Source organism: Phacochoerus africanus, chromosome 15, assembly GCF_016906955.1.
Source record: "Phacochoerus africanus isolate WHEZ1 chromosome 15, ROS_Pafr_v1, whole genome shotgun sequence".
Classification (NCBI taxonomy): Eukaryota; Metazoa; Chordata; class Mammalia; order Artiodactyla; family Suidae; genus Phacochoerus; species Phacochoerus africanus.
This window is the reverse complement of record NC_062558.1, coordinates 12,363,917-12,483,605: the sequence shown is the minus strand read 5'-3', so window position 1 is coordinate 12,483,605 and position 119,689 is coordinate 12,363,917. Positions and strand designations below refer to the sequence as shown.

Sequence of the window (119,689 nt, the reverse complement as noted above, 5' to 3'; positions counted from 1 at the left end):
AAGCTGCCTAGTCATATTTCATGGTATCGTGTTATACACCTAATTCCTTCTTTAATTCCTTAAACATGTTAAATTGTTATTTTGTCTTTTGTATTGACTCTAATATCTTAAGTCTTTGGAGAATTGGCTCTCACTTGTGATGTCTTTGTGTTTTGCAGGCTGTGTTTATGAACTGCTCCTTTCTCTTGAAAAATTCTCTGTGGAAATTCCTTGGCACCTGAATTTGAATTATTTTCCTCCAAAGAAGATGTGCATTTATTTCTGACAATTGCTTGAAGTCACAAGCAATCCAGGATCCTTTGAGTTATATTCTCGGCTTAATGGTCAGATCACACACAGATGTATATTTGGATCAAAAACGTGCATGAGGGCCATTACACATCCTTAGGGAGAACTCCACATACTCTTGCCAACCAATGCTAAATTTAGATTCAGATTTGTTTGATGACGTGTTCTATGTGACTTTCTTTTCTTCCTCCTCCTTTACATTGCAGGTATAACCTATTGAAGTCTCAGATTTATGCAGAGATTTATTACATCCTCCAACCGATGTTGACATTAGGCTTAATCTCCTGCCTCCCAGATAGAGCGCTGTGTCCAGAGTTCTGCAAAAAATTCCTAGAGGAGACGCTGGTGTTGATGCTGCTTTATTGGCAATGTTTCTTGCTTTCACTTTGTTTTTGACCCTTGTTTGTAAGATCTTGCCAATTTGGCAATACCATTACAAAGATGATTTTTATATATAATCCAGGATTTTGACTGCTTCCATTGGAAGGGTCATTGAAAGTATCTAATCTTCCAACTGCTGGAAGTGCAAGTTCTGCATAGAACTCTCCAATCCACTCCAGGCTGGTTCTCTTCTTACTCCATTTAAGTTGTTCTTTTCAATAACCTCCACGTTGTCAAAGCAAAGGGTTTCCTCTGTCTTCCACTTATTGGATTTTTAAGCATAATTTAACCAGTTTAACAACTCCCTCCTTTATAAAACACTTCTCTACTGGCTTCTCTAACACATTTGTTGGATATTCTTGTGTCTGTCTTTTTTTTTTTTTTTTTTTTTTTTTTTGAGGGCCATACCTGTGGTATATGGAGGGTCCCAGGCTGGGGGTAGAATCAGAGCTGTAGCCACCAGCCTATGCCACAGCCACAGCAATGCCAGGTCCAAGCTGCATCTGTGACCTACACCACCGCTCACGGCAACGCTGGATCCTTAACCCACTATGAGAGGTAAGGGATCGAACCTGTGTCCTCATGGATGCTAGTCAGATTCGCTTCTGCTGAGCCACGTCGGGACTCCTTGCTGGATATTCTTATCTCACTGGTCTCTCCTTTTCAGTCTTCTTTCCTGACCTTTTGTCTTCTACACAACTTCTCCTCTCTGTTCAGTCTCCTCCAAGATGATCTAAGATAATCTTATGGCTTTAAATCCTACCTACTATCTTGATGATTCTCAAATTTCTATCTTAGACCTAAATCTCAACCTGAGCTCTAGCTTAGTTGGCTTCTTCACTTGGATAATAGTCACTTTAAACCCAACCTGTCCACAACACGATTTTCCCATCCAACATCTGTTCTTCCTCCAGTTTTCTCCACTTCAAACAGTGGCTCTTAATTTACCCCCTTCCTCCAGCCAAGAACTAGGAGTCATCTTTCACTTGCCCCCTTTCCCTCATCTATCATATCCAGTGTATCAGTCTTACTGACACCACCTTCAAAAGACATCCTGAGAGTTCCCACTGTGGCTCAGTGGTAACGAACCCGACTAGTATCCAGGAGGATGCAGGTTCAATCCCTGACCTTACTCCTCAGTGGGTTAAGTATCTGCCATTGCTGTGGCTGTGGTATAGGTCAGCAGCTATAGCTCCAATTCAACTCCTAGCCTGGGAACATGCATATCCCACAGGTGTGACCCTAAAAAGCAAAAACAAAAAAACAAACCCCCAAACAAACAAAAATCCTGAGTCTTCCCTTTTTTGTTTATCTCTACAACTACCATCTGAGTCCTAGTCATTACTATCTCTAACCTGTATTAATGCAATTGCTTTTGATTCCCTGTGTTTTTTTTTTTTTTTTTTTTTACGGCTGCACCCGAGGCACATGGAAGTTCCTGGGCTAGAAAATGGAATCCGAGCTGCAGCTGCAACCTATGCCACAGCTGTGGCAACACCGGATCCTTAATTCACTGCACTCGGCCAGGGATCAAACCCATGGCCCTACAGAGACAATACTAGATCCTTAACTTGCTGTGCCACAGCAAGAACTTCTATAATCCATTTTCATAGCGCTACCAGAATAATTTTTTAAAAATGAAAACTGGAGTTCCCGTCGTGGCGCAGTGGTTAGCGAATCCGACTAGGAACCATGAGGTTGCGGGTTCGGTCCCTGCCCTTGCTCAGTGGGTTAAGGATCCGGCGTTGCCGTGAGCTGTGGTGTAGATTGCAGACGCGGCTCGGATCCCGAGTTGCTGTGGCTCTGGCGTAGGCCGGTGGCTACAGCTCAGCTTCAACCCCTAGCCTGGGAACCTCCACATGCTGCGGGAACGGCCCAAGAAATAGCTAAAAAGACAAAAAAAAAAAAAGAAAAAGAAAACTAGGTCATGTTAATCCCTTAATTTAAATGCTTCAATAGCACCATTTTGCACTTTGAATATGAACAAAATTCATCTCCTTTATCAAAAGGATAGTTTTAGTCTTATCTCATTAACACTTAACTACTATCTGAAATTAATGTTAATGTCTTTACTTATTTATTGTTTGCCTCCCCCCTATAGACTCAAAATTCTGATTATAGAACTGCAACAAGACAATGCCTGTTTTGTTCCCTACCATAACCTCAGCAATTAATAGGTGAGTAATAAATACTTATCAATTGAGTCTTTCATAGTCTATAAAGTTCTCTGAATAACCAGGGTTTTTTTTTTTTTTTTCATTTTTTAAAGCTTTAATTTCTTTTAAAATTTTTTTTTGTTTTTTTTGTATTTTCTTGTGTCACACCCATGGCATATGGAGGTTCCCAGGCTAGGGGTCTAATCAGAGTTGTAGCCACTGGCCTACGCCACAGCCACAGCAATGCATGATCCGAGCTACTTCTGCGACCTACACACCACAGCTCACTGCAATGCCGGATCCTTAACTCACTGAGCAAGGCCAGGGATCGAACCTGCAACCTCATGGTTCTTAGTCAGATTCGTTAACCACTGAGCCACGACAGGAATTCCCATTTTTTAAAGCTTTACTGAAGTATAGTTTATTTACAATATTGTAGTAATTTCTGCTGTACAAGTTGATTCAGTTATACACACATTCTCCTTTTTCAGATTCTTTTCCACTATAGGTTATTACAGAATATTGGGTAGAGTTCCCTGTGCTATTCAGCAAGTCACCATTTGGCCAGTCATTGCATATACCTCAGTGTGCATATGTCACTCCCAAACCCCCGAGTCCATTCCTCCCCTACCCACCTGTCCCCTTTGGTAACCATAAGTTTGTTTTCAAAGTCTGTGAGTCTGTCTGTTCTACATATAAATCCATTCGTATCCTTTTTTTTTTAGATTCAACATATAAGTGATATATGATATTTGTCTATCACTGTCTGGCTAACTTCACTTAGCATGATAATCTCTAGGTTCATCCATATTGCTGCAAAGGACATTATTTCATTCTTTTTTTTAAAGCTAATATTCCATTGCATATATGTACTGTATTTTATTTTTTCTCTCCTCTGATGATAGACATTTAGGTTGCTTCCTTTGTAAACAGGAACATGAACATTGGGGTACATGTATTTTTTTCAAATTATGATTTTCTTTGGATCTAAGCCCAGGAGTGGGATTGCTGGATCATGGGGTAGTTCTCTTTTTAATTTTTGAGAAACCTCCATACTGTTCTCCAGAGTGGTTGTACCAATTTACATTCCCACCAACAGTGTAAGAGGGTTCCCTTTTCTTCACACCCTCTCCAGCACTTATTGTTTATAGACTTTTTGATGGTGGCCATTCTGGATAGTGTAAGGTAGTATCTATTTGTCATTTTGATTTGCATTTCTCTAGTAATTAGTGCTATTGAGCATATTTTCATGTGTTTTTTGGCCATCTGTATATCTTCTTTGGAGAAGTGTCTATATTTTTGCCCCATTTTTTGATCAGATTTTTCTTTTTGATATTAAACTGCATGAATTGTTTGTATATTTTGAAGATTAATCCCTTGTCAGTTACTTTATTTACAAATATTTTCCTTCCCAGTCTGTGGGTTGTCTTTCCATTTTGTTTGTGGTTAATTTTGCTGTGCAAGAAATTTGTTTCACTAGGTCTCATTTGTTTATTGATTTTTTTTATGGCTGTACTCGTGATATATGGAAGTTCTTGGGCCAGGGATTGAATCTGAGCCACAGTTGTGACCTAGGCTGCAGATGCAGCAATGCCAGCTACATTTAACCTACTGTGATGGGCTGGGGATTGAACCCAGGCCTCTGCAGTGACCCAAGCCACTGTGGTTGGATTCCTAATCCACTGCACCACAGCAGGAACTCCATATTTGTTTATTTTTGTTTCTATTTTCATTGCTCTAGGAGGTGTATCTAAAAATATTTTGCTGTGGTTTATGTCATAGTGTTCTGCCTGTGTTTTCCTCTAAGAGTTTTGTAGTACCTAGTCTTATATTTAGCTCTTCAAACCATTTTGAGTTTATTTTTATGTATGGTGTTAGAGAGTGTTCTAATTTCATTCTTTTTACAGTAGCTGTCCAGTTTTCCCAGCACCACCTATTGAAGACAATTTTTCTCCATCATATATTCTTGCTTTCCTTGTCATAGATTAGTTGACCATAGGTTCATGGGCTTATTTCTGGGCTTTCTGTTTCCACTGATCTATGTTTGTTTTTGTGCTGGTACCATACTGTACTGATTACTGTAGCTTTGTAGTATAGTCTGATATCAGAGAGTCTGATTCCTCTGGCTCCATTTTTCTTTCTCAGGACTGCTTTGGCTATTCTGGATTTTTTTATTTCCATACAAATTAAATTTTTTTTTGTTCTAGTTCTGTGAAAAATGCCATTTGTAATTTGACAGGGATTGTGTTGAATCTGTAGGTTGCCTTGGATAGTATAGTCATTTTGATAGTATTGATTCTTCCAGTCCAAGAGCATGGTATATCTTTACTTCTGTTTGTGTCATCTTTGATTGTTTTCATCAGTGTCTTATAGTTTCAGAGTACAGGTTTTTGTCTCTTTAGGTAGGTTTATTCCTAGGTATTTTATTCTTTTTGATGCAATGGCAAATGGACTGTTTCCCAAATTTCGCTTTCTGATCTTTCAAGTTAGTATATAGAAATGAAATAGAGTTCTATGTATTAACTTTGTATCCTGCAAGTGAATGCCCAATTTTCATGGCAGAAGTAACCTCTTCCATATTTGTGCTCGAATAACACTTTGAACCCACCAGTATTACAGTACTCATGTGTTTAAAAGCTCATCTCCTCACTAGACGGTACAAGAGTATAAATCATGACATTTTCTTTGAATTCTTAGGGTCTGAGTCACTACCTGGCAAGGAGTACATAAACAAATTAATCTTTACTGAATATATGAATGAATGAATTCATGCTAAAGAACTGTTACAGAGACTTGGAAAATAATTTTCTGAAATTGCTTTTATCAACAGACAAAAAAAATATATAAATATAACCCTCAGCTCTGGAAAAATGCCTAAGACTGCGACAACTAAAACAAGCTTGTGGGAGGGAGTGGGGTGGTTGGGGAGCTTGGGGTTAATAGATACAAACTATTGCCTTTGGAATGGATTAGCAATGAGATCCTGCTGTGTAGCACTGGGAACTATGTCTAGTCACTTATGACGGAGCATGATAATGTGCAAAAATAGAATGTGTACATGTATGTGTAACTGGGTCACCATGCTGTAGAGTAGAAAAAAAAATTGTATTGGGGAAATAGCCACTAAAAAAAATAATTAAAAAAAGAACAAGCTTGTAGTTAAATATGCCATTTCTATGCAAAAGAACTTCTAATAACGCATAGGACAAAAGAGAACAAAAGAAGGAGTTTCAGGTTAAAGGATTTAGTTTGCTCTTCTCTGGATCTAATCAATTCTTATCAATTCTAGTGTTGTAGCAATGTCCCTAGAAATAAGTCAGCTGCTGGCAGCCACATGACCCATATAATCTTTGGAATTTTCAGAAATGCATATCACCACTCTGGGAATGCAAGGGACTTCTCTCCTTGTCTTTATGGGTTCATTTGGAATCTACTCAACTGATGGCTGAGGCGCAGGTTATTACCCTGGGAATCATTAGCAACAATTCCTTAAACTGGCTTAACCAAAGCCCAATTTGTTGCCAAAGAACAACGTCCCTTCTTCTGCCTTTGCAGGCCCAGGACATTTGGGAAACCAGAAGCTTACATACAGATTCTAGTGCATGGGTTTATTTCTCATATTCAGCCAACACTTTTCTGGCAAACCCGGTGCCAAAACATGCTTAAAATAAAAAGGTACACACTTTGTTGTTTGGCTTCATATGAAGTGTGTGAATCCTTCTATTGTATTTACTACACAGTATTTATTTTACAGTAATAAGTTAATATTATTTGAAGTTGATGGAGACTTTCCATTAGCCCTTTAAGGCCTAATCCTGGTTTTGACTTAAGAGACAGTGAAAAGGGCCCAACATAATTTTTCAGTAGCAGAATAACGATAGTGACTAAGCAGTACCATAGCAAAAAGCTATTATTTTCAAAACATTTTTGAATACATGCTTAGTTTCATTTTGACTTTAAAAAATAAATAAATAAATCCTCGATTGTGAATGTGTGTGTTGCTCTGGAGTACCAAGAGACCAGGTGGTAAAGCTAGGTTCCTTACCTTTGGAATTCTTGGCACAATTGAAAATCTCAACATTCTCCCAAGGCTCCTTTCATATTCTACTTCTTATCTTCTTCTGACTAATGGATGGGTATGCTGGTGGGAGTGTGGGGTTGATAAAAACATACACGTGATTAGCAGAGAGAAATGAAGAGCAGTGTCTAAAAGAGGAAAGTAGAATGGAAGAGAGGATGAAAGGAGAAATGGGAATAAAAAGAAAACTGGAAAATAATGGTGAATAAAATGAATAATAAAATTGGAAGAAGGGTACCAGGGACCAATGGCTCTCGCTAACATCAGTACCTCTAATCTGTCCCCTCACCTCAACCATCTGTTTTGAGGCAAATGCCAGCTCTCTTAAATGTTTCTGATTCTTATTGGACTCCTTGGGCTATTTTCCATTACTCACCTGTTCACTGCCTACACTTCACAGATGGGGAAGTGTGAGGCTGAGTATATTCGTTTTCTACTGCTAACAAATTACCCTAAATTTAGGGGCATAAGCAACACAAATTTATTATCTTTTGTAGGCCATAAGGCTGATGTGGGTCTCCTGGGGCTGAAAGGAAGATGTCAGCAATTCCTTTCTGGAGACTTGAGGGGAGTGTTAACTTCCTTGCTTATTCCGGTTGTTGGCCAACTTCAGTCCTCCGCAGTTGTAGGCTGGAGATTTATGTTTTCTTGTTGATTGTCAGTTATTCCTAGTTTTGAGAGGCCACCCACCTTCCTTAGCTTCTGGCCTCCTTTCTTTAAAGCCTGTAACAGCAGGTTACATCCTTCTCACATTGCATCTTTTATTCTTCATTCATTGTCACATCCTCTCTCTAACCTCAGCTGGAAAAAATTCTCTGCTTTTAAGGACTCATGTGATTAGACTGGGCCCTCATAAACAACCCAGGATAACCTCCCCTTCTCAAGGTCTACAGTCCATCTGCAAAGTCCATTTGCCTTGTAGGATAACATACCCACAGGTTCTGAGAATTAGGGAATGGACATCTTTTGTGGCCGTAACTCAAGAGCATGGGATGCTGAGCAAATTAATTTCTGATTGTTGCTCCTGGGACATTTAGAAGGATGAGGGCTTTGGGAACAGGCAAAACGTATGAAGCACATTAGCAGGGTCTTGTTTCCATGTGAGAATATTAAATTAAGACAACCAAATAAGAATGGAAGGATTCTGGGACCAAGAGTCTCTTCAAAAAGAATGTTAATAGATTCTTTAAAAATCACAGAAGGAAAAAGACAGCTAGAAAACAAATGGAGGCATTAAAATAGAACTTTAGAAGGGATCTAGAAACTATCTAGTTTTAAATTTTCTTTAAAATTTTTGAGATAATAGATTTACAGTTTTAATGTTTAATCCCATACCCGGTTCCTTCCAATGATATTTTTGTAACTGTAGTACAATATCAAAACCAAGAAATTGGCATAGATGATCCATATATTTTACTCAAATGTCACCAGTTTTACATGCACTCATTTGTATATACAATTCTGTGCAATTTTACCACGTATAGATTTGTGGGACCACCATAATCAAGTTATAGAACGATTAGCGGTTTTTAGTAGGTTCTTTGGGTGAGGCCAAGTTAAATGGAATTTCGGGTACTTTCTCTTTACTCAAAACAGTCTGCTTTTATCTGTTTTATGTACTCAGACTACATACACATTTTCTTTGATGAAAGGATCCTATAGCTAAAAACTTTCATTTTACAGATGAAGAAGCTGTGCATGTATGTTATATCTATGGGCTCTAGCATACACACTGTGATCAGTGCTCCATCCACTAAGGACCAACATTTGTCTACAAAGTTACCTAATGATAAACCTGAAACACTTAAAAAAAAGAAGAAGAAGAAGAAGAAAAAGAAAAAAAAAAAAAAATCCGGGAGTTCCTGTTGCAGCTCAGGGGAAACCAATCTGACCACGAGGATGCAGGTCTGATCCCTGGCCTCGCTCAGTGGGTTAAGGATCCGGCATTGCTGAAAGCGGTCGTGTAGATTGCAGACCCAGCTCAGATCCCAAGTTGCTGTGACTGTGGCATAGGCTGGTAGCTGCAGCTCCGATTTGACCCCTAGTCTGGGAACCGCTATATATCACAGGTCTGGCCCTAAAAAGACAAAAAAACAAAAAACAAAAAACAAAACAAAAACCCTTCTCTTTGAATGTCAACACCTAATTTTAGCAACCATGAGACAATCATTTAGGATTTTTTTCATCTTAAATATTTGGTTCACATTAGAATTGTCAGGATAGTATGGACTTTATTTGGTTCATTGCCTGGTACAGAGTAATCAATTGGTGCTTCAGGGCAGTAATTGGCAAATATTAGTTTGAACAACTGATGAACATGTATACATATAACTTCATCTCCTTTCAATGACTAGAGGGAGATAGTTGTAAAAAAAAAAAAAAGTGCCCCATTCTGTGACAAACTCAACAGAAGTATGGTGTGCACAGTACAGCATACACTGGATTCCCCCCTCATTTTATAGGACCTGAAGATGTGTGCTCAGTTCTGTGAAACATTTAAGAGGGATATTCACCACTGGAATCTTTTGGAGGGGAATGACTCAGATCTGATAGAAGTCATAGAACAGATCATGAATTGGAGAACTGGAGAGTAGGACATGTTTGCTTACAGAAAAGATTTGAAGGAAAGACCATACCTTTTTTCAAATGACTAGAAAGTAGTCCTGTGAACAAATTATTGTTTATCTATATGTGTGAAGGTAACAAAGACATGTATTTTCCATTCAATATATGGAAAGCCTTTTATGATAATTAGAGCTGCCTCAAAATGGAATGGAAGGCTGTGCAGAGTAGTAAGCTTCCTGTTACTGAAATCATTCAGGCAGATGCTTATAAAAGATGATTTTGAAGGATTTTTGCACTGGATTGGAAGTTGGACCTTATGATTTCTAAGGTTCCCTCTGACTACAGACTGAATGATCCAGGCAAAAAGCTCTAATAGTAGTTTACATCCTGATCTGCCTTCTTGTGCATGAAAAAAAAAAAAAATCAACTGATTTGCTTAAGTGGGTAGGATTTCCTATTGAGAAATTGATATACTTTAATGTATTCATTTTTTTCCAACAGATATTTATTGAGCCTCTATTATGTCCCTACAAGTGCTTATGTATTGAGGATATAATAATGAACAGATACGGAATTTATCTATATTGAAAAAATAAGTGTGAAAGAGATATGATACAAAATGGTGTTTATATAGTGCTATATTCTAGATTAGTATGAATTGTACATTGTCAGAAATGAAAAAATTAATAATTAGAAGAATATGAAACCTAACTTAAACACAGCAGTGAAATATATTAAAGAGTCTAGAATATGATGTAGAAAAGTATAAACTAAATCAGGTACTAATGACAAAATAGAGAACAAATTATTTAATTTTATTACAAATTTCCAATTTATAACCAAAATATACAACCACTACATTTAAAATCAGTTTGTACACTCACAGTTAAAGTGCTAAGTAAAAACATTTACAAAAACTGACATCAGTCTACTGTAAACAAAATAAATCTACAAGAGCAGAGTGCAAAGCACATCCAGCTAAGGTGAAAGTACAGTTCATGCTCTAATCAAGTGCACTTGCCCTATACATATCTCAACAACAGTCACTTTTCCACTCGTTTGGAAATGAATGAACAATTTTAAATACATAAAAAAGGAACATGAAGAACGAATGCCACAAACAAGTCTTTATTAGCATAAACAGTTTCTAACTAGATGTTTATATGATAAAGCAAGATTAAAACTTTAGAATCAATTTTAGAATCACCTCATCAATTTAATTCAGAAAAGGGTCTGAAAACAAAATTTCTAAGTGCCAGTTGTTTAAAAATTATAGTTTTTTTTTTTAAATGAAAAAGGAATACCATCTCTACCTTTGTATCTCTTGAAAAAAAGGAGAAAGTTATGGTCATTGTTGATAACAGTAAAACGAGAAAAACTTTTTTTTTTTTTTAACAAGAATGAATAGTGCTCACCTGTAAATTTAGTACCAAGGAGCAAAGCTGGAGGAGAGGCCTGCCTAAGGGAGAGAGACTGAGCCTGCAACACAGATGGTCTTAGAAGAACAGTATGGGTGATGGATATCTAGGATGTTCCAGACATAGCTCTTGAACTGAAATGCATGGCATCAGCAAAGCCCTGACGGCATATGACCCATAAAAAGAAATGACCGGCTCCTTTCCTCAAGGTCACCGAAAATATACAGCACCTTCAGACATCATATGGTTTTAGCAAGAGAAGCAGATTCCCAAGTTAGGTAACTTAAGTGATAGCTCTTGTCTCAAAATAGTTTTGCTAAGACTAATTAAATTATTTTCACTTTTAAACTTAATGTTCTACTAATTGATAGTAACCTGTGCTAACAGCAATGTGTTTGTTTTTAAGAGAGGTAAAAGGGCTATAGTCACAAACACTTTATTCCAAACCAGGAGAGCACTAGCTAAACTGTTACCTCTATTATTCACAAAAATATTATTTATATGAGGAGATGTAGTCTGATTTTGGAACAATCCAATTTGCAATCTTAGAACATAGCTATTTAAAATTGGGGATTTCCTGTGTAGGCACTGCATATTTTTATATGCTTTTTATACTCACATACTTTAATTCTTATAACCTGACACAGTCATAAAAAAATCTTTAAATGGTATTCTATTATTATTATTTTACGGCAGCACCTGTGGCATGTGGAAGCTCCCAGGCTAGGGGCTGAATCAGAGCTGCAGCTGGGGCCTATACCACAGCAACATTGGATCCCCAAGTTGCAACTGAGAACTACTCTGCAGCTTACAGCAACGCCAGATCCTTAACCTACAGATAGAGGTCAGGGATTGGACTGCCGTCCTCATGGATGCTAGTCAGATTCTTAACCTGTGGAGCCACAATGGGAACTCCTCTAAATGGTATTTTAAGGCAAATTTGTTTACTACATAAGAAACGAGTATTCATTATTTTAGAACGCCTACCAAGAAGATAAAATTCTATAGCTGGCAAAATTTGAGTCCATATTAGATACGGGGGTGGGTAGTTATTCTGCCTCTAAATGATATCTACAGACTAATCCTTTGATGTATGACAATATCTCAGGTAATGAAGGCTTAAAAACTATATACACAGACGTAATGAAAGGCTTATGTAACTTATGTATTCCCCAAAGATATTTGCTTCAATTACTGAAGTTATTTTGGTTAAACATCTTTGAAAACTGGGCAATTTAACAGCAAAACAAAACAGAATTTTCTTGATAGTCCTGTGGTTATCTGCAGTTTGAGTCTCTTTCATAAAGCCTCTGGCAAGTTGATTAAAAGAGCTGAAATGGGAAGTCAACACATCTGTTCTAAAAGATCTTTTGTTTGGTTGTTTCTTGAATATATATAATGAAATTGTTAACATTAGATCAACAAAACCAGCAACCTCACATAGCCTAGAATATTATTACCCAACTATGACCATATAATATGAATCTCCTTGGCTTGATTCTCAGAAAGAACAGTTCATCTATGGAAGGGTTTTCTGCTGGGATGATCATGATAACCTAACATATACTACACTGTACAGCATTAAGAAAATAAGACCAAAAAAAAAAGCTTGTATCAAAGAAATGTGAGCTTCAGGTATTGCATATTACAGAGTGAAATAACTATTAGCTATAATAAATTGTAGACATACACAGTTATATAAATAATTCCGCCAATTCACTATCATATTAAAATACAGCAAAGTTGGTATTTTCTTAATTTAAAAAGTTTAAATTAGAAGAAACAGCTTCCATAGCTCTTTCAACTAAAAAATAAGACAATTTAATAGTTTTTGAGTGTCAAATGAACTTTTCTTTTTGGGACTGGGAGAAAGGGACTGTGGTTTTCCTATATTTGTCATGCTAAAGTAAATGTCTATACTGCAGTCACTCCTTCTCACATATGCAATACTCCATTGGAAAAAAAACTCTCAAATTTAAATTCTGCATTTGAAAATAAAAGCAGAAAAGTTGTTTGAAGTTGGTGTTAAAAACCTGTGAAATCAGATAATCCTAGAGAAGCTAAATTTTTTAAAAAGATAAATGATAAAGAATTCAGGTTTCTGATCATAATTCACAGATAAGGTAGAAATAGCACCTGATGACAAGGGAATTTCCAGACTTTTATTTTCAAATCAGAGAGTCCTTCTCATGATTTAAAAAAATAAGTTCACACATTAAAAAAATACAATATTTTCAAGTACATATTCACCTCACTCAGTTCAACGTAAAGAACTATTGTGTTGATCTTGTCTTAGAAATATAGAATTATTTCATATTAAATTTTTCTGCTGACAAGAGTAGTTCAAAGAAAAATTATCTGAGGCAGGGCTAAGTAAGGGAGAGAGGGAAGACTTCCTTTTCAAAACTGGGGAGAAGATAAGTGTTAGAGAAACAGAAAAATGGCAGATGGATAAAATATAAATTAAATCACACTAGGATTATCTGTTTTATCTTACAGAATATCCCATTATCACCCAAACCCATAAAATACTCAATGAAATGTTTGGACCTCAGACTCAAATTTAAGAACTGTAAAAACAAACAGTTTTTTTCTTTTCTTTTAAGGTCCTCACCTGCATCATATGGAAGTTCCTGGGCTAGGGGTCAAACTGGAGCTGTAGCTGAGGCCTATACTACAGCCATGGCAATGTCAGATCCGAGCCACATCTGCGACTTACGCAGAGGCTGGTAGCAATGCTGGATCCTTAACCCACTGAGCGAGGCCAGGGATCAAACTATGTTGGGTTCATAACCTGTTGAGCCACAATGGGAACTCCCAGTTGTTGTTTTTTAAGTCAAGATAACACTGTAATATAGGCATGTCTGAATGAGAGAAGCTGGGCATCTAACTTAATTTCTGGAAGTCCAGGAGTTTCCTGATCCAGTGAACTGACCAAAGACAAGGAATCAAGTATAACCAAAGAAATCACACAGAAACCAGTACACCTTCCAATATCAACTTTCCATTATTGTTCTCTGCTAAAGACACCAAACCCGATACCTAGGCTGTAAATCTGTACAGAACAAAAGTGTTTAAGAGATTGATAGGAGCTAGTGCAGACAAACTAGAACAAAGACAATGATTTCCAAAAGTACAGGAACCTCCTTGGCTTGGTTTTCAGAGAACGTAATAAAATCTGCAAAATAACTCTGCTGAGAGATGTAACTAATGGAATCTCTACATTTTATTATAGAAGGAAGCTTTAGAGAAACATCTTCTGCAGAGCCAGAAAAAAATTAAAAATAATGAACCACATTTACCTCTAACAATATTTTAAAGCAGGACATTCACTTGCCCATGGCTATATGGCAACTGTATTTATTCGATTAACCTAAGAATACAGCTTAATGTTGAACAGAAAAATTTCAATCAACCCTTCTTAAATTCTTTTTATGTTTTATAATTATTTTAATGTCAGTGTATTGAGTTTAAATAGTTTTTTAATTAGTTATATGGGCTACTGCTATCACTGCCTTTTTTTTTTTTTTTTACTAATTTTACTTTGAAAACATTTTAAGTTCAGCCTAAAAAGCTACATTCATATTTAAGAGAACAAAGATCACAAATGGTACATGTCATTTTTTCTATCAATATTAAGGTGCTTATATTGGTTCTTTAGGACATTTTTCTTTTGTGAGGGAGAAAGGTCATGTCAATTACCTGTACGCTTTTATTATCTGTAAACATAATTTTCCTCCTTTAAAATTATTTAAAATCATGAATGGAAAACAAAACTAGCAATATATCTGAATCCTATCAATTTTAGTCTAAGTTGCATTAACAGTACAGGCTAACCTAGTAAATATAGTTCATGGGAAGAATAACAAGAATAAAAGCCTGGAATAATAATTATAAAATAGTCAAGGGATAACCAAATCAGAGACAGGTAGAATTTGAGACATGACCTAATCTAATCCCCTTATTTCTTCTATTTACAGATGAGAAGACTGAAGTCCATGAGGTAAAATTCCAAGCTACATAGCTCATTGAAAACTGAGGCAAGACTAGAAATCAGGTCTTCTGACACAAAGTTCTGTGGTATTTAAAAATGAACATAATGCAGGACGTGGTGCAGCAGAAATGAATCTGACTAGTATCCATGAGGATTCGAGTTTGATTCCTGGTCTTGCTCAATGGGTTAAGGATCCGGCGTTACTGTTGCCATGAGCTGTGGTGTAGGTCACAGACACAGCTTGGATCTGGTATTGCTGTGGCTGTGGCAGAGGCCTTCTGCTGTAGCTCCAATTTGACCCTTAGCCTGGGAACTTCCATATGCTGAGGGTGTGGCCCTAAAAAAAGAAAAAAAAAAAAATTAACATAATGCAGTTTCACTAAGCATTAAAAAAACTGCCACTTTGGAAAAAAAGAAATTATGAAGCTCTAAAGTTTTTTCTTCTATGTCAATAAGCTTGTCAACGACAAGCCAACTTATATAACAAAACCCCCAGAGCTATAATAATAATAATAGGAGTTCCTGTTGTGGCTCAGTGGTTAATGAACCTGATTAGGATCCACGAGGACGCCAGTTCGATCCCTGGATCCCTGGCCTCGCTCAGTAGGTTAAGGATCCAGTGTTGCCGTAAGCTGTGGTGTAGGTGGCAGATGTGGGTTGGATCTGGCGTGGCTGTGGCTGTGGCACAGGCTGGCAACTATAGCTCCAATTCGACCCCTAGACTGGGAACCTCCATTTGCCATGGGTATGGCCCCAAAAAGACAAAAGACAAAAAAAATAAAATGATAATAATAACAATGTAGTTTACCCTACTTCAGGAAATATGATAAAATAACAAGCTTGAAAGATATCACTGCCTTATAAACACTAATGTTACTAGTGAATAGTAATTACCAAAATAATGGAACACTGGATCTTCAAAATCTGAATTACTGCAAGATAAAAAACTGGGAAAAATGGTGACAGTGGTCAATAACATGAGAAAAAAATTATGAACAATGCTTTCATATCAATGAAAATATTTAAGGAAGGACATAATATACTTCCTGAGAAAAGTGATTTAAAAAAAAAAACCACTCTGAAGGAAACTATCTTTCAATGCATTTAAATAGATTGAATTCCTCTCTTATAGAAAGTAATGTACTGGTATAGGATTTGACTAAAACACAAGTGGAATTTTACTTTCTTTTACCTTTATGACAATAAAATTTTTACTTCCTAGAGATCACAGAGTAAGAAATATGCAGATTAACTTTTTTTTTTTTTTTTTTTTTAGCTCTTTAGGGCCTCACCCTAGGCATATGGAGGTTCCCAGGACAGGGGTCGAATTGGAGCTGCAGCTGCTGGCCTACGTGACAGCCACAGCAACAGGGGATCCAAGTCTCGTCTGCGACCTGCACCCTCATGGATACTAGCTGGATTCGTTTCTGCTGAGCCCTACGGGAACTCCCTTATCGACTTACTAAATTAAATCTTTATAAAACAAATAGGAATCTACAAAGATGGCTGGTTCTGTGTAGACCTTAACATTTTCTTTCCCAGAAGGCTTTGGATCCTGAGAGAAAAACTGTAATCCTGTATCAATTTGACTATTAAAGAAGTATAGAATTTAAATTAGAAAAAAATCCAGGAGACTAACTGCAGTCAGATGGAATGTAAAGATTGCTTAGTCTTCCTATTCCTTTCTCAAAACTCATATAATTAGAACAAAAAAGGGAAGAGAATTAAAATTTGAAGAGATGTCAAAATAATTTTATCATACAAAATAGAAGTGATACAAGAATGTATTATATAGCTACTAAGAAACGTTTATGAATTAAGTAAACACTTTTTCTTCATCAGTTGTAAAAGGGCAGAAAAGAAGTTTGAAAGAATCATGAATTCCTCTGTCCTCTGTAAATCTAGGTTCTATAAAAATGCTCCTTTCTGTGTTGATGTGTGGAAAAGAATGGAGAAATCCTTATTTTATTCAGGTTTAAAAACTATATATACAAATATACAAACAAGATAATTTTATGATTTAAAGTTTAAAGTTTTGCCATGATAAAAAACCAACACAAGTTACAGCAATGACTTTTAAAAAACTCGTTCTTAATTGTTAGGAATTAGGTACATGAAAGTCCTCAAAGGAAAAAAAAAACAAAGCCTACACTCCTCTGCATATATTTCTTACACATTTCAGTGAAGCCAAGCTAATATATTTATATCATTCCATATCAAAGGAAAAATATAATGGAGGGCCCCAAATTTCTTTTGAAAGTGACCTACCAATTCAACCATATAAAATTTGAGAGCATACTCTAGTATAATGTATACTAAAGAGCCAATACAATCAAAGAGCATAGCAAATCTTGAAGAAGAACCTCATTTTTAAAGGGATAATTGGATTATTGATTTAAAGACTGTGCCAAATGAATACTGGTTTAATTGCCTATTCTGCTGTTATTGTTAAATACCACCAAAGACCATTATTTTTGTTTTCTGTAACCCCAAAGTTCTTTTTTTTTTTTGTCTTTTTGCTATTTCTTTGGGCCAATCCCACGGCATATGGAGGTTCCCAGGCTAGGGGTCGAATCGGAGCTGTAGCTGCCAGCCTACACCACAGCCACAGCAACACAGCAACGCAGGATCGGAGCTGAGTCTGCAACCTACACCACAGCTCATGGCAACACCGGATCGTTAACCCACTGAGCAAGGGCAGGGACCGAACCCGAAACCTCATGGTTCCTAGTCGGATTCGTTAACCACTGTGCCACGACGGGAACTCCTTTTCTGTAACCCCAAAGTTCTAACAGAAACAAATACTATCAGTAGGGCAATTTATAGGTTAAAGAGCACTATAATTCTTGTTATCTCATTTGAGACTCACAATATCCAGTGAGGTAGGTTTCCAAACCCAAAATTACCTTATCCCCATTTTACATCAAAGAAATTGAGACTAAGAGAAATTAAATGAGCTGTTAAGTTCACATCAAATTATGGGTCTTTTGAATTCCAAGCCTAGTGGAATTTCATTACACTAGACTGTTAGTCATCCAAGTATGGTAATATGTAAATATACCTTTGGCATGTCAAAAGCAATATAAATATCATCATAGTGAAATTTTGGTATATTAATGTTTTCTAAGCTCCAGCCAATGATCCACTACTATATATTTTAAAAAAAATTTAAGTAGTTCCTTTCATTTAATGGGGATACAGCCTAAACCAAGATAGTTACAATTTCAGTTATTTCCAGCTACTATCACAAAGAAGCTAACGAGGTAGGTTAAGATACAGTAAAATTTTCTAATTTGAAGAGATTCTTAGGATTTTTTTATAAGTCTGCTCTAAGAAACAGCTTTAGAAAATCAATAAATGTTTGCTTGAATATTCATTCATCCAACAAGTCACAAAGATCTAACTTCACATAAAACCAACAAGAACCTGCTTACTTACTTCCAAAAACTGCTGTTTACCTTTCAAAATCAATAACGTGTTGGTACAAGTTTGTATATATATTTCTTTAATTAAAATAGTAATATGGACTGTTACTCTAAGAGAAATAAGCTTTATTTGGTGCAATTCATGTATTATCACTTGCCACATGTTATTCTGATAGAGACTTCATTGCATTTAGTTTAAATTTAGACTCTTCAAATTTCTTTGAAGACTCTCATTACTAGAGTAAAAGTGAGTTACATGAATTACTCATTAATTTAGATATTTACTGAAAACCTACTATGTACTATCCCATCTGCTAGCCGAGTTATTAATCAATTGCTCTTTGAAATTGTTTCAAGCTTAATACTGTTTTGAATCTTTTGCTTTAATCAATGAAAAAATTCAATACAATATTGCTGAAATCAGAATACTTCTCAAACACCTTTTGGTTATATATTAACCAGGGTTTTAGAGAGAACTATTATTTTCTCAGTTGTCAACTGAACAAACAAAATACTAAACATTAACATATGCCAATCACAACACAAATTAAACATATGGTAAGAAAGCTGTCTAGACTTGCTCAAATTGATTAAAACTAGTTGAGATTTGAAATTGTTGTTCTGCTATAGTTCTTCAACTGTCTCTCTAAAGAAAAAAAAATTAAATTTGGAGTACTAGTTTGGTAAATCACACGGTCCAAACTAAATATTGTTACTTAAAACAATGTTTTGTAAATTTTGTGGAGCAAAATTAAGATACTGAAAGTAACTGAAAGGCCAATATAGGATTTACAAATAACCAACAGTTAGTTTAATAGAGAAGATACAAAAGTATATATAAAAATCAGGAATTGCAGAGTTAAAATTTTCGTAACAATGTTCACTTAACTGTTTATACTTGGCCAACTTGTGTAAGGAAACCAATTAACATTTTGGCAATTGATAATATGATGCAGATGGTGCTGAATGACAACATCTTTGAGCTCAAATTGGTACCTTCTACATTAACTTCTTATTTCTGTGTCTGAATGTTTGTTTTGGTCTCTCCATGCTGTTCTAAGGAGAAATTTTCAGACAAAGGCCTCATGAATTACTTACTGATTTATAAATGAGTTTGGCCTTCATAGAAAAGGTTTACTAACTGTCAGATATGAGGGAATTCAGACATGGTTGTCTTGGGTACTAACTCCAGTTCCAATGGTTAAGAATGAAGATGGAGGAAAAAGTAAAACATTTGAGCCAAATGCTCAAATAAATCTTATGAAAAATAATAAATATTAAGAAACACATACTTTGAAAGAAAAAAACATGATATACAAACAAATTATTATTATCAGAAAACTGACTTCTGTGCCTGATGAAAGCTTCTTTTTCAACACCTAATTTCTTGGCAATTTTTGTTTTAAAGAAGGAGAGAAAAGAGTACACACAAATTAAACACAAGTTGGGGAATTTACAATGGTAGCCCTCAAACAAATCTCTTAAATCCTCAGTAATCTTAATCCCTTGTATTTCGTATCACTTTACAGTTTTCAAAGAGCTTTCATACGATTTTTCATATCACTATTTAACAACGCTGTGAGGTAGGTATTTATTTTCTATCTTCATTTACAAACAAAGGAACTGAGGCTCAGAGAAGTTGACTTGTTAAAGGTAAAAAACTAGCATATGGCAAAGCCAGGCCTCTCTCGAGTTTAGAATATTTTTTAAAGTGTGATTCTTGATACTTGATTAAGAATCACCTGTGGTATAACTACAGATTTTAAAGTCCTACCATCACTTTTGACTTACTGAGTAAGAATCTTTTGGAATGGGATCCCGAATTCCAACTATATATCAGGTAATGATACAGAAGCATAACATTAAGTCCAGCTAGATTTTCATGTTATATAAAATAATGTCATCAAATCATCATCGGGGCAAGTTAGTTTAAAACAACCTACAGCCTGGCTGCAGATCAGAATCACCTGGAAAGATTTAAAAACAAAACTACCAATTCTCATCTGAATGAGAGGAAAGTGTCAGGCATCAGATATTCCCCAAGTGATTCTTATCTAAGGTCAGGGTTGAGGACTGCTTATTTTAATATGCTTTTCTATATAACACATCCAGCATTTTCCAGAATTTTTTGTTCCCTCTGATTAATTTCATGCCTAATAAAGTTCACAGTTTTTACTGCAAATTATTTCAACATCAAAAGACAAAATGTCAAACATTTTTGAGTTGATATTTTTAAGATTAAAAGATACTTCACAGCAAGACTAATCATGCTTGATTTTGCTACAATGATTTGTCAAATACCCCAAATTAATCACCACTTTGGACTCAGATTATATATATTTCAGCTGTAAACAAGAATGATCCAGAATCTGAAAAGAAGGGTGTGGGGCAAAAGCTGCAGCCTATTGGCTATTGGGCAATGCTAGTGCGGACAATCAACTCACTGATAGGAGAGGCCTGGATACCAAGGTCCGGTGGCTTTGGCAAGATCAAATCTCACTGTAGAAAAATACAACAACGAATACAGAGGAGACATTTTGCTATTTTGTAATTATGGTTACCACAAAAAAACTTAGAATGTGTGATGATTATCTTACATGCGTCCACAAAACGGATTTGAACATGAAGTACTCCTGAATCAATACTACATGGAAAATGTGGCTACAAATTAAACATTTTCCATCATGCATATGCATAAGTTATAAAAACATGGCCAGTAAAAGTAATATTTACAAAAGTAATAAAAACAGCACAATTACTGGGGAAAAAATGCCCATCTCTGCTTTTACTCCATTGCTAATCCTATTCCTGTATTTCTCTGCAGAAAGATTATTTTGATAGAATTTCAAAAGAGCCATCTAGACTAATCAGATCCTTCTATGATTTTATACTCTATTAGCTAAAATACCCTTGCTGATTTATCAGATTCTCCTATAGTTTATAAACAGTTCTTTTTCACTTAGTGGAAAGAAAACTACAAAGTCCTACTATTCATCTGAGAAATAAACCTTGCATAGAAAATGTCTTTAATTCTGAAATTTTGTTTTATTAACAGAACTATCAGAATGCTATCTCACAACCATCTGATATTATACGGAAGTTCACTACAAAGCAGTCACCACACATTTAGGATTTTTCTAAATATAAAATAAGTGGGTTTATAAAATTGCTTACCAGACAACTATTTCTTCATAACCTAGAAATAAGATTTACGTGATGATATAATTCTCAGCATTTTGGATACCTTGATGTTCCAAGTTTGATGCAATACAAAAAGCAAAATTTACTTTTCCAATGGACACAAACTGCACCTGACTGAAAGCATCATAACAGAGAGTTACAGCAATCAGTCATGCAAAGGCAAAGGATAAAAATCTGCTTTTTAGATGGCACAGGTTTTCCACCTAGGACAGTTTAAGCACTGGTTCCATCTTCTTCGATAACCCGATTCATGCTGGTGCCGTGTGTGATGTGAGTCATAGGATTATTACTGAGATCTCTGATGCTGCTGTGTCGTGACTGCTCATTGAGCCGATGAGAACTACTGTGCCTGGAGTGATCTGTCAGTCGTGACATGCTGCCATGAGGTGGTCTCTCCTCCATCCCTCTGTAACTGCAGGGAGTATACCTAATACAAGAGAGTTTATTTTGAAGGAGGTAACGGAACATACTAGAAAATAACACTAAAAATTTTCATGGACATACGTCATTAAGTGAAAGGATTAGGAAACTAATGAAACTGGGTACAAGCTGCTGTGTCCTCGGGTTTTGAAGTAAAAGCTTTTTCCTTTAGCCTCCCAGGCCTCCCCTCAGTCTCAGAAGAGTTAATGATTAGCAAGTACTGATAGAGTTAAAAACCAGTTAAAACAGTCTCCATGATGTTATGCCTGCCTTGGCCCACTAACTTACCTTAACCAGCTTTTCATAAATGATTTCTTCCTTGTTTAATTTCTTTATTTTACTAATGATTATTTTCTAATTAGAGTTATATTGCATGCCTAGTGTTTTCCTTAACACCATCTTCCTTTTGTGAGCGATAATCACTGCAGAGGTCAGGGTGCAGAAACCGTCACTGCACCAACTGACTCTGGCCTTGATGACTTTGAAATGATTTATGGAGGGAGTAGAATGCAGAAACCCTAATCCTTATCAACAGCCACTTTTTTGTTTTGTTTTGTCCCCTCCACCCCCACCCTGAGCTAAACCTATAAAACCCCTTACTGTCCTCTCTCAAGGGAGGACACAGTTTTGAGGGCATTAGTCTGCTCTGGCCTCCTTTATCTGGCAAAGCAACAAAGCTGTTCTTCCTGCTTCACTAAAACTCTGAGACTTAATTGGTGCCAGGGTACAGAGGCCAGTTTTGGTTACACTAATAAGCGAAAAAGTAACTTTTGATTGATTTACACTGTAGAATTATTCAAATGGCTAATCAATAGGGGGAGAAAATCTACTAATTAGGCTCAGAATTAAGGTATGCCTTGTTCAAGGACAGAAGCTGAAGCTAAGTAGATCTGAGTTATCTGGAACTATGCTAAGGATACTTTTCTCATTCAAATAAGTTCTGGGTTCTGAAGGGGAAGGGTAATGGAAGAAATATGGCATTGTTCCAGGGAGTCTACAAGATTGGTTATAATCAGTACTACAGCAAACTCCAATTTTACTGAAAGACTAGGATTGGAAAAGGAGCATATGAAATTAAAGGAGAAATTAGTGTAAGCTTTAAAAAAAAAAAGTGAGTGAATTGGCAGGCAATGATGATGCTAAGTGCAGACAGCTTTTTTCCAAATAGCCTAGTTAACAGCTGAATTAACTACCTGTAAAAGGTCTTAATTACTTTTCATTAGGGCTTGAGGCCGTAAGAATGTTATTTCATAGAAGCTACATCAACTTAAATATACAAGCAACAAGCTTCTAACACTTTGTAACCCATATTCCCCCACAAAGCAAATTCTCTGTATCCCTAGCATAAGACTAAGCTTTTGAGTGTGTCAACTAGATGAAGTTGCTTACTGCAGGCTCTCTTCCCCTCTACTGTGGTACTTATTTTGGAAAGCAGCAGTGGGAGCTGTTAAATTTTCTTTTGTTGTGATCCCTACTCACTGAGCCCCCATCAGAGGTGAGAAAACTCACACTCATACATACTATACATCTTTTTGTAGAAAGTATATTTAGGGTAACAAGGATAAAAGAAAACTGAATATAATTTATAATTTTAATTATTACATTTTAAGTAATAATTCTAAAAATAAGGAGGTAGCAGACCATTCCTTTTTAAAATAGTCATCAAAAGAACTAATCACAAGCCACCTGAATAGCTACTGGCTGTCAAAAAGCATTTATCATTTCCTTCATAATAATTACAAAGCTCATGACTCAATATGAATCATTTGTGAAATTTAAAGATTTTAAAGACTGATTCATATGTTCCTGAAGTGACCCAGTTTTACAGCGGTGCCTGTCAAATGTTTTCATTAGCTCACAGAGTTTAAAACTTAAATCCTGCTAAAATTATTTTAAAAAGCATGTCTTTTTTTTGCAGTTTGAATAAAGCAAAGAAGGAAATTTAAGAATGAAAAGCTATATTAAAATGTTTTAGGAGTTCCCGTCGTGGTGCAGTGGTTAAAGAATCTGACTAGGAACCATGAGGTTGCAGGTTCGATCCCTGGCCTTACTCAGTGGTTAAGGATCCGGTGTTGCTGTGAGCTGTGGTGTAGGTTGCAGACGTGGCTCGGATCCTGCGTTGCTGTGTTGCTGTGGCTCTGGCGTAGGCCAGCGGCTACAGCTCCAATTAGATCCCTAGCCTGGGAACCTCCATATGCTGTGGGTGCAGCCCTAGAAAAGACCAAAAAAAAAAAAAGTTTTTAGAATTTCTTATGTTAATGGATAAAAGAGCGTTTAATTCTTATTTATCAAAAGACATTTGTGGAGTTCCCTGGTGTACAGCAGGTTAAGGATCCAGCATTGTCACTGCTGTGGCTTGGATTGCAGCTGTGGTGTAGGTTCAGTCCCTGGCCTGGGAACTTCTACATGCTGTGGGTGAGGCAAAAAAAAAAAAAAAAAGACATCTCATGTTCAGAACATAAATAGTTTTAATTTTTATTTGCATGTTTTGGTAAAATAATTACATTTTTTGCAAATGAAAATATTTCAGAATGAGCTTGTTAATCTAGTTAATAATTACTTTGCATAGCGATTATTGCCCTAAACCAAGTGAAAGATTTTTCTAAATATGATCTGCCAGCTAATTTGGAGATCTTTTACCTTTCATTGACTTCATAAGTTACTTACTTCAAATATGGCAAATGGAAAAAAAAAAGCAAAATCTGATGCAGTGTTCTAGGAATATCAAACTATTTAAAAATGTGAATTGAGAATTTTCTAAAATGAAACTTAAATCTTTGAGTTTAACAAAGACTCAAATACATTTTACATAGAAAAAATTACTATATTGAGTTCTTACGTCTAATTATTTAAGTGAAATATATGGCTAGCCACAAGATTCTATACCATGAACAACTGCTCATGGATAATTGGGAATCAATTACATAGAAAAATACAGTGTCTAATTTCACTTGTAAATATGGGAATAACCAAATTTATTTCTCTTTTGACAGTAATTTAAACCACTGTGACCATCTACTATAAAATACCATATAAAATGTGCATTAATTTTAATATAAGCTTAGACAAAACAGGATGGTTAATTTGTTAAAAAGATAATGTGATGCATTCCAAAGTCAAAATGAAAGAAACTTAAAGATGATTTACTCTATGATTCTTTATATTATTTGCTACCATTAATATAAATAACTGAATTCACTGTGATTTCACTAGTATCTCATTCATTCCTTAGCTTTTTCCCTTGTCATGTCACCTATGTATCAACCTAACCGCTTGTTCTCAAATCACCACCTACCTTCTCATCCACTTCCTCTTCTACATCCTCTCATCTAACTACTAATTACTTACTTTCTGAAGTTGACATATATGTGTAGGTATATTTACCTAAGTCTATTTTACTTTATGTAACTCTGGGATCACTAATTATCCATGAAGGAGTCTGGACTACAGTGAGTACTGAGAAGCAGGTGTGTGTGCATACATGTGATCTCATAGCCAAGATACCATGATAAAAAAAAACCATGACCAGGAGTTCCCATTGTGGCTCAGTGGTTAACGAATCCGACTAGGAACCATGAGGTTGCGGGTTCGATCCTTGGCCTTGCTCAGTGGGTTAAGGATCCGGTGTTGCTGTGAGCTGTGGTGTAGGTTGCAGACGCGGCTCGGATCCCGAGTTGCTGTGGCTGTGGTGTAGGCCGGTAGCTACAGCTCCGATTCGACCTCTAGCCTGGGAACCTCCATATGCCACGGGAGCGGCCCTAGAAAAGGCAAAAAGACAAAAAAAAAAAAAAGAAAGAAAACCATGACCAAAATAGAGCATCAACATGTAAACTTAAAAACTGACTGGACTGCCCTGGTGGCTCAGTGGGTTAAGGATCCAGCACTGTCACTGCTATGGCTTGGGTCACTGCTGTGGTGCAGATTTGATCCCTGGCCCAGAACTTTTGAGTCCATCACATGTGGCCAAAATAAAAGTAAAAAAGCCAAACAAAAAGCCTCTGAATGATGCAGAAAGAAATCTCCAGGAGACGGCATGCCCGCATTATTTCTAAAGTTATCTGACAGATATATTTGACTCCAGTATATACCTATGCCTAGCACCAGGCGAGATTCTGTGGGGGAAGACAGAGACATCTGTCATCAAGTTCATGTTCTCCAGAAACTTCAGACTTAGCTGAGGAAAGACAACTGTATTGAAAATAGGTCACACCAAAAGAATGATTAAAAAGCAATTAATCGGAGTTCTGTGGTGACTCAGCAGGTTAAGAATCTGGTGTTGTCACTGCTGTGACATGGGTTCAATCCCTGGCCCAGGAACTTCTACATGGCTAAAGGGGTGTGGCCGGAGTGGGGGTGGGGTGGGGGGGAGGCAATTAATCAACTGTCCTGGGTATGGGAATTAAGCAGATTTTAAAGGATGAGTATGATTTTAATTAAGCAGAGAGACAGGAAAGGCCTTTACAGGAGGTCATAATCTATCCCCTAGACTATGACACTATACTTTTTAGACTCCTTCATAAGTCTATTAGAGCTTTTCTCTGAATCACATGAGAGGCTATTCTTATTGTATTATTATCATTACTGTATTTACTGAGGTCTTGTTCTTCGTCTGTTTTTATTAAGAGCCAAGGGATTCTATCTCACAATTTTAATTACCAACTACCTTATATTAACAATTATAAATTTTCTTATCTAAACTCCAGTGCCATTCAGATTACAGAGGCTGAAATCCCCCGATATTTAATTGCCTTCAGAAATTCTCTACTCAATATGAACTTATCTTTTATTACCATTCATTCACCCTATTTATCTTCTCTCAGATATTTTCATGGGCCAATCTGACCTTTCCCTTTTCTGAAGTTCTATAATATTGCTCATCTCTAATACTCACTGTTTTAATTATATGCTTGCTTGCACCATTTTTTAATTGGTTCCTATGTATATGTCCTATCTTTCCCATAAGGTTTTATTCTCCTAGAACAGAGAAATTATACTTTAGCTTTCTTCTATATATCTTTTTATATACTGAATGCTACATGCATAGGAGTTATACTGTAATTGTTCGTTCTTTATTGAAAAGAAAGAGGATAATAAGTCAAATAACAAATAATGCTGAGAGTCAGTTCATGGAAGGTGCTGTTGACAAACATATTCTCAAAGATTCTCTGACTTCTTTCCTCTTTATGAGTGTCCTAAGTTAATACCTCTAAATTACTGTAAAAACTCCTAACTGGGCTTACTTACAATCTCTTCTCCTGCACTGCTGCCAAAAGTATCTTTCTAAAATAAAAATCTGATTTTATCACCCCAATGCTCAAAGTCTTTTAATAGTTTCTCATTGCTGTAAGGGAAACAAAATCCAAACCTCAGTACATTTCATCTCCCACAGTTGCCTGGTACCTAACTGTTTGTCCTCCTTCCCTCTGCATATATGCTGTTTTCTTGTCTTTAATTTCCAACTGCCTCCTCTGAATCCTAGTCAAAGTAGAAGTGCTAACTTGTCAGTGAAGCTTTCTTAAGACTTTGGATGATGATTTAAATGGTTTTATTCTCTGGGATCCTAAAGCACCTTGTATATGATTTTATCATACCCATTAAAGTATATTATAACTGACTGTTTTCTCTCTTCCATCCTGTATCTCTAGCACTTGGAAGAATGTTTTTCTTTTTTCCTTTTTTTTTTCTTGTCTTTTTAGGGCTGCACCCACAGCATATGGAGGTTCCCAGTATAGGGGTCGAATCAGAGATGTAGCTGCTGGCCTACACCACAGCCTCAGCAATGCCAGAACTGAGCTGTGTCTGCGACCTACACCACAGCTCATGGCAACGCCGGATCCTTAACCCACTGAGCGAGAGGCCAGGGATCGAAACTGGGTCTTCATGGATCCTAGTCAGATTCATTTCTGCTGAGCCACGATGGGAACTCCAAGAATGTTTTCCATATAGGAGTGCTAAATGTGAGGAAAAGGCAGGAAAGAGAAAGGATCTTTGAATGTGGTTAAAAATAGATCATTGGTGATGTTAGAAGGTACAGTTTAGGTGTGTACGAAGGTGAAAAAGACTACAAATATAAAAAATGAAGGATGGAATTGGTAAAAAGAGAATGTTCAAAATATTCATTTCAAAAATCTGGCAAGGAAAAGAAATAGAAATGGATAAAAGATAGAAAATACATCACAGTTAAGAAAGGCTGCTCCTTTTTAAAACACAAAATAGCTGACCAAATTAGAAGGCAAAAGAAAGTAGCCTGAGAGAACAAACCAAAAGGTCTAAAAAGAGAGTAAGTGTAGGGAAGACACAGAAGGTTGAGAGAAAGGCTGGAATGAGACTGGAAGGATACAGTCCAGCTGTAGAAACAGACATGTTTTAAAGTGAACATAGAATATGCTCCATTTTAGGCATTGGAATTTTTATTCTTTCAGTTTCCCAAACTAGAATTCTTTTTTTTAGAAAAATCTTTGGCACACTCTTACTCCCCAATTGCTTTTAATCCATCACCAATTCCTATAATTTCATTTCATTCATTTATTTATTTTTCTTTTTAGGGCCACATCCCCAGCAAATGGAAGTTTCTAGGCTAGGGGTCAAATTGGAGCTGTAGCTACCAGCCATTATCATGGCCACAGCAATACTGGATCTGAGCCGTGTCTGCAACCTACACTACAGCTCACAGCAACGCCAGATCCTTAACCTACTGAGCAGGGCCAGGGATAGAACCCTGTCCTCATGGATACTAGTTGGGTTCATTACCACTGAGCCACAGATGGGAAATCCTCTATTTATTTTTTAATTATTTATTTATTTAATTTTATGGCTGCACCCATGACATATGGAAGTTCCTGCGCCAGGAATTAAATCAGAGTCACAGCTGAGACCCAACATGCAGCCGTGGCAACACCAGATCCTTTAATCCACTGCACCAGGCCAGGAAACAAACCTATACCTCTGAGGTGACCAGAGCTGCTACAGCTGGATTCCTAACCCACTGCACCACAGTGGGAACTCCTCATTTCTTCATTTTAAATATCTTTCATATCATCTCTTCCTCTGTTGCCACTGCCACTTCTCCCATAAGCCTTCATCATCTCTCAACTGAATTATTCCAAACTCCTAAGAAGTTTCTAATTCTAGTGTCTCCACAATCAAATTTAACAAGACAACACATCTAGCCTTCTCTCAAATATTCTCTGTGAAACTCTCCCAACCCCTCCCCACCAAAAATAACCATGCACTCCTCCATGCTACTAAGCAGAAGGGTTGGCCAACTATGGCCTGCTGGTCAAATCTGCCCCCTTCCTATTTTTGTGAATAGTTTTACTGGAACACAGCCATTCCCATTCTGACTACATATTGTCTATGGCTATTTAATGCTATAACAGCAGAAACAAATAGTTGCTACAAGGACCATATGACCCACAAAGCTTAAAGTAATTTATTATGTGGCTCTCCATAGAAAAAACTTGTCTACCTCTGGGCTATACCATTATATGTACATTTTACTTAATTATTAACTTAACAACAATAATAAAAGTTGATATCAGGCACTTACTGAGATGGGCACTGTGCCAAGCAACTAGATATATCATCTCATTTATTCTTCCTTCCTTCCTTTGATTTTTAGGGCCACATCTGCAGCATACAGAGGTTCCCAGACTAGGGGCTGAACTGGAACTACAGTTGTCACAACCACAGCAACAGCAACATTGGATTCCTCAACCCACTGAGGAAGGCCAGGGATCGAATCTGCATCCTCAAGGGTGCTAGGTGGGTTCGTAACCTACTAAGCCGCAATGGGAACTCCCTATACTATCTTTCTTAAGCTTATTAAGAACAAAGATCATGCCTAAATCATCTTTGTATTCGCAGAGCCTAGCACAATGCCTTAGTATTCTATAATTGTTTGCTAAATTAATCTTAACTAAAATAACCACTTTTACCCTGCCTTCTCCCTAATCAATAATATCCTTCAATGACTCAATACTGCCTACTGTAGCAAGTCTAAACTCTGAACTCCTCGGAATGACATTAAATTTGACCATAATCTGTGACAACTGCACCTAGTAAAGTTCAAAAAGATTAATGATGATCAACTTCTTTTTCAGAACTGGCTGCTCTTCCTTCTGATGCTGTATGACTCGAATTCAGCATATGAAATAAACTAAAATACCAATAAAATTTACCTGCCATCACGGGATCTGTGGAGGCTGCCATGGTAGCTGCTCACTTTGCTGTGGACACTCCCTGCTTTGCTTCTCTGATCATCCACCATGGCCAGCTGTGTTGAAGAAGCATGTGTGGATGTTCCTTGAGTGGAAGTTCCTCTTGATTTTCTTATAATAGGAGTATTTGGATCCCTCAGGAGGGACTGAGCAAAATCAGGTTCTTGTAGTACCTGTCGGCTCTCATTCACTATCCTAGACAACAAAATACCAAGTTTAAGATACAGACTACATCCTTACAGACCAAAACCGATACTTTTTTGACAAACTGATGTTATTCTTGAAATTAACTGCTCATCAAATAATGTTTTTAGGACAGATATAAGGTAACATTGTTGACAGAAGAAAGAACATAAGAAAAAAAATGTCCCCTAAAGTGGTATGATGGAAGGAGGTTTGTATTAGAATAAGGAAATCAGGATTTTAGTTCCAACTCCATCAATAAATATGTGATCTTAGACAAGTCAGTATTCCTTTTCCTTAATTTTCTTCATCTACAAAATTAAAATATGCAATTTCATCATTTTTAAAAGTCCCTTCAGCTAAAGAAATTTATGATTTTCTAGGACATTGAAATATTACAAAGATATTACTATAAAGCAGAAAAACTATTTTCTTGTATAGTTTATGGGTTTTTTTTTTGGGGGGGGGGTTGGTCTTTTTAGAGCCACACCCATAGCATGTGGAAGTTCCCAGGCTACGGGTCAAATCAGAGCTGTAGCAGCTGGCCTCCACCAGAGCCACAGCAACACCAGATCCAAGCCACATCTGCAACCTACACCACAGCTCACAATGCTGGATCCTTAACCCAAGGAGTAAGGCCAGGGTTCGAACCCACATCCTCATGGATACTAGTCAGGTTCTCTACTGCTGAGTCACAACAGGAACTCCCATAGACACCTTTTTTAACTTGTAAGAGCAACTGTTTTAAGATTACAAGTTGAGGAGTTCCGGTTGTGGCACAGTGATTAAGGAATCTGACTAGGAACCATGAGGTTGCCGGTTCGAACCCTGGCCTTGCTCAGTGGGTTAAGGATCCGGTGTTGCCATGAGCTGTGGTGTAGGTTGCAGACGCAGCTCGGATCCCAAGTTGCTGTGGCTCTGGCCTAGGCTGGCGGCTAGAGCTCCGATTCGACCCGTAGCCTGGGAACCTCCATATGCCGCGGGAGCGGCCCTAGAAGAGGCAAAAAGACAAAAAAAAAAAAGATTACAAGTTGATTTTATGATAGAATCAGCTGTCTAGTATGGGAATAAACATGAATGATCATAAGCAGAATAAAACATATGAAAAATTAATTTAAGCAAATATATGACTAAGTCTCAGACATACTAAAGGCTTAAGAAAAAAATTAAGAGGATGAATTATCTCAAAAACAGAAGTTTTTTAACTGCTACAAAAGAGTTAAAAGCTGATAGAGGTTTATGATATTCAACAAAGCAGTAATTAAGAGCCAAATAGTTGTAAAGATCAGTGTCTCAGTTTATGTAAACAATCATGAGAATCATACATAAACTTAAAATTAGATAATTTCATTAAAAAAAAAACCCCAACATGTAAAGATTGACTCATAAACTGAGAAAGTGCATATATTCTAAGCTTTCAAATTAGAAAAGGATCATAGTGATTACTGCTGCTGTTGTTTCTAGTGCTGGGGTAGAAGGGCTGAAAGAAAAGTAGTACTTGATGAGTACTTGCATTGTGCCAGGTATTTTACATATCTTTTTTTTTTTTTGGTCTTTTTATAACCGTAGCCATGGCATACGAAAGTTCCCAGGCTAGGGGTCGAATCGGAGCTGCTGCTGCCAGCCTGCTCCACAGCCACAGCAAGTGGGATCCAAGCTGTATCTGTGACCTATATTGCAGCTAAAGGCAACATCGGATCCTTAACCCACCGAGCGAGGCCGGGGATCAAACCTGTATCCTCATGGATGCTAGTCGGGTTCCTTAACTGCTGAGCCACAATAGGAACTCCCATATATTTTTTAATCCTTAATGTTTTTATTATGGAGATTAATGTCCTAAAAAGATATATATATATACATACACACACACACACACACACACACACACAATTTTATTTTTTTGTCTTTTCAGGGCCACACCTGCAGCACATGGAGGTTCCCAGGCTAGGGGTCCAATTGGAGCTACAGCTGCTGGCCTATGCCACAGCCACAGCAACACCAGATCTGAGCAGCGTCCACAACCTACACTACAGCTCACGGCAACGCCGGATCCTTAACCCACTGAGCAAGGCCAGATATCGAACCTGCAACTTCACAGTTCCTAGTTGGATTTGTTTCTGCTGTGCCATGATGGGGAACTCCCTAAAAAGATATTTCTAAGATGGGTTAGATATTCATTAAGAATACTGTGATCCCCATTTTATAGACAAAGAAACTAAGGTTCTAAGTGATCAAAGAAATTTCCAAAAGTCAACAAGGAAAACAACAGTTGAGGATCAAACTTTATTTATTTATTGCTTTTTAGGGCCGCACCCACGGCATATGGAGGTTCCCAGGCTAGGGACTGAATTGCAGCTATAACTGACGACCTACGCCACAGCCACAGCAAGGCAGGATCTGAGCCACATCTTCGACCTACACCACAGCTCAGGCAATGCCGAATCCTTAACCCACTGAGAAAGGCCAGGGATTGAACCCACAACATCATGGTTACTAGTTGGATTCGTTTCTGCTGCGCCACAATGGGAACTCCAAACTTAAGTTTAAATGGTTTAGAAGCCAATCATAAAGTAACAATGAAACAATGTTTATGTATATTCTAAAACCAAAATGTCAAAAACTAAATAGAAGAAAGAACAAATCAAAAGTAGTTAAAACAACATTTGTTCTGTCATCAATGGCCCTATTTATACATACATACGTACATCCCAAGTCACTCTTTTTTTTTTTTTTTTTGCCTTTGTGCCTTTTCTAGGGCCACTCCCACGGAGGTTCCCAGGCTAGGGGTCTAATCAGAGCTGTAGCTGCTGGCCTAGGCCGGAGCCACAGCAACAGGGGATACCCGAGCCACGTCTGCAACCTCCACCACAGCTCACGGCAATGCTGGATCCTTAACCCACTGAGTAAGGCCAGGGATTGAACCTGCAACCTTATGGTTCCTAGTCAGATTCATTAACCACTGAGCCACCACGGGAACTCCCCAAGTCACTCTGGACTGCTAAATTTATTTTCTAAACGTAGGTTGTGATCTGATCCCTGGGCTGGGAACTCCACATGCTATGGAGTGGCAGAAAAAAATAAACAAAATCCAGAAACAAAATTTGATTTCCAGTCATTCTAATTTAATCCACCTTCAAATGGTGAAGGTTTGTCCTCTCATTTTACAAATAAGAAAACAGGTCCAGGAAAATTAAATAATATGACCCAAATAGTTCCAAAATAAGATTTCAAAAAAATTTCCAACAGTGTCAGATTTATAAGCATAAGCAAAGTCTTAAATGTGGCTTCACTCAGCGGAAGAACACTAACTGAATTAGCACAACTTTAGAAGCCAGTCTCCTTTAGGCCAGCATAACGGAGGGGCTAAGGGCAAAGACTAGAGGCCAAGAGTCAGACTGCTTGGGCCTGAATCTCAATTCTACCATTCACTAGCTATTAAACCTTGGTTCTATGCCTGTTTCTTATCTGTAAAATGATGATTTCCCTCACAAGTCTGTTTACAGAATTAAAAGTTTAACAATACATAAAATGTTTAGAACACTGCTTCGACTAACCATTCTTAAGGTTAGTGCTCAACTAACCATTCTTAAGGTTACTCTATAGTCATTTCTCAAAGGCTAAACCAGACAAATGCTAGAAATAGCTGTAGGGTCCTCATACTCTTGCATTCTAGAATAAGGAGTTGCACTCTAGTCCAGAGCCCTGTTCCTGCTTGGAGGCTTGCAACGACTTTGTTGGAGGGGGTGGGTAGGTTGGGGGGGGATCCATGGTTACAGAAAAACAAATAGAGGGGTCCTTGGGAATTCTAACCAGTTTCAAAAAGTATTCTGGCCCAACCAGGATCCTCTAAATAACTAGGGTGATTCCTCATAAGGGTAGCTTGGATTTAGTGCTATCTAGAATTACTAATACAACACTATTACAGAGTTGTTTGTGTATGGTCCACAGGTGACCAGGAATATTTAATTCAAACCCTCTCCTTAGAACTATATTGTAGCGGTGATTCAAATATATTTAAGGAGTTCCTGTCATGGCTCAGCAGTTAACGAACTCAACTAACATCCATGAGGACGCGGGTTTGATCCCTGGTCTTGCTCAGTGGGTTAAGGATCTGGTGTTGAGGTGAGCTGTGGTATAGGTCGCAAACTCGGCTCAGATTCCCAGTTGCTGTGGCTCTGGCGTAGGCCGGTGGCTATAGCTCCCATTGGACCCCTAGCCTGGGAACCTCCATATGCCACGGGTGTGGCCTTAAAGAGAGAGAGAGAGAGAGAGAGAAAATATATATATATACACATACACACATTTAAAACTTTCAGGAGTTCCCATCATGGCTTAGCGGTAACGAACCCAACCAGTATCCATGAGGATACAGGTGTGATCCTGGCCTTGCTCAGTGGGTTAAGGATCCAGCATTGCTGTGGCTGTGGTGTAGGCTGGCAGCTGCAGCTCCAATTCAACCCCTAACCTGGGAACTTCTATATGCCACAGGTGCAGCCCTAAAAAGACAAAAAACAAAATAAAATATATTTAAAATTTTCAAAGAATACACATTAAATCCCCCAAGGAAAGGTATTTCACAAACACAAAGACTTAGTCTATTTTACTTGCTACTGAATCCTTGGTATTCCAAAATAGTTCATGGCACATAGTATGCATTCACTAGACTTTCTCAAAGGATGAATTCCTAGGAAATACATTTTTGTTATTGCTGAATTAATCTTCGCCTCTTTCTTTTTCTACCCTATGAAACAGTATTTACAAGTGAAATGCATTATCTGATATCACCAGTAGTAGTCTTTGATACAGTAGTAAGAAACGTATATTTTAAAATTGTGATTTAAAAAAAAAAATCTCAGGAGTTCCCGTCGTGGCGCAGTGGTTAACGAATCCGACTAAGAACCATGAGGTTGCGGGTTCGGTCCCTGCCCTTGCTCAGTGGGTTAACGATCCGGCGTTGCCGTGAGCTGTGGTGTAGGTTGCAGACACGGCTTGGATCCCTGGTTGCTGTGGCTCTGGCGTAGGCCGGTGGCTACAGCTCCGATTCAACCCCTAGCCTGGGAACCTCCATATGCCGCGGGAGCGGCCCAAGAAATAGCAACAACAACAACAACAACAACAAAAGACAAAAAGACAAAAAAAAACAAAAACAAAAAACTCAATCTAATTTGTATAACAGAAACTACTAATTAGTGGTATTTTAGAAAATACAGATTCTGTTAGTGTGGTACCTTAAGTTGTATGAAAAAAAAGTACATTATCCCATACAAGACATATTAACATTGTAAATAGAAGCTTGAAAGAGTTTTACAGACTATCTCCCAAAATCCATCTTCCATGGAACTTAGGTTAAGTAAAATTGTAAGAATATATACTATACTGACTTAAAATTTGTGATATCAAATACAATATACATATAAAATATATACTTAGTAAAAAGTTTGAAATCATTTGTTCCTGTGCGAATACTTCAGAGTCTTGTTTTGTTTTATTAACTATGGGGTCAAAAAATTAAAGATTCCTGGGAGTTCCCTGATGGTCTAGCAGTTAAGGATCCAGCGTTGTCACTGCTGGGGCATGGGTTTGATCCCTGGCCTGGGATTTTTGCATGCCACGGGCATGGCCAAAAAAAAAAAAAAATTAAACATTCCCTAACTGTGCCCTCAGAAGACTGCTTTGGCAAATCTTATTTTTTACCATGATACTATACAGTATGGCTGAACATGAATTGAAATAATTTAATATATTTCATTTTATCTACTAATACCATTTCATTATTTTGGCTTTAACAGTACTACATGAGAATGGAACAACATGCTATCTCTTTAAATAATTTATGGTGTAAATTGGAAGAATGATGGGCAATTGGAAATGGAAGTCCATTCTAATACCTGTGTGATTTCAGCCAAGGCACTTAATCTCTGTGCCTCAGTTTTATCATCTGTAACAAAGAGATGATGATAATACAAAACCAGACCTCACAAAAATATAAAGATCAAATAAGAATATATATAAAAGTATTAATTTGTTTTTAACTTTAAGAAGAGTATAATTTGGATTTTTCTTTGTTGGCTGCACCTACAGCATATGGAAGTTCCTGGGCCAGGGAATGAATCTGAGCCTTAGCTGTGACCTATGCCACATCTGTGTGGCAATGGTAGATCCTTAACCTGCTGTGCCACAGTGGGAACTTATAATTTGGATTTTTTTAGCATAAAGATTGGCCTTCCTTCAAATATTCTGAATTAGTAAGGAACAGACCCTAAGCCTGGTTCTACTTGGTTATCTTTTCTGAATAAGTTTTTAGCTTTAAGATTTAATTATAACTGGTGGCAGCTGCAATCCTGTTGGAATTCTTCCTCCAAACTCAAATTATTTTAACACAGGCAACACAAAAAATCATGTAAATGGGAAGTTTTTGAACATCATGATAACTTACTCTTTTTTCCTACGACCATGAAAGAAACTGGCCCATTCAAAGCATGTCTTTTTGCTTCCAACCCAAAAAATGGACGGAATACCAACTATAAGAGCCATCAGGTATTTCATCAGAAAAAGAATCAGGTCTGGACGACTCATCTGAGTAACCTACAAGAAGGGAAAGAAAAATATCTTAAATATATAAATAGAAATTTCTATTAAAGGCCATTATAAAATCTTCTAAGTAAAATAAATAGTAAATTAATTTTATGACTGACGATTTCACTTAATACAGTTCTATAATTTTCTTGCTATATGGAAAAGATATACTCCTGAAAATTTGGCAATAAATTTATTTTCTATATTGTGAGTCCTATAGTTTTTTTTATTAGTTTATATTGTATATCTCCTAAAGAAAAAGATTACTAATATAGAAAAGAAACCGTGAATAGGAATAGGGGCTCAAATAATACATGTATCCTTCTTGGCCAATTCTGCTCATCCTATCATTGGTCATCACCATACAAAAATCACAAAATGTTCAACTCTTCCCCCTACTTTATTAATTTCTGTTCTTATGTGCTCTTCCTTCTACCTGACTTTCATGTTTACTCTTCTGGCTGTTTTCAAGTTTCCTCTTTAAACTATGAGTTATTTATAAGTGTATTTTTTTAGTTTCAGATGATTTTCTAAAAATTTGAAACATAACAATGTTGAAATCAGGCCAAGTAACCTTACAGTAGGCCTAAAGTGTTCAAGTGAAAAGAGTTGCACATCTTTCACTTTAAATTAGAAGCTAGAAATGATTAAACCTTAGTGAGGAAGGCATGTAGGAAGCCAAGACAGGCCAAAAGTTAGGCTTTTTTTTTTTTTTTTGTCTTTTTGTCTTTTTAGGGCCACACCCATGGCATATGGGGAGATTCCCAGCAACACAGGATCTGAGCTGCATCTTCAATGGCTGCACTGATGGTATATGAAATTTCTTTTTATGGCTGCACCTGTGGCATATGGAAGTTCCCAAGCATAACTGATTCGCTTTGCTGTACACCTGAAACTAACACACTAGTTAAGTCAACCATACTCCAATAAAATTAAAAAAAATTTATGATTTGTGGGATTTACTACTGTGGCTCTGGTTACTGTGGCATGGGCTCAATCCTTGGCCTGGGAACTTCTGCATGCTTGCAGGTCCAGCCCCCAACCTCCAAAAAGAAAAGGAAGAAATTCTTATAGGTAGGGTATGCCAGAGATAAATTATTTTAGTCTTTGCCTGGAAATGTCTTTTATCTTATCCTCAATCCTGAATGGTGGTTTAGATAAATAAAGTTAGCATCTTCTGCTATTTTAATTTTTTAAAAATTAAAAAAAATTTTTTTTTGCTTTTTAGGGCTGCACCTGTAGCATATGGAGATTCACAGGTCAAATAGGAGCTGTAACCACCAGCCTATGCTACAGCCACAGCAACGTGGGATCAGAGCTGCTGCGTCTGCGACCTACACCACAGCTCATGGCAGCACTGGATCCTTAGCCTGCTGAGCGAGGCCACAGATCAAACCTACATCCTCAGGGATACTATTCAGATTCATTTTCACTGAACCCCTACAGGAACTCCCTCTCGGTATTTTAAAGACATTAGTTCATTGTCTTCTAGCTTCCATTATTGCTGTTGAGAAGTCTAATTGATAATCTTTTGGAGATTTATTTCTTCTCTCTGGTAGCTTTTAAGTTTCCCTCTATCCTTTTGTTTTACAGTTGCACTGCATGTTTCTCACTATGATTGATTTTCATTTATCCCGCTTACTATAGATTTAATCTGAGGACACAAGTTTTCAATTCTGAAAAAATTCACAGATATTAGCTCTTTGGTTATTGACTCTTAGTCATTTTTATGACCCTTGTACTAGAACTCCCATTAGATACACATTTAAGTCCCTCAACCTACTTTTTTAAACATCTCTTAACAGCATAATTACATGCTTTTAAGTGTCTTAAGTCTCTCTATATTTTGCATTCCGGGTGATCTCTTCAGAAAAATTTTCCACTTCACTAATTCCCCCAACATATCTACTTTAGAGTTCATTCAGTCTAACTTAATTCCCATAACTTCATTTCTAAGATGGTTTTTATACCTGTATATTTTTATTTCATTTATGCTAATTTATCATAGTTTATCTATTTTATTGTTTATAAGAGTACAAAACATACATATTTTTAAAATAAGTCTTAAAAATTTACTTATTACTTTTATTTCATCTGGGAGTGAATTCATCTTCTGATTACTGATTTTGTTGGATGCCTTTCTAGGTTTACATTTTAAAAATTGTGCTTTGGAATTTTAGTTTACAGATCTTAAGTCAGAAAGTTCTCTTCTCTTCTCTTTCCCTCTTTTCCTCCATTTATCTCACCCTGTTTCATGCCTCTTAGTTTGTTTTCACCAGTGACCATAGGGCCCTAGTTGAAAACCAGATCTAGTATTGGTGACTGCATGCTCCAGACATTATCAGTTACTGTATATTCAGGTACCGAGTCATTTTAGTTTGACTCTCCCACATCTCTAGATAAGTAGAGTTTTTTGTTTTTTGTTTTTTTTCTTAAGGGCCCCTCCTGTGGCATATGGAAGTTCCAGAACCTAGGGGTCGAATTGGAACTGCAGCTGCCAGCCTACACCACAGCAACAGCAACATTAGATTCGAGCCACATCTGCAACCTATGCCACAGCTTGTGGCAACGCCAGATCCTTAATCTGCTGAGTGAAGCCAGAGATTGAAACTGCATCCTCATGGATACTAGTCAGGTTCTTAACCTGCTGAGCCACAATGGGAACTCCAAGTATTTTTATTTTTTTAATTTTTTTAAATAGTTATTTCCCCGATACAATTTTTTTTCTCACTGTACAGCATGATGACCCAGTTACACATATATGTACACATACTATTTTCGCACATTATCATGCTCCATCATAAGTGACTAGACATAGTTCCCAGTACTACACAGCAGGATCTCATTCCAAGTATTTTTATATTAACTACAGCTTCAGGGAATAGTTGCTTGCAGTTTTATACAAACTTCCTTGCAGGAGTAGGGGAGCCCCATTTCCAATTCCAACTTTTAACCAGTGGGGCTAGTTCTGGTGCCCTGACTTCCATGTGACAGTTTTACTTCCCAATAGCCCATAGAAACTGAATGCCCCCATCACCTTCCAGCCTCTTCAGACCTGGAGTCTAGTTGCCCATGTTTTTTGTTTTATTTAAAAAAAATTTTGTTATAATTGATTTACAGTGTTCTGTCAATTTCTGCTGTACAGCAAAGTGACCTAATTATACAAATATATACATTCTTTTTCTCATATTATCTTCCATCATGTTCCATCACAAGTGATTGGATATAGTTCTCTGTGCTATAGAGTAGGACCTCATTGCTTATCTACTCCAAATGCAATAGTTTGCATCTCCTAACCCCAAACTCCCAGTCCATCCCACTCCCTCTCTCCCCCCCCTCGGCAACCACAAGTCTGTTATCTATGTCTAAGTTTCTGTTCTGTAGATAGATTGATTTGTGCCATACTTTATTTTTTTGTCTTTAGGGCCGCACTGGCTGCATATGGAGTTCCCAGGCTATGGGTCCAATCAGAGCTATAGCTGCCAGAATATACCCCAGCCACAGCAATGCCAGATCCAAGCTGCATCTGTGGCCTACACCACAGCTCTTGGCAATGCCGGATCCCTAACCCACTGGGCAAGGCCAGGGATCAAACCCACATCTTCATGGATGCTAGTTGGGTTCATTAACAGCTGAGCCATGATGGGAACTCTGATTTGTGCCATACTTTAGAGATATAGGTGATATCATATGCTATTTGTTTTTCTTTCTGACTTACTTCACTTAGTATGAAAATCTCTAGTTGCATCCATGTTGCTGCAGATGGCATTATTTCATTCTTTTTTATGGCTAAATAGTATTCCATTGTGTATATGTAAAAAGAAAATGATAAATTCTATCAAAGGACACTGAAAAAAAATGAAGTGGAGAAATACTCCATATTTCTACATAGAGAGATTCAGTGTCTTAAAGATATCAATTCAAGTATCCCCAAATTAATCCAAATTAAGTTGATGTAATCCAAAAACCTCAGCAGGATTTTCCACAGAACAATGAAAGTATATGATAAAAGCACTTCAAATATATAGGGAGAAGAAAGATTGTTTAATAAATGATGTTGGAATGGTTTTGGCAGTCCACCTAGAAAAATAACAATTTATATGCCACCTAACACAATATTAAAGAAAAACAAAATCTAGACAGGTAAAAATAAATGAGAAAAGTATAAAGAGAATGAAGAACATTTTTAAAATGGGGGGGTGCATAAGGCTTTTTTTAAAAGAGAAATATGAAACAAAGCCAAAAAAGGAAAATGCCATGGGGAGAAAGAGCCCCGGAACATCTGGCATTGAAGGCCAGTGGGGCTTGTGCGCAGGAGCTCCACAGGACTGGGGCAAACGGAGACCCCATTCTTAAGAGGCAAAAACAGACTTTCACATGCACTGGGTCCCAGGGCAAAGCAAAGTCTCCATGGGAATCTGGGTCAAACCTGACCACAGTTCTTGGAGGACATCCTGGGAAAACAGGGGTGAACGTGCCTTGTGAGGGAAGGACATTGAAAGCAAAGCTCTTGGGAATATCAGCAGCCATCCCTTTCTCTGGAGGTGGCCATTTTAGGAAAATCTGGCCCCACCCGTCAGTCAGCTGCTGAGAAGCCCCAAGGCAAACAACAATCCAGGTGGGATCACAGCCCCGCTACTAAGTAGACAGGCTGCCTGAAGACCCCTCAGGCACACAGCTGCCTCTAATCCCATCCAGAGACTAAGCCCCACCCACTAGAGGGATTAGAATCGGCTCCACCTACCAGTGGGCAGGCATCAGCCTCTCCCATCAGGAAGCCTACAGCAAGCCCCCATACCGACTTCAGCCACAGGGGGGCAGACATCAGAAGTAAGAGAGGCTACAACTCTATTATCTGTAAAGAGGTCACCAAACCAAAAACCTACAAAAATAAAAAGACAGAGAACTATAACTCAGATGAGGGAGAAAGGAAAAAACCCCAGAAAACTGACTAAGTGATGATATTCTCAGCCTCTAGGAAAAAGACTTTAGACTGTTGATGCTGAAGATGACACAAGACATTGGAAATAAACTGGAGGCAAAGATGGATACCTTACAGGAAACACTGAGCAAAGAGATACAAGATATCAAACTTAAACAAGAAGAGATGCAAAACACAATAACTGAAATAAAAAATTCACTTGAAGCAGCTAACAGTAGAATACAGGAGGCAGAAGAACAAATAAAGAAGGTGGAGGACAGATTAGTGGAAATTACGGATGCAGAACAGAAAAGAGAAAAAAGACTGAAAACAAATGAAGAGAGTCTCAGAGAACTCTGGGACAACGTTAAATGCACCAACATCCGTATTATAGGGGTGCCAGAAGGAGAAGAGAGAGAGAAGGGGACAGAAAAAAATATTCCAAGAGATAATAGCCGAAAACTTCCCTCACATGGGGAAGGGATCACTCACTCAAATCCAGGAAGCACAAGAGTACCATATAAAATAAACCCAAGGAGGAATACACCAAGACACATATTAATCAAACTGACCAAAATTAAAGACAAAGAGAAAATCTTGAAAGCAGCTAGGGAAAAGAAGCAAATAACATACAAGGGAACCCCAAAAAGGTTATCGGCAGATTTTTCAGCACAAACTCTGCAGGCCAGAAGGGAGTGGCATGATATACTTAACGTGATGAAAGGAAAAAACCTCCAACCAAGATGACTTTACCCGGCAAGGCTCTCCTTCAGATTTGAAGGAGAAATCAAAAGCTTCACAGATAAGCAAAAGCTGAGAGAATTCAGCAACACTAAACCAGCCTTATAACAAATACTAAAGGAACTTCTATAGGCAGAAAAGAACAAGAGAAGGAAAGAAAAAAGAGCAACAAAAACAAATCCAAAGTAATTAATAAAATGGTAATAAGACATACATATAAATAAAAAAGGAAATGACTGACAGCTGATTATTAAAAACTTAAGCTTCTGCAGAACAAGAAACCATAAGTCAAATTAATAGACTAATGTTTAACTATGAGTATTAAGTGTATTAACTATGAAGAAAAAAATTAAAGAATTTGAAGGAATTAATGAAGATAAAAGAAATTAATTTTAAGACAAAACAGAGTAAATAAACCTGAAAGTCCATCATTTGAAAAAAATAATAACCATTCTCTAGCCTGATCAAAAGAACAAAGGGACAAAAATAGCAAATATACACACACACATGCATACACACATAGATACAGAGAAATGATAAAGTTACAAAGAAAACAAAACTAAAATAATCTTGAGATTACTGTGCTCAATTCCATTTAAATAAACTTGAATTTAATGAAAACAATGATAGAAAGATATAAACAGAAATGATTCCAGAGGCAAGCAGAACACTATACCTAACTGACTCCATTTATAAATTTTTATGGAAACAGAATCCAACAGTAAATTCAAAGAATATGTCATGACCAAATAGAGAAATGCAATGATGGTTCAATAATAGGAAAGTGATTTATAAATTCAACACATTATTGGTATATGATTTTCATGTATGCCAAAATGCACTTAATAAAATTAAACATCCATTTCTTGGTTTTTAATAATACAAATAGATGCTAATTAACCCTTAAAGTGACAAGACAATTCTCTCATGTTTGATGGGAGCACCAGAGGCCACTAAATATTTGCATTAAAGTCAGGGGTACAAGAAGGATATTTATTACCATCACTCTTTAACCTTGTTTGAACAGTTCTAACAGACTGCAATTACACAAAAGAAATAAATTAAGGGTATAAAATCTATGAAGAAGATAAAATTATCTAGAAGTAATCAATTTTTTTTTTTTTGGTCTTTTTAGGGCTGTACCCGTGGCATGTGGAAGTTCCCAGGCTAGGGGTCTAATCAGAGCTGTAGCCACCAGCCTACACCACAGCCACAGCAACATGGGATCCAAGCCGAGTCTGCGACCTATACCACGGTTTACAGCAACACCAGATCCTGAACCTACTGAGTGAGGTCAGGGATCGAATCTGAACCTCATGGTTCTAAGTTGGATTCATTAACCACTGAGTCACGACGGGAACTCCAAAGTAATCATAATTTTATACCTAGAAAAACTAAGAGAATAAAGTAAAAACTATCATAAATCATAAGCAAGGTCACTAGGTACAAGGTAAAATACAGAATCACTTTCATTTATACATATACACAAATAACAGTCAGTAGGTAAAAGAAAAATCTTCATTTGGCATTGCTATGGATCCTCCTAACATTCATATGTTGAATCCCTAACTCTCAGTATCTCAGAATGTGATTTATTTGGAGATAGTCTTTAAAAAAGTAATTAAGGTTAAATGAGGTAATATGGGAGTAGCCCTAAACCAATCTGACTGGTGTCCTTACAAGAGGAAATGTGAACACACAGATACCAGAGATGTACCACATAAGAAAAGTTCATGTGAGAGAAAAGATCACCAGAAATGACCACGTGAAGAAACACTAAGAGAGCAGCCATCCACAAGCCAAGAAGAAAGAAAGGCGTCAGAGGAAATGGACCCTGAGGGCACCTCATCTTAGATTTCTAGGCTCCAAAACTGTGAGAAAAATTTTTGTTGTTTAAGCCACCCTGTCTGTGGTGCCGTGTTATGGCAGCCACAGCGAATGAATACAACCATAGTAACAAAACAGATAAAACAACTAGGAATAAATTTATTAAGAAAAATGAGTGATGTATGTGAAGAACCTTTAAAACATGTTCTCGGCTACAAAGAATCACTACCATAAAAATGCAAATTCTCCTCGATTTAGTCATTAATTTTAACACAACTCCAATAAAAATAGTTATCTCAATTAAACAGGATGATTCTCAAGTTCATAAAGAAAAGCAAGACTTAACAGGAAAATGCTGAAAGAGAGGTAGATCATTAAACTATAATAAAATTGTGTAATACTGGGGCACAAACAGTTCTAGTATTTATGTGTGATATTTCAAACCATTCAGAAAAAAATGAATCATTCAATAAATGGATTCTAGATAAGCATCTAGAAAAAAATAGCACTGAAGCCATAACTCATACCACGATGAATTCATAATAGATCAAAAATTCAAATGTTAAAAAAAATTAACACCAAGAAACTATAAAGTTCAAGATGAAAGCTTTATACACTTGAGATAAAGTATGATTTTCTAGCTATGACACAAAATCTAGAAGCCACAAAAGTAAACATAGATAAATCTGACTACATAAAGCCCCAACATTTCTGCATGGCCATAACAACAGTCAAAAGACAATAAAAAAGCTGGCATAAAATTCTTGCAAAAGACATATTGATAAATTATAGCAGAAAAAAGGGACTAATTTTGTTAATAAATAAGTTAACTCCTACAAATACAGTTCTCCCTCAGTACCTTTGGGGGACTGGTTTCAGGACCTCCCATGAATACCAAAATCTGTGGATGCTGAAATTCCTTGTAAAAAATGGCACAGTATTTGCATATAACCTACATACATTCTCCTGCGTACTTTAAATCACTTCTAGAATACTTGTAATACCTAATACAATGTAAATGCTATGTAAATAATTGTAAATATGATGTAAATAGTTGCTAGTGCATGTCAAATTCAAGTTTTGCTTTTTTGGAACTTCCCTGAATTATTTTTCCCAAATTTTTTTTTCTTTTTAATGGTCACACATGCGGCATATGGAAGTTCCTGGGACTAGGGGTTCAATCAGAGCTGCAGCTGTCGCCCAACACCACAGCAACACTGGATCCAAGCTGCACCTGTGACCTAAGCTGCAGCTTGTGGCAATGCTGGATTCTTAACCACTGAGTGAGGCCAGGGATCGAACTCACATCCTCATGGACACTCTGTTGGGTTCCTAACCTGCTGAGCAACAACAGGAACACCCCAAATATTTCTGATGCACAGTTGGTTGAATCCATGGATGCAGAACCCATGGATATGGAAGGCAGACTACAAATAAGAGTCCGCCACCTATAGAAAAATAGAGAAAAGATATGGATAATTTATAGAAAACGAAATACAAATATACTAGCTCAGCCTCAGTAACAGTCTAAAAAATTTTTTTAATTACATGATGATTCTATTTTTTAGCCTATCAGATAGGTAAAGTCCAGAAATCTCATAGTACATTAGCAAACATGTGGTGAAATACAGCTGACTCGTGAACAACATGGGTCTGAACTGCATAGGCCCACTTACATACAGATTATTTTCCAATAAATATACACTACAGTACTAAAACGTTATATGGGGATTTTCAACTACATAGGTGGGGTGGATGGTGGTCAGCGTCCCTAACTCCTATGTTGTTCGGGGGTCAAGTGTACTCCCATATGTTGATGAAGGTAATACAAATTCATACAACCTTTATAGAAGACAATTCAGCAATATTTACCAAAATTATACCTTTTATGAAACTAATATATATCAATTATATATAAATAAAGTAACAATATAATGAAGAGGAAGGTCAAGAATCTAAAAATTAAAGATGATAAAATTATAACCAAAGAAGAATGTACAGAGGGAGATTTAATTGGAGTTGAGCTGTGAATTAGAGGTATTGTATGATGTGAAAAGAGCACTGGCTAAAGCAATGTGATCTGAGTAAAGCCCCTTATCCGACTAGGAACCATGAGGTTTCGGGTTCGGTCCCTGTCCTTGCTCAGTGGGTTAACGATCCGGCGTTGCCGTGAGCTGTGGTGTAGGCTGCAGACGCGGCTCAGATCCCGCGTTGCTGTGGCTCTGGCATAGGCCGGCGGCTACAGCTCCGATTCGACCCCTAGCCTGGGAACCTCCATATGCTGCGGGAGCAGCCCAAGAAATAGCAAAAAGACAAAAAAAATAAAAATAAAAAAAATAAGGGGCTTGAACTTGAAGACTTTGAGGTTGCCCTCAATTCCAGATGACTGATCACCAGAATTTAAAATATCTTTTTTAAAAGATGTTATAGATTCAGTCAAATCTCTTTGTTTCATATATGTGGAATCAAAATCTAGGGATTTAAACTGATGCTGAAGATCATATATCTAATTAATTTAGCCACTGAGAGCCTACAAGATCCTGATATAAGAAATACAAATTTATGAATCACAAAATGTCCTGCCCTATAGAGCTTACATTGTAGGGAGGGGTGGGACAGGATGTCAATAAACAAGCAAATAAAGAAAACTTTTGGGAGTTCCTGTTGTGGCGCAGTGGAAACAAATCCTACTAGGAACCATGAGGTTGCGGGTTCGGTCCCTGCCCTTGCTCAGTGGGTTGACGATCCGGCGTTGCCGTGAGCTGTGGTGTAGGTTGCAGACGCGGCTTGGATCCCGCGTTGCTGTGGCTCTGGTGTAGGCCGGTGGCTACAGCTCCGATTCAACCCCGCCTGGGAATCTCCGTATGCCCCGGGAGCGGCCCAAGAAATAGCAACAACAACAACAGACAAAAGACAAAAAGACAAAAAAAAAAAGAATTATGAGTTTTGGAGTTCCCGTAGTGGCTCAGTGGTTAGCGAACCCAACTAGCATCCATGAGGATTCGGGTTGGATCCCTGGCCTCACTCAATGGGTTAAGGATCCGGCGTTGCTGTGAGCGGTAGTGTAGGTTGCAGACTCGGCTTGGGATTCTATGTTGTGGTGGCTGTGGTGTAGGCTGGGGGTTACAGCTCCAATTAGACCCCTAGCCTGGGAACCTCCATGTGCTCCAAAAAGACAAAAAGACCAAAAAAAAAAAAAAAGAATTATGAGTTTTAAGGAGCTTTCTTGTGGTGTAGTGGGCTAAAGATCTGGTGGTGTCACTGCAGCAGCTTGGGACGCTGCTGTGGCGCACACTTGATCCCTGGCCCAGAAAGTTCTACATGCCATGAGCACAGCAAAAAAAGAAAAAGAAAAAAAAAAGAAATATGAGTTTTACTCTAAGAGTAACACAAAGCCACTGGAGGGTTTTTTTTGAAGGTGCAACAAGATCTCATTTATGTTTTTAAAAAGATCACCCTGGCTCCCTGGCTACTGTGTTAGAAATAAATCACAAAGGAACTAAGAATAGAAGAAGATGAATTGGAAGGCCGTTGTGGAAGTATCAGATAGCTTGGACTAAGGTGGAAGTGGAGGTGATAACAAATTGATGGATTGAGTGTGATGAGGTATGTGAGAAAGAGGGCAAAGATGGCTCCAAATTTCAGTCTGAGCAACTTGTGAATGATAATACCATTTACTGAATGTATAATACCATTTACCAGGGATGGGATATAGGAAGTAGGTTTAAGGAGAAAAATTAAGAATTCTGTTTTAGACGTGTTAAGTTGGAAATGCCTTACAGACTTCCAAATGGGAATGTCATGTAAATAGATACATGTCTGGAGCTCGGAAATGAAGTTGAACTATATAACCTAAAATATGGGAATAGATAGATAAGTACCCAGAAAAGGAAGAAGGGAGAAAAAGAGAACCTAGGAAGATACCACACCTTGTAACTTTTCCAGTGTTTTTAAACTGCATTGCACCATCTTACATAAATTAGAAATACTGGCCACACAACAGAAATGCTTGAATTAAAGGGAAGGAGTGCTAACAATAAAAACTTCAGTTAGGCAACATAGTACAGAGGAAAACTGAAGGACAGAGGGTTATAACACAGAATATTTTGTATTTTAAGGTTCTGGTTAAAGCCAAAATTCTAGGGAAAAGCACCCAATACCTGCCATAGTAAGGATACAGTGAGAAAGCAACTCAAGCAATGTTTTGTAAACGTGCTACTGGCAGGGTATTGGAGCCAGAAGGCCAAGATACTGGGGAAGAATGGCCAAGTTACTGCTATAAAGAAAAGAGTTTTGTCTTATAAATGAGGGAAAAGAGGGAAGAGAACACATTATTATCTGGTTATATATCACACAGGGAGCATACAAAAATACAAATAGTATGTAAAACAGGATATGTACCACCTAGAAAGGCAAAACTCACTGAAGAAAAAAATTTAAAGGAAAATACAATGTTCAGTTTTTATTTTAAATATTCTCTGTAATGAACTGAAGGCCTAGAGGTTATTTTTGAGGAAGAAAAACTCACTAAATATATTAGTCCCTTGTATAATTAAAATGGACTATTAAGAAACTTCAAAGTATTCTTTTATAATAGTCCTTTGAAAAACTATATTTCTATTGATGTTAAAATATATCACCTTAACAACTGAAAAAACTCATCTGATACATTACTTTGGCATATTTTCTGGGAGCTGAATGAGAATCCCAAGCAAAGAAGGAAGACAATCAGCATTCACTGTAAGCACTACATCTAGATTACTGTCCCTTTCCTACAACAGCTGACTGTGAACCACCTACATTCACTGTCTTCTCAACAACTGATCTCCACTACCACCACTCTAATTTCAATCAACAGAATCTTGCAGGAGTTCCCATTGCAGCTTTGCAGTAACAAATCTGACTAGTATCCATGAGGATGCAGGTTTGAGCCCTGGCCTCGTTCTGTGGGTTAAGGATCCCAAGTTGCAGTGGCTGTGGTGCAGGCCAGCAGCTACAGCTCTGATTTGACTCCTATGCCTGGGAACTGCCATATGCTGCAGGTGTGGCCCTAAAAAAAAGAAACATTAAAAAAAGACTTTTGCAAATATGACTTTATTCAATCACAATATGAAAGTATTTTTCTATATTTTGCTTTTCCAACTTAGGTCCATAATCCACCAAGACCCTGGAGCTTAAATTCTTTTTAATTAAATGGAAAAAATTATTCATGTTAAAGGGGAAAAAAACCTTGCAGAAGAAAACCACTAAGGGCATATTTATGGTTATTGTAGTGGCCTAAATTCAGTTCCTGTTTATGAGACTTTGGCTTTAAATCAGGGTGGCAGAGTCCTTGGCTACTTTCCCTATCAAGTGGAATCTATCCTTTACTAATAGAAACACATATTGCATTAGATTTGCTTCCATTAAAAAAAAAAATCATTACAAAATGTTGACTTATATGGAGACTGGTTATCTAAAGCCCACACAAAAATGAACTCATGGGCTCATACAGAGTTTGTCATGTTGATAAGCAACAACAGTGCTAGAATGGAGGCCTTCTAATTCCAAATTTTGTGCATTTACTACACTATGTAACCTTATCTGCCTTCACGTTTATTCTGCTTTGAAAACTTAACTACTTACTCTATCAGACATAAGATCTACCATAATGCTACAGTAATTAAGACAATGATAGAAGCTAAGATAAGGATAAAAAACAGGCCATGGAATGAAATAGGAAAATAAGTTTCATAGATGGAAACGTGATACTGTATGACAGGGGCAGCATTACAGATCAGTGGAGAAAGGACAGACTAGAATAGTGCTAAACAGATATCAACATATTTAAAAAATGATATCTCTTCCTCACTCCAGATCTAATAAATAAATTCTATTGGACTAAAAATCCAAATTTGAAAAGTAAAAGTTTAAAACTGAAAACACATGAGAATATTATTTACAAGCTTTGGGTAGATTTCTCAAATAAGACACAATTTAAAAAAAAGAAAGAAAGAAAAAGAGAGGCGTTCCTGCTGTGGCACAGTGGGTTAAGAATCTGACTGCAGTGGCTCTGATCACTGTGAAGGTGCAGCTTTGATCCCTGGCCTGGCACAGTGGGTTAAAGGATCCAGTGTTGCTGTAGCTGCAGCTTGGATTCAGTCTCTAGCCAAGGGACTTCCATATGCTTTTGTTCTACATCCTCACCATCACATGATATCATCAGACTTTAAAATTTTTGCCAATCTTACAGACAGTCCTCTTTGCCATTTTAATTTGTATTTCCCTTATTACTAGTGAGATTGAATTTCTTTCCTTATGTAATTTACAATAAGTAAAATACTTAGTAACTATTTAGATTTCCTCTTCTGTGAATGGCTTATATATACACACATATATTCTGGATTATAATTCTTAGTTTTGTGCATTACAGATATAATCTAACTTGGCTTTTCACTTTTTTTTTTTTGTCTTTTTAGGGTTGTACCGAGGCATATGGAGATTCTGAGGCTAGGAGTCACATCGGAGCTGTAGCTGGTCTATACCACAGCCACAGAAATGCCAGATCTGAGCTGTGTCTGTGACGTGCACCACAACTCATGGCAATGCCAGATCCTTAACCCACTGAGTGAGGTGAGGGATCGAACCTGCATCTTCATGGATGCTAGTCAGATTCTTTTCCACTGAGCCATGGCAGTAACTCTGGCTTTCACTTAAAAAAAAAAAAAAAGACTTATGGCCACAGTGGCAGCATATGGGAATTTCCATGTGCTGCAGGTGTAGTTGTTTAAAAAAAAAAAAAAAAGATATGCACAAAACATGGTTTTATGGTTCTGATTTATGTTTACAGATATAAAGCAAAAACTATGACATTAAACAGCAAAATAGGAATTCCTGTCATGGCTCAGTGGTTAATGAATCTGACTAGGAACCATGAGATTGTGGGTTTGATCCCTGGCCTTGCTCAGTGGGTTAAGGATCTGGCGTTGCCATGAGCTATGCTGTATAGGTCGCAGATTTGACTTGAATCTGGCGTTTCTGTGGCTGTGGTGTAGGCTGGTGGCTATAGCTCTGAGTAGACCCCTACCCTGGGAACCTCCATATGTCACAGGTATGGCCCTAAAAAGACAAAAGGACCAAAAAAAAAATTTTTAACAGCAAAATACATGGATAATCATCCTTTCTGGGTCTTAAGGTTACAAAATGGTTAGGAGAGAAGGGAATTAAAAATTTAATGACCTAGTGTGTGCTGGGCTATTTTATTAAGTGTATTGTGATTTACTTCTCAAAACAATCTTACAGAAAAACAAACTCTGGAAATATAAGAAACTATATATGGTGGTTACTAGTAGAGATGGAGAGGGGGTGAAAATTGAAAATATGAGGAACAAGAGTAGGAATAATGTTTTACACAATATATTTTTAATATTTTTAACATTATAAACATTACAAATCAATTATTCCTCACCTACTCCAAAAATTAAAAAACAATTTTTAAAAACCCTAAAGAACAAGCAAGAGGTCAGTGAGGAGAGCAAAAAGGGGGGGTGGGTTGAGAGGTACATCACCATTAATTGCTATCTGATGCAGCTGATTCTAGCATTAACCCAATTCTGGTCTATATATCAATTTTCCCCCAATTTTTTTTTTTAATTTCTACAGGATTTGGGGTGTATTTCTTAAATCTCCAAATTATACATTGTCACTGGTAATTTACAGAAATATTTATCTTTGGAGTTCCCGTTGTGGCTCAGTGGTTAACGAATCTGACTAGTAACCCATGAGGTTGCGGGTTCGATCCCTGGCCTTGCTCAGTGGGTTAAGGATCTGGTGTTGCCGTGAGCTGTGGTGTAGGTTGCAGATCCGGCTCGGATCCCGTGTTGCTGTGGCTCTGGAGTAAGCAGGTGGCTACAGCTCTGATTCAACCCCTAGCCTGGAAACCCCCAAATGCCAAAGGAGCAGCCCAAGAAATGGCAAAAAAAAAAAAAAAAAAAATCTTTAGATAAATGTTTACAGCTTTATTTCCTCATCATTCCTCCATGCACCTCCTACTATCTTTCTAAAATTATACACTCTAGAAGTTCTCTTAGTACAAGTCTTTTGGTGGTACAGTTTTTGTTTATATGGAAATGGCTTTATTTCATCTTTGTTCTTGAGAACAAATCTGAGTTCTTCAAAAGATGCAGAGATGAAGTTTGGGTGCAAGATGTTTATTAGGGAACAATATCTGTGAAGCAAAGAGTGTGGAAGCAGGATTGGCAGAGGAAGATTACCTGCCATGCATTCTCAGAAAAGCCTCTACCAAACTGGGAGCGAGTTCTGAAGCAAACAAGGACCTTCAGAGGGTCCCACACTGGGACAACGGCCAGGTTTTCTTAGCCCACCTAACTACCGCTGGTTGCAGGCCACCCCAGATACAGCATGACCTCAGACAACACTCTGGTTGAAAAGGGTTTTTTCTCAACATTTAAAAGATAATATATTGTCTTCTGGCCTTATTATTGTTAAGGACTCTGCTGTCATTCTATTGGTCTTATTTTAGATGATCTGTCCTTTGAGACTGTTTTCAAGATTGTCTTTGGTGTTCTGCACTTTCACCAAAGTGTGGATTTCTTTTTATTTATTCTGCTAATGGTATACAGTACCTCCTTGATCTGCAAATTCATATCTTTAGCAGTAGGGGAAAATCTGCAGCCATTATCTCTTTAAATATTATTTCTCTTACATTCTCTCAATTCCTTCCTCCTGGAACTCCTAGGACTCTTAATTATATTCCCATTAGGCCTTCTCTCTCTGTCCTCCATTTATCCTAGTATCGCTTTCATATTTTGTCTCTTTTGCTACATTCTGGATAACCTTATTTTCACCTTTTACTAATTCATTAAATTTCTCTTCAAACAGCAGTCTAAACTGCTGTTTTATAGTTCATAAGTTCATTGAGCTTCTATTTCAAAAATTCTATTTCTAGATGTTTAATTTTTTAAAAATTATTTATTCCAAGTAATTTCTTATAGATTGGTAATTTTTGTGACTGTATGTTATTTCTATAAACATTACATACCTATTCTATTATTCAGTATTTGACAATTTCAATATTTTGTAGCTCTAAGTTTGATGTTACAGTCATTGACTCTCAGCCATAATGACTTGTTTTTTCATCAGTTTGGTGGCTTTATATTTTGAGCTATTTGGTCAATCAATCATGTGGAAATCCTGCAGAAAGAAGTTGTTCCTGCTGACTGTAAGGAATTAACAACTAACCAAACTGCCACAACTAACCTGCAAACACTTCAGCCTCTGACCCTGATTATCTAGGCTACCAAAGGAGTTCCTGGCTCCCTTTCTCACTTCCCAGCTGGCCCAACTCCCAACTTTCACCAAGAGCAACCACATTTAGCTGACTCTTCCCAGCTCATCCACCCAACAGCCCCTGCTTGACAATCCTGAGTTCCTTATTGTACTGGTTCCAAGGCATAACAATTTTTGAAGTGCGGGACTATTTGGAGATCTCCCCTAAATCATGTAAGATCTACGATGTCTCAGTGTGTTCTTTCCAGATTTTACTGGGTCAGACTTCAATTGTTGATGCTCCTATTCAGATATATGGTCAGAAGTCATATTATCTGAAGAAACTTGCATTCTATCATTTTCCTAATGTTCTTCTTTGAGACACACGTCTTAGCTCTTTCTTCAAAGTCAGTGACAAAATAGTTATGATTCGGTAAAGGAAATAAAATGGAAGATTTCCTATTTAACATGATCAGGCAAGTGGTTAGTACTGGGGGGAGGGAAGGAGATAAAAAGCTCAGATAAAGCAGAAAATCCTCCCGTGCAAATCCCAATACATTTAACTTAAAACTGCTAATCAATGTAAGGTCAAAGCCTTTTCTTTGACTGCTGGTGTGTTAATTAGTATTCCAGTTTTTTTCTTACATGCTACAAGTTTATTCATCATCCTGACTTCCATTTCTATTTCAAGTGAACAGAGAACTCAAATACCTAAATGGGGATCTAAGTGCAAAACCCTGGATTTTTACAATCACCTCAACCCAATTTGACAGTTCATCTTGCCCATCCTAACTTCAACAATAGTTTTTCTTAAAAAAAAAAAAAAAAACCCAAAAACTTGTCTTTTAAAAGTCTTTCCAAAGCAATCAACTTAGTTTTTGTGAAAACAGTGTTTTCTTTTCCAACCCATACGTCATTGTTTTTCCTAATATTTAACTCAATTCTCTAATGAAGTAACACACTATTGATATAAGCTAGTTTTAGAATAAACATAGTCAGTTTAGAAAAGACCTAATAAACACCATTAATGTATACCTCTACTGGTTGAAGAGAAGTATGCAGATATTCCTAGAATAAACATAGTCAGTTTAGAAAAGACCTAATAAACACCATTAATGTATACCTCTACTGGTTGAAGAGAAGTATGCAGATATTCCAGAAAACAGCCTTCTAGCCCAAGCATCCAACATGCATTGGTCATCAGTTTATTTTATAGAGGATCTGGGAAGTAACCTCTAATCTAGCAAGCCAGCTAATCTGAAAAGTCATTTATTTTGAGCATACTTGGTACCTGTTTGTGGCAGTCTAACCTCTGAGGGAGTTCAGGCCTGACCTCTTGGTTCTGCTTCTGACAGAAAGGTGTTCTGATATGGGTCAAGAACAAAATAGATTCCTCAGAGGGAACAGATAAGCCACTGTTAACAGATGGGACATTTGGAGAAGAATGGTAAAGGACTGGGTGAAAACTCTAACGATGCTCTTTTTTTTCCCCACCAGTTGTTGTGTCCCTTCCATTGGAATAGTTCCTAGAATTAGAGAGGGGCTTGGAAGGAAGGGGACAATGGAGAAAGGTGACTTAAGAAGGTGCAGCTTTAGGGATTTTCAGAACTTTACTTTCTCTAATTTGGGTGAGAGTATTAAGCCTCAGATGATACAACACTAGAAGCAGGTCTCAGACAAAAATTTATTTATTTTTGCTTTTTAGGGCCACACCCATGGCATATGGGAGTTCCCAGACTAGAGGCTGAATCAAAGCTATAGTTGCTGGCCTACACCACAGTCACAGCCATGCCATATCTAAGCCAAGTCTGTCACCTACACCACAGCTCACGGCAATGCCGGTTCCTTAACCCACTGAGTGAGGCCAGGGATGGAACCCAAATTCTCATGGATCCTAGTTGGTTCATTAACTGCTGAGCCACGAGGGGAACTCCCTGAATAAAAATTTATAAAGTGGACCACTGGGGCTTCTTGTTAAAAGGGCCAGAGGAACTTCTCTAGGCAGGTGGATGGACACACACATCTTCGAATAGCACTCTAAGCAGCTACTCAAGGATTCATGCTTTGGAATTGTAGTAACCACTCTTTCCATCAGATATGCAAAATATACTAAGTATTCATATGGGAACTTGTCTTTGCATGCACAATGCTGCATCTCATGAAAATTTTTTTTTTTTTTTTTTTTTTTGCTTTTTTAGGGCCACACCTATAGCATATGAAAGTTCCCAGGCTACGGGTCAAGTAGGAGCTACAGCTGCCAGCCTACAACACAGCCACAGCCACTCGGGATCTGAGCCATGTCTGCGACCTACACCACAGCTCATGGCAACACTGGATCCTTAACCCCCTGAGGGAGGCCAGGGATTGAGCCCGCATCCTCATGGATCCTAGTCAGGTTCATTAACTGCTGAGCCACGAAGGGAACCCCCCTCATGATAATTTTTAAATACTACTTATTTTTATTTTTTCCACAGTTACCCTTTGGGATTAAAATGCTGGATTTTGATAGTAAAGGTGACATCAAGAATTTTTTAAAGTGTTTATCTGTTCACTTTTAAACTTTAAGACCTCAGGGGAAGTTTTGCCTATTCAACTTATAAAGAGACACATTTTAACCTGGCTAAGAAGCATTTTCATTGGAAGCGGTAGAAAAGAAATGCACTCTTCTCAATTAATCTTAGTATCCTTGCTGAAGGTCTTTGTATTTTAGTCATAGTTTAATCATATTACATTCTTTAAGGTGTTTTTACTAAGTTGCTCCATATTTTTTAAAGGAACAAATAAGAGTAAGAACTCTAAAATAACTGTACTTTAGTCACAGAATTATCTGATTTCCAAATTTATTTTCTCCTACTAGTCTATGAACTCCTTCGGGGTATGAACTGTATTTTACTCGTTTTCTTAGCAACTACCAATAAACCAGAATGGGAGATATAAAACAAATGGTTGTTGAATTAATGAATTATAAGTAACAGATAACATCTCTTTCATTTATTTTTTTAAATGGCTGCATGCACACCATATGGAAGTTCCCCGGCCAGGGATTGAATCTAAGTCGTAGCTGTGACCTACACTGCAGCTGTGGCAACACCTGAACCTTTAACCCACTATGCCGGGCCAGGAATTTAACACACGTCTCCACAGCAACTGGAACCACTGAAGTCAGATCCTGTACCCACTGTGCCACAGCATGAACTCCAATGAATAAGTCTTATTAAAGAGGAGGAAAAATCAGGTATGGAAGAAAAGTTCCTAGATTCATTTGATACTAGACCTGATAAGAACCTTAAAATTTATTCAATCCAGTCCTCTAATTTTAGAGATGAAGAAATTAAAATTTTTTTTCTTTTTCGGCCACAACCATAGCATATGGAAGTTCCCAGGCCAGGAATTGAATCCAAGCTGTAGCTGTAACCTATGCCACAGCTGCAGCAAAGCAAGATCTTTAACCCACTGCACCAAGCTGGGCATCCAACCCATGCAGCCTCAGAGACAACACCAGAAACTCAACCTGCTGCACCACAGCGGGAACTCCCAGGGGATTATAAAGTGAGTAACTAGTCTGAAGACAAAACTAGTCAGAGATATAGCCAGGACTAGAATGTATCTACCAAATACTCAGACCAATATTTTTTTTGCATAAGAAGTGTAAAGTAATGATGAGACTGTAGGCTTTGGAATCGAAATTACAATTTACACCCCAGTTCTATCACTTACCTCATGTAAGAATTTGGGTAAGTCATACATAATTTTGAGACTCAGATCTTCATTTGTAAAACTGAATACAATCTAACTTACTGGGATACTCTGAGGATTAAAGGAGATAATGACTGGGCTACTATGAGGATTAAAGGAGATAATGTGGAAAATTTTGCTGAATATAGGACCTGATATTAGGTACATACAGCTAGAAGCTTCTATGCTTGTTACCTATGTTCTTCTATTTTACAATTTCCATAAACTACTTAAATTATTTCCTTAAATTGGTGTGATGACTTCAAAGACAACTGGAAATAACATTTATCGGCATGTCTTTATAAATAGTGATGTACTGGAATTTATTATCATGATATAATACTAGATTATACTAAATATTTTCAATACAATTATACAATAGATAAAAATGGTGATCCTCAAAAGTAGTAATGAGAATGAAACAGTAACAACTTCCATGGGACATGAAAGTGCCATAGACATAGATCACCAACCACTGTTACAAAAGAATTATCAAAGCTGATGGAGAATAATGCCTGCTATAGTTCAGGGGTTGGCAAGCTAAAACCTACAGACCAAATCTGCCCCAATTATATTACTCTAAACAAATCTTTATTGGAATGTTTCCATGTGTTTACATTTGTCTATGGCTGCTTTTGCATTACACCAGTAGAGCTGAGTAGTTGCAACAAAAAACCATATGGCTTTGGCACAACATTGAAAATCAACTATACTTTAATAAAAACAAAAACAAAAAAAATATGGTTGGTAAAGCCTAAAATATTTACTATTTGACCTTGCAGTGCTCTGCTATAGACTATGGCAAGTACACTGATCTTCTTCCTAAAGGTGTGTAACCCATTTGTACACCAGATTTATCTATAGGCAAGACTAAAATCAAATTCAAGACTTAGGTGATTTATTCTGCTTAAGAGAAGCCAAAATAATAGCAACCTGCATGTTTTAAAATATTTATCCAAAAATGTCATTTGACAGCATTTTACAACTTATATATGAAGTTATATATGAAGTTTTTTAAAATAAATTTACTATTCTACATTTCTATAATATTTTAAAATCTTGTAAGACACTTAGAATATTTTCTCAAGGAATTCTCATTCTTTCCCTTTATTATAGATACTAAATAATTTTGAGGAAAAAATAATTTGGTGCTAGAAGTCACAGGCAGGATATTTATAACTTCAAAGGTTAGTAGCAGAAAAAAGATTATTAGTACATACTATATTCATACAGAATTATTCACTGTCACTAATGTTCAAAGTACAAAATATACTCATTCCCTTATGATCCTTTCATAAACAATGGTGATTCCTTTTGGAATTATCTGGTAAAGGCAAACACTCTAATCAGAAAATGAAGTTAAAATCATAAGGTAGATTTGACATTATTTTTCTGTTTCTGAATCAAGACTAGATAAACAACAGATGGGTTGCCTTGTGTGGCTGAAAGAACACAAAAAAAGTTCTCTTGTTTTCTACGAAAATAATTTAAAAGAATTCTACGAATTGGGAGTTCTCCTCGTGGCTCAGCAGTAATGAACCCCACTTAGTATCCATGAGGATGTAAGTTCGACCCCTGGCCTCACTCAATGGGTTAAGGATCCAGTGATGCAATGAGCTATAGTGCAGGTCACAGATAAGGCTCAGATCCCACATTGCTGTGGCTATGTCATAGGCCAGCAGCTGTAGCTGCGATTCGACCCCTAGCCCGGAAACTTCCATGTAATGCAAATGTGGCTCTAAAAACAAAAGCGGAAAAAAAAAATCTACAATGGCTCTAATATGAATTTGGTAATTTAGGTAAGCTGCTTCTATTATGGTAACATATTTCTATTATCGAAAAAAGATTCTAGTATCAAAATTCCTCAGGACACACAGCACTGGATTAAATGGAAGAGATTAAAAAAAATGAAGGGACACTTTTAGGAAAGGAAAAATGTTCTTTTGAAAATTGATGTTAAGAAGAAAAAAATGATGATTCTAGTACATAATGTAAGAACAATCCTTTTTTAAACCTCAGGAATTATATATTTGTAACAACAGTATACTGAGATTTTTCTTTATGCAAGGCACTCTAGTCAGAGGTTTAAGTTTCTCAGTCTTCACAGCCACCTATGAGGTAGATATTACAGTATTTAACATGTTATCTCCTACATTTTATAAAAGGGAGGAAACTGAGGCTCAGGATGTTGGAGACAGGACATAAACTCAGCCTGACTTTAAAGCCTTTTTTTTTCCTTTTTTTTTTTTTTAAGGCCGCACCTGCAGCACATGGAAGATTCCAGGCTAGGGTCTGAATAGAAGCTATAGCTGCCTACGCCACAGTCTCAACAACATGGGATCCGAGCCGTGTCTGAGACCTATACCACAGCTCACAGCAACAATGGATCCCTCACCCACTGACAGAGGCCAGGGATCAAACCTGCGTCATCATGGATACTAGTGGGATTCATTTCCCTGTGCCACAATGGGAACTCCCTATGTTTTTAACCAATATGTTACATGAGAATGGTTTTCTAGAAATATCAACAAACTTCAGAACTTGTGACTCATAAAATGCTGTGAGCCTCTTAGCAGACCCTAAACAGAAGGAATCACTTTTGGGGGAGGGGGGAAGCAAACCTAAGTACTGGAAAATTACAAATATGTTATTTAAATAATACATAAGATGGAAATATTCTAGGAATAAACTTTACTAATTTTAAACTGTAAAATATACATTACTCTGAAAACAGGCTATATTTCACAATTATTTCTTGATTCAGGCATTAAATATTACTCTCTCAAGTATTATTTAAATACACACTTTAAAAAAAAGTATTCTTATGAAAAACAGTTGGTATAAAGTATTTTAAAATCCAAGCAGTGAATTTCTATTTTCAACAAGGATACTCTTTTTTTTTTTTTTTTTAATCTTTTTAGGACTGCACCTTTGGCATATGGAGGTTTCCAGGCTAGAGGTTGAATCGGAGCTGTAGCCCCCTACCTATACCACAGTCACAGCAACGCGGAATCCGAACCATGTCTGCCACCTACACCACAGCTCACGGCAACGCCGGATCCTTAACCCACTGAGCAAGGCCAGGGATCGAACCCACAACTTCATGGTTCCTAGTCGAATTTGTTTCTGCTGAGCCACAATGGGAACTCCCTTAAATATTTTTAAACACTTTACACAAGCCCATTTTTTCCTTCAAATCATGGTCTTAAATACATGCAATTTACATTAAACCCAACTGGTATTTTGGAACAATGAGATCAACTATCTCACAAACTGACTTTTAAAATATTTGAAAGCTTCGGTAATATGAGAACTGACTAAAGCAACCTCACTGATTTTCAAGTGAATATTCAAATATTATGTTCTGTAAGTCACCTGAGGAGGCTACTACAAGGATAACACCATTGCTTAATACATTTTAAAAACTTCTCATTAGGAATTATCATCAGAGCCTGCCAAGTATTCTTTTAAGCTTGCTCAATTATAGCAAATCTTGTTCAATTATGTATGGATATTACTTCAAATAAGAATTTAATATCTCTAATGCCCACAAGTCTGTATAAGATTCCTCTAAAGTAAAATTCTGAATGAAAAGTGATATTAAAATTCTAGCATTTGAATTCCACTTATGTGAGTTACCCAGAGTAGTCAAATTCAGAGAGACACAAAGTAAAATAATGGTTGCCAAAGGCTGGAAGGCAGGGCAGAATGGGAGTCACTGATTAGTGGGTGCAGAATTTCAGTTTGGAAAGATTAAACTTCTCTCTCCTTACTTCAAAGCTATCATAACAGAGGGTTTTTACATCAGCCCTTTCAAAGAGCAGATGGCCCCCTACTTATTGTAAAACTGTTTCAAAGAATAGAAGGAAAAATTTCACTTTATGAAGCTATTATAACCTTGACAGTGAACTGGACAGGGCAAAAAAAGAAAAATATCACAACCTATCTCACTCATGCATAGAGATGCAAAAATTTTTTTCTTCTTTTTATGGCTGCACCTGTGGCATATGGAAGTTCCCAGGCTAGGGGTCAAATTAGAGTTGCAGCTGTAGGCCAACACCACAAGCAACACTGGATCCAAGCTGCAGCTGCAACCAACACCACAGCTTGCAGCAACACCATATCCTTAACCCACTGATTGAGGCCAAGAGTCAAACTCACATCCTCGAGGACACAATGTTGGGTTCTTAACCTGCTGGGCCATAACAGAAACTCCCTAGGTATAAAAATCTTAAATAAAACAAACACTGGAAAGCAAGCAAGGTACACATTTATCCCTACCTGCAGACAACAGGATTTCTACAAAGAGTACCTAACAGAATCTATACACAATTGGAATAAAAGATATTCAATATAAGGTCAATATACAAAAATCAGTGGCATTCCTAAACACCAGCAGTAACCAACTGTAAAATGAAATAAAGAATAAAGAAAAGACCTCATTCACAATTGCAACCAAAACTGTAAGGTACCTAAGAGTGAACAGATGCATAAAGAAACAAAAAGATACTAAAACTCAGTATTACAAACATGGCAATTTCCCCCAGATTCATTTAAAACCTAAAACAATATCAATAAAAAGCCCAACAGTGTTATTCACAGATAAATTATTATAAAATTCATATATAAAAGTGCCAAGACTAGTTAAAAGTATTTGGCTGCACCCAATGGCATGTGGCAATTTCCAGGCTAGGGACTGAACTTGCCCCACAACTGTGATCTGCACCACAACTGCAGCAATATTAGATCATTAACCCGCTGAGCCACACAGAAACTTCCACAACAATTCTGAAGAAGAATAAGAGCAAACATGGAACTGATAAAAGATTATACAGACCGACCAATGGAACAAGAGAACAAGCCTAGGAGTTTCCTGGTGGCACAGTAGGTTAAGGATCTAGCATTTGAATCTTGGCCCCAGAACTTCTGCATGCCATAGGCATGGCCTAAGGAAAAAAAAAAAAAAAAACAGTAAGAGAAAGCCTAAAAACAGAACTTGTATGTTATAAAAGTTACAATTCAGATGGGCTATTTGACATATATACAAAAAGCATACTGCTAATTCATTTGAAAAAATAAAATTATGTTCCTCATAACACAGACTAAAAATAAATTTCAAGGGATTAATGATATTAATCAAAAAATAAAATTTTAAAAACTGCTAGAAAAAATATGCCAGGGGTTGAATTGGAGCTATAGCTGCCAGCCTATACCACAGCCACAGCAATGCAGGATCTGAGCCTTGACTGCTACTTACACCAGAGCTCACAGCAACAGCAGAGTCTTAACCCAATGCTAGAGGCCAGGGATCGAACCTGTGTCCTCATGGATACTAATCAGGTTCATTACCACTGAGCCACAAAAGGAATTCCTGGCAGACCATTTCTTTACTCAGAAGCAAGGAAGGATTTCTTTTCTGGTTTTTTTGTTTTGTTTTGTTTTGTTTTTTAAATTTGATCACGCCAGCAGCATGTGGAAGCTCCTGGGCCAGGGATCAAACCCACTGCCACAGCAATAACAGAGCCAGATCCTAAACCTGCTGAGCCACCAGGGAACTCCCCAGAGAAGGATTTCTTAAAATAAACATAAAGTGAAAAGACAAGCTACAGAGCAGGGTAAGTTAAATGCAGTGCAAACAACTGATAAAGATTTAAAACAATAACAAAAGACAAATAACAGAGTAATGGACAGAAGAGAAACCCCAAATAGCCAATAAACATAAAAGCATAAAAACCTTATGAGGAATGAGTGAAATAAAAATTATGATAGATTTGGAGTTCCTGTTGTGGCTCAGTGGGTTAAGAACCTGACTAGTATCCATGAGGATGTGAGCTCTATCCCTGGCCTTGATCAGTGGGTTAAGCTGAGCAAACTGCAGCATAGGTCACAGATGCAGCTCGGATCTGATGTTGCTGTGGCTGTGGCATAGGCTGAGAGTTGCAGCTCTGATTCAACCTGTAGCCTAGGAACTGCCATATGCCACGATGTGGCCCTTAAAAAAAAAATTATGATAGACTTAAGATGTTGTTTCAAAGGACAGCAAAAACCTAAACACCTGAGAACATGAAGATAGGGTGATAAGGGGGATTCACACTTTATACAGTATAAATTAAAATAACCACTTCAGTTGAAGATGCCTCTATGTTACAATGCAACAATTACACCTTTGAGTATATATCCCTGTACAAGGAAGATAGGTATTACAAGAATGGTCATTGTGGGAGTTCCCGTCATGGCTCAGTGGTCACGAACCTGACTAGGATCCATGAGGATGTGGGTTTGATCCCTGGCCTCATTCAGTGGATTAAGGATTTGATGCTGTAAGCTGTGGTGTAGGTTGCAGATATGGTGTGGATGACATGTTGCTGTGGCGTAGGCCAGCAACTACAGCTCTGATTCAATCCCTAGCCTGGGAACTTCTATATGGCACACATGTAGCCTTAAAAAGCAAAAAAAAAAAAAAACCACAAAACAAAACAAACAAAAAAAATAACAAACAAGAATGGTCATTGCAAAATGGTTTATAATAGCAAATAAATTTAAAACTATATGTTCATCAACAAAATGAGTGAATAAATTGCAGCATACTTAAATACTATTGTAGTAAAATGAACAAGTTAGTGGTATTCATATAAAAACTTAAAACAAATACGGCATTTGCTAAAGCTTGGTACTAGATGGTTTAAAAAATTATATATGTACGTATGTAAATAAAATAACAGCAGCACAATAAATGAAGAAAATGAGTAACAGAGATAACATCTGATTACTAAGTATGTAGTGGGTGCTCTTTTAAGTATTTGCATGTAGAATCCTAAAAACAACACTAGGAGGCAGATTCTATTACTACTTCTATCTAATACTATCTAATAAGATTACTCTTTTATTACTATGGAAATGTATTGCTCATTTTACAGATGAGGTACCAAAGTAGAAAGAGGTGGAGTTAGTCTAAGGTTATAAAACTAGTAAATAATGAAAGCTAGATATGAAGGCAGGATTCCCGACCCAGACTTTACAGCTTAATATCTATGTTACTGTTACTATACCGTTCTCTATTCTTTTTAAGATGTTGGAAATCCAACTTATCTCTGAATGTTGGAAATAAATACTTTTAATCTATGACTATAATGGATGCATATACACAGATCCTTTTTTTGTGTAGCTCATACTCATTCTAAAGATGCTAAAAGAATCTAGGAAATGTCTTCTAAATAGCAGCACCCCAACTACTTTAACTTATTAACTTACATGTTTCAGTTTCAGCATTTTTCAGATTTCACAGTCAAACAGTTATTTCTTCAGTAGCCCTAGGATAATACATATCTGGAATCTTAAATACCTTATATGGGGAAGGATACAACATAATCCAACCATCTCTTTCTCTCTTGTTAGAGGCAAAATTTGATTACTTAGCTTCAGGTCTGAAGACTCATATTAGCAGTTTTTAATAGGTAATTTTGTCAAGAAATATACGATTTCTATTATTCATTTTTCTGGTCTCTCAATTATTAGTTGGTTTATTTTTTAAAAGCCAGTTGCTAATATTTATACAATAAAAATACAATTTTATATACGAATATTTACACTACAAAATAAAAAAGGGGGAATTGGCATTCTTGGTCATCAGGTATTTATGAGCATTCACTATGTGCCAGTCGCAAACTCCTTTACTCCAATACCACTGTTACCATTTCTTAAAAATGTCTTTTCTTCTCAATCTATATACCCATATTCTCAATATCAGCATCTACTAACCTACAGAATATGATTTCAAACAAATATGAAAAAGAAGTTGTTGCTTTCAAAAGAGTTCACTGTCTAGTAAAAGAAAGACAAATAAACAAAAGTTATATATAATGAATAAGTACTTTAATAATGGTATTTTAAAGGTATTAGAGAAACATAAGGGTTGTGGGAGATCAAAGGGTGGCTGGTACAGTTCAAGAGCAGGAAAGTTGGAGCATGATGAAAAAGAAATACCAAGGGGAGACAATTCTTCCAAGAAAATCTATCTAAAAAGAGGGGGAATAGCTACGGCCATAAGTTCTAGAGAAGGTTTTAAGACGAGCAATAAATACTTGGCATCAATTCCTCTAAACTTTCTTTGTTCACCCCTCTCCTAGGTCTAAATCCTAGCTGAGCATGAGCAAATCACTTAATACTTCTAACCCTCAAATAAGACATGTTTAAGAACTCAAACAATTTCTATTCTGAATATCAGTAAAATTTCCACAGAAAGACTCTGCCTTTTAATCAACATCTTCCCTCAAATCCACAGACTTCTTAAGAATCAACAAGCAACTATTTGTGGTGACAGAAGTAAAGTGCTTAAAAGCTTATAGCTTCTACTTGTAAAAGTCATCTTTTATAAGGAAGATGTTTATAGAAACATATGTATGACATTCTTAGTACAATAAATTTGTTCATTATCTTCACTTTAAAATTTTAATGTAAAAGGTTGCAAGTTCATGAAGAGTTTAAATTAGAAAAAAAAAAAAAACACACACACACACACAGCTAAAATCAGCTATTTTCACTGTTACACATTCTGAAATTTAGAACAAAGTTTCCCTTACCTGATATGGACATGGAATGTGATATTCTCGGCAACGTTCTTGTATCCATGTTGTTTCCCAGATGCCACGGTAAGCTTGCTCATAAAAGTAGCATCCAATAACAACCAAGAGTGGTACGAGATAAAGAATGCTGAAAACACCAATCCGGATCATAAACTTCACCAATTTATCTTGGTTCTCCTTTTCTAATGGAATCTCAATTCGAACTCTGTTAAGGGATATGATGCCAGCTAAGAGGAGTGAAACCCCAACTACCACATATAGGCAGAGGGGTGCAAGAACGAAATACCTCAATGCATCAACATCGTAGAGGCCAACAAAACACACGCCACTGATATTGTCACCTTCAATTTTATTCATCGCTAAAAGGATGATAGTTAGAGTTCCGGGGATGCCCCAAGCGCTGGCGTGAAACAGCAATGCTTTCTTCTCAATAGCTTCACTACCCCACTTTGGCACAGCTGCCAAGAACCATGTGATGGTAAGAATTACCCACCAAACGCTTCCAGCCATAGTAAAAAAATAGAGTACCATAAAAAGCATGGTACAGGCTTTATTATGAGATCCTTGTGTCACTGTGGAAGCCTTATACTGTGCAGGGCTTGATGCATTGCAGGCTACTCGGTCCTCAAGCAAAAACCCAATGAAGAAAATTAACGACACCATCATGTAGCAGACTGCATAAAATATAATAGGTCTTTCAGGATAACGGAATCTTGTGACATCAATCAAAAAAGTTAAAAAAGTAAACAATGTGGCAGAGAGGCAAATGATTGAAATCAATCCTATGAAATATCGAGCAAATGAAAGTTCTTCTCTCCTAAAGTACATATTTGGACAAGGAGGTGAACAATCACGGACGTGCAAAAAAGAATAGCCAAGATCAGGATCAATTTTTAACTCTCGGGGACACCAAAAACCATAGTCCCTCTGCACAGCCACTGGGGCTCCTTCAGTAGGATCTCCAGCTAAATTCAGATCCACAAGTCGAGGATACGGTTCATCACAATCTGGGAACCTAAAACACAAGATGAGAACCATTTTTACATTTTTACTGATTGAGAACCTAATGATTTGGCTTTGTAAATTTAGCACCTATGATCTTATTCTTATGTCCTTGAAGCATAATACGATAAGTAGAAGAAATAATTAAAACAGCTATGTTCTGTTCATAGGTAAATAACTAGCTTTTCCAGAGTTGACAAAAATTGAAAAACTTATACACAATTTTGTTTTGCCTTCAAAAAGATTACTTTTGGGGAGTTCCTGCTGTGGCACAGTGGGTTAAGGGTCTGGCACTGTCTCTGTGGTGGCATGGATTCAATCCATAGACTGGTGCAGTGGGTTAAGGATCTGGCATTGTTTCAGGTGTAGCATAAGTTGCAGATGTGGCTTGGATTCAATCCCCGACCCTGGAACTTCCATATGCTGTGGGTGTGGCCAAAAAAGAAAAAGATTATTCTTTGTTAAAATAGTCAAGCATAGCCATTTATATACAATTTATTTAGGACACACAGTTAAGAGTAAGATTTCAAAATATAAATATATACAAAATAAATATACCTAAATAAAAAGCTCCAATTGCAGCTAAAAGTTACTTTTTTCTAATCTTTTACTACAATATAGTTCCTTAATTTACCCCAGGTTCAAAAAGAACTTACTTAAAAAAATAAGAGTTAAAAATCTTACCTAACTGCATGACCCAAAGTGTTGGCAGTTAGATTAGCACTAAACACCCTTACAAGTGGCTTAGTTTTAGATCTTCTCTTTCAATACTAAAATCACTCTCCATTTATCATTTTGGTTAATAAAAGTCCTAAGGTCTCTAATGTCAACTAGTTTTTTCCCACTGTTACTAATTTCTCTCCAATCCACTTCATTCTCTATTCTAGTTATTATCAAACTTTGAAGTGCATGAGGTTATTTAAAATGCAAACTCCTGGTCCCTTCATCCTCAAATACTAATTCAGCATGCTTATGTTGGGGCTCAAAAAATCTGCATTTTAACAATTTTCCAGACTTGAGAAAGTGTCATAGCCTTAGGATGGAGAAAACAGGATTGTGTTGAGGAATACAAGTGAGAATACTAGTCTCACGAACTTCCTGCATCTTCAATTTTCTTGCCAGCATCAGTTTCTTAGCCTTCAGACTCCCACAAACTAGATATTTAGTAGTTATGTTCATCAAAGTTTCCAAGAAACTATCACTAATATGAAGTTTGCCAAATATATGCATAACCCTACACTGAAGCTGATTAATCTTTTATTTTCTAATGCAAAAACATTTTACTCATAGGACTTGGATTATAAAGCCAAATGGCAGAAACTTATTGCATGTTGGCATTTACTGGAATTCTGCAGTATGTCAGGGCTTTAACAGAAGAAGAAGAACAACAACAAAAACCAAGGATCTCTATTCTTATGTCTATAGGGAGGCACAAACTTGTAAACAGCACAAAATACAAAATACAGTGTAATATGAAGCAATCAAAACCTACATTAAGTACAAAAAAGATATAGAGAAGGATTAATCATTTCAGGGAAAGAGGTTAGGAAAGACTTCATAGAATAAATCCTTCAATAGAGGATTTGGAATCAGTATTTGCCAGTACTGGCAGTATGCCAATCAGTATTCTAGCAAGAAATGTAAGCCAAGACACTAAGGTTTGAACAGGGTGTGTTAGGTATTGCTGGGGCATGAAGAATGACTTGTGACAGAAGGTAGTGTTTGAGAAGTAAGCACATTCCAGAAATATATATGTATGCATGTGTATATATGCATGCATAAACACTGATCTAAAACTTAAAACCATACAAAGTAACACCATATATTTTTATGGTTTTTTTTCGGCTGCCCCATGGCATATGGAGCTCCCAGGCCAGAGATCAGATCCAAGCCACAGTTGTGACCTAGGTTGCAGCTGTGGTAACACCAGATCCTTAACCCACTGTGCTGGGCCAGGGATTGAACCTGCGTCCCAGTGCTCCCAAGACACTGCTGATCTCACTGCACCATAGTGGGAACTCCATAGATATACTTACTCATCTAAATGCCAATTCAACATAAACACACCCCTCACTCTTTATCCCTTTTAAGACCAAACTGTTGATTTCCACTCCTTAGTTTCTCCAACTCCTCAAGCGGTAATTCCATTCTTCTAGGTGCTCAGGCCAAAAAATCTTGGGATCCTCCTAGAAATCCCTTTTCTCTCATATTCACCTCACAACATACCAGCAATTCCCGCCATTCTATTTTGTGATATATCCAGAATCTGACCACTTTTCATTTCCTCCACTGTGGCCACCCAGTTTGAGCCATTAATACCTCATCCCTGGACTTCTCCATTTCCATACAAGAGCCAGAGTGATCCTTTAAAGAAATTCCACTCCTGTGCTCAGGATCATGTCTCTAGTGCTCAAAATCCTCTAATGGCTTCCTTTCTCACTCACAGTCAAATCAAAATTCCCTAACAGAGCTATAAAGACTCCACCCCAGTAATCTTCTGATCTTATTTCCTTCTCTTCTACCCTACTGAGCTCCAGTCTCACTGGTCTCCTTATTGTTCTGTGAGTATACCAGCATGCTTCCACTTCAGGGCCTTGCATTTGTTGCTCTGCTTCTTCTACCTGGACTATTCTTCCCAAGTTATCTGTATAACTTGTTTTCTCATTTCATTCAGGTCCCTGATCCATGGCCTCTTTGTCTTTCCCCAGTAACTCCATAGAAAATAAGAGTCCTTCTGTTCCTCCATATTGTATTACTATCACCCACTTCTATCCTTTCTCTTTAGCATTCATTACCATTTGACATTATTTATTTATCTCCTATCACTACCACTAGAATTTTAACTCCATAAGAACAGAGGCTACATCTTGAGCTGGGCAAAAAATGAGAGCAGAGCTATCAGTTAAGCCATAAATAAAATCAGATAAAATAGTGCGAATGAAACAGACATGAAATTAGATAACAGCAACAGAATTTATAACTGATTGGATGTGGGAGCTTAGGTCAATGAAGGATGAACATGCCTTCCAAGGAATAAAAAAATGAGCAAGGAGGGAGTTCCCAACATAGCTCAGCAGAAACGAATCTGACTAGCATCCATGAGGACACAGGGTTGATCCCTGGCCTTGCTCGGTGGGTTAAGGATCCAGCATTGCCATAAGCTGTGGGGTAGGTCACAGACGAGGCTCCGATCTGGTGTTGCTGCGGCTGTGGTGCAGGCCGGCAGCTACGGCTCCAATTAGACCCTTAGCCTGGGAACCTCCAAATGTCACTGGTGTGGCCCTAAAAAGACAAAAATAAATAAATAAATAAATAAATAAAAGAAAAAAAGAAAAAGAAAAATGAGCAGGGAATAAAATCAATTTTAGACAAGTTGATACTGAGGTATTTGAGGCAAATGCAGACTAGAATGTCCAATGGCTGCTAGATATGTAGATTTGGAACTCAGCAGAAAGATGCTGAGGCTAAAGATTTAGATTTAGGAGTCATCATCATATGAATAAGAGTTAAAATCAGTGTGATGATTATCCAGGGAAAGCATGGAGAATCAAAGAGAACAGTAACAGAACTCTAGGAAACATCAAAAAGAGGAAGGGGATGCATTAAAGGAAACTGAGAAGGACTAGTCTGAGATGTGGCAGACCATAATAGTTTACACAAATGGCCTAATGGATTTTCAGGAAGGGAGGAAAGTCTGAGGTTGAGGGGATAAGGGTCAAATACAGAATAAAGGTGAAATATGGGGTTTGATATAGATGCTAAGCAGAATGAATAGAAATTTTCCTGTTGATCAAATCAGAAATTGACCAAAGACAAAGAGCAAATAGAACTGCTATTGTTTAAATCATTAAATATGCAGCATAATTAATTTGTAGCAAAGTAGCTGAATTAATCCACCTGGACATCTGTGCCAGTACAGTGGAAGGTATGAGTTGAAATTGCTAGCAAAAGTATTATTTTATGTGACAGACAACAAAGCTTAACTCAAGTAAGAAAATAAATAAGATCAGGAAGGGGGCTCATGGGGAGAGGGAATCCAAATGTCTGGGGGTATGTCTATGAGGTTGAAAAATAAATGTAGTAGGAACAAGGATATGGGAGATGTGGAAGAATGAAAGGTTTATTATGAAACGTCAGTTTGCCAGAATTTAAGATTTCAGACTTAGGCAATCCCAGATAATAGTGAGACATAAAACAGTTTTAATCCTATCAAAACACAGATCATAATCAGATTTCTACACATGTATAAAATCTATTACAATAAAAAAATAAACAAAAGAGTTAGATACAAAAAAGATAAAATAGGGTTCCAGCCCAGGCAATTCATAACTGCTGTTAAAATACCAAGACATTTACAGACTTTTAAAAAAGGGATTATAGGAGTTCCCATCGTGGCGCAGTGGTTAACGAATCCGACTAGGAACCATGAGGTTGCGGGTTCGGTCCCTGCCCTTGCTCAGTGGGTTAAGGATCCGGTGTTGCCATGAGCTGTGGTGCTGTGGTGTAGGTCGCAGACGTGGCTCGGATCCCAAGTTGCTGTGGCTCTGGCATAGGCCAGTGGCGACAGCTCCAATTAGATCCCTAGCCTGGGAACCTCCATATGCCGAGGGAGTGGCCCTAGAAAAGATAAAAAGAGATAAATAAATAAAAATAAAAAAGGGATTATAAATGTTATCAGGTTTGGGGGGCAGAGTGGATGAATGAATGGTTTGATGGAGCTAGATAAAAGAACATGTTAAATAGTGGGAAATAGGAGTTCCTGTCGCCACGCAGTGGTTAATGAATCTGACTAGGAACCATGGGGTTGTAGGTTTGATCCCTGGCCTTGGTCAGTGGGTTAAGGATCTGGTGTTGCCGTGAGCTGTAGTGTAGGTCGCAGAGGCAGCTTGGATCCCGCGTTGCTGTGGCTCTGGCGTAGGCTGGCATCTGTAGCTCCAGTTGGACCCCTAGCCTGGGAGCCCCTCCATGTGCTGCGGGAAGCAGCCCTAGAAAAGGCAAAAAATATATATATATGAAAAAGCAAAATGCCAGGGAACTAACTACAAGTAACTAATATATGTTTCATTCCTTAAGTTTTTCCATCTGTCAAGAGTAACAACATCTGCTTTTTACCTATCTCCAAGGGCTACTGTCAGACGATAAACAAATTTTAAACATGAAGTGAAAAGAATGTTCTGTGTAGCACTGCCTAGTAAAAACCTGGAAATAACTTAAATGACCATCATCATCATTAGGATATGGCTAAATAATGAAAGGGCAGTAATACAATTGGCCATTATACAGCAATAAAGAGGAATGACTTAGACTTAACAAACATAAATATAGATGCATGTAAGAAAATTTAATGTTATTTATACCTGAGAATATATGCAGTAAGAGTATAAAAAACAAAGACAGAAATGATTAATAGCAAATTTAACATGATGATTATCTCATTTCTGGGGAGGAAAGAAGGAAATGAAATCAAAATGTATACTAAGGAAGGAAGCTTCAGCTCTATCTGTATTGTATTTGTTAAAAAAAATCTGAAGCAAATATCACAAAATATTAAAACTCGACAGTTAGATAATAAAGTTACATAAGTATGCATCACATTCTTTATCCTGGAAATACTTAAGAATACAAAAAGGTACAACATTATTATACAAGAAATACAGTGTTACTACTGTATACATTACTGTTAATAATAACATTCTCTCATACAAATCCGTAAAATTCTCTAGTCAATATCCTCAAAGCTTTAGGAAACGCTTACAAATCTACATACTGGAAGCGATTTGAAAAGTATCTGAGGAGTTCCTGCTGTGGCTCAGCGAACCTCACCAGTATCCATTAGGACACAGGTTTGATCCCTGGCATTGCTCAGTGGGTTAATGATCAGGCGCTGCCATGAGCTGTGGTGGAGGTTGCAGATGCAGCTCAAATCTGGTGTTACTGTGGTATAGGCCAGCAGCTGCAACTTCGATTCGACCCCCTGTTCTGGGAACTTTCATATGCCAAAGGTGCGGCCCTTAAAAAAAAAAAGGAAAGAAAAGTATCTGACATTTTCTGGCTCTGGGTATGTCAATACATGACAGAAAAACAGAACTGACAGAACTACCATAGTGATTAATATATTTAAATCATAAAGATATTCGAGTCCCATTAAATCATCATTAAAGATATTTAATAATGAGGTAACAAATGATTATATTCTCTGTATTTTCTAATATTTCATAAGTGGAATTACTTTTATAACCAGAAAAAAATTTTTAAGGATGAGAAATCAACCTAATATCTTAATTACATTTTTCTTATTTAAAAATTTCCTCATAGAAACATTTTTCTTTTTTCCACCTTCTTCATTTAGTGCTTCCAAATTCCTAAGGAAATAAACAGTTCTGAGCCATGAAACTGTTGTTCAAAATTACAATATATACACTTCAAAAAACCTAAAAACTTATGAACTAGAAGACAAATAATTTTAAATATACTGCAACACAAGTAATGATCAATAAAAATCTATGATTTTCTCACCTACTACATTCCATATCTTCAGGCCAAGGAACACCAAACATCTCCATGAGCTTCGAACACTCACTATAAGCCCGCTGACACAGCCTACGGCAGGGAAGTGTGACACGTCCATATTCCATACAAATAGGAGCATAGAGTGCACAAAGAAATGGCCGGAAATCCCGAGAACAATCCAGATTCACCATAGGGTGGAATGGCTAGGAAAAAGTTAAAACTGAAATCATTAAAGAGTTGCATAAAAGTTAAAGTTATATAATATGGCAATATTCATTTCACTTTCTATTTAAAAAGATTTCTGAAAGCCATTAATGTCTAAAGGGGAGTTTTTCTTTTTTTCCAACAAAACCCTCTTAGCCCTACCCCCTGGAGATTCTGATTTGGTTATGTCTGAGGTGTATCCCAGAATCCATACGTGTATTTTAATTGTTCCAGGTGACAGTAAATGAAAATGCAGGGCTAAGAACCACTGATAACAATATGATCTATTTTTACACAGAAAAATCCACAAAAGATATGTCAAACATTCAGAAGCATGATTACTGCTTGGTGATGGGATCACAAGATATTTTAATATTCTTCTTTTTATGTATTTGATTTCTACATTTTCTTCAATTAATGTGTTATCAATAGGAGAGAGAAGACAAGAAGTGAAAAGAAAGGATGGGGAGGAAGAGCAGTAGTTATACACAGTAGTACATATTTTGAGGGTGGGAGGTAGAGAAGAGATCTTTCACCAATGTCTCATATTTTATTATTTTTACATTAAAAAAAATTTTAAATGGAGTTCTTTCAACTCTGAAATCACATGCTATAAACAGAACTAACACTAAGCTGATATTAAGAAAACTAAAGGAAAAAACAGTAGCCCCAAACATAAAACCATAAAACCATTCGATCTATTCCTGTGGTTATCATTATAACCACAGGAATAGATCGAATATGCCAAGAAATGTACATGTGGGCTTTTGACTATCCAAATATTTTTTTCCACTTGTTATATAACAGTCTCAAGTATTAATGACTTTGAACTGATAGCGGATGTTCTCACCACCAGGTCTTTCTATTAAGAATCAATCAATTTAAGAGTTCCCGTCATGGCTCAGTGGTTAAAAATGTGACTAGCCTCCATGAGGATGCAGGTTTGATCCCTGGCCTTGCTCAGTGGGTTAAGGATCTGGCGTTGCCATGAGCTCTGGTGTAGGTTGCAGATGAAGCTTGGATCCTACGTTGCTGGGGCTGTGGCAAAGGCCAGCAGCTATAGCTCCAATTTGAGTCCTAGCCTGGGAACCTCCATATGCTTTGGGTGTGGTCCTAAATGCCAAAAAAACCAAAAAACTAAAAACAGTTTATTTCTACATTGATATGTAACATTTTTCAGAGGCCTTCTATACAAAACACAGTCAGAAAACCAAGAGTCACTTATAGAAACTGATGTCAAAGAAGTTAAAACTGTATAAGGGATGTGATAATTGATGTATAACAATAACCTATATGTGATTATCACTTCTAAGTATGAAAAAGTAGTTTGTTTTAAATCAATGTTTCTATCAAGAATAACTTCAAAACACAAGGAAAAAAGTTTTTAAACTATCTATTTAAAGCTATTAGAGAACTATTGCCGGAAAAGAACTAGGATGATCAACAATCCAGAGAGCAGGGGAAGCATGGAGAGGTGGCTTGATAAGGGCAGCCACTTTTTTCAAAGAGGTATTTGTTGAACTGTATGTAAGGCTAGAGGCTGAGAATCAAGCTTTCCCTAGCCTGGTGCTAGAGAATGAAGAAATCAGCAGAGCTTTGGCAGTCCTGCAAGACAAAATTCAAAATGAAACGAACAAGACAGGTGAAAAGGGGAAAGTACCTAGGATTGTGCCTGACACAGAGGCAATTTTCCTTTCAAGACATCTGAAATTTCTGAAGTTGCACTGGAAAGGAAGTTAAGAAACTAAGCAGGAATAAAAGCAGGGTGCAAAATTCTGGTAGTTTTATCAGACTGAAAAAACACAAATTAGAGGTTTAGGTCCTGCCAGGGGAACTGAACATTCCATACTCTGGGCTGTAGCCCTTGCTACACTTCAGTAGCAGATGCAAATAAGAGGAAGGCAGAGATCTATCACAACTGAAACTCAGGAGTTCCCGTCGTGGTGCAGTGGTTAATGAATCCGACTAGGAACCATGAGGTTGCAGGTTCGGTCCCCGCCCTTGCTTAGTGGGTTAACGATCCGGTGTTGACGTGAGCTGTGGTGTAGGTTGCAGATGCAGCTCAGATCCCGCGTTGCTGTGGCTCTGGCATAGGCTGGTGGCTACAGCTCCCATTCGACCCCTAGCCTGGGACCCTCCATATGCCACGAGAGTGGCCCAAGAAATGGTAAAAAGACAAAAACAAAACAAAACAAAACAAAACTGAAACTCAGCCTTAATTCAGCTCAGTACCTCACTGAATTTAAGGTAATCTGCCCCCATTTATCTACTAAATCTAAGAAAGGGTGAACTTTCTCTGGAGTAATATAACATCATGTGGACCCTCACCAACATGTTGTAATGTCTACTACCCAATAAAAAATTCTAGGCATTCTAAGAGACAGGACCATATGACTGAAAAACAAAGAAAAAAATTACAATGTTTTGTTAATCTAGCTGTTGGACTTAATACATAAGACTGTATATAAGAAATATGTTCAAGAAAATCAAAGATGAAGAATTCCAGAAAATTGGAATCTATCATAAGAGGAACCAAATGGAAATTCTATAAATGAAATACATAAATGAAATTAAGAACTCATTAGATATATCAGAAAGTAGAATTGGAAAAATGGGAAACAAGGCAATAGAAAACATTCAACCAAAAGCACATAGACAAAAAATACAGAAAAGAGTGTAACAGCAAGTAAAACATGTTAAAAAGTCTAAGATATATTTAACTGGAATCTGAAAAAAAGAGGAAACAGAGACAATATATAGAAAGATGATGGCTATGATTTGTCAAAACTGATTAAAGACAACAATCTACAAATTCAAAAAGTTCTGCAAATCCCCAGAAGAATAAATGCAAAATAAAAGTAAGAACAACAACAAAAAAATCAAAACACACACACACACAAAAAAAAATCTTCTCACACCTAGGCATATTTCATTTAAAATACTGAAAATCAAAGACAACTATCTTAAAAGCAGCCAGTGAGAAAAAAGACACCTTACCTTCAACAGAACAAGGACTTTGGAATACTAGAAAATAAAAGAATGACTTATTTAAAGAGCTGAGAAAAAACAATTGCTCACCACAATTCTATGGCCAGCAAAAATGCCCTTTAAGAGTGAACACAAAATAAACATATTTTCAGACAGATAAAAACTAAGAAAATTAGTTATGAGCAAACCTGCAATAAAGGTAAAAAAGAAAAATAATCTAAGATGAAAATTCAAAAGGAATTAAAAGCAACAAAAGTGGTGAATACGTAAAAAAAAATAAGTGAATACTCTTTGAAAAAACAAAAAATAATGTCAAAATACATACAAAATACATATAAACTGAAATGTGTAATAATAAAATGATAAATACAGGAAGATAGGAACACTGGTAGGAGAGTAATTATAGATAGTTATTATTTTTATTAGAATATTATAAGTCAAGGGTACATATAATTTCTAGGGTAAGCCAATAAAAGAACACAACTAAAAAGGTAGTAAAGTAAGTTCCCTTGTGGTGCAGCTACCTGCTGTAGTTGTGGTGCAAGTCGCAAGTGCAGCGCAGGTTTAGTCCTTGCCCCAGTAACTCCCACATGCCATGGGTGTGAACATAAAAAAAAAGGTAATAAAGAGAGAAATGGAATAATACAAAAGAACTCTATATAACAGAGAAAAAAGAATGCAAAACAGTTTGGAAAAACTGAAATCAAATAATAAGATTGTTGGACTAAGTACAAATTAAAATGGAAAAAAAGCTATTCTGTTTTAAAAGTCATGCCTTCAATATAAAGAGAGAGTTAAAAGTAAAAAGAAAGCAAACAATAAACAAGGAAAGAACTAATTTAAAAAAGAGTAGACTTTATGCCAAGGAGTGTTCCCAGAAATAAAGAAGGTCATTTCTTAAAGACAAAATAAGAGAATCAATTAACAAAGACTAAAAGGCAAATCTTGACATATATACACCAATTAACACAACTTCAAATTATTTTAATCAAAAATAGAACTGAAAGGGGAACTACACAGATCCACAAGTAGAATGAATTTGATATACTTCTCTCAATAAGAAGTTGTATGAGAAAATCTAAACAAGTCAACTACAAATTTTACCTAAATGACATACTGATAATCATAGCATCCAACGGTGAGTGGAACCTCATGGAATTTTTAACAAAACTGGCCTAAAATAAGCCGAACTTTTTTTTTTTTTTTGTCTTTTTAGGGCCGCACCCTTGGCATATGGAGGTTTCCTATGCCACAGCAACACTAGAATCCAAGCCACGTCTGTGACCTACACCCCAGCTCATGGCAACACCTCACTGTGTGAGGCCAGGGATCAAACCTGCGTCCTCATGGATATTTCTGCTGAGCCACAATGGGAACTCCCAAAACAAACTTTAAAGTACTAAAATCATTCAGAGAATGTTCTACGACTAAAATGGAATCAAGGGAGATATCAACTACAAAAAGAACCTTACAGAGTTCTGGCTGTGGTATAGTGGGTTAAGAATCTAATTGCAGTGCTGGGGTAGCTGTGGCAGTATGGGTTCAATCCCTGGCTGGCACAGTGCGTTAAAGAATCTGGCGCTGCCACGGATGTGGTATAGGTCTCAACTGTGGCTTGGATTCAATTCCTGGCCCAGGAACTTTCATGTGCTGTGGGTGTGACAATTAAAAAAAAACAAAACAAAAAAAAAACCACCCTAGAAAATACCAACTGTTTGGCTGCTTGGAAATTGGAATCAGACAAAAAAATCGAAATAATCCAAAATCAACAAAGGAAATCATAACTGAAACTTAAACTGTATATATTACATTTTTATGTGTATAGATATAACCTATATACAGAATTATATAGTAAAGACAACAAAATGTCAGTAAAAGCTATACTCAGAGAAATTTATAACCAGATATGCATGTATCACAAAATAAGAAAGCCTGAAAAACAGTCAAAGATAAGCTTCATCTTAAAAAGCTAGAAAAATAGCCAGAATTCCCACTGTGGCACAACAAGTTAAGGACCCGGTGTTGTCTCTGCAGTGGCTCAGGTCCTGAGAACTTCCATATGCTACAGGTGTGGCCAAAAAAAATATGGCCAAACTGAAAGTAGAGGAAATGCAATAATAAGTAAAAGAGAAAAGAACCCATAAATTACCAGTATCAGGAATAAAGGAAAAGTACATTACTAGAAAAATAAATAGGGTACTATAAATAATAAATTTGACATGTTATGATGAAATGAACTAATTCCTTGGGGAGGGGGGGAACACACGATTTTCCAAAAATCATAAAAGAAATCTAGCTATGAAGAAATTTAAGCCATCATTAGAAACTATCCCCCCCAAAAGCCCTCCAAGTCAAGTTGGTTTCACTAGAAAATTTTACTGAACATTTAAGGAAGAAGTTAAAGCAATCATACACAAATTCTTACCAAAAAAGGAAAAGAGGAACCTTTTCCAACTCATGAAATCAGCATAATTTTTATAACAAAACCTTGACAGGGACTATAAAGAAAATCATATTCCAAATTAGTAAATTAATCCAGAATATAAGAAAGAATAATATACCACACCAAAGTTTTTTTCCAAGGATACAATACTAGTTAACATTTGAAAAATCAATTAATGCAATTAATGGCATTCACAGAAAAGGTGGGGGGAATCACACAATCTATTTAATAGAGGCGCAAGAAGCATTTGATGAAATTCAGTACCCATTTATTATAAAAACTCTTCTCAGACTAAGGGAACTTCCCCAATCTTATAGAAAGCCTAAAAATCAAATCAGAGCAAACCTCATACTTTGTGATAAAGTATTATTTTTTAAAAAGTCTTTATTTTACCTCTATTTTTTTGACTGCATCCAAGCCATGCAGAAGTTCCCAGGCCAGGGACTGAACCCAAGCCATAGCAGCAACAATGCTGAATCCTTGATCACTAGGCTACTAGGGAACTCCTTGTGGTAAATTATTGAAAGCATCCTGAGATCAAAGATGAGGCAAAAGTATCTTTTACCACCACTCTATTAAACACTGTACTGGAAGTCCTCACTGGTGCATTAAGAAAAGAAGAAATAGAAAGTAAAGGATTAGAGAGAGAAATATAAGATATACGAATTGGAAAGGGAAAAAAAACCCTGTCATTATTCAGAGATGACATGTGTTCCAATTACCATATCTGCCTCTCTCAGTTCCAAACTCCCCCTTTCATATGTGCTCTGTGATAACGGATGGGATTCCTTTCACCATTTCTTTACTGTGAGCATGATTTTAAACTTTCTCAATAGAGTGTTAGAGGAATACTGGAGATGAAGAGGGCTTCTGTTGGTTGGGACCAATGAATGTTTACTTACAGTGCAAATGCGAGGAAATCTATGCCCATGTGTCCGAAATGGTCCTTCAGCATTCTCAAACCCCCAGCTCAGCCTAGTAACCACCTTCCTATAGCCCTACACTGCATGCTCAAGACTTCCTGCCTGCAACAGTACCCCAATTCCCTCTATTTGCCCAGTAATGGCTGACACTTGCCTATGCCCTGAAGGGTTGCTTCCTGTGTGCCTGGCAACTGTGGACCAGCTCTGGCCCAGGCAACCTTGCAATGTTCTCTGCTATCCAATGACCTGCCATTATATCTTATACAATTAAGGTCTAGACTTTGGGGTTGGGGGCCTCTTCTAAGATTGTCTTTCAGGCCTATAAAACCCTATAGAGCTCTCTCTTTATCTTATAATTATTCTCCTTTAATAGTTTATTAATTATATTACATATCCCTTGTTTAAATCATTGAGTGGTTCTGTCTCCTAATTGAACTAGACTGATAAAACATGATTGTTACAATGAAAATCCAAAATAAAATATAAACCATCAGATAAATAAATTCAGAGACACTGGATACAAAGTCAATACAGAAAAATAATCAATTGTATTTCTATATTCCAGGAATAAATACATTAAAAATGAACTTAAAGGAATTCCCATTGTGGCTCAGTGGTAATGAACCCGACTAGGATCCATGAGGACACGAACTTTCATATGCTGTGAGTTCCGCCCTAAAAAGCAAAAAAAAAAAAAAAAGAAAAAAAAACACATTTAAAAAAATAGAAAAAGGGGAGTTCCTGTTATGGCTCAGTGGTTAACCCAACTAAGATCCACGAGGACACGGGTTTGATCCCTGGCCTTGCTCAGTGGGTTAAGAATCCAGCGTAGCCATGAGCTATGGTGTAGATTACAGATGCAGCTCAGATCTGGTGTGGCTATGGCTGGCAGCTAGAGCTTCGATTGGAGCCCTATCCTGGGAACTTCCATATGCCAAGGCTGCAGTGCTAAAAAGACAAGAGACCAAAAAAATAAATAAATAAATAAATAAAAAATTTTAAAAAAGGAAAAAGGAATTTTAAAATACTTCATTTATAATAGCATTAAAAAGGATGAGGATATGGGTTCGCTGCCTGGCGTTGTTCAGTGGGTTAAGGATCTAGCATTGCCATGAACTATAGCATAGGTTGCAGATGTGGCTCAGATCTAGCATTGCTGTGGCTATGGTGTAGGCTGGCAGCTGCAGCTCCAATTTGGCCCATAGCCTACAAACTTCCATAAGCTGCAGGAGTGGCCAATAAAAAGCAAAAAAAAATTGTACTTTTATGTTCAAAGCAGAGAAGCATTATTTATAATAACCAAAAAGAGCAAAATAAACCAAAAACAAGCAAACAACAAGAAATAATAAAGAGGAGAAATAAATGAAATTGAAAACAGAAAAGCAATAGAAAAAAAATCACTCAAACCAAGAGTTGATGGTCCTTTGACAATATCGATAAAATTAATAGGCCTCTAGTAAGACTTTTTTTTTTTTTTTTTTTTGGCCATACCTGTGACATACAGAAGATCTTGGGCCAAGGATTAAGCCTGAGCCACAGCGGTGACCCATGCCACAAGAGCAACAACCCCAGATACTTAACCTGCTGGGCCACCAGGGAACTCCCTAAGATGTTTGTATGATTTTTTTTTTTTTTTTTTTGCTTTTTAGGGCTGCACCTGCAGCATACGGAGGTTCCCAGGCTAGGGGTTGAATTGGAGTTACAGTGCCGGCCTACAACACAGCCATGGCAATACAGGATCCGAGCAGAGTCTGCAACCTATACCACAGCTCATGGGCAACGCCAGATCCTTAACCCACTGAGCAAGGTCAGGGATCGAACTCACAACCTCATAGTTACTAGTCAGATTTGTTTCTGCTGCACCACAACAGAAACTCCAAGAATGATTTTTTTTTACGCAACATACAGAAACATAATTTAGCAATATCAGAAATGAAAGACAAAATATCACTAGAGACTCTGCTGACACCAAAAAGATATTAAGGTAATACTGAAATCAACTCTATGCACATAAACTAGACAATTTAAATGAAGTGGACCAATTCCTCAGAAGCCAGACTACCAAAACTCATCCAAGATGAAACTGATAATCTGAATGGTCCTATAACTATTAAAGAAATAGAATTTGAAGTTAATAACCTCTTGAAAAAGAGATATCCAGGCCAGATGGTTTCACTGGTAAAATCTAACTAAAACTTTAAAAGAATACCAATTCTACACAATCTCTTCCATAAAACAGCAGAGAACTATTCCAAAAAAAATTATATGAAGCTAGAATTACTTAATATTAAAGCCAAAGACAGTACAAAAGAAGAAAACTACAGATCAATATCCTTCATAAACATAAACGCAAAAACTTTTAACAAAATAGTAGCGAATGAGAATTCCCATTGTAGCTCAGCCACTTATAAATCCAACTAGTACCCATAAGGATACAGGTTTGATCCTTGGCCTTGCTCAGTGGGTTAACGAACTGGTGTTGCTGTGAGTTGTGGTGTAGGTCGCAGATGAGGTGTGAATCCTGGGTTGCCGTGGCTGTGGTCAGTAGCTGCAGCTCCAATTCAACCCCTAGCCTGGGAACTTCCATATGCCACATGTGCAGCCTAAAAACCAAAAAAAAAAAATAAAATTAAAAGCATCATATACCACAACTTAGTAGACTTTGTTCCACAAATCCAAACCTGGTTCAATATTCAAAAGTCAGTCAATGGAATCCACCAAATCAACAGGCTAACAAAGAAAAATAACATGATCATACCAAATGATGCAGAAAAAGCATTCATGATTTTAAAATATTTCAGCAAACTATATATAGAAGGTAACTTCCTCAACTTGATAGAGTACATATATAAAAATCCTACAGTTACCATCATACTTAATGGTAAAACACTGGATTCCTATCTCTAAGACTAGAAATAGGAAGAATACTTGCTCTTACCACTCTTATTCAACATAGTATTGGAAGTCCTACAAGTACAATAAAACAAGACAAAGAAATAAAAGGTGTAGACACTGGAAAAAGAAAACTGTCCCTCTATGCAGATGACACTGCTGCATACAGAACATCCTAAGGAATCTCAAAAAACACTTTTAAATTAGTAAAAAAAAGAAAATAAGGAGTTTCCGTCGTGACTTAACGGAAAACAAATCTGACTAGCATCCATGAGCACACAGGTTTGATCCCCGGCTCTGCTCAATGGGTTAAGGATCCGGCGTTGCCATGAGCTGTGGTGTAGGCTGGCAGCTGTGGTGTAGGTTGCAGATGCGGCTCAGATCTGGCATTGCTGTGGCTGTGGCATAGGCTGGCGGCTACAGCTCTGATTCAACCCCTATCCTGGGAACCTCCATATGCAGTGACTGAGGCCCTAAAAAGACAAAAAATTAAAATAATAAAATAATAAAATATTTTTAAAAATCACACCGAAAACACCAATAAAAAAGCTTGTTAGCCCTAGAACTAGTAAGTTCAACAAGGCTGCAGAATATAAGAGAAACACACCAAAAAACTGTACTTCTACATACAATTATATTTTTTATATAATGAACATGTAGAAACTAAATTAAAACAATACATTTATAATCACATTTATTTTCTTAAAGAACGCCTGGGTATAGATCCAACAAAACATATATAGGGCTTTTATGCTAAAAACTATAAAATGCTGATGAAATCAAGGAAGATATAAATAAATGGACAGCTATATATTTGTATTAGTTTGCTAGGGGTGCTGTAACAAAGTCCCACAAACTAATTGGCTTCAACAACAGAAACACATGGTCTCGCATTTCTGGAAGTGAAGTCCGAAATCAAGGTGTTGGCAAAGCCATGCTCCCTCCAAAGGTACTAGGGAAGAGCCTGTTCCAGTTATCTCTCCCTAGCTTCTAGTAGTTCCTTGGCTTCTGGCAACATAAATCCAATCTTCACATAGCATTCTCCCTGTGCCTCTTCACTTAACTTCCCTCTACTTGTGCCTGTGTCCAAAATTCTCTTTTATGACACCAGTCATAATGAAATAGGGGACCCTCCCTACTCCAGTATAACCTTATCCAATTAATTACATTTGGAATGACCCTATTTCCAAATAAGGCCACATTCTGAGGTACTGGGTGTTACGGCTTCAAATTATCACTGGGGGACTTAAGTCAATCCATAACAACACTGTTCATGGACTGGAGTTTCAACACGTAAAGATGTCAATTCTCCCCAAATGATTTCTAGGTTTAATGAATTTTCTATCAAAATCAAGTATGATTTTTAGTAGATAAAGACATGCTTAATCTAAAATTTATATGAAAAAGGAGTCCCCATTGTGGCACAGCAGAAACGAATCCAACTAGGAACCATGAGGTTCCCTTGCCTCGGTCAGTGGGTTAAGGCTCCGGCATTGGCGATAAGACTGTGGTGCAGGTCACAGATGCGGCTTGGATCTAGCGTTGCTGTGGTTGAGGTGTAGGCCAGCACCTGTGGCTCCGATTCGACCCCTAGCCTGGGAACCTCCATATGTCGCAGGTGCGGCCCTAAAAAGCAAAAAAAAATTAAATAAAATTTATGTGGAGAAAAAATAGAATAGCTGAGAGAATTCTGAAAAAGAAAGTGAGAAAAATCATGCTATCTAATTTTAAGACTCACTATATAGCTAACAGTAATCAAGATACTGTGTTATTTGTGGTGAACACAAGTTAAACAAGACAGAATAGAGAATGCAGATATAAATCCACACAAGGACAGTCAACCGATTTTTGACAAACAAGCAGAAACAACCCAGTGGTAGAAAGACAAAGCTTTTAACAAATGGTGCTGAAGCCAGTGGATATTCACAGGCCAAAACCCAAAACTTACCTTATAAAAATTAACTGAAAATTGATCATGGGGAGTTCCCGTCGTGGCGCAGTGGTTAACGAATCCGACTAAGAACCATGAGGTTGCGGGTTCGGTCCCTGTCCTTGCTCAGTGGGTTAATGATCCGGCGTTGCCGTGAGCTGTGGTGTAGGTTGCAGACGCAGCTCGGATCCTGCGTTGCTGTGGCTCTGGCGTAGGCCGGTGGCTACAGCTCCGATTCAACCCCTAGCCTGGGAACTTCCATATGCCGCGGGAGCGGCCCAAGAAATAGCAACAACAACAATAAAAAGACAAAAAAAAAAAAATTGATCATGGATTTAAATATAAGACATAAAACTTAAAAAGAAAGAGAATCCTCTAGACCCACGCTGAAAAGTTCTTAAAAGTGACACCAAAAGCATGGTCCATAAAAGGAAAAAAATTGTTAAACTGGACTTCATTAAAATTTAAGATGTCTGTTCTCCTAAAGTCCTTTTTTTTTTCCTTTTCTTTCTTCCTTTATTTTTTTTTTTAAGGCCGCACCCACAGCATGTGGAAGTTCCCAGGCTAGGGGTGGAATCAGAGCTACAGCTGCTGGCCTACACAGCCACAGTGACGCAGGATCCGAGCCAAGTCTGTGACCTACACAACAGCTCACGGCAATGCAGGGATCCTTGAACTCACTGAGTGAGGCCAGGGACTGAACCCCATGCTCATGGATACTAGTTGGGTTTGTTTCAGCTGCACCACAATGGGAACTACTCCTAAAGTCTTTGATAAAAGGATAAAAAGGCAAGATATAGTCTAAGATAAACCATTTACAAACCACATGTCCAACAAAAGACTTATATCTAAAATACATAAAGAATTCTCAAAATTCAAAAGTAAAAAACAATTCAACTGACAAATGAACAAAAGACATGAACATTTAATCAGAGTATATATGAGTGGCAAATAAACATATGAAAAGAGGTTCAATACCATTAGCCATGAGAGAAATACAAATTAAAGCATGAGATATCACTACATTATATTAGAAAAGCTAAATTAAAAATAATGAAAATAGCAAATGGTGGTAAGAATGTTGAGAAAGTAGATCTCTCATACACTTCTCATGGGAATAGAAAATAGCACAACCTCTATGGAAAATAGCTGAGCAGTATATTAAAAATCCAAACACATGTTTATCATCTGATCCAGCAATCACACTCCTCAGCATTTATCCCCTCAAAAGAAAAACTATGTCTGCACAAAAACCTGTATACCAATGTTCACAGCAGCTTTATCTGTAATGGCAAAGAACTGGAAACAATTCACTGTCCTTCAATGGATAATTAAACAAATTGCAGAACATCTCTATAATGGACTACTACTCAGCAATTAAAAATAATGACTATTGATACATGGAACAACTTGGATGGATCTCAAGGGTATTACTCTAAATGAAAAAAAAAGCCTATCTCAAAAGATTACATACTGTATGATACTATTTATATAAAACTCTTGAAATGACACAATTATAGGGAAAGAGAACAAACTAGTGGTTGCTTAGAAACAGGAAAAGGGAAAGGAAGAAGAAAAGCACAAGGGAGTTCCTTGGTGGTAATAAAACTGTTCTGTATCTTAAGTGGTGGCTGCATGAATTTACACATATGATAAAATTACAAAGATAATATACACCCATGCACATGTGCATATTCAGACACAAAAATGACCACATGTAAAAACTGGTGAAATATGCTAAGGGCTATAGATTGTGCCATTGTTAACTTATAGGTTACTGTTTAAGTTATATGAGAGAGCAAAGCTGGGGGAAACTAGGCACAGTACACAGAATCTCTCTCCACTATTTTTGTAACTTCCCATGAGTCTAAATTATTTTAAAATTCAAGGAGTTCCCACTGTGGCTCAGTGGTAATGAATGGACCTGACTAATATCTGTGAGGACATGGGTTCAATCCCTTGCCCTACTTGGTGGGTTAAGATCTAGCATTGCTGCATGATGTGGCACAGATCTAGTGATGCTATTGCTGTGGCATAGGCTGGCAGCTGCAGCTCTGATTCGACCCCTAGCCTGGGAACTTCCACATGCTGTATGTGTGGCCCTAAAAAAAAAAAAAAAAAAATTTCAAAGTTTAAAAATGTATTACATTCAAGAGTTCCCATCGTAGCTCAGCAGAAAACGAATCTGACTAGTATCCATGAGGACGCAGGTTTGATCCCTGGCCTCGCTCAGTGGGTTAAGGATTCGGCATTGCCATGAGCTGGAGTGTAGGTCACAGACACAACTCGGATCTGGCATTGCTATGGCTGTGGCGTAGGCCAGCGGCTACAGCTCAGATTCAACCCCTAGCCTGGGAACCTCCATATTCTGTGGGTGTGGCCATAAAAAAAAGGACACACAAAAAAGTACTACATTCACATGCTGATGTATGTACATGCATCATACATATATGCATATATACATCTGGCTTGGTATTCAGCAACACTTCTAATACCAACTAATCCAATATTGTTATGTTACTATGTTAGCAAAACCTCCATCTGTGAGCCCTATCGTGAATCACAAAATTGACTTGAGTGACTATTTTGCGTGGCTTGCAGTGAGTCTAAAGCTATAAGCTTATGCTTCTGATACTTAGCATTAAGTACCTTGTGCTGTATTTCAGCCAGCATTTATGACACTACAGGCCAGGCAGTGTTCTAAGTGCCTCACATGTCTTATTTAATCCTCTCAACAGTCCCATAAGGCAGGTACTATTATTAGTAATCTCATTTTCTAACACATAAGAAAACGAGACACAGAAAGTTAAGTAGCTTGCCCAAGATCACACAGATACAACGCACAGTCTGAAAGTTAAACTTTGGCATTCTTATCCAGAGCCCTTGAGCTTAACCAATTTGTTCTATGTAACCTCCCTAAATTTCAGTTGTTTCCTCTATAAAATGGTCTGAATAACACATAAATAAGATATATAAAATAGCATACAGAACCCAGTAAATGACAGCTTTAAAGGAGATTTGGAAAGAGTGGCAAATTAATAAAACTGCAGAAGGCCTATATGATGGGCATGAGGAACCCCGCTGAATTTCCTATTTTCAACCGCCAAGTGAGAAAGTCAACTGTTAAACAAAACATGCAAGAATTTCAAAATCATTATGCTGGGTAAAAGAAATCAGAAACAAAAAAGTAGATACTATATAACTACATATTTATAAAACTCTAGAAAGTAAAGACTAATCCCTTGTGATAGACACAAAGCAAAACAGTAGTGGCTTAGAACAGGGGTCAACTCAGGGGGCTGGACTACCAAGGCGCACAAAGAATCTTCTGAGGTGATGGAAATGTTTCCTCTTTTATATCAGTGATGGTTTCAAGAATATATACATCTGTTAAACTTCATCAAACTGAACATTTTAAATGGGTGCAATTTACTGTACACCAATTATACTTCAATAAAGCTGTTATGTAAAAAACAAAAAAATTAGTATTTTTCATAAGCAATTTGCCTTGATTTTAACCCTAACAATTTTTAACCTCAGTAAAATCAAAATTAAATGAGGTAGCCTGAATAGTGCAAAGCTGAGAATACATAAGATAAATAAAGAATACTATTAAAGTTCCATAAAGCAGAAAAAAGAAACTTTAGCCCATTAAACTTTTTAAAGATTATTACTGAGTACTTCCTTAAACAGTAATACTTTTGTTCAATAAATAAAGACACCAAGGTACAGGAAGTTTACAAACTGAAAAGTAACTTTCTAAAATTAAATTTTTGGTTTCTTCAACAAAGGTGCATGACATGGAATCTTCTATTCTTTGTTCAAATTCAAATCAACTAAGCCTTTGTGTCTCATTCTCTTTCTTCTTCAAAATTTCCATTCCTGTTACCATAGGAACCTGCTGGCTGACAAGCCTTCAAGCATAGCAACAGCCCAAGCTTAGCAAGGGGTGTAAAAAGGGGACAGAGTCAAAGGCCAAAATTTGACTCATGAGAATCAGAATTCCAATCTTTGTCACTCTAAAAAAGGGTCTGATAACCATAGAAACTGCATCCTATTGGGTTTGGGAATATTATGACTAAATTCACTAAATGTGAAACCAAATGTGGAATAGCCTTGAAAATTTTAAAATAGTATTCATTCTATTTCAGATCCAAATTAGAGTAAGAAATTATTCAAAAACAATTTTTAGAATAATTTTAAGTCATTAAAAATAAGACCTTTAAAAAACTTTTTTGTAACAAAAAAACTCCTAATGAAAAAGTTCTAAAACTTTTATGTATATAAAATAAGCAATATATATATAATATAAAATAAATAATATATAGGTAAATATATAAATAAAATCCTAGGTCTCTAAAATGCCTTTAATCCTATAGATTTGCTTTTCTTTTACAATCTTATATTAAATACTTTCGAAAAGTCTTTCACTGAGTTGGATTGCAAGACGAAATTATCACAGGAGCCATGTTTTATATTCTTAAGACAAAGGGGAGTTCCCAGAGCAGCCCATAAAATTTAACTTTTCTTTAGGAAGTAAATGTTTAATATCTCAAATATGAATGGTTGTGAATTACAGTCTGTCTCAAAAGATAAAACTTTACAAACCAAATTCTACCACACTTCATAATTTAAAATAAATATTTTAAGGCAATCCTTTAAAATGATTTGCCACACAAGAAAACCAATTAAAATTTTAAAACTATTTTTTTCCCTCAAGTCAGAAATAAATAAATGCAATGAATTCTCCACTACTTATGTGTACATTCTTCAATTTAGAAGTCTCTTAATTCCTGGCTGGTTTGCCTGTCACACAATAGACTTTCAAATCCACTTCACTAGATGGGTGTTTGCTTAGGGAAAACCGTCTTATTAATATTAACCTAAATAAAAGATAATAAGGGAAGTAAATCTGACGGATAACACATGTATTCTAAAGACACAGCCATGAATTTCAAAAATAAATATAATCAAAGAAATTTAATTTCCTACAAAACCTATCCACCAAAATGTTAATTACTGATACATAGCGATATATTGCAGTATTCTCTTAAAAACAAAAGCTATCTGTCTTTCAAGGTACATTCAAATATCTTCTACAACTGATCCCTTCCACATATGATCCTTCTCTCTTTTGAATCCTCTTAGCACTTTATGCCTATTTATGGTATTTACCAAGTTTTTTCCTTAAATTTCAGTTATCAACCAAAACATGTTTAATAAATACTCTTACACACTACAACTGGGAGCTTGACCAAAAACGACAACTGGGATTTTGGGGGGAGGATTTTTAAAAACAAACTTTCTATACTAATTTTACTATTCTAAAGCATAATGTGTTTCTCACAGAAAAATCAGAAAATACAAACATTAAATAAAAAGCATAGAAAACACAAATATATTATGCTAATTCAGGAATAATCACTGTTGGCCCTGGCAAAAATCTTCCCAGATCACTTACTCTATATGAACGTGAATATAATTTTTTTCTTCAATAAAAACAGTAAGACTCCACACAATATTTTGTTATTGACTCCATTTTTTTTCTTACTAATGTATTGAGTTACAACCATTAGAATTTTCACAGGCAAAGATGGAGGTGAGACTATTAAGGCAGAAGAAATATGAAAGGTCTAGAGATAGGAAAGTTGGGTTGCTTTATTCTTTTACTTAATTACCCTACTTATAAGTTTAAACACATAATGTTGAAAGCTTCAAGTCACTTTGATCCCAAAGTGGGGGGCAGAGTAAAAAACACTAGTGTTCACAGGAAAGTGGTATCTTTGGTATCAGGATTACCATTACCATCCCCTATAAACCCACCACTATTTACAAGGAGATTAAGTGCTTATCCACTATAACCACAACCATGACTACTACTACATCTTATGGAATTCACAATTTATAAAGTTCATTAACTCATTCAAATATTTATTTGGCACTTATTATGTGTTAGGCACTGTTAGGTGGTGAACCTATAAAGATCAATAAGGACAAGCTCTGCTTCCAAAAGCAAGCTCTGCTTTTAAAAGCAAATGCTAAGAGTTCCCACTGTGGCAAAACGAGATCCAAGACCTCTCCGGAGAGCTGGTACACAGATTCCATCCCAAGCTCAGGCACAGTGAGTTAAGGATCCTGCACCAACACAGCTGCAGGACAGTCTGCAACTGAGGCTAGGATCTGATCCCTGGCCTGTGAACTCCATATGCTGTGGGAGCGGGGTGTCCAAAAAAGCAAATGTCCTTCAACTGGAATTGAAGTTTAAAAATGAGGACAAGGACATACCCATGAGAACAGCTACTATTAAAAAAGAAAATAAAAACAAAAACAAGAACCCAGAAAATAACAAGCATTGGTGAGGATGTGGGAGAAATTGGAACCCTTGTGCACCTCTGGAAGAAATGTAAAAGGGAGCAGCTGCTATACAAAACAGTACAAATTGTGTCTCAAAAAATTAAACATAGAATTATCAAATTACCCTGAAATTTCACTTCTGGGTATAAACCCCAAAATTTAAAGAAGCAACTGGAACAGATATTTTTGTATGCCCATATTCACAGCAGCTATATTCATAAGAGCCAAAAGGTGGAATCAATCAAAATGTCTAATCACTGAATGGTTAAGCTACATGTTTGGTACATAAATACAAGATATGATATATTGTTCAGCCTTAAATAGGATAGTAAATTCTGACACATGCTACAACATGGATGAATCTTGAAGATATTATGCTAAGTGAAGTAAGCCAATCCCAAGTGGACAAATATTGTATGATTCTACTTATCCGAGATACCAGAGCAGTCAAATTCAAAGAGAAAGAAAAAACATGGAGTGGAGGTTGCCAGGGACTAGGGGAAAGGAGAACAGGGAATTATAGTTTAATGGGTACAGCTTCAGTTCTGGAAGCTGAAAAATTGCTGAAGAAGGATGTAATGACATAACAAAATGATTGTATGTAAAGCCACTGAACTGCACACTTAAAAATGATTGAAATGGTAAACTTTATATTATGTATATTTTGCCACAATTTTAAAATTTTTTTGAGGAATGAATATCTATCAATGCTACTGTGGAATATCCAAGATATATGATAAATATCCAGGATATACTGAAAAAAGCAAGGCAGAAAAAACAAACAGTATGACACCATATTAAAGGAAGATGAAAGAATACAGAGGCAGATATTGTATAAATATTTTATATAATTGCTATATTTACAATTTTTAATGGAAGGATAAAAACTAAAAAATGACTACCTCCAAATGGGAGGAAAGAATAAGACAGAGGGAAGGGGAAGGGGGCCAGAAGCTAGACTTTTTTGAATGTCCCTTGTCCCATAATAAAGTTTTAAAACAAAATTATATGACAAATTTAAACAAAAAAAGTTTAAGCTGTTCTTCAAACACAAAATGAATCTGTGTATTGAGTTAAACCACATAGAGAGGTACTTAAACACCTCTAAAACACAGTAATTTGACTGTACACCCTTGGTAAAATACATTCCAAAGGACAAAAAAAGAAGTACGAAGGAGGCTTACACTGCTTTCAGTAATTATGTAGTTAGTAATAACATTGCTATTATCCTAAAATTATATAATGTTTGTATAAGATTTCAGTATAAGAAACAAAAATAAAATTTAACACAACACTGGAAATTAACTATAATTAAAATTTTTTGAATAAATAAAATTTAAAAAATTAAACACTGCAATATTATTTAATCACAAGTATCAGTATAAACTCTCAATGTACATTCCTTTAAAAAAAGGAAATATTGAGGAGTTCCCGTCATGGTGTGGCACAGTGGTTAACGAATCCGACTAGGAACCATGAGGTTATGGGTTCAATCCCTGGCCTTGCTCAGTGGGTTAAGGATCCAGTGTTGCCATGAGCTGTGGTGTAGGTCACAGACGTGGCTCGGATCCCGCACTGCTGTGGGTCTGGTGTAGGCTGGTGGCTACAGCTCCGATTGGACCCCTAGTCTGGGAACCTCCATATGCCAGGGGAAGTGGCCCCAGAAAAGGCAAAAAAAAAAAAAAGGAAATATTGAAATCTTATCAAACATCTTTTCCAACCACAATGCTTTTAAGATTAGAAATCAAGGGAGTTCCTGTTGTGGCTCAGTGAGCTAAGAACCCAACACAGTGTCCATAAGGATCTGGGTTGAATACCTGGCCTTGCTCAGTGGTTTAAGGATCCAGCATTAATGCAAACTGCAAGGTACATTGCAGATGCAGCTTGGATCAAGCATTGCCATAGCTGTGGCATAGGCAAAAGCTGCAGCTCCAATTTGACCCCTCACCTGGTAAATTACATATGCCGCAGGTGTGGCAGTAAAAAGCAAAGCAAAGAAAATTCACAAGTCTTATATCTCCACTGTAATTGTGGCCCTTAGCATTAACATTTCTTTCAACTTGAATTTAAAGCTTTTTGGCTTGATCTGATAAACAGATAAAAGATGAATGGACCAGTCATAAGTACTGAAACTGAAACTATGATTTAAAATTTTTCAATAAACAAAAGTCCAGGACTAGATGATTTTACAGGTGAATTCTATCAAACATTTAGAGAAAAGTTAACAGCTATCCTGCTAAAACTCCTCCAAAAAATTGCAGAGGAAGAAACACTCCAAAACTCATTCTATGAGGCTACCACCATTACCCTGATATCAAAACCAGACAAAGATACCAACACAAAAAAAATTACAACTGATGAACACAGACACAAAAATCCTCAACAAAATACTAGCAAACCAAATCCAACCATACATTAAAAGGATACCCATGATCAAGTGGGATTTATTTAAGGATGCAAGGATTTTTCAATATCCACAAATCAATCAGTGTGATACCCTACATTAACAAATTGAATTAGGGAGTTCCCGTCGTGGCACAGTGGTTAACGACTCCAACTAGGAACCATGAGGTTGCAGGTTCAGTCCCTGGCCTTGCTCAGTGGGTTAAGGATCCAGCGTTGCCGTGAGCTGTGGTGTAGGTTGCAGACGTGGCTCGGATGCCACATTGCTGTGGCTCTAGCATAGGCTGGTGGCTACAGCTCTGATTTGACCCCTAGCCTGGGAACCTCCATATGCTGCGGCAGCAGCCCAAGTAATAGCAAAAAGACAAAAAAAAAACACAAAAACCAAATTGAATTAAAACCATATGATTATCTCAAGAGACGCACAAACAGCTTTTGATAAAATTCAATGTTCGTTTATAATTAAAAAAAAAAAAAACTCCACAAAGTGGGCATAGAGGGAACATACCTCAACATAATAAAGGCCATAGTAACAAACCCACAGTTAACATCATACTCAACGGTCAAAAGCCGAAAGCATTTCTTTTAAGATCAGAAACAAGACAAAGAGGTCCACTCTCACGACTTTTATTCAACACAGTTCTGGAAGTCCTAAGCAATCAGAGAAGAAAAATAAAAGGAATCCAAATTGGAAAAGAAGAGGTAAAACTGTCAACTTTTGTAGATGACATGGTATTATACATAGAAAATCCTAAAGACACTGCCAGAAAACTACCAGAGTTCATCAATGAATTCACTAATGTCACAGGATACCAAATTAATACACAGAAATCTGTTGCATTACTACACACTAACAATGTGTGTATGTAGAAATCAGAAAGAGCAATTAAGGAAACAATCCCACTTACCATAACATCGACAAGAACAAAATACCTAGGAATAAACCTACCTAAGGAGGCAAAAGACCTGTACTCAGAAAAGTATGAAACTGATAAAAGAAACTGAAGGAGACACAATCATACAGAATGATATACTATGTTCTTGCATTGGAAGAATCAATATTGTCAAAATGATTATTCTACCCAAGGCAATCTATAGATTCGATGTAATCCCTATCAAATTACCAGTGGCATTTTTCACAGAACTGGAACAAAATTTTTGAATATGAATGGAAACACTTTAAAAGACACTGAATAGCCAAAGTAACCTTGAGAAAGAAAAACAGAGCAGAGGAATCAGGCTCTCTGACTTCAAACTATACTGCAAAGCTACAGTAATCAAAACAGTATGGTAGGGCACAAACCCAGAAATATAGATCAGTGGAACGGGATAGAAAGCCTAGAAATAAACCCATGCAGTAGTCAATTAACTAGTACAAAGGAAGCAAGAATACACAAAGGAGAAAAGACAGTCTCTTCAATAAGTGGTGCTGGGAAAACTGGATACCTACATGTAAAAGAATGAAATTAGAACATTCTCTAAGACCACACACAAAAATAAACTCAAGACAGGATACTATAAAACTACTAGAGGAGGAGTTCCCATCGTGGCACAGTGGTTAACGAATCTGACTAGGAACCATGAGGTTGCGGGTTCGGTCCCTGCCCTTGCTCAGTGGGTTAATGATCCAGCGTTGCCGTGAGCTGTGGTGTAGGTTGCAGACACGGCTCAGATCCCGCGTTGCTGTGGCTCTGGTGTAGGCCAATGGCTACAGCTCCAATTCGACCCCTAGCCTGGGAACCTCCATATGCCGAGGGAGCGGCCCAAAGAAATAGCAAAAAGACAAAAAAAAGAAAGAAAGAAAGAAAAAACTACTAGAGGAAAACACTGACTCTCTAACATAAATCTCAGCAATATCTTGTTGAATCTCCTAGAGTAATGAAAACAAAACCAAAAATAAACAAATGGGACCTAATTAAACTTAAAAGCTTTTGCAGAGCAAAGGAAACCATAAACAAAATGAAAAGACAACCTACAGATTGGGAGAAAATATTTGCAAATGATGTGACCAACAAGGGATCAATCTCCAAAATATAAAAAAGCTCATATAGCTCAATATCAAAAAAAAAAAAAAAAAAAAGGAGTTCCCATCACGGTTCAGTGGTAACAAACCTAACTAGTATCCATGAAGATGCAGATTCAATCCCTAGCCTCACTCAGTGAGTTAAGGATCCAGCTCTGCTGTGAGCTGTGGTGTAGGTCACAGAAGCGGCTCAGATCCTCTGCTGCTGTGGCTATGGCATATAGGCTGAGAGCTGTAGCTCTGATTCAACTCCTAGGCTGAGAACTTCCACATGCCAAGGGTGTGGTCCTAAAGAGACCGAAAAAAAAAAAAAAATCCAAAAATGGGAAGGGAGAGTTCCCTTGGTGGCTCAGTGGTTAATGAACCAACTAGGAACCATGAGGTTGTGGTTTGATCCCTAGCCTTGCTCAGCGGGTTAAGGATCCAGCATTCCCGTGAACTGTGGTGTAGGTCTCAGACACAGGTCAGATCTGGCGTTGCTGTGGCTCTGGCGCAGGCCAGCAGCAACAGCTCCAATTAGACCCCTAGCCTGGGAACCTCCATATGCCATGGGTGCAGCCGTGGAAAAGACAAAAAAGACCAAAAAAAAAAAAAAGGGGGGGGGGAGGGAGTTCCAATGTGGTGCATTGGGTTCAAGATCCAGCATTGCTGCAACTGTGGTACAGGCCACAACTGTGGCAGGGGTTTGATCCCTGGCCCAGGAACTTCCATGTCCCACACTGCAGCCAAAACAAACAAACAAAAATGGGCAGAAGATCCAAACAGACATTTTTCCAAAGACATACAGATGGCCAAAAGCACATGAAAAGATTCTCAGCATCACTAATTGTTTAAAGAAATGCAAATCGAAACTATGAGGTATTGGAGTTCCCATTGTGGTTAAGCAGTAACAAACCCAACTAGTTTCCAGGAGGATGTGGGTTTGATCCCTGGCCTCTCTCAGTGGGTTAATGATCGGGCACTGCTGTGAGCTGTGGTACAGGCTGCAGATGCGGCTCAGATCCCACATTGCTATGGCTGTGGCTCACAGCTGTAGCTCTGATTCGACCCCCAGCCTGGGAACTTCTATATGTTGTGGATGCTGCCCTAAAAAGCAAAAAACAAACAAACAAAAAACTATTATCACCTCACAATGGTCAGAACAGTCATCATCAAAAAACGTACAAACAACAAATTCCAGAGAGGCTGCGGAGAAAAAGGAAGCCTCTTACACTGTTAGTAAAAATATAAATTGGTACAACCGCTATGGAGAACAATATGGAGGTGCCTTAAAAAACTACAACTAGAACTACTGTATGATCCTATAATCCCACTCCTGGGCATATATCTAGAGAAAACCATAATTCAAAAACGTATATGTGCCCTAAAGTTCACTGCAGCACTATTTACAATAGCCAAGACACGGAAGCAACATAAATGTCCATCAACAAATGAATGGGTAAAGAAGATGTGGTATATATACACAGTGGAATATTAGCTATAAAAAAGAATGAAATAATGCCATTTGCAGCAACATAGATGGACCTAGAGATTATCATACTAAGTAAAGCCAGAGAAAGACAAATATATTACTTATATATGGAATCTTTTTTTAAAATGATGAAAATGAACTTACATACAAATCAGAAATAAACCCACAGAAATGAAAAGCAAACTTATGGCTACCCAAAGGGGAAAGGAGGGAGGAGGGATAAATTAGGAGTTTGAGATTAACACATATACACTACTGTATATAAAATAGATAACCAGAGTTTCCACCTTGATACAGTGGGTTAAGAATCTGACTGCAGAAGCTTGGGAGGAGGCGCAGGTTCAATCCCCGGCCCAGTGCAGTGGATTAAAGGATCTGGCATTTCTGCAGCTGCACCACAGGTCGCAGCTATGGCTCAGATTCAATCCCTGGCCTGGGAACCAGGAACTTCCATATGCCGCAGGTAGAGTCATAAAAATTTTTTTAAAATGGGAGTTCCCACTGTGGCACAGTAGGTTAATGACCTGGCTTGTCTCTGTGATGTTGCTGGTTAGTTCCCTGCCCCAGCACAGTGGGTTAAGGATCCAGCATTGCCACAGCTGTGGCGTAGGTAGCAGATGCAGCTGGGATTCCATTCCTGGCCCAGGAACATCCATATGCTGCAAGTACAGCCATAAAATGAAAAAAAAAAAAAAAAAAGATAACCAACAAGGACCTACTGTATAGCACAAGGAACTATACAACTATACTCAATACTCTGTAATGACCTATAAAGAAAAAGAATCTAAGAAAAATATGTATAACTGAATCATTTTGCTGTACATCTGAAACTAACACAACACTGTAAGTGAACTAAACTTCAATAAAAAATAATTTTTTAAATCTTAAAAAAATGTTAAAAACTTTGCAATATTATTTAATTGCAAGTATCAGTATAATTCATGATATACTTTCTTAAAAAAAAATGTATCTCCTAGCTCTATGAAAAGGTCTAAAATGACTAACCTGTATCAGTAAGTGTAGCACCCAGATAACGGTTCATAAAGATCCTTTCCAATTAAAAGGAACCAGTGCTCTCTAAAAAAAAAAGTTAATTCCAGACCTGAGGCAGAATATCAGGAAATGAGGTTGGTTCATACCAGAAAGCAAGAAAGCTATTAGAAACCGCTAGGATAGTGTCAAAAATCCTTAGGAGCTACCTTGAAGAGGCTCCCGCCACCAAAGACAAAACAGCTTGAGCCCCAATAAAACAATAACTGCAATGGACTAAAATATATCAAATAAGGCAAAAATCCACGAATTCATAATGATACTTATAAAGAAAAAAAGACCTCATTAAGTCATTTTTGACAGATCCTTGAGAATCAACTTATTATCCTAAAAACTAATAAAGGAGAACAATCTATTCACCTGTCTTTCGTACATAAACGGAACACAAGAGTAACAACAGTTCAATAGTTAAAGAGAGGAAGTTTCTGTTTATAAAGTATTCCAACTGAGAAATGAAAATAACAGAATTAGAGTATCACCATTTTACAAGCCCATAATAAAATTATTGACCTAGGAAATAATTGATGGCTGCTAAATACAGAGTGACGAGCAGGTATTATGTGCCTATGAAGTATTCTTTCAAAAAAAACAAAAAACAAAAAATACAAAAATAGAGACAAGAACATGGTAAATTAACACAAGGGAGTTCCCTAGTGGTATAGCAATTAAGGACTTAGTGTTGTTACTGCTGTGGCTCAGGACTCTGGAGCTTTTTGCATGATGCAGGCATGGCCAAAAAAAAGAGAAAAACACCTCAGGGATGGGATGCAATCAGCAAAATAAAGACTGAGAGAAACTCTGTAGGGCAAGTACATTACAAGAAAAAAAGGGAGAGGAGGAAAGGAAAGGAGAAAATACAAATTAAGAGACATACCAATTGAACGCAATGCATGAACCCTGATTTGAAAAGCCAATTATAGGAGTTCTCATTGTGGCTCAGCAGGTTAAGGACTCCACATTGTCTCCACAAGGATGTGAGCTCAATCCCTGGGCTCACTCATTGTTGACTGTTAAGGATCCAGCGCTGCCACAAGCTGCAGTGTAGGTTGCAGATGCAGCTTGCATCTGGTGTTGCTGTGGCTGTGGCATAGGCTGCACCTGCAGCTCCAAATCAAACCCCAACCCAGGAACTTCCATATGCCGCAGGTGCATCCGTTAAAAAAAAAAAAAAAACAAAGGAGGGGGAGTTCCCGTCGTGGCGCAGTGGTTAACGAATCCGACTAGGAACCATGAGGTTGCGGGTTCGGTCCCTGCCCTTGCTCAGTGGGTTAACGATCCCGCGTTGCCGTGAGCTGTGGTGTAGGTTGCAGACACGGCTTGGATCCCGGGTTGCTGTGGCTCTGGCGTAGGCCTGAGGCTACAGCTCCGATTCGACCCCTAGCCTGGGAACCTCCATATGCCGCGGAGCGGCCCAAGGAATAGCAAAAAGACAAAAAAAAAAAAAAAAAAAAAGGAGGCCAACTACAAACAATTTGTGAAATTTGCAGAGTAATTTGAACATTAATTGTATATTTGATGATTTATCAGTAAGTGACACAGGTAATGGTGTTTTCAGAGATAAATACAGAAACAGTTATGGATGAAATTTTGATGTTTGGGATTTGCTTCAAAGTAACCCAACTAGGTGTGTAGTAATAAATGAAGACTATGAGTTAGTAATTTTTAAAGATAGGTGATGGGTATATGCTATCTATTATTCCATCTATATTTATAACAAATTTTCTACAACAAAAAGGGGAAAAAACGCTGAAATTTAAGTTTGGATAATTAGAAGACTGGTTCAAACATTCTTTATTCTTAATGAGCCATAAAGCATACTAAGGATATTCAGGCTTTTTAGGCTCTATATATATTCCCACTAGGATCTATCCCACTGCCAGTCTCCCATGCTATAAGAAAATCCTTGGAGTTCCTGTCATGGCTCAGCAGTTACCCAACCAGACTAGCCTCTATGAGGACGTGAGTTGGATCACTAGCCTTGCTCAGTGGGTTGGGGATCAGCGTTGCCAAGAGCTGTAGTGTAGGTCACAGACGCGTCTTGGATCCTGCATTTCTGTGGTGTAGGCTGATGGCTACGGCTCCAATTGGACCCCTGGCCTGGGAACCTCCATATGCTGCAGGTGTGGGCTTTTTAGGCCCTTTTTTAGACAAAAACAAAAAACCAAAAAAAAAGAAAATCCTTGATGAGAGTTACAAAAGAAAACAGGAAATAGAGCAAACATGAACCATCCCAGGAATTTTTCCTCTGATTATCCTATAATTTCAGGATTTAGTTTCAGTTTTAAAAAAGAGAGAGAGAAAAAGTCAACCTCCCAGAGATAAAAGATTGTTTACTCCATAATCTAACTGAAACTAAACAGAGTGACAGGTAACAAAGAACAATGCTCTGCCATTTGCACAGCACTTTTAACTTTTCAACGTTCTTAAAATACACGACTTATATATCATTTGACTTTAACAATAATTTTGCAAAATGGACAGGGAAAATACTTATTCTTAGAAGAAATCAACACAAAGAAGTCACAAAACTAGTTAGTGGCATAATACAAGTCCTCTATCCCTATTTCAGTGGTTCTTCTACTAAACTGTTCTCCTTCTATTCAACTGGGTTTAAATATTCAATACAGGAGGAAAAAGCAGCTCAGATCTCTTATTACCACTAATGTCATAGATACCTGGTAAACATGTAGGTTCATAAGCGTCACTGACAATTTGTTGATAATTTACTGTTCATGCTGAACAGCTCCCAAAAATTGTCTTGGCAATTTGGACACCTCAAAATGGTTTGGGAAACTCAGGAATGAATTTTTTTTTTCCTTATCAAAAGCTATGATATTCAGGGGGAAAAGATAGACACCAAGTTAAGAACTTTAAAAAGTTTGGAGTTCCCGTCATGGCTCACTGGAAACGAATCTGACTAGTATCCATTAGGATGCAGGCTCAATCCCTGGCCTCGATCTGTGGGTTAAGGATCCAGTGTTGCCATGAGCTGTGGTGTAGGTCACAGACATAGCTTGGATCTGGCGTTGCTGTGGCTGTAGTGTAGGCTGGCAGCTACAGCTCCAATTCAATCCCTAGCCTGGGAACCTCCATATGCTTTGGTTGCAGGCCCCGCCCCCCAAAAAAACTTAAAGAAGTTTATAATGTGTTTGGGTGAATATGTACATGTTGTAGGGTTTGGGGGCCATGCCTATGGTATGCAGAAGTTCCAGGGGTCAGTGATCAAACCTGAGCCACAACAGTGACAATGACGGATCCTTAAGCCACCAGGGAACTCCTGGATGCACAGGTTTTTTAAAGCAGGGTAGAGAAATAAACATACTAACAAGGATCTTTTTCTCCAACCTAATAAACTGACACATCTCAGTGAAAATACAGACTAGGAACTCTCTATATACAATGAAAGAACATCCAACATGTTGCAAATAATAAGCAAATCTGAAATAATCCAAATTCTGCACTTTTTCTCATCTGCGGCATCCCTAGCTCAACACCATGTACTACTTCATTCCAAGTACTCATTTTGACTCACGAAACAGCAGTACAGCAAAGAACCCTGGGGAACTGAAGCCTGGGTCTGCTGAAAGATCTACATGAAGGAAACTGTCTTTCAATTCATTCCATCTCACAACGAATACTCAAGAATGTGCTGTGATTACTTGTTCCAATTATTTGCTCCTGGTAAAAGCTGGCAAGCTGATCCCAAAGTTCCTAGGTCATGTAAATCAACTGTACCCCCCAAAATATTAAAAGAAACAAACAACAATGTTCCTGGATCAGAGATGAAGGGTGTCATCAGCAGATATAAGTCCTTGTAAGGATCCAAGAATCCTTACTTCCATTTAGAAGTATGCTGAGTTTCCATGTCTTTTGCCATTGCAGACACACTCTCAAACTGTCAGGTGATTCGTCAGTGGCATCACTGTTCTGACTGATACGACAACCACACAATAAACAGCTATTACTTATTACACTAATTACTTCATATCACTAGAGTCTTCTCTTAGAAATTAATACTCATTTAGATGCTCTCCTAGAACATGTGAAATTCAAAGAGATGCAATCTCCCTGCCAATAAAATACCTAGATTATATGGGCATGTTTGAGAAGAGGGCAGAGACAACTTACCATGCCATTATTATGACTGCCCCATGAACCCAGAACTAGAGATCCAAGTCCATCTGAAACAATACACCATCTTTCTAGTACTTTCTCTCCAGGATCACTTAAAAATGAAATTCGGAATAGAATAACGTTTTGGATCACCTATTGTGTGTCATGCATTGTGGTAGCTACTTAAATCTTCTAAAAAAAATTTTTTTTTTTTTTTAGCTATTTCTTGGGCCGCTCCCCTCGGCATATGGAGGTTCCCAGGCTGGGGGTCGAATTGGAGCTGTAGCCACCGGCCTACACCAGAGCCATAGCAACGCAGGATCCGAGCCGCGTCTGCAACCTACACCACAGCTCACGGCAACGCCGGATCCTTAACCCACTGAGCAAGGGCAGGGACCGACCCGCAACCTCATCGTTCCTAGTTGGATTCGTTAACCACTGCGCCATGACAGGAACTCCTAAAAAAATGACTTACAATGTTGTGCCAATTTCTGCTGTATAGCAAAGTGACCCAGTCATATATACACATATACATTCCCTTTCTTTTATTATCTTCCATCATGATCTACCCCAAGAGACTGGATATAGGACCTCACTGCTTATCCATTCTAAATGTAATAGTTTGCATCTACTAACCCTAAACTCCCCATCCATCCCACTCCCTCCCTCTCAGCAGCCACAAGACTGTTCTCCATGTCTGTGAATCTGTTTCTGTTCTGTAGAAAGGTTCATTTGCGCCATATTTTAGATTCCGAATATAAGTGATATCATATGGTATTTGTCTTTCTCTTTCTGACTTACTTTCACTTAGTATGAGAATCTCTAATTGCATCCATGTTGTTGCAAATGGCATTATTCTGTTCTTTTTTATGGCTAAGTAGTATTCCATTGTGTAAAAGTACCACATCTTCTTAATCCATTCATCTGTCAATGGACATTTAGGTTGTTTCCATGTCTTGGCTACTGTGAATAGTGCTGCAATGAACATATGGGTTGCATGTATCTTTTTGAATTGCAGTTTTGTTCAGATATATGCCCAGGAGCGGGGTTCCTGGATCATATGGTAGTTCTATATTTAGTTTTCTGAGGGACCTCCATATTGTTTTTCCATAGTGGTTGCACCAATTTACATTCTCACCAACAATGTAAGAGGGGTCCCTTTTCTCCAAACCCTCTCCAGCATCTGTTATTTGTAGACTTATTAATATTGGCTATTCTGTCAGGTATGAGGTAATACCTCATTGTGGTTTTGATTAGCATTTCTCTAATAATAAATCTCTTATTTAATCCTTATAGCCCTTCAAAGTATTTTTGTTATTAATGCCTTCACAAATGATTTTCACTGGGATGTTAGGTGACTTAAGTCCAAAGTCTGAAAGCAACTACATGGCAGAGCCAAAAGTTAAAAGCAAATCAGCACATATATATTTATGACTGATTTCTTATAACTGTATTTGCTTTTCAAAGGAGTTATACTAACTTATGATAACAGAAACAAAAGTATTCCTATTTCAATTTTTTTGTGAGAGAACGGATAGCTTTACTACCCAACAGGGTCTACCATGCCTGGAACCAAATTACTGTATTAGACCAATACCCATTTTCATGGATCCTAATTTGACAGTCTATACCAAATCTCTCCTTACCAGTAGACCTTGTATAATCAGAGGAAAAGCAGAAATGTTTTATTCAAACTTTATAATATTTTCAAATATTTGGAATGTACAAGATGCCCTCCATTTTTCCTTTTTTTATTTTTTAAGTGAGAATTGCAACATTTTTAAATTTTATTTTTCATTTTTACTTTTTTTTTCGTTTTAGGTCTGCACCTGTGGCATATTGAAGTTCCCAGACTAGGAGTCAAATCGGAGCTGCAGCTGCCAGCCTATACCACAGCCAGAGCAACACCAGACCTGAGTTGCACCTGTAGCCTACACTGCAGCTCACAGCAATGCCAGCTCCTTAACCCACTGGGCAAGGCCAGGGATTAAACCCACATCCTCACGGGTACTAGCAGGGTTCTTAATTTGCTGAGCCACAACAAGAACTCCAAAAATGGTATCACTTTTAGAGTACTTACTCCAAAAGTACTGTATCAAATACTTTATACACACTTCATTTTGTACCTTATAAAAGCTTAACTCTATTTTATAAGCAAAGAAACTATAGTGAGAAAGTTAATATAGGAGTTCCCGTGGTGGCGCAGTGGTTAACGAATCTGGCTGGGAACCATGAGGTTGCAGGTTCGGTCCCTGCGCTTGCTCAGTGGGTTAACGATCCGGCGTTGCCGTGAGCTGTGGTGCAGGCTGCAGACGTGGCTCGGATCCCGCGTTGCTATGGCTCTGGTGTAGGCCGGTGGCTACAGCTCCGATTGGACCCCTAGCCTGGGAACCTCCATATGCCACGGGAGTGGCCCAAGAGATAGCAAAAAGACAAAAAAAAAAAAAAAAGAAAGTTAATATAACTTACCCAAAGTAATAACATCTAGAAAGTGGTAGAGCCAGAATTCAAATCCAGGTTTGTATAACTCCAAAGCCTTTGCCTCTTACTGCCACAGTTTACTGTCTCCTAGTTCTTATCTGGTAAACTTATCTTCATCCACAATCCTAAAACCACTACTGAGGGAGTTCCCGTCGTGGCTCAGTGGTTAACGAATCCGACTAGGAACCATGAGGTTTCGGGTTCGATCCCCGGCCTCTGTCAGTGGATCAAGGATCCGGCACTGCCGTGAGCTATGGTGTAGGTCACAGACAAGGCTCGGATCCCTTGCTACTAGGCTGTGGTGTAGGCCGGCGGCTACAGCTCGGATTAGACCCCTAGCCTGGGAACCTCCATATGCCATGGGTGTGACCCTAGAAAAGACAAAAAGACAAAAAATAAAAATAAAACCACTACTGAAACACATATATACTTCTTTAAACCTATTAACTATATCCATTAATTTGTCATAGTTTCTAAAGCAAAATAATTAAAAAGTGCCTAAAGAATTATCATCAGAAAAATTCAAATAAAGTAACAATTTTTTTATAAAGTTCTGAGAGGTCAAGAACAGTTAATTCACACAGCAAAATCTTTTTCATTGTTTGGGAGTTACTGTTCTCAAATTGATGTGAGCATAATAAGATCAGGAAATCTTTTTTTTTTTTTTTGTCTTTTTGCTATTTCTTGGGCTGCTCCCACAGCATATGGAGGTTCCCAGGCTAAGGGTCGAATCGGAGCTGTGGCCTCCAGCCTACGCCAGAGCCACAGCAACTCGGGATCCGAGCCGTGTTTGCAACCTACACCACAGCTCACGGCAACGCCGGATCGTTAACCCACTGAGCAAGGGCAGGGATCGAACCCGCAACCTCATGGTTCCCAGTAGGATTCGTTAACCACTGCGCCACGACGGGAACTCCCAGGAAATCATTTTAAAGTATTTAAGAAAATTCAAATACTGTAAACCACCAGTTTAAAGGCTGTACAAAAGAACTCATTTTCAAAATCATGTTACCTTCAATATTTAATAACTGATTTATGAATATTATTATATTCTGCTTTTTTAAAGTTTTATTATCAGTCAAGTAACAGAAAAGATGTAATCATACCACAACTCAATTTTAAACTTCTGAATGGCTACTATCTCCCAAGTCCCAGTGTTTCAAATTTATTTATAAAATACATCTGAAAACTAAAGTAACAGTCCCCAAACATGAAATATTCAATTTATTGGAGTTTAAATTTAAATGTATACCTTTCCAGCATACAAGACATAGTTTAAAATAACATTATTTTCTTGTTGTTCATCAGACACATTCATTAGATTAACTGGGCAATACAAGAATCATTTTCTAAGACACATCAAATGACAGATCAAGTCTTACCTCCATTGCTAAAGCTGCTGTCTGTTGGTCATAATGATTCAGAAGATTAGGCATGAAGGTAGTATTATAAGGCAAATCTTGGCACATCCTCAAGGTAATAGGTTCACAAGAAAACAAACTGTGCCCACCTGTATGTCCCACAAACATAGTCAAGGGCCACAGACAGAAGATGATCCAACTCATAGCCATGCTTCCTCAAACAAATGAGATTCGGATGATCAGGCCTACTCAATATGTATTTCAGATCTTTATACACCTGCAGGTCTGAGCTTGAAAGTACTTCTTCTATCTTACTGTTAAGTTCTTCAAACAGTCAAATACTCCTTGCACTGTCAGAGGTTTGTTAGCTTGGTCTCACAAAAGGCATTTGTTTTTGGTTTCACAACATGGGAAAATGACATCATCTTGCCTCTTCTTTTCATTTTATTACATATGGTACATTTGGCCAACATATCGAGTTGATCAACCACATTCCCAAACAACAGATTCCATCTTAGAAGAAGAGCTATTTCATTCTTTGATTGAAATATCTGAAAAGTTGTTTAAAAATGGGAGAAATTAGTCGTTTTCTCTCAAAACATTATGGACTTGACATCAAAATCTTTTATTAGCTCAGTAAAGTTGCAAAATATAAAGTCAATATACAAAAATCAGTTGTTTCTAAACACTAACGACGAACAATTAGAAAAAGAAAACACAGGGAGTTCCCGTTGTGGCTCAGTGGTTAACGAATCTGACTAGGAACCATGAGGTTGCGGGTTCAATCCCTGGCCTCGCTCAGTGGGTTAAGGATCTGGCGTTGCTGTGAGCTGTGGTGTAGGTTGCAGACATGGCTCGGATCCCGAGTTGATGTGGCCATGGCGTAGGCCGGTGGCGGCTACAGCTCTGGTTAGGCCCCTAGCCTGAGAACCTCCATATGCCGTGGGTGCGGCCCTAGAAAAGGCAAAAAGACAAATAAATAAATAAAATAAACCATGACAACCATTAAAAAAAAAAAAAAAGAAAATGTAAAAACAATCTTTGTTGAGAGATACAATACTTATCTAACAGATAAAATACATGGGCATTTCATATAGTTTTTCTACTTTATCACTTATGCTATAGGTACAGTAAGATAATCCATAAATAGCACTTAAAAGCACATTTTCCTCCCTCAGCTGCTTACATATCATATAGATTAATTCTCATCTATGACAGCAATTTGTCACAAGACACAACTGGTCCATTTTGAAAAATCTGTATGCTGTTGTCCTAAATTTTATTTAAATATCTCCCAGTCTTATTACCTAAGCTATTGAATTTAAATTTTATGATATTGCTTTAATCATTGACAATGCATTTTTATATTAACTGATTTGGCAGATGGTATTTGTGAAAGAGGTGAAATATAAATAGAAAGCTATGGATTCAAGCCTCTTACTAGCTGCCTGAATCACTTCTCTGAACTAAGAATTTTCCTTGAAAATAGCACCTCCCTAACAAAGGTAATATGTGAGTAAATTAAGAAATAATATATGTAAAAGTACTCTATAAAAGGTAAAGCAACATCAAACATTAGGTGGTTTTATTGCTGAATTAGTTAATACAAAGACTACTTCTATCAACCTTTACAGAACTGGCAAACAATATTCTAAAAACAGTATTATGAAACTTCCCCAGCATTACTTTATCTTTTTAGTACCAAAAATTTAGTACCATAGATGTAGAAACATTTGACCAACAAATCTTTCATTACACATAGCCAGGCTTCAGAGAATAGAAATCATCCCTAGAAAGTTACAACAGGAATAGGAATGATTCCCAGTTATAGTTAGCTTTAGAATCTTTAACTTGACCCTACTTTTCCAGGGTCAAAAACATGTTATCTCATTTGGGGCTGAAAGGGTGTGGGAGGAGTGGAAGGCAGGTCTGGTAGGAAAAAAGCATATTTTAAACTATTATGCTTTTTTTTTTCCTTTGGTTCCTTAATGATATTAAGTTTGCTTTTATTTCATTTTGTTTCATATTCATCAGATATTTCTGTTTACAGTACACAGCCTCGATTAGGAAAATATAAGAATTTTAGGTTCAGAAATTCTCAGAGACCCAGGTTAATAGGATAACTTAAATATATACTAGGGCCCATGACAGCTTAGACCTTGAGACCTAGAACTGCTCAGGGTTAAACAGGGAAAGAAACTGTCTTTTGTTCACTGGCTATCAATGACTGGGACCTCTATATCCAAAGCTTTAGTCACCAGGCAGAAAAAACTATACAGAGAAAGCAAAGTAATAGATCAATCTTCCCAATTTCTCCTGAGTATATGGTCTTGAGTAGAGGAAGGAAAAAGGAAAGTCTGTGGCCTCTAGAATTAGGAACCCTAAAGCTATGAGCAATCCCTGCCTCAAATGTCTACTCTGATACCAAAATCTCTGAATAGCAAGTATTTGCAAAAGCTTCTTGGCCTGTCATATTTTTTCTTCCTTCAAGGTGGTCCCAGAAATGTGATGTCTGGCTATAGAAAACTGATATTAAACACAGTAATTTATATTTAGGCTTAATTACCATGCAGCACAGTAACAATTATGCATATCATTAAATGTGTCAACCGCTGAAAGCTTTATTTGGTCACTGTACTAAAACATCCATATAAGTTCCATCTTTGTAGTCTGCTGCTTATGCAGCCTGTTCATCTGCTTGCAACTAAAAACAAATTAAAGGGGACATTGCTCCCAACTGAATATGTGTATAAGAAGAATTTCAAAAACTGTATTTAGACTATTTTTCAAACAGTATGGCTTTCAAATTTATGGTTGGAAGAAACTGAGTAATACCTCACTGGGCTTTTAAAACTAGATCAGAAACCCCCTTATACCTCCACCTACTCTATTTTACTTTTTTTTCTTTCAGTCACTCCTTTCGCCTCATTTACAAGCAAAGCTTCCCACTGTCTTACAAAAGTGCTTTCCTTTATGTACTAGGACATCCAAATTTCCATGTATCAAAACACTTTTGTATAATCTATTACATTAGGCTAGAATACTAATACATCAAGATTGTACTTTATGAGTATTAAAATAAATTTTTAAAAACAGTGGAATGTAGTGAGACAAAAATTGGAAAAGTAAAAATCTTCAAGAATTTTATATTTCCCCCCAAATCAGAGGTTCCCTAATTTTAATGTGTAGCAGATACACAGATTCTCATAGGCCTAAGAAATCTGAACCCCTGGAGAATGATATGCATTCTAAAAATTATCTCAGTTACTGTCACAAGTACATGTGGTACATAACCAAAATGTTAGTGTAATATTGTTTATAAAATTAAAAACCTGGAGGCAAACTAAAAGTCTACCAATAAGGAACTGGTCAAACTATGGTACAACCACTACATAATGAGATATTAAATACTCACTAAAAATGATGAGCATGATCTGTATATATGGACATGCTAAGACAGTAATAAAATAAGTGAGAAATAAAATTAAAAACTGGTTTACAAAACACCATATAGGAGTTCCCATTGTGGCTCAGCAAGTTAAGAACCCAACACAGTATGCATGAAGATAAGTGTTCAATCCCTGGCCTCACTCAGTGGGTTAAGGATACAATATTGCTGAAAACTGAGGTATAGGTCACAGATGCAGCTCAAATCCTGTGTTGCTGTGGCCTATGCTGGTAGCTACAGCTCCACTTTAACACCTACCATAGGAACTTCCATACGCTGCAGGTGCGGCCATAAAAAGCAAAAACAGCGTGCCTGTGTGTGTCTGTGGGTATACATTTTATATATATATATATATCCCACTTCTGTGAAAAAAATGTATGCATAGAACAGAATAAAACTGTTTCAATTGTTTAAAAATATGCTAAATGTTGAGATTTTAAAAGTTTATTTTTTTATTTAAAAATTTATTGCATGTTATTTGGGTATGGAATAATTAACTCAGCTAAATCTATAAATGTGTGCTGACTAGCTGAAAAGAATAAATACTAGTTGAATAAATACTAGTTGAACTGATTTATTGGCTGCTAATTAAGCAATAAGCCAAGGACACGATACTGCCTTACTCTAAGTAGTAAGAAAAGCAAAAGTGATGATCAACTCAGTATGACTCAAAAACTGATTTTCAAAATTGAAAAAAATCACTGTGGGTCCCATCATGGCTCAGTGGAAATGAATTCAATCCCTGGCCTTGATCATTGCTGTCTCATTGCCGAGAGCTATGGTGTAGGTCGCAGACATGGCTCAGATCCTGTGTTGGTATGGCTGTGGTATAGGCAGGCAGCTGTAGCTCCAATTTGACCCCTATCCTGGGAACTTCCACATGCCAAGGGTTCGGCCCTAAAAAAGACAAAAAGAAAAAAAAGAAAAAAATCAGATCACCTATCAGCTGAATCAAATGTTATACACATTTTCTAAAAAAAAAAAACCTTGATATATATTCTAAATTGCTTTTTAATATATATGCTTCTAATCAGGATCACGTGAATATGGGTAGCAATAGATGTTTTTCCTATGGCAGAATCACCCATGGAAAACCTCTAAGTTGAAGTTTCAGACAGCAGAATACAGAAAAGATTTTGAACCCAAAGAGATACTGCCAAAATACAGCAATTTATTAAATAAAGGTTAAAAGTCGTTTTGGCATTCTTACTGATAACTTTTTTGCTACTGGAATCTGCAGAATCTCGGCTGAATAAAGGGAACTGCTGGCTTAACTCAACTGGAGCCAACTGCTTCAGGAGCCAGGGTCCGGTAAAAAGTGAGTGATATGGCAACAGTTGTTCATGCCCTAGCTGTGAGAAAAGAGGCACATTCACATCTATACAGAGCAATAAAAGATATGTGGAAAACTGATTTCAGATTGAGCTACCTGATTATCTTTCCATCAGACAATAAAAAGGACTAGATACAATTAAACCAACACTTTAATTTTTATCAATCTGTAACATCAGGAATCTGATATTCTCCAATTAACAGTTTCCTTTTGATGATAAAAAGTAAAAGCCCTTGAAGTTCCTATTGTGGCACATTGGGAAACAGATCCAACTAATACCCATAAGGATGTAGGTTCGACCTCTGGTCTTGCTCAGTGGGTTAAGGATCCAGTGTTGCCATGAACTGTAGTGTAGGCTAGCAGCTGTATCTCTGATTCAACCCCCAGTCTGGGAATTTCCATATGCTGCAGGTGCTGCCCTAAAAGCACAGCGCCGCCCCCCCCCCCCCCCCCCCCCGCCAAAAAAAGTAAAATCCCTTTAAATAAAATAAGCTGAGCATCTGTTCTGAAGAACAGCAATAAAGGGGACATGATCTTGGAAACCTGTCTTCCTAGGCTGGCTGAAAAGCCAGATCCAAAGAACACAGGTTAAAGCAGGCAGTGGCAAGTAGGAAGAAGAAGGCAGGCTGAATCTCAGAAGAAACAATGACAAAAGTAGGCCCTGAGGGCTTGTCAAGAGGGTCCTACAATAAGATATGTTCAGCAATTATATTCTAATTCACACTTTCCATACAGAAAGTGATTCATTTCATCATTCTGTTTAGATTTAATTTTCTTGACACTGTATAAATGTAGATAACATTTTGCTTTCCAATTCAGAAATCTCATCTGAAAGTTGCCTCAAATACAGCTGGCTACAGTGGGAACAGAAAAGATAATCTTCGTCTTCTTTCAAAGGAGTTTTCCAAGAACACATTACAAAGATCAGCAATGGCTCAGTGGTAACAGACCCAATTAGTATCCATTAGGATGAGGGTTTGATCCCTGGCCTTGCTCAGTGGGTTAAGGATCCAGCACTGCTGTGAGCTGTGGTGTAGGTCTGACACTGCAAGGATCCAGAGTTGCTGTGATGTAGGCCAGCATATGCAGCTCTGATTCAACACCTAGGCTGGGAACTTCCACATGCCACAGGAGTAGCCCTAAAAAAGAAAAAGGAAAAAAAAAAAAAAAAAAAGGATCAGCAACCTCTACAAGAGTTTCTTCTCTGAAGGAAATTATTGTGTTATTGGAGAGCAAAACACAAAGCATACTCACCGCTCTAAGCGGTATGTTCCTTTTCCCAAAACCTATGTGGTTTTTGGCCTTTTGCTTTCCATATCTTATTAAAAAATAAATTTATTCTTGAAATATTGCCTCCTGGCTGCTAAAAGTTGATATAGCTTCCTTTTTAATTCATAGAGCCTAGATTCCTATTAATCTCGGAGTATCTCTTTCCTACTGCATCTCTCTGATCTTTAAAGTCTATCTTGTCATCTACTAATTGCAATATATAATCTAATCTTGCAGTGTGCTAAGTGACAGGGCTTAAAAAACAAAAACAGGGAGTTTCCTCATGGCACAGCAGAAATGAATCCAACTAGGAACCATGAAGTTTCAGGTTCGATCCTTGGCCTCACTCAGTGGGTTAAGGATCCAGTGTTGCTGTGAGCTGGGGTGTAGGTCACAGACATGGCTCGGATCTGGCGTGGCTGCAGCTGTCATGCAGGCCGGCAGCTGTAGTTTCAATTAGACCCTCTAGCATGGGAACCTCCATATGTTCTGGGTGTGGCCCTACAAAGCAAAAAAAAAAGGAAAAACAAACACATCTAAGTTCAAATTTAAAATGAACGAAAGGCATCAAGTTTCAGTCCATTTTATAAATTATACATTACTTTTAACACTAGAAAAACCGGATCTTTTAACTGATCTTCAAAATAAAACTGGAACGTTAAAAGATGGACAGATTCTAGACTTTAAAAAAAAAAAATTAAAAAAGGGGGAGTTCCCATCATGGCTCAGTGTTACCAAATCTGACTAGTATCCATGAGGACTCAGGTTCAATCCCTGGCCTTGCTCAGTGGGTTAAGGATCTGGTGTTGCCATGAGCTGTGGTATAGGTCGCAGATGTGGCTTGGATTCCGAGTTGCTGTGGCTGTGGCAGAGGCTGGCAGCTACAGCTCAGATTCAACCCCTAGCCTGGGAACCTCCATATGCTGTGGGTGTGGCCCTAAAAAGACCCCCCCCAAAAAAAAAAAAATCAGACTGAAATTCCAGCCTGGCTTCTCTTTTCAATTAAAATTTGTTCATCATAAGATTCTCTAATATCAATCCTCTGATTTTTTTTTCTCTTTAGCATAGGTGTATGGTTTGATGCTTTGACTATAAAATTGTTTCAGTGAGATAAAATTTGGTGACTAGGATTTTTTTTTAAAGACCATTAACCTGGTTATAATTATCTCAAACCTTATTTGCAGTGCATTCCTTGGATCCACCAAAACTACTGACAGTTCTCAGCATAACAAATGGGAAAGCAAAGCCATCATTTCTGATGCAATAGTCAATTAAAACTACTTCCTAGCCAATGAGAAGTTGTTACTCTTCAAACATTTATTCCTAGCTTTATGGAAATGACATTATTAAAACATTTCTTTCAAGAGCCTGTTACACATATTTTCCCAAACCTATGCTGAACAATTTCTCTCATACATATTTCAAAGCCATGCTTTTTATGTGCATTATTGCTTTTTTTTGTGGGCAGCTGTAGTTTTAGGCAGCCCTAATTCCAGAGTTGGGGGGGGGGGGTAAAAAAATGAGGCCAGCACTGCTCTCTCCTGTGAAAGAAGGTAAAAAGGTGGTAAGAACTGTTTCCTACCACCTGTCTCCTAAGGAAAAAAAAGCCTAACATCAACAAACTAATATGCTCAGATTAAGTTTTGAGTATAAAATCTTACAGTTTTACTAACTAGTATGAAATTTAATTTGGGTAGAAATATTTTTTTCCTTTCAGGTTGGAAACAGAAGACTTATTGTGAGTTAATAACTCCCCTCTCTTTGCCCAGTGATGAAGCTTTCAGAATGTACTATACAAAGAAAGAATGTGCACTTTACTATCATAGTCCTCTCAACCCTCCCTACTTCAAATATCTCAATCATGGACTCCTAAGAAAGATCCACCTAAATGTTCAAAATGCAAAATAAAGCTCTGAGGAATATAGCAGCTAAGATGAAAAAAAGGAATGAAAGAGCCTACACTCCTTTCTTCTATTGATGGGACACTTGCTATAAACTTAGGCGATGAGGAGGTAGAGAATATTAGTGGAGGAGAAAAAAAAAAGGACAGAGAAGGTAGGAGGGTGGGCTTTACTAATTATTCGCTCATTTCCTGATAGTTTCACAGCATTGAGGGGGTAGAGGAGGAACATGTGATTTCACTAAATAAAAGACAACATGGTAAGAGAAGGGCTGCATCTCAATTATCTTTTATCTTCAGCTCTATTCCTGTAAGGCTGCCCACTTAAGCTTTTACATCACTTTCCTATCTTATTACTTCCATGTTGTGGTTTGGTAGTTCAAGGAAATGCTTTTTGGCTTTTTATTTTTTTTTTTTCTGGAGGAAAAAGATGGTATTGATTTACTTAAAAGTACAGATGGAAAGCATTATCTTGAAGAGTATCTGCGTCTTAATAACAGATTTATCTATTCCTTTGACTGTCGGCACATTACTAAAGGCTAAAAGAAGGCTGAAGAAACCTCACTAATGTCAGGTCTTTGTATCCTCGGCTCTTGCGGTATTGGCTTTGCAAAGAAATCTAATTACCAAATCCCGTAAACAAACATTACAGGTCTATCAAAACTACTTTTATAAAATAAGACCTTGTCTGACTATTTTTACATAGTGGACATTTCTTTCTGCTGGTCAGCTCTGCTGCTGCATCTGCCTAAATTCAAAGGGAACCAAAATTTAAAATTTCATTTTAATTCTGGACCCCAAACCGGACCTCCTTCCTAGGGTGAATAGTTTGCAACTTCAAGTTGACTCCCATGCCTAAATTAGTGGCAGGCGCTTTTGTTCTCAAAGAAAGAGGCGGGGGTGGGGGGAGCCCTCGCTCTCATTCTTTAACAGAGGAGGCACCTAACTCTCAAAAAGCCTCTAGGAAGATGCTAAAATGCCTTGAAATATTTTAACAGCAGTTTTTGTTTTTGTTTTTTTTTCAGAGGCCATGAATGAATAACCCCGCGGAACCCCCAGGCAAACAACCAGAGCGTAAAAGGGGGTAGCGGGGGAAGCCTCGAGAGGGAGCGGCAGACTTTGCGAACTGACGGGAGGAAGGCGACAACTTTTAGGAGCTGGAAGCCGCAGGATGGCCAGATGCTCAGACGCCGCCCGGCCCGTGGAAGCCCCGACGCGGGTCCCCGGCAGCCCCCGGCGCAGCCCTCGGTGCATTGTCCTCCCGCCGGCGGCCGCGTCGTCCACCCACAGCTGGGCGGCCTGGGACCGCCACACGCCCCCGCGGCGCCGAGCAGGCACTGGCCGGGCACCCTCCCCCGCGAAGGGCTGGGCCGGGGGCGGCGCAGAGGGAGCGCGGGCCACACTCGCACAGGTTGCCCGGCACGGGCTCGGGACCGAGAGGGTTAACCGTGTCCCCGTGCATCTGCCCGCCTCAGCCCCCAGCCCCAAACTCGATCCCCCCGCGCCCCGTCGGCCCCGCCGCCCACCCTGAGAAGCCCTGAGACACCGCGCCACAGCCCGGCGCCAAGGCTTTTGTTTTGGCCGCGACGAGAATAACGATCCTTGAGGAGGAGGTGCCGGGGCTGCTGGTGGCTCCTCCGCACAGGGTTAGACAGAGGAGCGGGCAGCCGCGGCGGCACCTCCTCAGTCCCCACACTCCCCGAGCCCTCTTCCCGCTTAGCCGGGCGGAGGGGCGCACGCCCCAGGGGCTCACCTCAAACCTCGGAGCCGGGCTCCCGGGGTGGGGGGGGCGGTGCTGCAGCGGCGGCCGGAGGCGGCCGCGGGTCCCTCAGGTAAACGGAGCGAACGAGGACCGCCAGCGCGCGCCTCGGAGCGACCGCGAGCTTTCGCGAGCGCCGACGCGCGCGACCCAGGGAGCAAGCGCGCGCGCACGTACGGCGCAGGCGCGCTGCGCACGCTCGGCTGAGCGCTCCCATTTTGATGCCCAGCTCCGCGGAGTCGGCTCGATGCGCTTCGTCGCTCACTACCTCGCTTGGCCGGCGCTGCCTGGCGCTGTCCCGCCCCCGCGGAGCCGTTCCGAGCTCCAGAAGCGTTTTTCTTAAACACAGCCCACATTTGCAAAGCTCTCCCTCCTCCATCTCCTGCTGAGGCAGCGTGGCGACTCTCCTCACCTGAGCCAGGGGTTATTATTGAAAGCTATTATTGCAAGACCACCAAAACCTGTTTGAGAACTAGTGTGCTCTGGGGACCCGGGCATTGGAGAAAGAGGCGGGATCGCCAGGTGCTGAGGGTGATACTACGTGCAGGTGGAGGTAGTCAACTGGCCTGTTGCAGATCTGAAGCCAAAGAGTAGGCAGGATACGTGCCCGGGAACAGTTTTTGCCCTCTTTACCAACATCCTAGCGAGCAGGTGGAGCTTGTGCTTGTTTCCCATCTTTTGCTCCTTAGGAAACGTTTCTCCTCGCTTTTTCTACTGAAGCACTTTTGGACCTGAAAGATTTAGTAGAAATCTAAATTCAATCTCCCATATTTCAGACGCGGAAAAGAACGCCCCAGAAAAGTTAAATGACTTAGCCAAAGTCACACAGCGTTTTAATGGCAGAGTCATTCAAAGCCAAAACTGTCCTCTGCCTGAATAATTTTACCTATTCTTCTTTTCCTTTCCTTCCCTTTTCAATCTAGACTTCAAAGGCATCATTTTGTTCCGTGTTAGCACACAGGACTTAAAAGATCATTTCGCACAGCATTGTGAATGCTTTTATCATTACTCAACTGTATGCTTGATTAAGATGGTAAGTTTTATGTTTCATGTATCTTAACACCACTTTTTAAAAGGTGCTCCCTAAATGGTAAGTAAATATTGAATACCTAGCTTAGGCACCATGGATATAGTTTCACGTCAGAAGCTGTAGGAAAGTGCATCAGGAAAGAGATCTGAAGTGACATTTTCAACTTCGTTAGTAAATAAATGCTCGAGCAGTAATGATTTTTTTCAAAAGGTAATGTTGATCCTAAGGTGGATTCTTAGCAAGTCTTTGTGTCCTGTGGAGCCATCACTGCCTCTACCCAGGGTGAGTGATGCAGCTATGACCCTTTGGGAAAATCTGTGGGGACCTCCTTTATGTAATTCCAGATCCCTTGGACCTGCGGATCCTCTAGTGCATTTTTATGCAGTTTACACATTGTCCTATGAGAACTGTCAGGCATAGGACACTTTTTAGCTCAAACCAGGAGGTGGGAATGATGTAGAAATTATCACAGAACGTATCAACATGATCACATCTCAAAAACAACATGGAGTGAAAAAAGCAAACTACAGGATATGTAAAGTATGATACCTCTTTAAAACAGCCACATTATTTATGAAGCCAAACATGCATATGTAATCAGCATAAAAAGTAGACAAGTAGGCTACACACTTACTTCATGACAGTGGTGGCCTCCAGGCAGGCAGGGTTGGGAATGAGATCTGGGAAGCTCTGTGGCAAATGGGCTTCAACTGTTAATCATGCAGAAAGCAAAATGTTAGCATTTTTAAGAATCTCGGAATTCCTGTCATGGCACAGCAGAAACGAATCTGACTAGGAACCATGAGGTTGTGGGTTCAATCCCTGGCCTCGCTCAGTGGGTTAAGGATCTGGCATTGCTGTGGCTGTGGTGTAGGCTGGCGGCTACAGCTCTGATTAGACCCCTAGCCTGGGAACCTCCATATGCTGAGAGTGCAGCCCTAAAAAGACAAAAAAAAAAAAAAAAAATCTCCCTGGGGAGACAAGGGTGTTTCTTAGGCAAGTCTCTAAACCTTTCTTTATGGTTGAAGTGTTTCATTTGAAAGTAATGTTGAGACTGGGAGTTTGGAGTTAGTAGAAGCAAACTGTTACGTTTAGAATGGATAAGCAATGAGGTCTGCTGTATAGCACAGGGAACTATATCCAATCTTTTGTGGTAGAACATGATGGATGATAATATAAGAAAAATAATGTATATATGTATGACTAGGTCACTTTGCTATAGAGCAGAAATTAATACAACATTGTAAATCAAGTATAATAAAACAATTTTTTTTTGAAAAATAAAGTTGAGGAGTTCCTGGTGAGTTAAGTATCCGGCGTTGTCACTGCTGTGGTGTCGATTCAATCCCTGGTGCGGGAACTTTGGCATGTGGAGAGTGCCACTAAATAAATAAATAAACATGAATTATGAAGGACATGGAACCAAGATGCTAGCCATGAACACAGCATGAATGGGGCCCTTCAGACTGATGAAGGGTCGGACCAGAGGCGGCCCCAGGTGTGCTGGTTGAGAGGATCAAAGAAAGGGACTTATTTTCAGGGATCCAAATATTCAAATCTAATAGGGATCGAGTGCTATGCTCCCTTTCATCCCACCTCTCTTTCATCCAATGTTGTAACCGCCAATAGAAAGTTTTTAATGAGCTGGAACTTCACAGGGATACAACACTTTCACAGCATGTTGTTAAAACTGGTCTCTGGATGAACCCGTTTTGAAACGTTAGCTGGTAATAAATGGTAGTTTAGTATTGCACCCACTCACCTCCCCCAGGCCTCTGCCCCCACAAAAGTTTGTTTATTCCTTTATACATACAACCTGATCATGTGGAAAAACCACTAGGCTGGAATTCAGATAACCTAGGTTCTAATTTCAATTTGGCCACTTACGGATCCTTTGTCAAGTCAAGGAAAGCCACAACCTCTATGAGCTTCACTTTTCATTTTCCTTTTAAATTGGAGATATGCAAATGCAGCCTACTCAAAACTATGAAACAATGCAAAGGAAGGGCTTACATTTTTTTACATTGTAGGAAAGTACAATTTTATCTATTTTAGGAAACATTAGTGAGAAAAGTCTTTTTTTGTTTTAAGTCTGGTTAGTTGCCTGCTCATAAGAATTGCTTTACTTTAACCAGAGAAACTCCCTTCTGAAATTTGTCTTTTTTTTTTTTTTTTTGTCTTTTCTAGGGCCGTACCCATGGCATACAGGGGTTCCCAGGCTAGGGGTCGAATCGGAGCTGTAGCCACCGGCCTACACCAGAGCCACAGCAAACTCAGAATCCGAGCCGCGTCTGTGACCTACACCACAGCTCATGGCAACACCAGATCTTTAACCCATTGGGCAAGGCCAGGGATCGAACCTGCAACCTCATGGTTCCTAGTCGGATCGTTAACCACTGAGCCACAACAAGAACTCCACCTTCTGAAATTTTAAATGCTTGGTGTTTCTCTAGGACTTGTTTATAGTTCTAGCACAGCAGTTATCACTGGGTTTCTTAAAGTAGTTATTTCTACATTACATTTTCCAGTCTTCCTCATTAGATTTTTTTTTTCTTTTTGGCCATGCCTGGCATGAGGAAGTTCCTGGGCCAGGGATCAAACCCGAGCCACAGCAACTCAAACTGCTTCAGTGACAGTGTTGGCTCTTTAACCCCATAAGAGAACTCCAGATTTCTATTTTTAATCCTTGCATTCTCACTCTGCCTCTCATTATATGGTGGATGCTCAATACATTTAATTAACTAAATTAGACCAGATTGTAAAATTTCCCAAATTTGGAGTTATTCTTATTAAGGCATGCCATCTGCTGGATCCCTGGTGTATCT

The 119,689-nt window shown here is 37.8% G+C and overlaps 1 protein-coding gene across 1 annotated transcript; it reads right to left on the bottom strand.

Annotated features, from left to right (window-relative positions):
* Positions 1 to 20,287: 20,287 nt before the first annotated feature.
* On the bottom strand, positions 20,288 to 115,965 carry FZD3 (frizzled class receptor 3). The gene is made up of 7 exons (XM_047761975.1): positions 115,829 to 115,965; positions 106,147 to 106,676; positions 73,496 to 73,692; positions 65,975 to 66,992; positions 36,765 to 36,913; positions 30,107 to 30,340; positions 20,288 to 21,933 (listed from the first exon to the last, which is right to left on the bottom strand). The coding sequence occupies exons 2-7, from the start codon at positions 106,333 to 106,335 to the stop codon at positions 21,720 to 21,722; spliced, it is 2,001 nt and encodes a 666-aa protein (XP_047617931.1). The 5' UTR covers positions 106,336 to 106,676; positions 115,829 to 115,965; the 3' UTR covers positions 20,288 to 21,719.
* Positions 115,966 to 119,689: the final 3,724 nt, after the last annotated feature.

What these genes read in the sequence shown, in the direction of transcription:
- FZD3 (XM_047761975.1), bottom strand. Translation starts at nt 106,335, where the DNA reads ATGGCTATGAGTTGGATCATCTTCTGTCTGTGGCCCTTGACTATGTTT. An exon ending in GAAGATATGGAATGTAGTAG is followed by an intron (nt 66,993 to 73,495) that starts GTGAGAAAATCA and finishes CTTGTGTTTTAG; the next exon opens with GTTCCCAGATTGTGATGAAC. An exon ending in CATGGTCGTAGGAAAAAAGA is followed by an intron (nt 30,341 to 36,764) that starts GTAAGTTATCAT and finishes TTTGTTGTCTAG; the next exon opens with GATAGTGAATGAGAGCCGAC.